General features: G+C 42.7%; 1 protein-coding gene across 1 annotated transcript; it reads right to left on the bottom strand.

Moving 5' to 3' along the window:
- Positions 1-112,541: 112,541 nt before the first annotated feature.
- LOC139374201 (homeobox protein goosecoid) lies at positions 112,542-114,916 on the bottom strand. Its single transcript, XM_071115220.1, has 3 exons — positions 114,405-114,916; positions 113,654-113,913; positions 112,542-113,303 (listed from the first exon to the last, which is right to left on the bottom strand). The coding sequence occupies exons 1-3, from the start codon at positions 114,718-114,720 to the stop codon at positions 113,154-113,156; spliced, it is 726 nt and encodes a 241-aa protein (XP_070971321.1). The 5' UTR covers positions 114,721-114,916; the 3' UTR covers positions 112,542-113,153.
- Between the last annotated feature and the right edge of the window lie 29,263 nt (positions 114,917-144,179).

The raw sequence follows: 144,179 nt of genomic DNA, 5'->3' as shown, positions 1-144,179 counted from the left end.
TGCGTCGTCTGTGGACCTATTTGGGCGGTAAGCAAATTGGAGTGGGTCTAGGGTGTCAGGTAGGGTGGAGGTGATATGGTCCTTGATTAGTCTCTCAAATCACTTCATGATGACGGAAGTGAGTGCTACGGGGCGGTAGTCATTTAGCTCAGTTACCTTAGCTTTCTTGGGAACAGGGACAATGGTGGCCCTCTTGAAGCATGTGGGAACAGCAGACTGGGATAAGGATTGATTGAATATGTCCGTAAACACACCAGACAGCTGGTCTGCGCATGCTCTGAGGACGCGGCTGGGGATGCCGTCTGGGCCGGCAGCCTTGCGAGGGTTAACACGTTTAAATGTTTTACTCACGTCGGCTGCAGTGAAGGAGAGTCCGCAGGTTTTGGTAGCGGGCCGTGTCAGTGGCACTGTAATGTTCTCAAAGCGGGCAAAAAAGTGATTTAGTCTGTCTGGGAGCAAGACATCCTGGTCCACGACGGGGCTGGTTTTCTTTTTGTATTCCGTGATTGACTGTAGACCCTGCCACATACCTCTTGTGTCTGAGCCGTTGAATTGCGACTCTACTTTGTCTCTATACTGACGCTTAGCTTGTTTTGATTGCCTTACGGAGGGAATAGCTACACTGTTTGTATTCGGTCATGTTTCTGGTCACCTTGCCCTGGTTAAAAGCAGTGGTTCGCGCTTTCAGTTTCACGCGAATGCTGCCATCAATCCACGGTTTCTGGTTTGGGAATGTTTTAATCGTTGCTATGGGTACGACATTGTCAATGCATTTTCTAATGAACTCGCTCACCGAATCAGCGTATTCATCAATGTTGTTGTTGGACGCAATGCGGAACATATCCCAATCCACGTGATCGAAGCAGTCTTGAAGTGTGGAATCAGATTGATCGGACCAGCGTTGAACAGACCTGAGCGCGGGAGCTTCTTGTTTAAGTTTCTGTCTGTAGGCTGGGAGCAACAAAATGGAGTCGTGGTCAGCTTTTCCGAAAGGAGGGAGGGGGAGGGCCTTATGCGTCGCGGAAGTTAGAATAACAATGATCTAGGGTTTTACCAGCCCTCGTTGCACAATCGATATGCTGATGTAATTTAGGGAGTTGTTTTCAGATTAGCCTTGTTAAAATCCCCAGCTACAATGAATGCAGCCTCAGGATATGTGGTTTCCAGTTTGCATTGAGTCAAATAAAGTTTGTTCAGGTCCATCGATGTGCCTGCTTGGGGGGGAATATATACGTCTGAGATTATAGAAGAGAATTCCCTTGGTAGATAATGCGGTCGACATTTGATTGTGAGGAATTCTAAGTCAGGTGAACGGAAGGACTTGAGTTCCTGTATGTTGTTATGATCACACCACGTCTCGTTAATCATAAGGCATACCCCCCCCCCCCCCCGCCCCTCTTCTTACCAGAAAGATGGTTGTTTCTGTAGGCGCGATGCGTGAAGAAACCAGCTGGCTGCACCGACTCCGTTAGCGTCACTCGAGTGAGCCATGTTTCCGTGAAGCAAAGAACGTTACAGTCTCTGATATCTCTCTGGAATGCTACCCTTGCTCGGATTTCATCAACCTTGTTTGGCGAGTAGTATGCTAGGGAGTGGTGCGCGATGTGCCCGTCTCCGGAGCCTGACCAGAAGACCGCTTTGTTTGCCTCTTTTACGACGTTGTTGTTTTGCGTCGCCAGTTGGGATCCGATCCATTGTCCTGGGTGGAAGGTAGAACACAGGATCCGCTTTGAGAAAGTCATATTCCTGGTCGTAATGATGGTGAGTTGACGTTGCTCTTATATTCAGTAGTTCCTCCCGACTGTATGTAATGAAACCTAAGATTACCTGGGGTACCAATGTAAGAAATAACACATAAAAAAAACAAAATACTGCATAGTTTCCTACGAACGCGAAGCGAGGCGGCCATCTCTGTCGGCGTCGGAAACTGTCATCAAGGCATAGGGTGGCTACTTTGAAGAATCTAAAATATAAAATATATTTTGATTTGTTTAACACTTTTTTGGTTAATACCTGATTCCATATGTCTTCACTGTTATTCTACAGTGTAGGAAAAAGTAAAAAAATAAATAAATAAAAAACCTTGAATGAGTAGGTGTGTCCAAAGTTTTGACTGGTGCTCTAGGTGTCCCCATAATATTGAAATTGATTAAGTGTGATCATAATCATTATTTTAGCAATCCATGGTAGACGTCCTTCCTAATATTCCTAATAGCAATGCTAATCTGTTGATTTTAGCTGCTGAACCATATTTGCACTTGAGACGATGTGTATGGATGACAAAGTGAACTTGCTATTTACAAAAAGTTTAGCGGGGATGACCTGCTTTGCGATCGGTTGCCTAGGACAGGGCTCTCCAACCCTGTTTGCGGAGAGCTAACACGCTGTAGGTTTTCCAAACCTAACCCAATCTAGCGCATCTGATTCAATAATTAGCTGGTCTAATTCATCAGATTAATTATAACTGGGGTTGGAGCGAAAACCTGTAGAAAGGTAGCTCTCCAGGAACAGGGTTGGAGAACCCTGACATAGGACATCAACCGATAGATAGGGTTTTATTAAATAAGCTATAGGCACAGTACTTTTTATTGCACATTTAGGCCTAATTAAACTGATGCATTTGGCGATGTTAAATTTCAATTCACTGGCACTATGAAGAATAGCTTAGCCATACTCATTGACAGCCTAATATATACTTGAATATACACCTGTGCACAAAACATTTTAAGAACACCTGCTCTTTTATGACATAGACTGACCAGGTGAATCCAGGTGAAAGCTGTGATTGATGTCACTTGTTAAATCCACTTCAATCAGTGTAGATAAAGGGGAGGAGACAGGATAAAGAATAGTTTTTAAGCCTTGAGACAATTGAGACATGTATTGTGTATGTGTGTCATTCAGAGGGTGAATGGGAAAGACAAAATATTTAAGTGCCTTTGAACGGGGTATGGTAGTAGGTTCCAGGCGCACAAGTTCTTGTCAAGAACTGCAACGCTGCTGTGTTTTTTATGCTCAACAGTTTCCCGGGTGTATCAAGAATGGCCCACCACCCAAAGAACATGAAGCCAGCTTTAAGCATTGAAGTCGACAGATCTCAGAGTCCATGCTGCGACAAATTCAGCCTGTTCTGAGAGCAAAAAGGGGTGCAATTCAATATTCCTCATGTTTTGTACACTCGCTGTATAACAGCTCTTTTGGTCCACAATGTTTTATTTTAGAAAGAAGTTGTAATATACCTGGGAAAGATGCGATGCATATGGAGATATCATTGTTTAATTTCTTTCACATTCAGAGGCTGAGCTACAACCATCTATAGTCAAGCAAACAAAAAAATAGACTTTGCTTGCAAATAAATCTAATTCTGTCACTATCAATTGATTAAGCTATTCACTTTCTGTACAATAGATGATGTTTCAACCCAGACAGGGAAACACTTGAGACCTTCTCTCATTGGGCTAAGCTACAGAAGAAGAGTAGCCAGCAGTTAAAGCTGACCTTTTTTCTGCATCAGTAGGCCTACTCTGTCTGGAGTGGAAAGGTGGGTCTAACTTTTGAAATTACCATGCTCAGATTCCTAAAGAAGTCTCTGATTTAATTATTTGCGAACAGGGGACACATTTAGTTGCAAAGAAGATACACATTGACATTGGAGAAATATGTTAGCCTATAATTTCCGTAATTTGTGTGGTATTAAAAAAAGATTCAGCTAATATGTCAAATGAAATGCTTATAAAAGGCCTTTTTATTCCTCGGACTCATGGAGGTCCTGGGCTGGCGTGGTTACACGTGGTCTGTGGTTGTATGGCCGGTCTAAAACAACGTTGGAGGCAGCCTATGGTAGTCAAATTAACATTAAATTGTCTGGCAACAGCTCTGGTGGACATTCCTGCAGTCAGCATGTCAATTGCACGCTCCCTCAAAACTTGAGACATCTGTGACATTGTGTTGTCCCACAAAACTGCACATTATAGAGTGGCCTTTTATTGTCCCCACAACAAGGTGCACTTATGTAATGATCATGCTGTTTAATAAAAATCTTAATATGCAACACCTGTCAGGTGTGTGGATTATCTTGGTAAATGAGAAATGCTGATTAACAAGGATGTGAACAAATTGTGAACATTTTTGAGAAATAAGCTTTTTGTGCGTATGAAAAAATATCTGGCACATTTTACTTCAGCTCATGAAACATGGGACCAACATTTTACATGTTGCGTTTATATTTTTGTTCAGTGTAGTTAAGTTACCTTCACGTGTAGTCAATGCTAATGAAAATGTCCCCCATTGAACAGTATTGAAAGGAGTTTTTTCCCTCTTGCACTTAATTGCCTGAAATTAATTGGTGTTTATCACCTTTTCAAAATGCTTACCTCTCTCCCCAGGTATAATAGACTGGGTTTACACAGGCTTCCCAATTGTAATATTTCTTCCCACTAATAGGACTTTGACCAATATTTTTCATAGCTGACCAATTAGTGAAAAAATTATCAGAATTGTGCTGTGTAAACACAGCCATATATTGACAGAGAGAAGCAATGACAGAATCAGATTGCCGTCTATTTTTAATGAAGAAACTTTTCTCTTCTCTGTCTATTTCTCTCTCCCTCTTTCTCTTTCTCTCAAACATCAAACGACATAAAATCAGTTTGATAATCTTTGATGGGAGCCATACGGCTTCCCTGTGGACTGAGTTAACATGGCTTTGAAGTCACAAGAATTTGTTCTAAATTGCTGCTTTGTTCCCACATCTACAAAGAAACCCCAGTTTATCTCTTGTTATGTTATCAAAGATAAATATTCCCCTTTTTGGTTGTTGTTGACTTGAACACAGAAAAATTATACTTGTCATTTTTTAACTCTGTGTAATTGGTTATGTGTGTGCATTTGAAATTGTGTCTCAAGTGTTTAACTATAATAAACATGTTCCTATATATAATATCAAATATATTTATGGAAATTAAATATTGAATTTGTGTCAAAGGGCACATTTTTCCCTATATAGTGCACCTACTTGGCTGCATTTATACAGGCACTCCAATTGTTATCTTTGTTTCACTAATTGGTCTTTTGACCAATCAGATCGTCTGTGGAAAGATCTGATGTGATTGGTCAAAATATCAATTAGTCTCGAAAAAAATCTGAATTGGGCTGCCTGTCTAAACTCAGTCCTTTTGGCCAGTGCCCAGGGCTCTGGTCAAAAGAAGTGCACTATATAGGGAATATGGTGCCATATGGTACAGTCTTTCTAACCCTAAGTCCACTGCTGCAGTGTACATATCCCCCATTTTCTCCAATTCTGTGAGATTTGACTCTCTTTCCCACTCTTACTACTAAAGTACTGGTTACTCAATCGACAGTGTGTGTGTGTTCCCTGATCATTAGTAAACAAGGAAAATATAAATGAGGTCAATAGAATTGGTCACTATGGAGCTTGTACTGACTTAATGGGATTTTTGCCTCCGGCAGAAATCAGCAGATGGACTTTTACTTTGTTTGTGTTAGGTCATTATACTCTGCCTATACTGCATATTGAATGTAATTTAGCATGTGGTCTTTGGTCAGGGACAACAGACCCAGAACCATGTATGGTCCCCAACTGGCACCCTATTCCAAATGTAATGCACAAAAAGCAAAAAAAGTCAAAAAGCAGTGCACTATATAGGGAATTTGGTGGCATTTGGGATGCACCCCATTACTTCAGCTACTTTGGCTGACAACCACATTTACCTGGGTGACTGAGTCTAATGTACTGTGATATTAGCAGGGAAAAGAACGTTTTGCAATTTACCAACTTAAGCTTCATTAAGAACGAGCTAATACCATCAAATGTGTGGTGATTTGTTTATGATGATTAAATTAAGAGAGACATTCTCATAGATTGCACAGCCAGGTGGTACGTTGTCTTCTCTGTTCCTTCAACCTACCTATTGCAATGTTTTTCCAATAGAAATTGTACATACAGTATCTATCACTTTGAGTTGATAAATCCCTGGTTAGAAAAACCTACTGGGTAGATTTTTAGTCAAGCGTGGAGGATCCCTCATGAATTAATCTGAATCCGTGTTTATCTTGTCATTGAGTAATGTCCAAATAGGTTCCGCAATATGAATGAACAGGTTTAAAATTATATTGCAATTTATTCTATATACTATATTCTCATTTACACTTTGGCAAAAAAAAAAATAGATGAGCATTTGTTCTCTTAGAGAACACCATGTCTGTGTAACAGAGTAGGATTGGTAACCTCACCCCTCAGCTATAAAATAGTTGTCCAGAGTTTCTAAACACTTTGGAAGTTTGTGTTTCCAATTGCATTCCGATTCCGGTCCACTCCCCCCGTCCAGTCTCTATTTGTGGATGCAGTGGTGTGGCTCAATGAGTTGGCAGTAGAACACTCATTACCATTCTATGTGCTGATTAGTATTAACATGTCCTACTGGCCAACAGACAGCTGCTAGGTAACATTAGCCATCCCATCTATAACTCTCCCTTCACATTACTGTTGTTCCGCTCACCACTATAAGCCCAAGCCAGGGGCTAAGCCTGGCGTCTGTCTGGCAGACTACACCCCTGACATGAATCGAAGGCCCGAGCCCTATGCTTGCTCCCTACTTGTCATGATGGGAGTGCAAACACAAGCTTCGGCTCAATAGGAGGAAATTGATACGGCGGCTAGACTGGCACACCACTGCACTGCTGTCTAAATCACTACAGCATCATGGGTATTGGGCGGTGTTGCACACGACTCGACTCAACGCGAGCAAGGCAATAGACCTAACGCAGGAGCCTCAATGGTAGTTGAAGCAAAATACAAGCGTTATAATGTTTTTTTTAATCTTCTTTTTAATACTGCTCCGTTTCATGTTCATATTCAACACATGCTTACCCCCTCTGTTTCTTCGTCACAATCCTTGGCATTATTCCATTCCTCTTCCTTCATCACTTACACAGCCCGTCCCAGATGACAGCTCCCAAATGGCAGAAAAATGTGCCGACAAAGCAACGATTCATTTCGTCTGACAACCCTCCTGAGAGCCAGCTAAGGAGTATGTTGCTGTACAGATTGAACAAGCTAGGGTGTCACTGTTTCCCTCCCTCCCTCTCTCTGAAATGTATATATCTTATTGTTTTCTTATGAGATTCCGATGAGCATCCTGATTGCGCACTTGGATTCCGATGCATTCGTCACTTTCATGACTCCATGGGGAGGGGAAATGAAAGCTCCAGATCTGACATGCTTGTCTCAGGGAGAGAATATAAGTGTTTTTCCGTCTGTCTGCAGGCAGGCGGGGCGTAGTAGCAAGGGACCTGACTGGCTCCTATTCTTCTCTACTCTTGAATCCAGGCTTGTGATTAATTAGACCCTGTGTCTGGACCTGCCCTGCCACCCCGGGGGAGGAGTGCTCCCAGCCCCCTAAAACAGTCACTCTGGGCCGAGGTGTTGAGTTTTATCCCCAGACAGCACCAGAACCACACTTGGCCTCAGGGTGCCTGTCCTATATACTGTATTTCAGATTGTGTTTTTTTGGTTCCCATGCATGTATTCCTATTTGAATTGGATGAGGTGACGCACATATAAGAGCACAATGTTCCAGGTCATATGACAAAAGACCTTAGCTGAAATGGTTTCACTGTGGAGGGCTTCGGAATGAGGTTGAGCATAGGAAGGAAGGAAGGAAGGAAGGAAGGAAGGAAGGAAGGAAGGAAGGAAGGAAGGAAGGAAGGAAGGGCCATGTGTGTAGCAGAGGCATGGGTGGGCCTTACCTGTGTGTTGTGGGTTTTCATGTACCATTAGTCTAAAGGCAGACGTCCACACTCTCACAACTCCAGTTATAGAGACAATAAATGAAAGCGGAGAGTTTTAATACCACATTAGAATCACGTCTACATATAAATTTCCACTCATGTCGCTCTATCAAACAGATTCTGAGACACATGTAAAACCATACAGCAAATGATTGTGACAGCCTACAAATCAGACTTGGAAGAGCAATCACCACAGGCTCATAATGAGGGTGAAGCACGAAGAACCTCCTCTGATGTAGATCAGACAGAGCTTTGACGTTGTATCCCAAATGGCACCCTATTCCCTTTATATTGACACTACCTTGACCAGGGCTCTGGTCAAAAGTAGAGCACTATAAAGGGAATAGAGGACCATATGGGATGCAACCTTACTCTGAATTTCACTCCTATCCATATGTCTCTGTAGTAAGATTGTGTTACCTCGGAAATTCCCCTGATCTCTTATTTAGCTGACAAGCCAACGCATGGATTTTCCTATAATGGGACAGAGATGCTCTGGCAAAGAATGTATGTTGAAACTGCATATCATTTTCTATATGCTATGCAGGTACTTTTATTCAGATAACATCCACCTATTTCCATTACTTCACCAAATTTAAAGAACCTCTCTCTACATCCAAAAAGTCAACCAAGAACTAGGTAATCATGGGGCGGCAGGTAGCCTAGTGGTTAAGAGGGTTGGACCTGTACCTGAAAGATTGCTGGTTCAAATCCCCAAGCCGACTAGGTGAAAAATCTGTTGATGTGCCCCTGAGCAGGGCACTTACCCAAGTTGCTCTGAATAAGAGTGTCTCCTAAAGTAATACAATTTTAATTAAGGACTGCATATCAAAGACTATTGTTTGCAAAGGTCGCTATATTGTAATGAAAAGTCATACTTACTGTGTCTCATTTTAGATGAAGCTGCTTGGTCCAGAGTAGGTACATCATGATTACAAGTGTATCCGTTGTACCAACATTTGATTCAATGTGCCTGTTGGGCCAGGTTAAAACATGGAAATAAATGACTGGAAACAACCTGTATTTAATGGCAAGGTGTGCCTTGTTACAAGTGTTATCAAGACCATATCAACCTTGCAACTAGGTTATTGCTTATACTGACCCTGTGTAGTTACGTGGAATAAGGTCATATTTTGGTGGGAGTTATTTACATGGTAATTCACATATGACTTTTTAAGTGTGTCATTACAAAACATGAGTTACATAGTGGAACAAGACCATGTATAATAACATTAGTAATTACACATGTGGAATAACCGTCAGCAAGTGCCTTCAGAAAGTATTCATCCTCTTGACTTATTCTACATATTGGTGTGTTACAGTCTGAATTTTAAACTAACAAAATAAAGAGAGTCGCACACTCCATATATAAACTCTCAGTAATTTATTGGGTATTTACCAACCATGCATCATTGTGCCTTCTTCAGGGTATTGTCATGAATACTTGAACCAGGCTATGTAGACAAACAGTGCAATTAGTACAATCAATGACATTACCCCGTGTGTCATAATGATTAAGTTCATTCTAATAAATTAGTGAAACTGTTAAAAAACAATAGTTTATGGAATATTAAATATATTAGGTTATTGTTATCATATAGAAACATAATTGAATATTGTACATAATATTAGCATCAACATACATTATTGTTTAATTCAGTTTCGTATTTTTATATTTGTTACATGTAATCTTTTGGTGCAACCTTATTCCATAATAAGCATCATCAACAGGGGTAACTTATTCAAAGTACGGTAGAAAGAATATATCAATTTGTAAGACTTGTTCATAAAATAATTGTTCATAAGAAGGGCCTGAGAGCAAAGTCAATATTCAGACCACTAGGGGTCAATGTTTTTAGATAGGTTATCCAGTAAGCCTCCCTTTGTAGTTTCTACTCTCCTTGGTAGAGCAACATGCTCAATGCCTGTGTATTTGAGGGAGGAGATTGGATGGTTAGCTTCAACATTTTTCAAACTGTATGTTGGTGTCTGAAGAAGGATGTTTTTATAGTGCAATTGCACTGTGCGCATGAACCCCATTTGTGGTTCCCATTTGTAATGGGTGTCAAGAGTGTCTGAGTGGGCTCAGCCCGGTCAATTCCTGCCAGTCTGCACAGCGATATCAACCCAGAGCATATCGGACAGCTTTTTCTCTACCACATCTCCGGATTCCTACCGCAAGCTCTGAACCTTTTCTCCAGATTAACGTAGCTAGCTAGCTGCTATCCGAGTGGCTACTCCTGGCTAACGTCTCCGTCTCAAGCACGAGTTAGCCTGGAGATAGCCTCAAGCTAGGCCCATCTCCAGGCTAACCAAAGAGATCCATCAGACAATTCCTAGGTTTCAATACCTCTTTTGTCAATTGGCCTGGACCCTTTGCTACCGACACGGAGCCCCGCCGATCCATCACGACTGGTCTGCCGACGTAACCGTCCGAGGGGGTTTCAACAGGCTCTTCAGTTGCGACATCCCCCTGAGGCCCATCTGCTAACCTGCTAGCTCCGACCTGCTAACTGTCTGAATCGCCGTGTCTCCAGCTCGCCTAGCTACTCACTGGACCCTATGATCATCTGGCTACACATGCCTCTCCCTAATGTCAATATGCCTTGTCTACCTACTGCTGTTTTGGTTAGTGATTTCTTTCTTGTTTCACTGTCGAGCCTCCAGCCCTGCTCAATTTTATATTCATTTTTATTTCACCTTTATTTAACCAGGTAAGCTAGTTGAGAACAAGTTCTCATTTACAACTGTGACCTGGCCAAGATCAAGCAAAGCAGTGCGACACAAACAACAACACAGAGTTACACATTGAATAAACAAGCATACAGTCAATAACACAATATAAAAAAATAAAGTATATATACAGTGTGTGCAAATGGCGTGAGGGGGTAAAGCAATAAATATGCCATAGTAGCGAAGTAATTACAATTTAGCAGATTAACACTGGAGTGATACAAGAGCAGATGATGATGTGCAAGTAGTGATACTGGTGTGCAAAAGAGCAGAAAAGTAAATAAAAACAATATTGGGATGAGGTAGGTAGATTGGTTGGGCTATTTACAGATGGACTATGTACAGCTGCAGCGATCGGTTAGCTGCTCGGATAGCTGATGTTTAAAGTTAGTGAGGGAAATGTAAGTCTCCAGCTTCAGTGATATTTGCAATTCGTTCCAGTCACTGGCAGCAGAGAACTGTAAGGAAAGGCAGCCAACGGATGTGCTGGCTTTCAGGATGACCAGTAAGATATACCTGCTGGACCGCGTGCTACGGGTGGGTGTTGTTATCCTGACCAGTGAGTTGAGGTAAGGCGGAGCTTTACCTAGCATAGACTTATAGATGACCTGGAGCCAGTGGGTCTGGCGACGAATATGTAGCGAGGGCCAGCCGACTACAGCAAACAGGTCGCAGTGGTGGGTGGTATAAGGGACTTTGGTAACAAAACGGATCGCACTGTGATAGACTGCTTCCAGATTGCTGAGTAGAGTATTGGAAGCTATTTTGTAGATGATATCGCCGAAGTCAAGGATTTGTAGGATAGTCAGTTTTACTAGGGTAAGTTTGGCGGCGTGAGTGAAGGAGGCTTTGTTGCGAAATAGAAAGCCGATTCTAGATTTGATTTTGGATGGGAGGTTGAACAGACTGGTAATAGGGGTTGCAACAATGGCGGCGGATAATTTTAGAAAGGCAGGGTCCAGATTGTCTAGCCCAGCTGATATGTACGGGTCCAGGTTTTTCAGGTCTATCAGAACATATGCTATCTGGATTTGGGTGAAGGAGAAGCTCGGGAGCCTCGAGCAAGCAGCTGGGGAGCCTCGGGCAAGTGTGGAGCTGTTGGCCGGGGTTGGGGTAGCCAGGAGGAGAGCATGACCAGCCGTAGAGAAAGTTTTGATTATCATGAATTTATCGGTGATGACCGTGTTACCTAGCCTCAGTGCAGTGGGAAGCTGGAAGGAGGTGCTCTTGATCTCCATGGACTTTACAGTGTCCCAAAACCTTTTGGAGTTAGAGCTACAATTTGCCTTAGCAAGCCCTTTTCTTCCATCTCACCTGGTTTAAATGGTGCATCTAGAGAAAAAAACTCTCTCATCGTCACTCAATGCCTAGGTTTACCTCCACTGTGCTCACATCCTACCATACCCTTATCTGTACATTATGCATTGAATCTATTCTTCCGTTCCCAGAAATCTGCTCCTTTTACTCTCTGTTCCGAACGCACTAGACGACCAGTTCTTATAGCCATTAGACGTACTCTTATCCTACTCCTCCTTTGTTCCTCTGGTGATGTAGAGGTTAACCCAGGCCCTGCAGCCCCCAGCATCACTCCCATTCCCCAGGCGCTCTCATTTGTTGACTTCTGTAACAGTAAAAACATTGGTTTCGTTGCATGCATTTTTCTCTAGGATTTTGCCTGTATACTTATAGCTGTATTCCATTAATTTTTATCCTAAAAATCCCCATTGTCCTCGCCGATGGCAAGTATACCCATAACATGATGCAGCCACAACCATGCTTGAAAATATGGCACTCAGTGATGTGTTGTGTTGGATTTGCCCCAAGCATGACAAATTAATTTCTTTGCCACACTTTTTGCAGTATTACTTAAATCCCTTGTTGCATACAGAGGTGCATGTTCTGAAATGTTTGTATGGTATACAGGCTGAATCTTTGTAGTGACTGGGTGTAATTATACGCCATCCAAAGCCTAATTAATAACTTTACCATGTTCCAAGGAATATTCAGCGTCTGCTATTAAAATGTTTACACATCTACCAATCAAAGCATTGGAAAAACATCCCTGGTCTTTGTGGTTGAATCTGTCCTTGAAATTTGGTTAAGTGACTTTACAGATAATTGTATGTGTGGGGTAAAGAGATGGGGTAGTCATTAAAAAATCTGGATAAACACCATTATTGAACACAGAATGAGTCCATGCAACTTATTATGTGATTTGTTAAGCACATTTTTCCTCCTGAACGTATTTAGGCTTGCCATTTCAAAGGGGTTGAAAACTTATTGACTCAAGACATTTCAGCTTTAAATGTTTTATTAATTTTTAAAAAAAATCTACAAACATAATTCCACTTTGACAATATGGGGTATTGTGTGTAGATCAGTGACACAAAATCTAAATGTAATCCATTTTAAATGCAGGTTGTAACACAACAAAATGTGGAAAAAGTAAACGGGTGTGAATACTTTCTGAAGGCACTGTATAATTACACAGTCCTTTTTTCCAATTGTGTAATAACTGATACTGCTAAACCCTGTTACGATGTAATTACATAGCAATACCTATGTAATTACCATGTAACTACTGTTTAGTTACATTTAAAATATATATTTGAATACAATTCTATGAATACAAATTCTGGGATATTTTTTCTCTTCAATGCACCAGTTGAGTGTTGTGGTTTCAAGAACCAGAGTTCTCCATCCACACAGCCACGATTATGACATACTTCAGCCAATATCTAGTGTGGTTGTTCCTCTAAAGGATTGCCTTGGCCTTTTCCTGGAAGTTCCAACTTGTAATAAAGACTCTTATTGAAAGGTCACAGCTACTGAGGTCTCTGTCATTGTCACGTGACCCCATCATGCCACCATCACCTAACTCCCTTAATGAGGTAAAACATGTGGCCTCGGACTGCATCTCAAATTCACCCTATTCCCTGTATAGTGCACTACTTTTGACCAGAGCTTATTCAGAAAACGAAATTAACAAAACAATAAGGTGCCTCTATACAATCACTTTTGCAAAAGCTTGCCTTGGCTTATTCAGTCAACAAGTTATGTAGTGCACTATATAGGGCATAGGGTACCATTTGGGAAGGAACCTAGTCTTTTGGTGGAGGGACCGTGGAATCAAACTGGGGGGGATGGTACATGTAGATAGATCCTTCACCCGCTTCTCTACTCTCCTGTCAGCTGACCATGGCAAGAGGATTGTGGGTTATGTGAAAAGGTCAAAGGTGGAGTGTGAGGTGGCCCAAAGTAGCGTCCTAGTCTCCGTGGTTACAAGCCTGCCTTTGAAAGTCTGGTAAAGGTCATTGGTGAAGGAGAGGAGCGAGAAGAGCGAGAGAGAGACAAAATAGAGAGAGACAGAGAGACACAGCTGGAGCTGAGAGAATAACCACTGAGCACACACTGGTTGAATCAACGTTGTTTCTTCATCATTTCAATGAAATTACGTTGAACTGATGTCTGTGCCCAGTGGGACAATACAACCCACAGGATCTGTAGCTGTCTTTGCAGGTCAGTTATGTCTCTGTAAGATTAATATTATCACAATAGTGACTATTTTCCAAACCACATCTAGAGTTATTGCACTGTAAACAGATATTTGTTTACAAAATAACTCTATCCAAACCCAGTAGGTAAAGTCTTGATGACTCATTATGTGGCAATTACTTCTACCAGCTGAATATTTTACTCTAGCATTAAAAATGACATAACAGCAGTCAGCCATGGCAAAACTAAGGAGAAAAACTGACGAGATGATTATCAAGAATCATGTATCATAATAGTCCCTGAGACGAGCACAGAAGGTATAGATGTACATCAAGCATCCTCACTCTACAGAAACACAAGATATGCTCCTGCCCAATGGGCTGTTCTGGCTTGGACAAGGCTACTTATTTATGTAGCCTAATAAACCATTCTGATAGCTGTAAATGTATTCATATTATTTTAACTGAGGATAAATATACCCAGCACCTCCAATGAGCTCTGTCGGTTTGGCCTTATCGAACTGTGTCCTTTCCGCCAGCTTGAGGACTGAAGCAACGTCACAGAAGGTTGCGGTTGGTAAAGGGGACAAACTAAGGGGTATTGTTTGCTAAAATAAGTCACCACCCGACAAAAGACAGAAAGGAATCAATTAATCAATTTGCATCCATATGTTCCGCTTGTGGAGAAATTATGAATGTTTAGTGTAGATGAAGTCAATTATAAACTCCATTCATCAACATGACACCGGGTTCTGCCAGCTGCCGCACGGCATTCTTGAGGTAAAAAAATACACCATCCTCTTAAAGGCTGAGAAATGGCACCCTATTCCCTTTATAGTACACTACTTTTGACCAGGCTACATAGGGCTCTGGTCACAAGTAGTGCCCTATAAAGGGAATAGGGTGTCATTTGGGAGGCGCACAGAGTCTCTGCTGCTGAAGAGAATATGTTAACCATTCTATTCCTGTTGGGGATGTAGTATCCAATAGCCAAGATGAAAGCAAGGAGATAAGATTTATCTGCATTTGGTTCAGCACCGGTTGTTTTCTTAACAAGGATTTATTTAGAGTTTTAGTTTCACAGTAGTGCATTTCAAGCCTACAATATTTACTGGTTAGTGACATGCAGTAAGTGATGACTTATTCTCAACAAGCTGAATGCACAACTGTACGTCGCTCTGGATAAGTGTCTGATAAATGTCTAAAATGTAAATGTTCAAATGTATATCAATGTTGTAAAATTGTCCTTCTAATCAGGTCTTCTGAGCTGGGTGTTAAAATCAGCATGTTTAATAAACCAGCTCCTCTAAATAATATGGGGGGGATTATTTAAAAAGCCAGGGTAAAAAAAAAACATCATCAACAGCTCTCACTCATCTGACAACAACAGTAGACCTTTTAAAATGGCCTTACCACGTCCAAATGCGGCAGAGTGTTTCAATACGGAGGGTGAAGGTGCATTTATATGTAAAACAGCTGCCTTCTCCTTGGCGCTCGCTGTCAGAAAAGTATCCCAATCACTAAAAGTTGCTGTGATTACTAGAGGCAAGGGCACGGGCACGGGCAGCTGTGCTGTCTCAGGCAGAATTACAACAGGGCTATCAATAACAGTTAGAGCACAGCTAACTGCTCTAAGACAGAGATAGGAGACGCCAGCGCAGTAGACTAAAGGAGTCACTTTGAGAAAAGTTGCAGCTTGGACACTCTCACGCAGAATGCTTGTGTTTGCATTGCATGAACAGAGGCAGAAGCACACACGCTATGTACACGCTATACACATACACACTGCAGACATACTCAAACACCATACAATCTTTAGGGACGGGTTCTAGAAACAATGTTGCAGTCAATACATGCGTCCCAAATGGCAGTCTCTTCCCTATATTACCTATGGTCAGAAGTTGTGCACTGTGTAGGGAATAGGGTCCAATTGGTGACGCCCCCAAAGTTACTACGCCCACACGAATAAACATTGGCTCACAGAAACAGAGCCATTGTCATCTTTGTCGAACTATCCATGATAGACATTTCTGAAAACCGTTATGACACTTATCTATATACATGTTACTGCCAAAATAAAGGAAACACAGACAAAGTGTCTTAATAGGGTGTTGGGTCAACACGAGTCAGAACAGTTTCAATGCGGCATAGATTCTACAATTGTCTTCGAATCTATTGGATGGATGCAGCACCATTCTTCCATGACAAATTCCATCATGAATTGTTTAATTAACTCAGGAACCATGCCTGTGTGGAAGCACCTGCTTTCAATATACTTTGTATCCCTCATTTACTCAAGTGTTTCAGTTATTTTGTCAGCTACCTGTACATGTCTATTCAGGTGTTAAAAGGATAGCTCAACGTATCCTAATTTGCGGCATTTCACGTAGATACTATCACACACGAGTCAGTGTAACTGTGAATTCCTAATTGGGTGTAGTTGAATAGGTTAGTTAGCTGGGAAGAATCCCACTAATTAAAATCAAGCATAGCCTAATTGTCTCCCAGAGCCGTTCTTCTAACACTTACACAGACGAAAAATGAAGTTGTGACCAGAATCTGAATTTTAATTTACATGAAAAATCCATTGTTCCTGGCTAACCATGGGCCATACTAATTGGATGTATTGGAGGGTGAATGCACGTCAACACTGCTCCTGCCTCCTTTTGTTTTAGTTTGAAGAACTCTTTCACACCTGAAACAAAAAGGTTTAACACAGGTGCGAATGATGATCAAAAAGGGAAAGTAAAATGAAAAGGACTTCATGCATCTAATCAGTAGTAAGACTGCATATCTATCCAACCTTGAACACAGACAGATGTAAATCTACTGGTGCCTCTTTTTGACTGTAATTAAATTCCCGTCATTCTTCTTACACGTGGCAATCTGTATGCTGGAGTAAGATTGTGCCTTCGCTTACACAAATAAACAGAGACAAAGTCATTACCTTAACTGTCACAAGTAGACAGGGAAACGGGCCGAGTGGCTCACAACTCATCCCCATCAAATTACGGTCTAGCAGTGTTCTTCCTTACCAAGTCTGGAGAACAAGGCAGGACTGGAGAGACACAGTGTTCTTTCTCTAATTGTGTAATCAGATTGTTAGTGTGAGCTCTGTCTGTTTGAGAGAGAGAGAGAGAGAGAGAGAGAGAGAGAGAGAGAGAGAGAGTAAGAGAAGAATGAGAAGAGACTAGAGAAAGAGAGAGAGGGGAAAGATGATGAGCAAGATTTTTTCTTTGGTGCTTGAGTGATTTGGAAAGACAGTTTAGAGAAAAAAATGTTCAGCCTGTGTTTGAAAGAGTGTAATGGCTTCCAATGTAAATATCTTAAAGCGTGATTGCGAGCACCAATTTATTTCTGACCACTGGATCAGTATTAACCAAATATCCACTTTGACTTGTATAAATATCACCAATCTGTTAAAAGTGGAAGTACTTAAAATGTGTGCTACTACTGCCATTGTCCAATTCCAATAATCTGTTTTTTGTATGATCCATATCCTACAAGATTAGCCTCCAATTATTTCGCAAATGTATTTAGGTGAATCTTGGTTGTTTAGATATCCAGTGCATCTGAACCTTGTAAATGTTTTGATGTTACACAGTAATGGTGCTTATTGGTGGTATAAACATAAACATGTGAAAACAGAGATCTTGTTCGCATGCATCGTCTTGACTCAGCGTGCTATATCGTGCACTACTTTTGACCAGAGCCTACATAGGGTGCCACTTGGGATGCACGGAAAATGTCATTAACAGAATATGTAATTAGTCAACAGTAATTAACAGAATATGCCCAAGTTAAAAAACCGCTCAGAGCATATCCAAAGAGACAGGTTTAGTATGTGCTGCCCAAGCATGTGGTAGTGCTCCATTGCTCAGTGGTATGGCTGCATTAGTCCATTTATGACATGTAGCAGAGATGAGGTGAGATGAGGATGACACATTAGAGAGGATTGATCGAAGTGTGTTACTCATCTTCAGGTTAACAGCAGTAAAACACAGATAATGTGAAATACATGCACATGCGCACACATGAACGAGCACATGCATACAACATACGCAAACAAGTGCAAGCGTGCTCACACACACCTGCTTGCCGAGCTGTCAGCTCTGATGTTGTACACACACACACACACACACACACACACACACACACACAATATAACTGTTTCTGAAAAACACAGATCCGTTATTGTTCAGATCCTTCAATACAAATCTTGCTGTCATCATTTCAATTCAATTTCCCCCACAGAGTTTTCATTATGCCAGTAATTTCAGTAATTTAGGTAAAGATGAGATGTTGTGAATGGTTTTCATATGAGGGGTTTTCCACAAACAACCTTTCACAAACAACCTTTGAGAGAAAAACAACAATTGCAGAAATGGACAGTTAATAAAATAATTTGTAAAGTGTTGACAAAAGCATTCTGTTTTGCACTTCCGTGGTCTGTGTGGGACCACGCCTTGTGTCAACTGTGCTACAACATTTATACTGTGCTACAACAAGTGCTACAACAAATGCTGCAAAATTTATCGACCTGTTACCATGTATTGTCGTGGCAAGTGGGGGATTTAGGTATAGGCGAGACGGGCAGCCGCCCGGGGCGGCATCTTGCCAGGGGCGGCTCGGGGCACCCGCACAGAAAAAATCGTAAAGGTTACATTTGCGAGATCGGTTTTCTATCGCTCATTTGCACTTCACATCAATGATATCATGTCACTGTGTGGGACTGTGGGTCAATTAACCTTGTCGGAGTGGGCGCCCTGATTCTAGTTTGTGAGCTAGGCAGGCTACTGCCTGGGAAGGTCTCCCACTCAGAAGTACGAGATGGGGAGGGGAATGGGGGTAGGTTGACCTCAGGTCTCCCCACTGGAAGCCCGAGGTAGGGGGAGCAGGGGAATCTATCAAATAGCGCACCTCTAACTTTGTACAGTACTAATTCAATTAGTAAAATCAGTCACACTACGAAATGCTACCAAATAAACCACAATTCATTCATAATACTGCGAAAATATAGTTTCACAGACATGTTGTTGTATTTTTTCTGGTTAGTGTGATATCGTTAAGAATAATATAAAACCAGTCTGCACACCACCAAGGTGAATTGGTTTAGTCTTGACTCTTGGTTGACAGTGTTGGGTGATGGGTATAATGTATTGATGCTCGAGTGCCAAATCAACACAAATTTGTTTCTATTTGTCTTTGTTACTTCTTTTTTATATATTTTGTCTTATTTTTGTATATATTATTATACTCATATAGTTTTAAATGTTATGATTATTTATTTGCGCTGAAGGGGGGGGGGGGGGGGTTCTCCCAGGGAGCCATACAAGATAGAACCACCAATGGTCATAACAACACATATGTCATACATCATGATGATAGGTCTAATGTCAAATTGACATAATTGGCACTTGACATAAGGCAGCTGACTTGAAACAATTGAGGTTAGATTTTTGACTGCCATTGACAGAAAACATCAAGGACACTTTTAGGTGTTAAGGAAACAGAGAGGTCTAAATTGTGTTTTGGGCCAATTGGGCCATTTCCTCTTTTTGTTTGTATAGCAAACATAATCATGGCTGCCCCTTAACCAAAGAATGTTAGAGACAACCTGTGAAAACTCCCTAAATTAAACAATATTACACAATATTCATACATATTTATAATATTATACAATAGTCATTCATCTACAATATTCCCTGACCTTTCACCATTGTACTGTATACATGCTGTCATTTTGAAATTATTCAAAGCTACCAATTGTCACGGCTAGCTCAGACACTTGACATTGAGAGCTTAGCCATACATACATACAGCGCTAAAGTCTGTAATACACTCCTAATCATCAACAGCACTCATCCAAATAAGCCAACAATCTCCTGGGTGTTGTGAGATAAGCTTTCCTAACTAGCTAACAATTAAAGCTATTGCAAGTCTAACTCACATATGGGAATGAGGCAGATGGAGACAACATCAAAGCAGAGAGAGGAAGAAGACACCAGAAGACTGCCTCCTTAGAGAGCCCCAAAATAGTGCTTTTTTTTCAGCTTTGATATTGCAGATAGATCGTAGCTTCCATTTATGTAATCGTCTGCATTACTTCCAATCCCCCATATATTATTTTGAAAATATATATACAGTATAGATATATATGTATAGATATATATATATATCTATACTGTATACATATTTTCAAAATAATATATGGGGATATATATATATATATATATATATATATATATATATACAGTACAAGTCAAAAGTTTGAACACCTACTCATTCAAGGGTATTTCTTTATTTTTACCATTGTCTATGTTGTAGAATAAATGTGAAGACATCAAAACTATGAAATAACACATATGGAATGATGTAGTAACCAAAAAAAGTGTTAAACAAATCAAATATATTTTAGATTCTTCAAAGTAGCCACCCTTTGGCCTTGATGACAGCTTTGCACACTCTTGGTATTCTCTCAACCAGCTTCAACTGGGTTGAGGTTGAGTGATTGTGGAGGCCAGGTCATCTGATGCAGCACTCCATCACTCTCTTTCTTGGTCAAATAGCCCTTACACATGCAGAAATTCTCCGTTCACCTACTCTGCATCTCATAAAGATGGTGGTTGGACCCAAAAATCTCAAATTTGGACTCATCAGACCAAAGGACAGATTTCCACCGGTCTAATGTCCATTGCTCCATATTTTATATTTGAGACTCTTCAAAGGATCCACCCTTTGCCTTCATGACAGCTTTGCACACTCTTGGCATTCTCTCAACCAGCTTCATGAGGTAGTCAACTGGAATGCATTTCAATTAACAGGTATGCCTTGTTAATTTGTGGAATTTCTTCCCGTCTTAATGCATTTGAGCCAATCAGTTGTTGTGACAAGGTAGAGGTGGTATACAGAAGATAGCCCTATTTGGTAAAATACCAAGTCCATACTATGGCAAGAAAAGCTCAAATAAGCAAAGAGAAATGACAGTCCATCATTACTTTAAGACATGAAGGTCAGTCAATGCGGAAAACTTCTTGAACTTTGTGCAGTCACAAAAACCATCCAGCGCTATGATGAAACTGGCTCTCATGAGGACTGCCACAAAAAGTAAGACCCAGAATTCTCTCTGCTGCAGAGGATAAGTTCATTAACTCTAATGAACTGGTACCAGCCTCAGAAATCGGCAATTAACTGCACTACACAGAGTTCAAGTAACAGACACATCTCAACATCAACTGTTCAGAGAAGACTGCGTGAATCAGGCCTTCATGGTTGAATTGCTGCAAAGAAACCACTACTAAAGGACACCAATAAGAAGAAGAGACTCGCTTGGTCCAAGAAACACGAGCAATGGACATTAGACTGGTCGAAATCTGTCCTTTGGTCTGATGAGTCCAAATTTGAGATTTTTGGTTCCAACTGCAGTATCGTTGTGAGACGCAGAGTTGGTGAATGGATGATCTCCGCGTGTGTGATTCCTACTGCGGTAATGCTGCAAATAGTTGGTTGTAATTTTGGGAAGAGCAGACATTTCCATATATTTTTGTTAGCTGCATGTGTGACATACTGTAAATAAGCCTGTTTAATTATGTTGGGCTTGCCATCCTAAGAAAAAAATGGTTTATTATATAATTTAAATGACTGTTCACTTGGTGTAGGCAAGACCATAAGAAAATAGGTCAACTGGGATATGACTAAAGAGTTAATCAGGGTGATTTTTCCACAAATAGACAGGTATTTTCCTTTCCATGGTAGCAAGATCTTTCTATAAAAAATTTTGGGAGTGAGATCATTTATTTATTTCAGGATATGTATATTGGTAAACCACAAGGGAACGTAAAAGTTGTAATTTTTTGTGATCCAATACGTAATATAGTACACCTATCATAATTTGGTTGTAATCCACAAAGGTTAGAAAAGGTATCCACAATGGCTTGCGAAAGTATATACCCCCCTTGGCATTTTTCCTACTTTGTTGCCTTACAACCTGGAATTAAAATCGATTGTTTGGGGATTCGTATCATTTGATTTACACAACATGCCTACAACTTTGAAGATGCAAAGTATTTTTTTTGTTGTGAAATAAACAAGAAATAAGACAAAAAAAACAGAAAACTTGAACGTGATTAACTATTCTCAGGGTGATGAGAGGTGTTGGATTTGCACCAGACAGCATTGTCCTTGATGGCCAAAAAGTTCAATTTTAGTCTCATCTGACTAGAGTACCTTCTTCCATATGTTTGGGGAGTCTCCCACATGCCTTTTGGCGAACACCAAACGTGTTTGCTTATTTGTTTCTGGTCACTCTTCCTTAATGCCCAGCTCTGTGAAGTGTACTGCTTAAAGTGGTCCTATGGACAGATACTCCAATAACCTCTGTGGAGTGTTGGGGATTAATCAGAATAGTTGGGTAACATAGATACAATGTTTTATTTTCATTATATGCTTGTGTTACTTCTCATTTAGAATGTATATTGTTGTACTATAGTGGTGGCCATTTGCAGTTATCCTTTCTCTGTCATGGGGTCAGTTACTTGGGCCGCAGAGAGGGGAGAGGTCAAGCTTGTCTTCATATGTAAACATATCTTTTAAAACATGTGAAGGGATGATTGAGGGGGAACCAATTATCTCTTGGCTCCACAATATCTGTGTGCCAGTCACTGTGTCTCTGTGATCTTGTCCAGGAGGGGTGTATTTGATATATGCCTGTTGATGAGGTTTTGTTTTATGGTCCTGAGTGGTACCAAGAGCGAGATAAGAACATAGTTTAGGAGACAAAGCTGAACGATAATTTATAGCCAATGCTGTCTGGCTATGTGTGTCTTTGCTATAAAGGATCTCAGGTGCAATTTGTAAGGACTCTCAGAGAATTCATTTATAGACACGGAATTGATCTGAGAGTCACAGGGTTGGAGCTCATAGTAATTAAAGATGGACTTTATGATAACTCTGACTTGTGTGGTGGTTTGGTCTCATGGTTTGGTAAATACAGGACATTTCCACTACAGGAGCTTTGCAGATCCTTCAGGGTTATATTTGGTCTCTTTGTTGCCTCTCTGATTAATGCCCTCCTTGCCTGGTCCATGAGTTTCGGTGGGCAGACCTCTCTTGGCAGGTTTGTTGTGGTGCCATATTCTTTTCATTTTTTAATAATGGATTTAATGGTGCTCCGTGGGATGTTCAATGTTTCGGACATTTTTTTATAACCCAACCCTGATCTGTACTTCTCCACAACTCTGTCCCTGACCTGTTTGGAGAGCTCCTTGGTCTTCATGGTACTGCTTGCTTGGTGGTGCCCCTTAGTAGTGTTGCATTCTCTGGGGCCTTTCAAAACAGGTGTATATATACTGAGATCTTGTGACACATAGATAGCACACAGGTGGACTTTATTGAACTTAAACTTCTGAAGGTAATTGGTTGCACCAGGTCTTATTTATGGGCTTCATAGTAAAGGGGGTGAATACATATGCACGCATCTCTTTTCGATTTTTAATTTTTTAGGAATTTTTCTAAACAAGTTATTTTTTTTAATTCACTTCACCAATTTTGACTATTTTGTGTATGTCCAATACATGAAATCCAAATAAAATCTATTTAATTTACAGGTTGCAAGGCAACAAAATAGGAAAAACGCTAAGGAGGATGAATACTTTTGCAAGGCACTGTAGATCCTCTATGAGGCTGTGGAGGGATCCAAAATGTGGATTTAAAAGAAAACATGAATCATCAGCGAACAATGACACCTTTGTTTTTACGCTCTGGATTTCTAATCCCTTGATTTTATTGTAGGATCTGATTTTAATAGATAACATTTCGATGGCCATAATAAATAGACATGCCGATAGTGGACAACCTTGTTTTACTCCTCATACTTTCTGAGAAGTAGACATTATTTACTATTTTACACCTAGGGTTATAACTCTAACCCATTTTATAAGAGATTCTCCAAAATGGAAATGTTCCAGGCATTAATATATAAACTCCAGTCATACTTTATCAAAAGCCTTTTCCAAGTCAGCTATGAATAGCAGGCCTGGTTTCACTGATTTTTGTTTCCAGTACTTGTCTTATATTATCTCCAATGTATCGTCCATGTGAAAACCTGTCTGATTAGAATGAATAATATAGTTAGTTCTGTAAGTGTAGTCAAATAGATTTCCACTGATGTGACACCTGGGTTAGTGGACATGGTCACTCAAAAGATGTCAAGGGGCATTTCCATTGAAAAGGGCACATGAGCAAAAACATGTGAAGTTCATAGCAGTATATCAAAATGAGTATCAAATGAAAGCTTAAGAGTCTATATCTTTGGGAAATGAAGGCATAGATACATTTTCCATCTTAAATTAACATTTAGGCATGAGTTAAGGTTTTAATTTCTGGAAAGGGGGTCTTAGAAAACATGTACCAGAAAAAGTATTGAAAGGTTTCAGAAATACATCGTTCAGATCCCTTCACTTTTTCCAAATTGTGTTACGTTACAGCCTAAAATGAATTAAATAAAAATGTTTTACTCATCAATATTGAGGCTCCCGAGTAGCACGTCGGTCTAAGGCACTGCATCTCAGTGATAGAGGCGTAACTACATACCCAGGTTCAATTCCAGGCTGCATCACAATCAGCCATGATTTGGGAGTCCCATAGGGCAGAGCCCAATTGGCCCAGTGTCGTTTAGGGTTTGGCAGGGGTAGGCCATTACTGTAAATAAGAATTTGTTCTTAACTGACTTGCCTAGTTAAATACAATCAAAAATCTACACACAATACCCCATAATGACGAAGAAAAAACAGTTGTTTTTTTTTGAAATTTTGCAAAAACAGAAATACCTTATTTACATAAGTATTCAGACCCCTGAGGTACAGATCTGGGGAAGGGTACAAAAACATGTTTGCAGCATTGAAGGTCGCCAAGAACACAGTGGCCTCCATCAATCAGTCCTTTATGGTAGAGTGGCCAGACTCTACCAGTAAAAGGCACATGACAGCCCACTTGGAGTTTGCCCAAAGGCACCTAAATTACTCTCAGACCATGAGAAACAAGATTCTCTGGTCTGATGAAACCAAGATTGAACTCTTTGGCCTGAATGCCAAGCGTCAAGTCTGGAGAAAAGCAGGCACCACTCATCACCTGGCCAATACCATCCCTACGATGAAGCATGGTGGAGGCAGCGTCAGGCTGTGGGGATATTTTTCAACAGCAGGGACTGCGAGACTAGTCAAGATCGAGGGATTGATGAACGGAGCAAAGTACAGAGAGATCCTTGATGAGAACCTGCTCCAGAGCGCTCAGGACCTCAGACTAGGGCAAAGGTTCACCTTCCAACAGGACAATGACCTTAAGTACACAGCCAAGACAACCCAGGAGTGGCTTCGGGACAAGTCTCTGAATGTGCTTGAGTGGCCCACCCAGAGCCCGGACTTGAACGCGATCGAACATCTCTGGAGAGACCTGAAAATAGCTGTGCAGCAACGCTCCCCATCCAACCTGACAGAGCTTGAGGAGATATGCAAAGAAGAATGGGAAAAACTCCCTAAAAACAGGTGTGCCAAGCTTGTAGTATCATATCCAATAAAACTTGAGGTTGTAATAGCTTCCAAAGGTGCTTTGACAAAGTACTGAGAAAAGGTTCTGAATACTACTGTAAATGTGATTTCAGGTTTTTATTTTTAATACATTTGAAAACGATCTAATAACCTGTTTTTGCTTTGTCATTATGGGTCTTTGTGTGAAGATTGATGAGGAAACCAAAAAATATATAATCCATTTTAGAATAAGGCTGTAACGTAACAAAATGTGGAAAAAGTGAAGGGGTCTGAATACTTTCCGAATGCACTGGATGTTAAGTTTTGGAGAAATTGTTTACCTTCTGTACGTTTAAGAAATATTGCCTTGTGCCTTGTAATTCTGTAACCTAAATACCCAAAAATCTATCTCCCTCATGAGGAGGGAAGATAATGAAATTTCACAGAAGTAACAAGTAGTGGTAGATTTACCAATTCGTTATCGTGATTTTATTGATATTAATTGTTACGCGATTAAAACTCGTAATTCTGTTACCAAATTGTCTCTTACTGACACCTACCTACTTCATTTCCCAGCCCCCACTCTTTCCATTTACTTTAACCAGCATCCTCGCCTACTGAGCACCGACCAACACCGGATGTCCATGCAAGTTGAAAAGTAGTTGAAATTTGGTCAGTTCCCCCTTGACTTTGGATAGCACAGTACAGTACAGTGAGTAGAACACAGTAGAGTACAATACAATACAATAAAGTACTGAGTACAGTCCAGTGAGTAGGACACAGTAGAGTACAAGACAATACAGTGAGTAAAGCACAGTAGAGTACAGTCCAATACAACACAGCAGTACTGTACAATACATTTAAAGAAAAGTACAGTACAGTAGAGTACAGTATAGTATATTGTCCTGTACTCTATTGAACTATACTGTACTGCACTGTCTACTATGCTCTGCTGTGCTGCGCTGTGATGTCCAAACTTGTGAAACATGAAGAGAATGACATTCAAAGGTGTAAATACGCTTCACTTAGTATAGTTAAATAACCTACATGTTTTCAAAATCAAGGTTACCATGTCAAAACTGACACCCCATTCTTTCTGCAGAGTTCTTTGAATCTCAATTTTGAGCAGATATTTAAACAAAATTTTTTGGAGAATGTGGTCACATAAAAACCTGAGGGAGATTTACCATAATTACGTTCTAGTTCTTCCACTAAATTGGTTTATGTACATTTTTCAGTGGAAATTGTTAAAAGTAGTCAATGTGCATAGAGCTGTATGGTTTATTAAACTTTGAAAGCAATGGTTTCTGTTTGGCATACATTTTAAAGTGAACAAAGTGAGTCAAAGCATAATTTGGTTACCGTGGAATTGAAATACCATAACCGTGAAATAGAAGAATACCATAATACCATATTTTTCTCTCCTCTCTCTTGCTCTCTCTCTCTTGACATACATGCTATCAGAAGTAGTGCACTATATAGGAAATATGGTTCTATTTGAGACACATGCTTGGCTACAGAAAGGCCTCTGACACTTTGCCAAAAACATGCTCCATTCATCCGCAGGTGTCAAATGTACATCATGTCTTAATCATCTCAATTTGTCCCACAGATCAAAGTGCCAAGATCAATCCTGTGGCGGAGAGGGAGATGTGACGAGCACTTTGTCACACGACTACGTTGCATGTCATCCCTCTCAAATTGCATCACCGCTCGCTTACTGATACAGTCTAATTCCCCCTCTACAGGGGATATAGGGGATATGATAATGGCAGTTGGAGTGGCGGTTGGTAGAATGAAAATATAATCCCCTCCATTTGCACATAAAATGTTTCTCCTACATGCCTGCCTAGTTGTCAGCCCTGGTTATATAAATAAATAAGATGGGGGAGGGTAATTTTCATTGGCCCAATAGCTTCATCATTAAAAGCATAAACTTTACTTCATTTTAACAGAAATTTAGAACCAAACCCCCCTCATCCACTCTACATAATCCCCCTGACGCCCCACACCCCTACAGATGGTTCACCAGTCCCTCTTGTACATGCTCCAGTGTGAGCCGAGCCCACTTCGGCAGCACTGCTCTGGGGTCCTTATACCCCGCGTCTCATGTTTCCTGCTCTTCCACATTGTTATTTTTTACTAGGCAGTCCCTCCACCTGTTGGCTACATATAGGTCCAGAGTCAGCCCCCACCCTAGGCCTGTACACCACCCACACAGCACTGTCTCCTCCCCACTGATGGATCAAGGTGTGACACGTATCTGTTCGTGGCGATAGCACTTTGAATAATCCTCCATTGTAGATCAGCAGCACACTCCTCTATGGGAGGCTTATTTTTTTGTATTTTTTTATGTACCTTTATTTAACTAGGCAAGTCAGTTACAAACAAATTCTCATTTACAATGACGGCCTACCGGGGAACAGTGGGTTACTGCCTTATTCAGGGGCGGAACAGATTTAGATTCTTACCTTGTCAGCTAGGGGATTCAATCCAGCAACCTTCAGTTACTGGCCCAACGCTCTAACCACTAGGCTACCTGCCACCCCTTATACAAAGAGCGGCAACATCATCTCAGACCAACATGCAGTTGGTATTTCTGAGCCACCGCATACAGAGAGCCCTTTTGCTGGCTGTGCAAAAGGCCCCCAGCTCTGGAGTCTTGAACGATAAGATCATTCCCTCACACTCCTGGTGTTCCCCTGCAGCGGCAGCAATGGTGAAAGGAGGTAGGTCAGTGTCATTCGTGGTTAGACGGTCCAGTCTCTGCCTACAGCCCAGCAGCTCTCGGAATGTGCCCAGTAGTGCAGCACGAACACCCTCCACCACCTGCTGCAACAGCCTGGTGTTTTTTTTTATGGAGGAAGCCTCTGTCATGTCGCTGGCCTTTTTCCACCTTGCCTTTTCTTGCAGGTCACCCAACTTACTGAACCCCACTCTCACAAGCCTGAGCCGCAAGCTGGAAGAGGACAGCACTTTGGTCCAGATAAGTGGGTTGTGAAACAGTGGCTCCTCCATTATCCATGCTCCTGGTCTTTTTTCCATGCCCAAAGCACAGTGCGACAGAACGATGTAATGGCTGACACATGAACCTGCTCCAGATCGTACCCAAGGTCCCGTGCCCTCCTCAGATCATTCCAAGCAGTGTCTCTCCAGCGCATCCCCTCGTTGTACAGACATCTCTGTGCAGCTTTTAGGTGGAAAGCTGAGTGAGTGAGTGAGTGAGTGAGTGAGTGAGTGAGTGAGTGAGAAAGAAAGAAATAATCTACTAGATTTGAGGAGATCATTGTTGTTGTCTTGGGACGTACAGAACAGTGGTCTGGTCTGGCTCCGTAGACTGGCCTGCTGTTGAAAAAGGTTGGCACTACACTGCACTGCCTTGTCCTTCTCCACAGCAGTTCATTTGTCTATAGACTATATCCTCCAGGCAGAAAATAGCATACCTCACTGTATCGTTTAGTTCAAGATCAGAGGGAAATTTCTGTGGGTTTTCTTTGAGCTTAAGTACAGCAAATACATTATATATTTCTCTCTCTCTATCCCTCTGAAAATTATTTGTTTTTCTCATCCTGCATTTGTCCGTACTGCCCCCTGTTGACGCCTGAACATAATGTTCCTTCTTATAAAACCTAACCAAGCAGATGAGATGAGAAATATATCGACCATCACCGAAAGCATGTATATGCACACAGCATATCCAACACTGATGCTGATACACGCATCTTCATCTGTTTTCCTTCCGCTACGGCTTTAATGAGTAAATGTGTTGGTAATTGAGTGTATTCTCCTCAACCCCCAGCTCTCTCTCGCCGTAGGTGACATTATGAAGATTCATTAAGTTGAAGTGCATTGACAGCCATTGGTGTCTCGTCAGCCACATTAGTTAATGAGAAGAAAATACAATCTCGGTGGGAAATTCCATGGTAAAATGTTTTATAATTTGGCAAAAGCTGTGTGGATGAATCGTGCTTCAGAGGATTGCACGTGGTTAATTATGCCAGGTTTAGCACAACACTGATGTGTATTGTTGTTTTGCACGGTAATACAATACACTTTAGAGAGTTTCCGTTCAAAATACAGTGAACTTTGATGCGAAGGTCAGACAGGGAGTAACCAAATGAACAACAGCCAACAGATACACAAGTATCGTAATGGTCAAAACAACAACGAGGCCACTGAGTCACCACATTCAACAAGTAGGTTGATAAATAGAATGGTATATTGCAGCAGCAGTATACAAGGTCCAAAGTTTGAGACTCGTAAACACAGTTCTGATCCTGTTTGTCATATCTCTTTCAGCACTCTTAAACAGCTTTGCTAAATCTTATTTCCACAGTAACAGGTATGTTTATTTTAAGATTAGACTCAACAATAAAGTGAATCAGTACAAAAACACCTTTCAACTGACAAATTACACAAATCTAAATGACAGTGACAAGTTGGTACATTTAGGTAATTATCGGGATCACTGTATCTAATCTTGTACAATCTCAGTCATGCCATGAATCTCGTTTCCTCCTTACATCCCTGATTACTGGAGATGAATAGTCTTAATAGTTTTATCCTGAAAGTAAAATAGCCTGACAGTAGAGAGTGAGAGTGGTGTTTAATCCTTGGATATTTAGCCAATTAACAGCTCCCGCAGCACAAAGGACCATTATCTTTCCCTGCACAGAGATATGACATAGCCATTCTCAAACATTGCCATTCTCAAACGTTTTGTCTGTTTCAGTATGGCGATGATGGGACATGAGCAGCAATCTGAGGTGCGCTGAGTCCTTGGGCCAAAGAGAGCTAGCGCCTAGCACTGAGGAAAATAAAAGGGCATTAAATATTATCTGGCTGTGGTCCAGCTGGCTGAATGAAATCACATTACAAAAGAAGAATTGAATTCCTCTGCCTCAGATGAGTCCCGATGGCCTCTTTAATACGAAGAGCAGAGAGGCAATTATTTGTGATTCTGCACAGTGGTGCGCAGAGTGGTTCTGTCAGCCCTATAGGTACCGTTCAGAGGAGAGGAGTCAACCAAGTTCATTCATTGTACCCATTCCCCCCTTCAGACTCATCCTCTGTTTTAGAATGAGTGACAAATCAGAAATTCCTTTTTCATCAGTGTGTGTAATGAGTGGAATTGAAAGCCTAGAAAAAGTCATAGAATCTAAGAATGAAGGGAGACTCGTGATGAAGTGAACTCTTTAATATGTGACGGACAAAGTGGTGGTCCTTAGTTACACAGTTACCATAATGCATACTTACAGTACCAAACTTTGGCAATGTATTTCACGTGAGTTGTATTCCTGTTACAATGGAATCTTCATGCTGAAGTCATAATACCAAGATACATGCTGAAATTGTTTTATGCACACATTATTTTTGAAAGCATGTATTTCACGTGTTTTATTCCTGTTGCAGTGGAATCTTCGTGCTAAAGTGTTTATACCAAGATATATACAGAAATTGTTATATGTACTCATTATTTTTGAAAGCATAATACAGTGTAAGTGAGCAGTATCAACCTACCTACAGGGATAAACTGATCCTACAAAGCCATATCGATATAACAGAAAATGACCAGTAATACGAATATGGCTTTCTTATTTTTCCACCACATATCCAGTTGATGGTATTGTCAGAAATGTAATGTGATTTTTAATTAATGTGGTGCTCTCTCAGAGGCAGCATTGGGATGTAATTGAGTCCACAAAAGCGTTAACCAAATCCCCATTTGTACAGTTAGTCTAGGTTAGGTTTCAGAGTAAAGCCAATGCAAACCCTTTTCTCAAGCCAAAGCTTAAAGCAAACAAAGATGGCCTTACTGTTTACATTTGCTTTCCTCACCCCAAATACTGTAAAATAAAAGAGATACTTAACAAAATATGGTTGCTTATTGCTCATCACTTGAAAGTAGGATGTTCAACCACCACTGTCAGAATGACATCAAAGGAGCAAGAATTACTTAACTGTTTATTTAACAACATCTGTAAAAACCATATTTGCTAAAGTGTCTATTTGGATGCAAGAAAACATGCAAAACACGTCCTTGTTTGCATCCCAAATGGCACCATATTCCCCATATAGTGCACTTGTGACCAGAGCCCTGGTCAAAAGTAGTGCACTACAAAGGGTATAGGATGCCATTTTGGACGCAATCCATGTGTCAGCAAGAACAACCCAAAGTACAGTAGATCAATAAAACACAACCACAGCCCAACCATCTGGACTAGAAGCAAACTTTTTTTTTCTTGCTTAATTTTTTATTGATTCAATATGCTACAGTAATAAAGTCCTCTCTTATCTGAAACCCAGAGGTGTAAAACATAGTGATTTATAGTCTGCTCTGCCGTAGCTAGCGCCAGTGTTTAATAGCTGCTGGGTTAATTGTTAAGTTGTACCGCCAGGTCTCTCTATGAGGATCAATCATACGCAGCTGTAATAATGACTTTCTAATGCTCCGTTAAGCCTGCCTACCCTGCTCTGCAGAGAGAGGAGAAGTCCTGGCCCAAATGGCACCCTATTCCCTATGAAGTGCACTACTTTTGATATGGGCCCATAGAGTGGGCCAAAAAGCAGTGCAGTGTATAGGGAATAGGGCACCATTTGAAATGCATCCAGAGTACCTTAATTCACACACCATGGCAGTTCGGGTTCGGGCGTAATGTTTTTATGTCCTCCTGTAAGATGAAGGGCATCTTAATTTCTGCTGGGTTGAGTCTGCCTGATGAATCCAAATGTTCAACCACAGCACAGCAAGATGTTATTAATGTATAATCACTGAATTCAGATGGACTTACAGTGCATTCGGAAAGTATGTTACATTACAGCCTTATTTTATAATTGATTAAACAAAAAAAATCCTCAGTAATCGACACACAATACCAGATAATGACAAAGTAAAAGGAGGTTTTTGAAAATGTTCAGGTCTCTCCATAGATGTTGGGGCTCCCGAGAGGCACAGTGGTCTAAGGCACTGCGTCTCAGTGCCAGAGGCGTCACTACAGACCCTGGTTTGATTCCAGGCTGTATCACAACCGGCCATGATTGCGAGTCCCATAGGGCTGTGCACAATTGGCCCAGCATCGTCCGGGTTTGGCCGGGGTAGGCCGTTATTGTAAAGAAGAATCTGTTCTTAACTGACTTGCCTAGTTAAATAAAGGTTAAAAAAAATGTTAATAATAATGTTCGATCAGGTTCAAGTCCGGGCTCTGGCTGGGCCACTAAAGGACATTGAGAGACTTGTCCCAAAGCCACTCCTGTGTTGTCTTGACTGTATTCTTAGGGTCGTTGTCCTGTTGGAAGGTAAACCTTTGCTGCAGTCTGAGGTCATGAGCACGCTGGAGTAGGTTTTCATCAAGGATCTCTCTGTATTTTGTTCCGTTCATCTTTCCCTTGATCCTGACTAGTCTCCCAGTCCCTGCCACATCCCCACAATGCTGCCACCACCATTGCTTCACCGTAGGGATAGTGCCAGGTTTCCTCCAGATGTGACACATTGCATTCAGGCCAAAGGTTCAGTCTTGGCTTCATCAGACCAAAGAATCTTGATACTCATAGTCTGAGAGTCTTTAGGTGCCTTTTGTCAAACTCCAAGTGGGCTGTCATGTGTCTTTTACTGAGGAGTGGCTTCCATTTGGCCACTCTACCATAAAGGCCTGATTGGTGGATTGCTGCAGAGAAGGTTGTCCTTCTGGAAGGTTATCCCATCCCCACAGAGAACCTCTAGAGCTTTGTTAGAGTGACCATCAGGTTCTTGGTCACCTCCCTGACCAAGGCCCTTCTCCCCCAATTGCTCAGTTTGGCCAGCTCTAGGAAGAGTAGGAGGCCACTGTGTTTTTGGGGACCTTAAATGCTACAGAATTATTTTGGTACCCTTCCCCAAATCTGTGCATCGACAAAATCCTGTCTCGGAGCTCTACAGACAATTCCTTTGACCTCATGGCTTTGTTTTTGCTCTGACATGCACTTTCAACTGTGGGATCTTATATAGACAGATGTGTGCCTTTGCAAATCATGTCCAATCAATTGAATTCACCACAGATGGACTCCAATCAAGTTGTAGAAACATCTCAAGGATGATCAATGGAAACAGAATGCACCTGAGCTCAATTTCGAGTCTCATAGCAAAAGGTCTGAATACTTATGTAAATAAAGTATCTGGGTTGTGTTTTGTAAATGTGTAACAGTATCAAAAAATTTTTTTTCGCTTTGTCGTTATAGAGTATTGTATGTAGATTGCTCAGGATTTTTTTAAATCCATTTTAGAATAATAGTGGTTAGTACTGGAGCACCATTTATGTGTGCCCGCCCGTGTGTGTGTGTGTGTGTGTGTGTGTGTGTGTGTGTGTGTGTGTGTGTGTGTGTGTGTGTGTGTGTGTGTGTGTGTGTGTGCTCATATGTGTATGTTAGGATATATATATATATGATTTGAAGGAGGTAGTTTGTTATTCGTGGAAAGTGAGCCTGGAGGATCGGTGAAGTGTGTGATCAGTGAAGTGTGAGGGAATGAGGGAGGGAGGAAAGATGGACCGTACATTCCTCCCCCCCCCACACAAAACTGTCCGCTGAAGTTCAGAAGGTGTGTGCTTTGCTTTGAGGAAACATTTCAAATGAGAAGCATTAGTTAGAATTCCCAATGTATAAAAGTGAGAAATGAATGGAGAGAGGAAAGATGATAGAAGGAAATGAGAGAGGAGGAAAGCTGGAGTCCTCTTGTTCCCCTCTCATAGAGATTCAGATCTTTCAACTGGGACTTGGATAAAAGTGGATAAGCTTCAATGAAGCAAGTAAATTTCACACATGAATGTCTGGAGAGAGACTGGACCTCCAGGCCTGTAGATTATGACCAGGGACCAAAGAGGCTCAGGTTTGAGCTACAGTACAGCACTGACGTCTCAACCAAAAACACTTTTGGGAATTGTTGTAAAAATACTGGAAAATATATCCTCAATGAATGTATAGCCTACTCTTTCTTCCACACTATGATGTGAGAACTTTGTTGGATCATTTTTTATAATGTGAGCTTGGGTCATTTTTAGATCAATGTCTCACTTGAGTATTTTTCTGTGTGGCTGATTACTCTTGACAGTGCAACAACCTCAATCTGGAATGTTCAGACAGTAAGACCTGCTTTGATATTCCTCATTGATTTGGAAACAAGGTCATTGATAAAAGTAGGTGAGAGACGGTGAGAGAGAGAAGGAAAATAGTGTAAATCTACCCAAAAAACTATTAGGCAACAATTAATTCAATTCCTTCTAGACAATTTCCTGGACAAAAGGTTTCAGTGTAATAGTGAAGGTGTAAACTTAAAATCCTCTGCATTAACATTAACAGCAGACGTGTACATTTCCTCAGCGAAAACAATGTACTGAGCAAATGTCAAATTGGCTTTTTACCAAATTACCGTACAACAGACCACGTATTCATGCTGCACAACCTAATTGACAAACAAACACACAAAAACAAAGGCAAAGTCTTCTCATGCTTTGTTAATTTAAAAAAATATTATACTCAATTTGGTACGAGGGTCTGCTATAAAAATGTATGGAAAGTGATGTTGGGAGGAAAACATATGACATTTAAAATCCATGTACACAAACAACAAGTGTACGGTTAAATTTGTCAATTTATTTTTCCATAGGTCTGGGGGGTGAGACAGGGATGAAGCTTAAGCCCCACCCACTTCAACATATATATCAATGAATTGGCGAGGGCACTAGAACAGTCTGCAGCACCTGGCCTCACCCTACTAGAATCTGAAGTCAAATGTCTACTGTTTGCTGATGATCTGGTGCTTCTGTCCCCAACCAAGGAGGGGCTACAGCAGCACCTAGATCTTCTGCACAGATTCTGTCAGACCTGGGCCCTGACAGTAAATCTCAGTAAGATAAAAAATAATGGTGTTCTAAAAAAGGTCCAGTTGCCAGGACCACAAATACAAATTTGGACACAATTGCCCTAGAGTACACAAAAAACTATACATACTTTGACCTAAACATCAGCGCCACAGGTAACTTCCACAAAGCTGTGAACGATCTGAGAGACAAGGCAAGAAGGGCCTTCTAAGGAACATAACATTTGACATACCAATTAGGATCTGGCTAAAAATACTTGAATCATTTATAAAAACCCATTACTCTTTATGGTTGTGAGGTCTGCGGTCCACTCACCAACCAAGAATTCACAAAATGGGACAAACACCAAATTGAGATTCATGCAGAATACCTGACCACTGTGATTGACCCAAAATCAAGGAAATCTTTGACTATGTTCAGACTCAAGGAACATAGCCTTGATATTGAGAAAGTTTATTTAACTTTTGTTTATTATCTATTTCACTTGCTTTGGCAATGTAAACATATGGTTCCCATGCTAATAAATGTCCCTTAAATTGAATTGAAATTGAATTGAGGGAGGGAGAGGAAGAGAGAGAGAGAGAGTTAGAGGACCAACTGTCTATTAATTGTCTGTCTTCATGAGAGCCTACATCTGCTCTGAGAAGATAAAATCTGAACTTCACTCAACATTTAAATATACAATAAAATCTGAACTTCACTCAACAGTAAAGTTGAAAGACTTTGGCAATGTCATTAAACACTTAATCTTTGAACAACCAACCATGTGTGATACCACAACACTAGCCCTAACCAAAGCCCTCTCATCAGAGTTGGTATTGCATTGAATATGGTCATATGTAATGCCATCTACAGCATTAGTATTCACAGCCACGTTGAAGACATTGCTTCATCCATGCTGTAATCATTCCCAAAGATCTTCAAGGTTTACTGTTTGTCTCTTTTCTCTAAAGTGCAGAGAAGGAAGCCATGTTCCTACATCCAAGACTAATTATGCTAATGTGCAGCTCCAGAGACAAGCTCTGCCTCGTTAGACTGATAATTGTTTGTACATTTTCTCAGAGCTCTTATCAAATCACAAACCCCTGAGAACGTTTTTTTTTTTTTTTACTTAATTTGAGAATTTCAGAGGTGAAATGCTAAAGATATCCTCCCTCCGTGGAAGTAATCAGTTCTGTCTCAATTACTGCACATGTTACAGTGCGTGTTTTCAACTGAATTCAACACATAGAATGTACATTCTCTCATTAAAATGTACAGTATACTTCTGTTTTTGCCCTCCAGATAATCTCTTCAGGCCTATTACAACGAACATTGGCCAGCGTACTAACACAAGATTATATCTCGTTAAACCATCAATATGCAGTAAAATCACCCGTACAGCTGACCCACTGATTTGCCACTACTTAAAGAAGATGTCAATGTTATCATTAAGTTCTGATTGCTGCCAACATTTTTCAAGAATACTTCGCAATCTGGTAGGCATTATCATCTGAGCCAATTTATCCTGCTTTTTTGGTAGACTAAGGGCGATTTCTGTATTTGACAATCATTCCGTACAACTGAAGTAAAGTATTTCCTCGTTTACCATGGAAAATCTACTGTTGCAATTCACACAACACCTTGTATGAATGGAAAACTACTGTTGGTGTAGCCTATTCTTATTATTCATTTGTTCATTCATTCATTGCTAACTAACGCTAGAGCAATTGCTAAATAGCATTAGCGCAATGACTGGAAATCCATGGGTATCTGCTAGAATGCATGCTGGTAGATACCCATAGACTTCCAGTCATTACACTAACGCTAGTTCACTTTGGCCCCCGAAACTACCTCTTAAGTTCCTTCATGCTGGATACAGAGACATAAAAATGTTCATCTGACTCTGGGGAAGTAGATAAACGGCCTCATTGCCAAAATACCGAAGTATCCCTTTAAATTATGATCAGGGGACAATATTCCTGGACTGTCCATATTTTAAATGTGTAGGCTAATAAATCAAGTTATTGGTGATGAGTTAGGCTTATATAATCTATATTTTTTGGTCAAATGAAAATGTAGTCTAATAAAGTTAATTAAAGTAGCAGAGTCTCTGATGGCACAGCTAGCGCTGCGATGCAGTGCCCTAGACTACTGCGCCACCCGGTCTAGGGCACTGCATCGCAGCGCTAGCTGTGCCATCAGAGACTCTGGGTTCGCGCCCAGGCTCTTGTCGCAGCTGGCCGCGACCGGGAGGTCTGTGGGGCGATGCACAATTGGCCTAGCGTCATCCAGGTTAGGGAGGGTTTGGCCGGTAGGGATATCCTTGTCTCATTGCGCACCAGCGACTCCTGTGGCGGGCCGGGCGCAGTGCGCACTAACCAAGGTAGCCAGGTGCACGGTGTTTCCTCCGACACATTGGTGCGGCTGGCTTCACGGTCGGAGGAGTGCTGTGTTAAGAAGCAGTGTGGCTTGGTTGGGTTGTGTTTCGGAGGACGCATGGCTTTCGACCTTCATCTTTCCCGAGCCCGCACGGGAGTTGTAGTAATTACTAGCAATTGGATACCACGAATTGGATACCACGAAATTGGGGAGAAAAGGGGGTAAAAATAAAATAAAAATAAAAAAGTAGCACATTAATTTGCCATTTCAGGTGAAACATTTGAACAAAATATAGGCCTACTACTTCTATATTGTTATACTCTAAGTATTTTTTTTATTCATTAACCTTACGGTTTCCAATACTCCTGATATTTTTATATTTTATTTGGGACATCAGTAGCATTTTAAGAAACTCAGCATTAACCTGCAGGAGCAAAAGTTTTGCCTGTTCAGCTTTATGAGCGACAAAAGAATTCCACTAACTGTCCACCATATTGTTACCAAACATACTGTACCTGTTCTGTCTTTCTTATACATAGGGTAGCTGAGTATAATTCCACAGGCAGCGTAACACCTCGCCCTCATCGAGACTCTGGAGGCAGGATATCCATTTGTTCTCATGTTTTTAAATCGCTCACATTGCCTTAAAACAATATATACGCTTGTTCTGAGAAACATGAAAGAGTCTAGTAAAGATCTAACAGAGTTACAGCTAGATAGCCAATGAATCAGATTAAGTATCCAATTCATTATTTATACAAAGCTAGCGTGGTGTTTGGTGCCATAGCTAGCTAGCATGTTTCATCCTGACATTAATTTTTACAAAGTTATCAAGTTTTGTATCAAAATGCACTAAAATAACCACCCACAGCATCAGGTAAGTAAAATAATATTAGATACCAACAATGCTATCAAAGGCATAAGAAGCTTGCAGATTGATGGAGATTATAAAGGTACTGTATGCAGAATCTTCTTCTATGAGGTTTAACGGCGGTTGGCATCCAATTTGTTGCATTACCGCCACCTACTAGACTGGAGTACAACTCCCTTATACATTACATGAAAAAGAAAAACTTACTAAATAAATACCCTGACATCTAACACTATACTCACTAATTTCAAAATTACTGTATATAAAATGAACACCACCCTACTCCGCTAATTAAATGTATTTATTCCTACCTCATGCCATCACCCTGAAAGGATGGGACATCACCACTTGTAACTCTTCTGCTGTCTAGTCTCGCACAGACAAATACCTCTTTGCAGCTGCCACCACAACCTCAATTTTCTAAGACTTCCATTCCACCCCTACAGTACAATTGATAATCGTTGCTATAAATGCTAAAAATCCAATCTTGTTGAAACTTATTTCACTTTTTGGCCTATCCCTCTGTACTGGTAAATCTCTACTGCTCTCACCACTCCTCCCCCTTAACCCATCTTCGTCTACTTTCTTCACTGCCTCAGCATATTACGACTTCTCCGCTACTCTAACCCTGAAAACCATAACCTGCCTCTCTCACACGGGACATTTCTGATCCCCAGCTCCATGGGCTCCCCTACAATTAACACATTCCATTACTTTCCCCAATACTACACATTCCTTTGTCTCATGCCCTTCTGCACATTTCTCACACCTTGGACCCTCCCTCCTTCACACTGCCCATAAGCTTGACACCTGTAACATCTCTGTGTTTTCGGCACATACGCTCGTACAGGATAACTTATATATCCTAACTTCACTTTGTCAAGCAAAGACAACTTCAAAACTCAAATGAACAGACAATGACTCTTCTGTTTCCCCACTCTCGCCACCCTGTCTGTGTCACATCAAACAACGAGCGTCACAAACACCGGGAATCTTTTCCCCCACAGCTGGTCAACATTTATATCTACTGCTACCCCAGTTATCACTCCTTTCATTGGTGCCCTTTTCTTGCGAACGAAATAATTCACTTTTCTTGCCCCCATTCGTTTTACTTCGAGTGCATTTTTCCTCTGACCAACAGAAACACAAACAATTATCACTAGACCACTTCTAGTTACCCTCACCAATTCCACATGACCCAACTGATTTCTTCACACACTGTGAAACCACAAATGGATCAGCCAAAAGGCAAGAGTCCACTTTTTTCTTAAACTTCACTCCTACTGTCACAGACTCTTCTTCATCCTGATCCTCGGTGCATACCTTGGTCTCCGATAACTTAACCGCTCCTACCACCTCCGATACTTCACCCTTATTTACTTCCATTTCTCCTGTCTTCAGTTCCCTCTGCTTACACTTTCTACCATTCTTCTTTGACAAACCATCTCCTTTTTTTCCACCATTTTTATCTGACTCAAGCTCACCTTCTTCCCTCACTCTCTTAGACCTCTTCTCCCTCTCTTTTTCCCTCCCTTCCTCCTCCGTTTTCCAAGTACCCATCTCCTTATGATAATACTGTCACTCCATCCCTGATACCCATCTTGTACTTGCTTTCTCTAGGGACTCCATTTTCCCTTTCAGGAGTTCTGCTCATGTCCCCAATAATGTGCCTACAACAACCTCGCCGTCTTTTTGCTAGCTAGCTCACACTGACCAACCCTGTCTCCAGATGAACGCTTGGTCATGACTGTATGCAGAATCAAACATCATCCTCCATTAGAGAAATAAACTTCCTGTTTACTGAGGTCATGTGACAGGTAAGGTCAAGGTCACAAAAGGGAGAAACTGCTTATAGAAAACCGCCAGCAAGGGGTGACAAACACACCCAAATGGAAATTGAATACTTTATTTAACCAGGAAGTCCCTTTGAAGTCAGAAGACCGATTTTACAAGAGAGATCTACCAGGGCAACAATATTGACAAAGTTCCACTAACTATCCACCATATTGGCACCAGTGGAGACTGGTGGGAGGAGCTATAGGAGGACGGGCTCATTGCAATGGCTGGAATGTGTTTGATACTGTTCCATTTTATCCATTCTAGTTCCTCCCACCAGCCTCCACTAACAGTACCTACTACATTGTAAATCTTAAACTGAGTTTGCTGAACTTTGATTCATTGGATGCAAAATGTATTCCACTATCTACAGAGAGGGAGCCATTATCATCCAATCTCCAAATCATATTTACCAAGTCCGGGCTCTTACATTATTAAAGTTTATCACCCAAGTGGGTGAAACACATTGCCAGTGGTCTGGTCAGTGTGTGTCAGGATGGAAGATTGGCCAATTTGAGCAAACAAATACGAATAAAGAAAATAATGGGGTGAATGCTAACTTCTGTAACATGCCATTTAGAGGGTTCAGAGAGTAGAATGTCAACATATGAAAGATAAGACAAAGGCAGTATACAGGAGTGACATAAACATGACTTTAATCCACCATCTCAATTAGTTCATGTAACAGACATGAAATTATAGGCACAGGTCAGGCATTATAATCAATGATGAACATCCACTTCTCATCCTTTTTTGTTGTTGTTGCCATTTCTGTTTCTTTGATTTTATTAGTTACAAAAAAACTGGTTTAGTCGAAAAGACCGAAGCCCATGTCATCATTGGAACTCTCCTCGGATTCTTCCTTTTTCTCCTCCTTGACTGGTGCGTCTGCTGCAGGGGCGGCGCCTCCAACAGCAGCCGGGGCAGTCTGTTGCCTGTGTTGGGCTCAGTAGCAGTGCTACAGTAGTCTCAGTAGCAGTGCTACAGTAGTCTCAGTAGCAGTGCTACAGTAGTCTCAGTAGCAGTGCTACAGTAGTCTCAGTAGCAGTGCTACAGTAGTCTCAGCTAGCTGACACCATTCACAGTGCATGGGCTTCACACACACACATACACACACTGACATGGTTCGCAGCGCCTAGGCACCTGTCCCAGATGTGACTGTCACTCTGCCCCCCGCAGCTGAGGCCCCACGGCTCACTCCCCTGGGTCATTACTAATTTCACACCTATACACACACACACACAGTGGGTACAAACTTATGCAGGCACACACAGACAGATTAATTGAAACACACACAAACACTCACACACACACACACACACACACACACACACACACACACACACACACACACACTGCCAGCTACTCTCACAATCCTGGATCCCAACTAATTATTTAGGAGAGAAATCCTGCATATGTAAGTGAACATGGGAGATGTGTGGTGAAGTTTTTTTGACATCTGATCATAAATCAGCAAAAGTAGGGCGGATTATGTCCCTTGGCCTGGTGAAAAGGAACTGAACCTGTGTCTTACTCAAATAAACTATTGTCTGGTAAGTGACATCAAAGACATTACTCTTCCTCCATTTCCTTCACGGACCACTGAACCGTACGCAGTATCTGTCCTCGACGTCTGCTGTAGTAAACTATCCACCTGCAGGTCATCGTCCAGGCCGTTCAGAACATTTGAAATAACATAATCTCTCTCGTCAAGGAAATAGCCCATAAAACTGTCCCTTTTATTTCTCTGTCTGTAATTACACCATTTACTTTTGAGATTTTGCACATATAAATCTGTTTAAATGTCCCACAGGATGATTTAGCTTGATCCTTTTGTATAATGAAGGAGGAATAATCTTACCGTAATTATTGTAGTATGAGGTGAAATCAAATGGAGATGAAAATCACCAATATGCTGACAGGAAAATAACAAAGGGTTGCGTCCCAAATTGCACCCTAGTCCCTATATAGTGCCCATAGCTCTGGTCAAAAGTAGTGCACTATATAGTGAATAGGGTGCCATTTGGGATGCATACATTCTACGAAACATATTCTTAGCCAGATGTAATGGTTTTTATAAAAACCCAATTATATGTTTCTAATGAACAGTGGATATTGGGACTTGGTAGGTCCATAGATCATGGATGTATCATATTGTAATAGCAGTGTATTCAGGAGCCTGGTGAATAATAAGGGAACAGTCCATGTCACGAGTTTGGCTCCTTTCCCTCTCTCTGGATCTGACGGGGCACAACGTCTCAATCCCTGGAGCAAAAACGTTGTGCTATCCAGGAGCACGAGTACAGGACATCAATAAGCTGCTCTGAAACATTTTAAACCAGCATTGGGAAATTGAGTATCATATTTCATGTAGGATTCAATGACATTATGAATGGCAGCTGAAGATGGATTTTTAAAGAACTGATTGGGTCACTAACAAACGCACAATAACATCTGTCCCTCTGCCCTCCTTAAATCATGGCATTGTATGGTTCAGCAGACTTTTATCCCTCCATAACTGGCTACGAGACTATTGCAGCTCTGTGGTTGTAACATTTATTGACAAGTTTGATACCTTCTGGAAACAAAGCTCATAGTATAAGGAGGATGGGATCCACCCTAGATCCTTTCATGGCAATATAAGGGTCATTGAAAAGCCATTGTTTCAATGCAGCAAGCCCAGCTCATTTAATCTCTACCATTGTTGTTGCTGAATTCTCGTAATGCTTCAGCAAATGTACATTATCCCAGGGGCCCAGGAAGACACAATGTAAGTAATGTATGTCCCTCTTACTGCCCTGAATGCCTTTGCTGATCCTACAGCTATCGTATACAGTAATCATGTGCCTATGAACCAGAGTTATACTGTTAGCATTGAGGTGGTGTGTTCTAGCAGGAAGTCCACTGTGTGCAGCGCACCCAGCACTAACATAAATAACCTGAGCATGTCTACCCCTGCTAAGCTTCCCAGTAAAGCAAAAATAGCCCATGTTATTAAAGTAGCTTAAGAAACAAGGTTAATTATATCAATAATTTGCTAGTAACAGATGACATTCATATTCTGACAATATCTGAAACTCACTTAGACAATACCTTTGATACAGTGGTAGTAATACATGGTTATAAGGTCTAGAGAAAATGCAGAAATGCCAAAGGTGGAGGTGTGGCCGTTTTATATTCAGAACCACATTCCTGTAAAGCTAAGAGAGGATCTCATGTTAAATACAAGTTATATGGCTACAGGTTATTCTGCCTCACCTGAAGCCCATTCTGGTGGGAAGCTGCTATAGACCACCAAAGTACAAACAGTCAGAATCTGGATAGCATGTGTGAAATTCTTGATAATGTATGTGATATCAACAGAGAGGTATATTTTCTGAGTGATTTTAAATATTGACTGGCTTTCATCCGGCTACCCACTCAGGAAAAGCTTCAAAATGTAACTAGTGCCCACAACCTGGTTTAGGTTATCAGTCAACCTACCAGGGTAGTTACAAACAGCACATACATGAAATCATCAACATGTATTGATCACATCTTTACTAATTCTGCAGAAATGTGCTTGACAGCAGTATCCAAATCCATCGGATGCAGTAATCACATTATAGTAGCCATATCAAGGAAAACCAAACTTCCAAAGCCTGGGCCTAATATAGTGTATAATTTAGAAGTACCTATCCAAATGTATTAAATTGGATTACAAGCAATTAAGTAACTTCCCTGTAAATCAAGAAATGATATTGGTTCAATCACTTGAAACAATGTTCCCATATATATTTTTCACACACATTTAGTAGCCACAATATCAGAACCACGTATTGGCTACCTTAACATAGAAACCTTACCAGGCTCTTGGGAATCACATGCACATACAGTGCCTTCAGAAATTATTCAGACCACTTGACTTTTTCCACAATTTATTACATTACATTACATTAAAATGTATTTGTTTTAAATAATCCTACACACTAGTCCTACACATCCCCATAATGCCAAAGTGAAAACAGGTTTTTAGAAATTTGAGCAAATGTATAAAAAAAAAACTAAAATACATTATTTACATAAGTATTCAGACCCTTTGCTGTGAGACTTGAAATTGAGCTCAGGTGCATCCTGTTTCGATTGATCATCCTTGAGATGTTTCTACAACTTGATTGGAGTCCATGATTTGGAAAGGCACACACCTGTATAAGGTCCCACAGTTGAAAGTGCATGTCAGAGCAAAAACCAAGCCATGAGGTCAAAGGAATTGTCCTTAGAGCTCCGAGACTTTGTGACTTCCCCAGATTTTGTGAAGGCACAGATCTGGGGAAGGGTACCAAAACATTTCTGTAACATTGAAGGTCCCCAAGAACACAGTGGCCTCCATCATTCTTGAATGGAAGAAGTTTGGAACCACCAATACTCTTCCTAGAGCAGGCCACCCGGCCAAACTGAGCAATCGGGGGAGAAAGGCCTTGGTCAGGGAGGTGACCAAGAACCCAATGGTCACTCTGACAGAGCTCTAGAGGTTCTCTGTGGAGATGGGAGAACCTTCCAGAATTACAACCATCTCTGCAGCAATCCACCAATCAGGCCTTTATGGTAGAGTGGCCAGATGGAAGCCACTCTTCAGTAAAAGACACATGACAGCCCACTTGGAGTTTAACAAAAGGCACCTAAAGACTCTCAGACTATGAGAAACAAGATTATCTGGTCCAATGAAACCAAGATTGAACTCTTTGGCCTGAATGCCAAGCGTCACATTTCAAATCAAAATCAAGTTTATTTATTAATCAGTTTATTTGTCACGTGCGCTGAATACAACAGGTGTGAAATGCTAACTTACAGGCTCTAACCAATAGTGCAAAAAAGGTATTAGGTGAACAATAGGAAGGTAATGCAATAAAAAAACAGTAAACATTTGGAGGAAACCTGGCACCATCCCTATGGTGACGCATGGTGGTGGCAGAATCAATCATGCTGTGGGGATGTTTTTCAGCGGCAGGGACTGGGAGACTAGTCAATATCGAGGCAAAGATTAACAGAGCAAAGTACAGAGAGATCCTTGATGAAAACCTACTCCAGAGCGCACAGGACATTAGACACCTTCTAATAGGACAATGACCCTAAACACACAGCCAAGGTAATGCAGGAGTGGCTTCGGGACAAGTCTCTGAATGTCCTTGAGTGGCCCAGCCAGAGCCGGGACTTGAACCCAATCTATCATCTCTGGAGAGACCTGAAAATAGCTGTGCAGCAACGCTCCCCATCCAACCTGACAGAGCTTGAGAGGATCTCTATAGAAGAATTAGAAAGACTCCCCAAATACAGGTATGCTAAGCTTGCAGCGTCATACCCAAGAAGACTCGAGGCTGTAATCACTACCAAAGGTGTTTCAACAAAGTACTGAATAAAGGGTCTGAATACTTAATACTTAATACTTACTAAAAACCTGTTTTTGCATTGTCATTATGGGGTGTTGTGTGTTTATTTGAGTAAGACACAGGTTCAGTTCCTTTTCACCAGGCCAAGGGGCATAATCCGTCCTACTTTTGCTGATTTATGATCAGATGTCAAAAAAACTTTACCACACATTTCCCATGTTCACTTACATATGCAGGATTTCTCTCCTAAATAATTAGTTGGGATCCAGGATTGTTGATGCCACTCCATTTGCTCTGTTCCTGCCATTATTATGAGCCATTCTCCACACAGCAGCCTCCACTGATCTAATGTATGAACATGTGCCTCATATGAAGTCAGCCCTCAGTAAAGTTATTTTTGGAACATTGAGAAGGTATTTCAGTCACAGCATGCTGTTCAAGGAGGTTGATGCTTGCTTGTCTTGTCATCAGTCTTTGTAACACACACGCACGCACACACACCACGCCACACTCACGCACACAAGGTGACTTCTTGTCACTTGTCTCCCTGCTTTCAGGACTTCAATATCATTGCTGTTTGCAACATGTACTAACATTTGATTATTAAACAGTAGATTGTACCAACGTGACATGTAAACTATTGGCTAATACATGTGATTAATCATTCTAGACAGCTAGTGGAGCAGGATATACCAGCATTATTGCCTTTCTTCCAATGAGCCACAGTCAGATAAACTAGTGACGATAGCTACCTGGCGGGTGATTGGAGGCTCTAGAGGAGAGGTCAGGGGTCAGGGATAGACCTGGGTTGATTGAAGTGTTTGATTGAGCCTGTCTGGAGTTGCCAGAGGGGCGGGGGTTTGCACTTTTGGGACTAGCTATTGCATTGGTTCTATTGCCCCAGGCAAGCTCAATCAAGTGCAGCAAAAGTATTTGAAAGAAAACACATACTATTTGAACCCAGGGTCTGGTCAGGCGTATGCATACTGTGATCAGCTTTGAGTTTCACTAAATCCAGGAACTCTGTTTTCAGGGCCAGGTTGACATGGGGCAACATAGCGGGGGTGTGGAGTGAAGAGGAAGTCGATACGGCCAGTTTAACCAGGTCAAACACACTGAAACCTTGAGATCAGACTAGTAGTTGATGGGCCACAAAGTGTCCTGATACAAAGGATCAATATGTGGTTAATGATGCTGTTGCATATTGCTTTGATATTACTAACATGCAGTTATTGATTATTGCCTGCAGCGAAACAGCCTCAGACTGAATTTACCCCAAAATAACACGTAAAAACTTCCAAATGAATGTGTTATGAGATTTGTGGTTTAAAACAATTAGATCAACAACAGGCGGTGATTATATGAATGTAGGGGGTCGTTGGTGTGTTGTTGTTGCTGTGCGTGTTTGTGTGTTGGTGTGTGTGTTTGTGAGCACCACCAGGTCTGCATTATGAGCTGTGTAATTGAGTCTGTAGGGAACAGCGTCATTTTCGTATTAAAAGGAAGATGAGGAATCCAAATACCAGATGCAACTCAAAACAATTATTGGGTTTTGAAGTCTATATCCAGTCCGTAACTAAACTAAATAAATGTCCATCTGTTTTGGCTGTGAATCATTCTTTCCATATCATTCTTTTTCCGACACGCACATTCCAATGGTGTTATCTCTCAAAACTGCTGTTATTTCGTGTGTGCGTCAGGAAGCCACACCCGTCCTACTTTGCATAAAAATTTCAGAACGAGAAAGTGTGCAGCTATATAGAAATAATGAAGCTCAAATAGAAAATCATTCTACTTAAAAATTAGAGCTGACAAAATCCCAACGCAGTTCCACCTCTGACACCATTAAAGCATCAGCTATGCGGATTTCGTCTAAGCGGATCTGATTGAATCGTATTTTATTGTTGTTTCGTTTTGGAGTGCCCTCATTGTTGGTCTTAAAGAGACGCTGAAGCAATTGTATTTATGACTTACAGAATATGTGAATTGAAGGGGGCATAACAGTGCCAATGTCAGCGGGCTTAAGATTCTAATATTTTATTGATGCAGTAGCTGCTTTGAGCAGGCCTCTCACATGAATCATAATGGACAATAATGGCCTTTAATGTGAGTGGGGAAGATGAAACTGGATTCAAGCAAACATTTTAATTATGCATGGTGTTGTTGCGGGTAAACTCTTTATCTGTGACAGTCAGTGATGCATATGCTTCCTTTTGGTCTTGAAAAGAACAGCCATCTCCACTCCCGTCTCCCCTTCCTCATCACCTATTGTCTTTACATTTCAGTTCTAACAATGGCAAATTGTGTTTACACTATAAAAGATGAAAAAGGTGGATTGTATAAATAAATATTAATGTGTGTGTATAATTGGGTATTTTTTTGTGCGTGAAATGCCAGAGGAAGGCAGATCATTAAGGTAATGAGTCAATGGCAATTTCTCTGATGGCTGGCCAGACATGCAGAATGTCACCAGTGAAGATGAATAATCAACAGAGCAAGCTGTTAATATGTGTAATGTAGTGTCATAATTATAGCCAAGTGAAGCCCCTGACCCCTGAAATACAACATGAGGTCAATTTATGCATGTCAATGTACGCAATGTGAGGGAATGAATGCAATTAAATCATGTATACAATGATGCAATGCAAAAGGGAATCCTAATGAGTACATTCCTTTCTCTAGCTCCCTTCAATCATTCTCTTTCATTATTTTCTTGCTCTCCTCACACACTCTATTTCTCACATCTCTTTCTCTATACTGTACCTTATCTGCCTCCTTTGTTCCACTATAAATACTTCCCTCTATCGCTCTGCTCCATCCTCTCTCTCTCTCTATTCCTTCTTTGCCTTCCTCCTCTCTTTATTCTCCCCTATTTCTCTCCCTCCTGTAATTGCAGATGATGCCGTCTCCTCTCTCTGCTAGCTGTCCAGTCCCTCCATCTGGTGCCGGTGACAGTCCATGTCTGGCACAGTGAGACTGAGACATTAGTTCTGGCTGCTGACACGTGTCTGTGTCCCAAATTTTACCCTATTTCCTACGGACCCAGGAACCAAAAGTACTGCACTACATAGTAAATAGAAAGCTATTTGAGACACACGTGGGTCTTCCTGGTTCTCCAAACTCAGCTGTCCAGACTCCTGGAGTAACGCTTTTCCAATCCGCACAGCTGACAGGCCATGTCCACAACTTTTAATGGGCCTGCCCATCCTGATGTCTGTTAATGAGCTGTCATGGATTGTGTGACTCTGTCATGGATTGTCTTTGCGTGTGTGTGCATGTGTGTGTGCGTGCGTGCGTGCGTGTGTGTGTGTGTGTGTACATCTGCATTTATGTGTGCATGTGTGTGCATGTTTGTCTGTAATTCCAATCCTCCTTGACTGGTGTACTATAACACAGTGGTCTTACATCGCTCCCTGTATACCACACAGCAGAGCTGGGCCATTCATCTGTGTGGCTATATCTATCCCCTTGTCCTGAGGCTTTGTGTTAGTCCCTCCATCCACAGGCCAAAATCATGTTTTAACCTGTCTCCTCCCCTTCATCTACACTGATTGAAGTGGATTTATAGGAGACATCAATAAGGAATCATTGCTTTTACCTGGATTCACCTGGTCAGTCTGTCATGGAAAGCATTTTCATCAAAACTCCATGGGGCAGCGGTGAGTCGTTGGCTTTAGTAGCCTATAATCAGTTGGAATACCAGGTTTACATCACGCTTCCCTTTATTGCTTTCAATGTTAATATTTTTCAAAAATGGAATCTATGGCATTATTTAGGATTCTTAAAAACTTCTTAGGGCTGAGATCCCGCTAACGGGATCGATATGACAACAGCCAGTGAAAGTGCAGGGCGCCAAATTCAAAACATCAGAAATCCCATAATTAAAATTCCTCAAACATACAAGTATTTCACACCGTTTTAAAGATACACTTCTTGTTAAAGTGTTCAAAGGAACTTGATTGTGGTGTTTGCATAGCGCTACTGTAGAGTAATACGCAACCCTTATATTGCAAAATGTAACACTTGATATAGAGTAAACTGGACTCAATTTGCTTAGGGCTGACTCTGTTACACTTTATCAGTGTAAAAAATGAACACCTGTAATTTTACAGTAAATCATTTTGGGGTGTTGTTTTAACACCGTATAGATTAAAGCCTCTGCATATTTCAAAGGGTGCCTTTTCTTTTTGAGTAAATTGTAGACTTAACACCAATGACTGTATTTTTTTTTGTGATAGAGACATGTTTGTTCAATTATTTATTTTAAAGGCCATTGGCTTTCCCCAAGTGACTTCCTGGCTGAATGTTATCCTTAAAATATGACAATACATTACCTATATCATAAGGCCTAGTTGATGATATCCTAACACAGTGGTGTTAAGAAACGACTGGTTGTTTACAGGCCACATCAGCCCTGCAAGTCACGTTAATGCTTGCTTGCAAATCCAGCCGGAGTTAGGATAGCCAACAGATGTATTTTTTATTCACCCACAACCTGCACTCTGAATGATTTTCAGGGATAGGAGACTTCATTAAAAAAACACTACCTAAACGATTTAAACGGGAACAACCATTTCAGTAATGGGTGCAATAAATCAAACTTACTCTTTGAGTGGCATAAGATTAATCAATCAATCAATCAATGCATGCAAAAACACAGAGAGCATGCTGGAAATATGGTAATGATGGGTGTGGTTTGATTGGACTGTTTTACTCTCCACCGTGTAAAATAATAACTCTAGTTATTAACACAAGCATGGAGGGATTCTTTACACCACCGAGTGTTCATTTCACTCTTACGGAGTGAATTTAACTCCTGAGTCAACACTATAAATGTTACACTGAAAAATCAACACTGGCCAATTTGCTTGAAAATACTAAACACCTTTATTTAGTTTTTCACTTATTGGGCACAATCACATTGTGCTGACCCACTGGGATACGTACCCAACTAGCACATAACATTCTGATAACCATGTTTCTTAGAGCTTGGTGAAAGTGTGGTTGTCCAGTGTTTATTTCGCATATAATTTTCCCACAACTTTCTGGAAATTATGCAGTACACAGTAGATGCTTGGCTTTGGAACGGGAGAGGCTATACAGACATGCCTGGTTCCCAAATTGATGATGTATGAGTCCAGTAGAGACTAATGGATTATGTACAGTCAGTCCTCCTGATAAGCCATTCCCAGCTAGCTAGCTTACGCTGGTTAGCTGGCAACAGCATGGCGTTTGTTAACTTATAAAATATAGTGATGTTTATTTCGATGGGGGAGGGAGAAATAACTTGTAGCATTGTTCACCATCTGGAATCTGGATGCCATCATGTGATTGACCAATGCAAGGTATTGTATCGAGGTGCTTCCTCTGCTTCCACTGTTGCTTCTCACTGGGCAGCAGTTGCTTCACATGGCAGCTGTATCACATGTCGCTGGTGGTGGTTTACGTGGCAAATTATACATTTGAATAAGAATGCCGCTTAAATGAGAAATAACTTCTAATATTGGTAGTGACCATCTAGATGTCACTGTGATACAGTCTTCTGTTTAGTGGGGAGAGTTTGCGCTGCAAGCCAGCAACATAACACGGAGCACAGTGTGTCCTTCGTTCCTGAGTCCCGCTTGCCGAGCACTACATGCTGTCCTGCAGAAACTTAGAGGGAAGTAGTTACACTGAACAAATATATAGTATAAACGCAATATGCAACAATTTCAAAGATGTTACTGAGTTTCAGTTCATATAAGTAAATCATTAGGCCCTAATCTATGGATTTCACATGACTGAGAACAAAGATATGCATCTGTTGGTCACAGATACCTTACAAAAAAAGTAGGGGCGTGGATCAGAAAACAAGTCAGTATCTGGTGTGACTACCATTTGTCTCATACATATCCTTCACATAGAGTTGATCAGGCTGTTGATTATGGCCTGCGGAATGTTGACCCACTCCTTTTCAATTGCTGTGCGAAGTTGCTGGATATTGGCGGGAGCTGGAACACATTGTCATACATGCCAATCCAGAGCATCCCAAACATGCTCAACAGTTGACATGTCTGGTGACTATGCAGGCCATGGAAGAACTGGGAATTTTTTAATTTTCAAGAATTGTGTACAGATCCTTGCAACATGGGGCCATGCATTATTATGCTGAAACGTGAGGTGATGGCGGTGGATGAATGGCACAACAATGGGCCTCAGGATCTCGTCACGGTATCTCTGTGCATTCAAATAGCTCAACGGCCCTCAAGGAACTTCACTGGACCTATGTAAACTGGGAACCATATCTCCTGAGGCTGCATTTATTGTAGCTGGGGATTTTAGCAAAGCTAATTTGAGAACAAGGCTACCTAAATTCTATCAGCACATTGACTGCAGCACTCGCGCGGGCAATAAACGGGACCACTGCTACTCCAACTTTCACAGTAGTTGTTTGGGCTATTTACAGATGGGCTATGTACATGTGCAGTGATCTGTGAGTTGCTCTGACAGCTGGTGCTTAAAGCTAGTGAGGGAGATAAGTGTCTCCAGTTTCAGTGATTGTTGTAGTTCGTTCCAGTCATTGGCAGCAGAGAACTGGAAGGAGAGGCGGCCAAAGGAGGAATTGGCTTTGGAGGTGACCAGTGAGATATACCTGCTGGAGCACGTGCTACGGGTGGGTGCTGCTATGGTGACCAGCAAGCTGATAGCTTGATCATGTGGACTGGGAAATGTTCCAGGAAGCCTTAGAGAATAACATAACACAATATGGCCGAATATAAACAGTGTAGTTATTCCCTCCGCAAGGTAATCAAACAAGCAAAATGTCGGTATAGGGACAAAGTGGAGTCGCAATTCAACGGCTCAGACACGAGACATATGTGGCAGGGTCTACAGGTAATTACAGACTACAAAAAGAAAGCCAGCCATGTCACATACACCAACGTCTTGCTTCCAGACAAGCTAAACACCTTCTTTGCCCGCTTTGAGGATAATACAGTGCCACCGATGCGGCCTGCTACCAAGGACTGCGGGCCCCTCCTCTCCTTCTCCTTGGCCGATGTGAATAAGACATTTAAAGGTGTTAACCGTCGCAAGGTTTGCTGTCCCAGATCTCATCCCTAGCCGCGTCCTCAGAGCATGTGCAGACCAGCTGGCTGGTGTGTTTACGAACGTATTCAATCGCTCCCAATCCCAGTCTGCTGCCCTCACATGCTTCAAGATGGTCACCATTTATCCTTCACCCAAGAAGGCAAAGATAACAGAAGTAAATGACTATTGCCCCGTAACACTCACTTCTGTCATCGTGAAGTGCTTTGAGAGACTAGTCAAGGATCATATCACCTCCACCCTACCTGACACCATAGACCCACTTCAGTTTGCAGACCACCCCAACAGGTCCACAGGCGATGCAATCGCCATCACACTGCACACTGCCCTATCCCATCTGGAAAGAGGAATACCTATGTAAGAATGCTGCTCACTGACTACAGCTCAGCATTCAACACCATAATACCCTCCAAACTCATCATTAAGCTTGAGGCCCTGGGTCTCAACCCCACCCTGTGCAATTGGGTCCTGGACTTTATGATGTGCCGCCAACAGGTAGTGAAGGTAGGAAACAACATCTCCACCTCACTGATCCTCAACACTGGGGCCCCACAAGGGTGCGTGCTCAGCCCCCTCCTGTACTCCCTGTTCACCCATGACTGTGTGGCCATGCACGTCTCCAACTCAATCATCAAGTTTGCAGATGACACAACAGTAGTGGTTTGATTACCACCCATAGGGAGGGGGTGAAGGCACTCAGAGTGAGGTGTCAGAAAAACAACCTCTCACTCAATGTCAACAAAACAAAGGAGCTGATAGTGGACTTCAGGAAACCTCAGAGGGAGCACCAACCTATCCACATCGCTGGGACAGTAGTGGAGAAGGTAGAAAGTTCCTCGGCGTACACATCACGGACAAACTGAAATGGTCCACCCACACAGACAGTGTGGTGAAGAAGGCGCAACAGCGCCTCTTCAACCTCAGGAGGCTGAAGAAATTCGGCTTGTCACCTAAAACCCTAACAAACTGGTACAGCAACCGCCTGGTACAGCAACTGCACCGCCCTCATTGCAAAGCTATCCAGAGGGTGGTGCGGTCTGCACAACGCATCACCGGGGGCAAACTACCTACCCTCCAGGACACCAACAGCACTCGATGTCTCAGGAAGGCCAAAAAGATTGTCAAGGACCACAAACACCCGACCCACTGCCTGTTCACCCCACTACCATCCAGTAGGCGAGGTCTGTACATGTACATCAAAGCTGGGACCGAAACTGAAAAACAGCTTCTATCTCAAGGCCATCAGACTGTTAAACAGCAATCACTAACACAGTGAGGCTGCTGCCTACATACAGACTCAAATCATTGGCCACTTTAATAAATGGATCACTAGTCACTTTAAATAATGGCACTTTAATAATGTTTACATATCTTACATTACTCGTCTCATATGTATATACTGTATTCTATACCATCTATTGCATCTTGCCTATGCCGCTCGGCCATCGCTCATCCATATATTTATATGTACATATTCTTATTCCATCCCTTTACATTTGTGTGTATAAGGTATTTGTTGTGGAACGGTTAGATTACTTGTTAGATATTGCTGCACTGTCGGAACTAGAAGCACAAGCATTTCGCTACACTCGCATTAACTGCTAACCATGTGTATGTGACCAACAAAATTTGATTTGATAAAATGCAATGGTGTTCGTTGTCTGTAGCTTATGCCTGCATATACCATAATCCCATCGCCACTATGGAGCACTTGACTTCAGCAAACCGCTCGCCCACCCTATGCCATCTTCCCAGGACAGTTGAAACCAGGATTCATCTGTGAAGAGCTCACTTCTCCAGCGTGCCAGTTGCCATCAAAGGTGAGCCTTTGCCCACTGATGTTGGTTACGACTCCGAACTGCAGTCAGGTCGAGACCCTGGTGAGGATGACGAGCACGGAGATGAGCTTCCCTGGGACGGTTTCTGACAGTTTGTGTAGAAATTCTTAGGTTGTGCAAACCCACAGTTTTATCAGCTGTCCGGGAGACTGGTCTCAGACGATCCTTCAGGAGAAGAAGCCTGATGTGGAGGTCCTGGGCTGGCGTGGTTACACAGGGTCTGCAGTTGTGAGGCATGTTGGACGTTCTGCCAAATTCTCTAAAATCTTATGGTAGAGAAATTAACATTCTGCTGGACATTCCTGCAGTCAGCATGCCTATTGCACGCTTCCTCAAAACTCTGTGTCACTGTGCTGTGTGACAAAACTGCACATATTAGAGTGGCCTTTTCTTGTCAGCACAAGGTACACCTGTGTAATGATCATGCTGTTTAATTAATCAGCTTCTTGATATGCAACACCTGTCAGGTGGATGGATTATTTTGGCAAAGGATAAATGCTCACTAACAGGGATGTAAACAAATTTGAGAGAACTTTTAGAGGAGTAAGCTTTTTCTGTGTATGGAAAATTTCAGGGAACTTTTATTTCAGCTCATGAAACATGTGACCAACACTTTACAGAATGTTAATAAACAATGTTCTTCTATACGAATTTCAGTACTTTCCTCGTGGTTCTATTCAAAGTAATGTTCTCAAATAGTTCAGAGAAGGCTAAGAAACAACTTTCTTCTGTGGGAATTTTATGATTTCATCATTACGTTTCCTACAGGTTTCCACATGGTCCTACAGGTTTCATGTTCTCAAATTGTTCCAAGAATGTTAAGAAAACTTTCCACACAAACCACAAGAAAACTTTAGTAACGTTCAGAGAATGTTCTAAGGATGTAAATTAAAAACATATACAGTCAATTCTCAGCATCAACAAAACTCTCTATCGTCTATCTTGTTAAGTACGTTCAGGTGTGTTAGCCACGCCCACTAATTGGCCACAACTGATAGTGATTGTTTATTTTAAATAGACTAAAATAAACAGCTTTGTATATGTAAAAAAAACATGTAGCTCCATCCTGGTGGTTCAGTGGACTAATTTAATGGATAGAAAACAGAAAATCATAGGTTTGAATATCACTGAATAATCAAAAAGAAATGTGTTTCCATAAATAATGCCTAAGGAAATGAATTTACGTGTGTCCTATCTGTGCTTGGAGTTCTAAGAAGTTAAGATGGCAGTGTTATTAAAAGTCTTATTGAAACATTCAGTGAAAGTTTTAATGCACTTATTAAAAAACTCTAAATAACCTCTAATTTATGTTCTTAGAGCGTTGATAAAACCTTGCAGGAAAATGTTCTCAGAACTTCCCTGCAACCTAAAAATAAATATTCCCAGGACAGGCTACATTTTCAGTAGTGTATCGTTGAATCGCTGCTTGGGGCTCCAACCATGCCGTGCTGATTGGGGTTGTGAAAAGGTTGATCTAAGTCGAGCTGCACTACATGGCATCATTCTAGTGTCTATTGTTCTCTTCCTATGTACTGTTGGTGTGTGGCCCAAATGGCACCCTATTCCCTATATAGTGCAAAAGGGGGCCATTTGGAACACTACCCTTCCTCTCAGAGGAATGGTTCTGGCTAGCAGTCCATCAAGAAATGTATTGATTATCAGGAGATATACAGTGCATTCGGAAAGTATTCTGACCCCTTCACTTTTTACACATTTTGTTACGTTGCAGCCTTATTCTAAAATGGATTTAAAAATGAATGAATCCTTATCAATCTACACACAATACCCGATAACTGTCAGAGTTGTGTGTATAGGTGGCAGGGAAACTGAGTGTAATGGAGTGTTTAATAACAAATAAACGAAACATATTCCAAACACTAAATGTAACAATAAACAAAGTGGGTATGAAGACCTGTCGCACACCAATACAAACACAACACTGAATAACAAACCATCTCTGACAAAGACATGAGGGGAAACAGAGGGTTAAATACACAACAGGTAATGAATGGGATTGAAACCAGGTGTGTAGGAATACAAGACAAAACCAATGGAAAATGAAAAATGGATCAATTGTGGCTAGAAGACCGGTGACGTCGACCACCGTGCACCCCCCGAACAAGGAGAGGCTTCGACTTCGGTAGAAGTCATGACAATAATGACAAAGTCAAAAAAGGTTTGTAGAAAATGTTGCTAATGTATTCAAAATAAAAAACTGAAATACCTTATATTCAGACCCTTTTCTATGAGACTAAATTGTTGAGCTCAGATGCATCCTTTTCCATTGATCATCCTTAAGATGTTTCTACAACTTGATTTGAGTCCACCTGTGGTAAATTCATTTGATTGGACAGGATTTGGAAAGCATACACCTGTCTATATAAGGTCCCACAGTTGACAGAGTATGTCAGAGAAAAACCAAGCCATGAGGTCGAAGAGAATTGTTAGTAGAGTACCAAAACATTTCTGCAGCATTGAAGGTCCACAAAATCACAGTGGCCTCCATCATTCTTAAATGGAAGAAGTTTGGAACCACCAAGACTCTTCCTAGAGCTGGCCACTCTGCCAAACTGAGCAATCAGGGGAGAAGGGCCATGGTCAGGTAGGTGACCATGAAAACAACGGTCACTCTGACAGAGCTCAGAGTTCCTTTGTGGAGATGGGAGAAACTTCCAGAAGGACAACCATCTCTGCAGCCCTCCACCAATCAGGCCTTTATGGGGAAGTGGCCAGACGGAAGGCACTCCTCAGTAAAAGGCACATGACAGCCCGCTTGGAGTTTGCCAAAAGGCACCTAAAGTACAGACCATGATAAACAAGATTATCTGGTCTGATAAAACCAAGATTGAACTCTTTGGCCTGAATGCCAAGTGTCACGTCTGGAGGAAACCTGGCTCCACTCATAACCTGGACAATACCATCCCTACGATGAAGCATGGTGGTGGCAGCATCATGCTGTGGGGATGTTTTTCAGCAGCAGGGACTGGGAGACTAGTCAGGATCGAGGGATTGATGAACGGCGCAAAGTACAGAGAGATCCTCAGACTGGGGCGAAGGTTCACCTTCCAACAGGACAATGACCCTAAACACACAGCCAAGACAACGCAGGAGTGGCTTCCGGACAAGTCTCTGAAGGTCGTTAAGTGGCCCAGCCAGAGCCCGGACTTGAACACGATCTCCGGAGATAACCGAAAATAGCTGTGCTGCGACGCTCCCCATCCAACCTGACAGAGCTTGAGAAGATCTGCAGAGAAGAATGGGAGAAACTCCCGCAAAACAGATGTGCCAGGCTTGTTGCGTCATACCAAAGACGACTCAAGGCTGTAATCGCTGCCAAAGGTGCTTCAACAAAATACGAAGGGTCTGAATACTTGTGAAAATATAATTTTATGTCTTTTTTAAATGTATATTTAAAAAAAAAAAAAACGGTTTTGCTTTGTCATTGTGAGGTAGTGTGTGTAGATTGATTTTAGAATAAGGCTTTTTAACGTAACAAAATGTGGAAAAGTCAAGGGGTCTGAATACTTTCCGAATGCACTGAAATTAAAGGATTATGCCTCACCATTACAAACACAAGTACAGGCATTTCCAGTCCACAGGACCATGGGTAGGTCCCAAATGACACCATATTCCCTATATGGTCAAAGAGCCCTAGTCAAAAGTAATGGACCATATAGGGAATAAGATGCCATTTTGGAAACAAACCATCTACAAATTCTGAGAGCTGCATGAGAAGCAGAAAAGGCCACAATAAATGTGTTGTTGATCTGTCGCAGAGGCGTCATTCCCATCAGGGCACAGGGGCACGTGCCCCCTCAGATTTGTTATGTTTAAAATATACAGTGGGGCAAAAAAGTATTTAGTCAGCCACCAATTGTGCAAGTTCTCCCACTTAAAAAGATGAGAGAGACCTGTAATTTTCATCATTGGTACACTTCAACTATGACAGACAAAATGAGAAAAAAAATCCAGAAAATCACATTGTAGGATTTTTTATGAATTTATTTGCAAATGATGGTGGAAAATAAGTATTTGGTCAATAACAAAAGTTTATCTCAATACTTTGTTATATACCCTTTGTTGGCAATGACAGAGGTCAATCGTTTTCTGTAAGTCTTCACAAGTTTTTCACACACTTGCTGGTATTTTGGCCCATTCCTCCATGCAGATCTCCTCTAAGACAGTGATGTTTTGGGGCTGTTGCTGGGCAACACAGACTTTCAACTCCCTCCAAAGAGTTTCTATGGGGTTGAGATCTGGAGACTGGCTAGGCCACTCCAGGACCTTGAAATGCTTCTTACGAAGCCAATCCTTCATTGCCCGGGCGGTGTGTTTGGGATCATTGTCATGCTGAAAGACCCAGCCACGTTTCATCTTCAATGCCCTTGCTGATGGTAGTTTTTGTTACTTTGGTCCCAGCTCTCTGCAGGTCATTCACTAGGTCCCCTGTGTGGTTCTGGGATTTTTGCTCACCGTTCTTGTGATCATTTTAACCCCACGGGGTGAGATCTTGCGTGGAGCCCCAGATCGAGAGAGATTATCAGTGGTCTTGTATGTCTTCCATTTCCTAATAATTGCTCCCACAGTTGATTTCTTCAAACCAAGCTGCTTACCTATTGCAGATTCAGTCTTCTCAGCCTGGTGCAGGTCTACAATTTTGTTTCTGATGTCCTTTGACGGCTCTTTGGTCTTGGCCATAGTGGAGTTTGGAGTGTGACTGTTTGAGGTTGTGGACAGGTGTCTTTTATACTGATAACAAGTTCAAACAGGTGCCATTAATACAGGTAACGAGTGGAGGACAGCGGAGCCTCTTAAAGAAGAAGTTACAGGTCTGTGAGAGCCAGAAATCTTGCTTGTTTGTAGGTGACCAAATACTTATTTTCCACCATAGTTTGCAAATAAATTCATAAAAAATCCTACAATGTGATTTTCTGGATTTGTTTTTCTCATTTTGTCTGTCATAGTTGAAGTGTACCTATGATGAAAATTACAGGCCTCTCTCATATTTTTAAGTGGGAGAACTTGCACAATTGGTGGCTGACTAAATACTTTTTTGCCCCACTGTATATATATATATATACAGTGCCTTGCGAAATTATTCGGCCCCCTTGAACTTTGCGACGTTTTGCCACATTTCAGGCTTCAAACATAAAGATATAAAACTGTATTTTTTTGTGAAGAATCAACAACAAGTGGGACACAATCATGAAGTGGAACGACATTTATTGGATATTTCAATCTTTTTTATCAAATCAAAAACTAAAAAATTGGGAGTGCAAAATTATTCAGCCCCTTTACTTTCAGTGCAGCAAACTCTCTCCAGAAGTTCAGTGAGGATCTCTGAATGATCCAATGTTGACCTAAATGACTAATGATGATAAATACAATCCACCTGTGTGTAATCAAGTCTCCGTATAAATGCACCTGCACTGTGATAGTCTCAGAGGTCCGTTAAAAGCGCAGAGAGCATCATGAAGAACAAGGAACACACCAGGCAGATCCGAGATACTGTTGTGAAGAAGTTTAAAGCCGGATTTGGATACAAAAAGATTTCCCAAGCTTTAAACATCCCAAGGAGCACTGTGCAAGCGATAATATTGAAATGGAAGGAGTATCAGACCACTGCAAATCTACCAAGACCTGGCCGTCCCTCTAAACTTTCAGCTCATACAAGGAGAAGACTGATCAGAGATGCAGCCAAGAGGCCCATGATCACTCTGGATGAACTGCAGAGATCTACAGCTGAGGTGGGAGACTCTGTCCATAGGACAACAATCAGTCGTATATTGCACAAATCTGGCCTTTATGGAAGAGTGGCAAGAAGAAAGCCATTTCTTAAAGATATCCATAAAAAGTGTCGTTTAAAGTTTGCCACAAGCCACCTGGGAGACACACCAAACATGTGGAAGAAGGTGCTCTGGTCAGATGAAACCAAAATTGAACTTTTTGGCAACAATGCAAAACGTTATGTTTGGCGTAAAAGCAACACAGCTGAACACACCATCCCCACTGTCAAACATGGTGGTGGCAGCATCATGGTTTGGGCCTGCTTTTCTTCAGCAGAGACAGGGAAGATGGTTAAAATTGATGGGAAGATGGATGGAGCCAAATACAGGACCATTCTGGAAGAAAACCTGATGGAGTCTGCAAAAGACCTGAGACTGGGACGGAGATTTGTCTTCCAACAAGACAATGATCCAAAACATAAAGCAAAATCTACAATGGAATGGTTCAAAAATAAACATATCCAGGTGTTAGAATGGCCAAGTCAAAGTCCAGACCTGAATCCAATCGAGAATCTGTGGAAAGAACTGAAAACTGCTGTTCACAAATGCTCTCCATCCAACCTCACTGAGTTCGAGCTGTTTTGCAAGGAGGAATGGGAAAAAATGTCAGTCTCTCGATGTGCAAAACTGATAGAGACATACCCCAAGCGACTTACAGCTGTAATCGCAGCAAAAGGTGGCGCTACAAAGTATTAACTTAAGGGGGCTGAATAATTTTGCACGCCCAATGTTTCAGTTTTTGATTTGTTAAAAAAGTTTGAAATATCCAATAAATGTCGTTCCACTTCATGATTGTGTCCCACTTGTTGTTGATTCTTCACAAAAAAATACAGTTTTATATCTTTATGTTTGAAGCCTGAAATGTGTCAAAACGTCGCAAAGTTCAAGGGGGCCGAATACTTTCGCAAGGCACTGTATATATATATATATATATATATATATTATATTTTTGTTGTTGTTTCTCTGTTATACTACTAGCCACCTAGCAATTTTATGAAGTTGGCTTTAGCTAGCCCAGATATGTTCCCAACCTCATAACTAGCTACCAAGAAACCATTTCAGGATATAAAGCCAGTTTTAGTAGCTGTCATGCCTGCCAGTAAGGTGGGTACACTTTAATAAAGCAAGCAATAACTAAATGTACAGAATAAGACTCACATTCCTTTAAATCTTTTACACATATATTAGCAGAGAAGCACGTTAAGTAAAAAATACATTCAAAAAGCACCAATCAGGAGGATACAGAAAGGTCAAATATGCAGAAAAATATACATATTTTTTACATAGAATTAAGCATATTGATTAAGGCTCTAAATTGCAGGAAAAAGCTGTTTCAGTGTTTGAAAAATGCAAAATTCTCAAATTTAGGACCAGCCCCCAGCCAAATTATGTTTTTCAAAATGTTTACAAATTTGTTATGGCAAGCCTAAATAAGTTGTTTATCAAGTCAACCAGCGTTTTTGTATTCAGCTCCTACTTTTCCCCATTCTCTCTTTTCTCGTCCTCTTGGTTTTGACCCTTGCCTGTCCTGATCCTGAGCCTGCCTGCCTGACCACTTTGCCTGCCCCCGAACCTGCCTGCCGTCCTGTACCTTTGCCCCTGTTTCTGTAATAAACATTGTTACTTCAACACGATCTGCATCTGAGTCTTACCTTATCCTGATATAATGGGCTTTTCCTGGTTAAATAAAGGTTCAACAAAAAAAGAGGCAAAATCCTAGAGTAAAAACTGGTTTAGTCTGCTTTCCACCAGACATCAAATCAAATCAAATCAAATGTATTTATATAGCCCTTCGTACATCAGCTGATATCTCAAAGTGCTGTACAGAAACCCAGCCTAAAACCCCAAACAGCAAGCAATGCAGGTGTAGAAGGTTTGCTAGGAAAAACTCCCTAGAAAGGCCAAAACCTAGGAAGAAACCTAGAGAGGAACCAGGCTATGTAGGGTTGGCCAGTCCTCTTCTGGCTGTGCCGGGTGGAGATTATAACAGAACATGGCCAAGATGTTCAAATGTTCATAAATGACCAGCATGGTCAAATAATAATAAGGCAGAACAGTTGAAACTGGAGCAGCAGCACAGCCAAGTGGACTGGGGACAGCAAAGAGTCATCATGTCAGGTAGTCCTGAGGCATGGTCCTAGGGCTCAGGTCCTCCGAGAGAGAGAAAGAAAGAGAGAAAGAGAGAATTAGAGAGAGCACACTTAAATTCACACAGGACACCGAATAGGACAGGAGAAGTACTCCAGATATAACAAACTGACCCTAGCCCCCCGACACAAACTACTGCAGCATAAATACTGGAGGCTGAGACAGGAGGGGTCAGGAGACACTGTGGCCCCATCCGAGGACACCCCCGGACAAGGCCAAACAGGAAGGATATAACCCCACCCACTTTGCCAAAGCACAGCCCCCACACCACTAGAGGGATATCTTCAACCACCAACTTACCATCCTGAGACAAGGCCGAGTATAGCCCACAAAGATCTCTGCTACGGCACAACCCAAGGGGGTGGCGCCAACCCAGACAGGAAGATCACATCAGTGACTCAACCCACTCAAGTGACGCACCCCTCCTAGGGACGGTATGAAAGAGCCCCAGTAAGCCAGTGACTCAGCCCCTGTAATAGGGTTAGAGGCCAAGAATGCCAGTGGAAAGAGGGGAACCGGCCAGGCAGAGACAGCAAGTGCGGTTTGTTGCTCCAGAGCCTTTCCGTTCACCTTCCTACTCCTGGGCCAGACTACACTCAATCATATGACCCACTGAAGAGATGAGTCTTCAGTAAAGACTTAAAGGTTGAGACCAAGTTTGCGTCTCTTACATGGGTAGGCAGACCATTCCATAAAAATGGAGCTCTATAGGAGAAAGCCCTGCCTCCAGCTGTTTGCTTAGAAATTCTAGGGACAATTAGGAGGCCTGCGTCTTGTGACCGTAGCGTATGTGTAGGTATGTACGGCAGGACCAAATCAGAGAGATAGGTAGGAGCAAGCCCATGTAATGCTTTGTAGGTTAGCAGTAAAACCTTGAAATCAGCCCTTACCTTGACAGGAAGCCAGTGTAGGGAGGCTAGCACTGGAGTAATATGATCCAATTTTTTGGTTCTAGTCAGGATTCTAGCAGCCGTATTTAGCACTAACTGAAGTTTATTTAGTGCTTTATCCGAGTAGCCGGAAAGTAGAGCATTGCAGTAGTCTAACCTAGAAGTGACAAAAGCATGGATTCATTTTTCTGCATCATATTTGGACAGAAAGTTTCAGATTTTTGCAATGTTACGTAGATGGAAAAAAGCTGTCCTTGAAATGGTCTTGATATGTTCTTCAAAAGAGAGATCAGGGTCCAGAGTAACGCCGAGGTCCTTCACAGTTTTATTTAAGACGACTGTACAACCATTAAGATTAATTGTCATTCAACAGAAGATCTCTTTGTTTCTTGGGACCTAGAACAAGCATCTCTGTTTTGTCCGAGTTTAAAAGTAGAAAGTTTGCAGCCATCCACTTCCTTATGTCTGAAACACATGCTTCTAGCGAGGGCAATTTTGGGGCTTCACCATGTTTCATTGAAATGTACAGCTGTGTGTCATCCGCATAACAGTGAAAGTTAACATGGTCCTAAAACGGAACCTTGAGGAACACCGAAATTTACAGTTGATTTGTCAGAGGACAAACCATTCACAGAGACAAACTGATATATTTTCGACAGATAAGATCTAAACCAGGCCAGAACTTGTCCGTGTAGACCAATTTGGGTTTCCAATCTCTCCAAAAGAATGTGGTGATCGTTGGTATCCAAAGCAGCACGAAGGTCTAGGAGCACGAGGACAGATGCAGAGCCTCGGTCTGATGCCATTAAAAGGTTATTTACCACCTTCACAAGTGCAGTCTCAGTGCTATGATGGGGTCTAAAACCAGACTGAAGCATTTCATATGCATTGTTTGTCTTCAGGAAGGCAGTGAGTTGCTGCGCAACAGCCTTTTCTAAAAATTTTGAGAGGAATGGAAGATTCGATATAGGCCGATAGTTTTTTATATTTTCTGGGTCAAGGTTTGGATTTTTCAAGAGAGACTTTATTACTGCCACTTTTAGTGAGTTTGGTACACATCCCGTGGATAGAGAGCCGTTTATTATGTTCAACATAGGAGGGCCAAGCACAGGAAGCAGCTCTTTCAGTAGTTTAGTTGGAATAGGGTCCAGTATGCAGCTTGAAGGTTTAGAGGCCATGATTATTTTCATCATTGTGTCAAGAGATATAGTACTAAAACACTTGAGCGTCTCTCTTGATCCTAGGTCCTGGTAGAGTTGTTCAGACTCAGGACAACTGAGCTTTGAAGGAATACGCAGATTTAAAGAGGAGTCCGTAATTTGCTTTCTAATAATCATGATCTTTTCCTCAAAGAAGTTCATGAATTTATCACTGCTGAATTGAAAGCCATCCTCTCTTGGGGAATGCTGCTTTTTAGTTAGCTTTGCGACAGTATCAAAAAGGAATTTATGATTGTTCTTATTTTCCTCAATTAAGTTGGAAAAATAGGATGATCGAGCAGCAGTAAGGGCTCTTCGGTACTGCACGGTACTGTCTTTCCAAGCTAGCCGGAAGACTTCCAGTTTGGTGTGGCGTCATTTCCGTTCCAATATTCTGGAAGCTTGCTTCAGAGCTCGCGTATTTTCTGTGTACCAGGGAGCTAGTTTCTTATGAGAAATGTTTTTAGTTTTTAGGGGTGCAACTGCATCTAGGGTATTGCGCAAGGTTAAATTGAGTTCCTCAGTTAGGTGGTTAACTGATTTTTGTCCTCTGGCGTCCTTGGGTAGACAGAGGGAATCTGGAAGGACATCAAGGAATCTTTGTGTTGTCTGTGAATTTATAGCACAACTTTTGATGTTCCTTGGTTGGGGTCTGAGCAGATTATTTGTTGCAATTGCAAACGTAATAAAATGGTGGTCCGATAGTCCAGGATTATGAGAAAAAACATTAAGATCCACAACATTTATTCCATGGGACAAAACTAGGTCCAGAGTATGACTGTGACAGTGAGTGGGTCCAGAGACATGTTGGACAAAACCCACTGAGTCGATGATGGCTCCGAAAGCCTTTTGGAGTGGGTCTGTGGACTTTTCCATGTGAATATTAAAGTCACCAAAGATTAGAATATTATCTGCTATGACAGAATATTATCTACTATGAGAGATAAATTCACCTTTCAGCAGGACAATAACCTAAAACAAAAGGCCAAATCTACACTGGAGTTGCTTAACAAGAAGACAGTGAATGTTCCTGTGTGGCCAAGTTACAGTTTGGACTTCAAATCTACTTGAAAATCTATGGCAAGACTTGAAAATGTGTAACGGCTTTCATCGGAAGAAGAGGAATCATCGGACCAAAGTGCAGCAGGGTACGTGTTCATCTTTAATAATTGCACTGAATAACAAAACAACCACAAGGAAAACCAAAACAGTCCTGCAAGGTGAATAACACTAAACAGAAATGAACTACTCACAACCTAAGGTGGCAAAACAGGCTACCTAAGTAGGATTACCAATCAGAGACAACGAAAGACAGCTGTCCCTGATTGAGAACCATACCCGGCCGAAACATAGAAATACAAAAACCTAGACATACAAACATAGAATGCCCACCCAAATCACACCCTGACCAAACAAAAATAGAAACATACAAAGCCATCTACGGTCAGGGCGTGAGGAATCATGGGCAAATGTTGCACAAGCTCTTAGAGACTTATCCAGAAAGACTCACAGCTGTAACCCCTGCCAATGGTGCTTTATAATATATTGACTCTTAATGTATACTTAGCACTCAGCTGACCTGTTGCACCCTCTACCACCACTGTGATTATTATTATTATTTGACCCTGCTGGTCATCTATGAAAGTTTGAACATCTTGGCCATGTACTGTTATAATCTCCACCCGGCACAGCCAGAAGAGGACTGGCCACCCCTCAGAGCCTGGTTCCTCTCCACGTTTCTTCCTAAGTTCCTGCCTTTTCTAGGGAGTTTTTCCTAGACACCGTGCTTCTACATCTGCATTGCTTGCTGTTTGGGGTTTTAGGCTGGGTTTCTGTACAGCACTTTGTGACATCGGCTGATGTAAAAAGGGATTTATAAATAACATTTGATTGATTGATTGATTGATCTGTTCAAGAGATAGCTTACTTGATTCAACTTGTCAATTAACACAATATACATTTGTATGGCTTACCAGAATAAAGAACCCTGTATGGTTCTTCAAAAGGATCTACAAAGAACCTTTCAGATTGGGAAAAGTTCTTTATAGAACCATTCTCCATAACCCTTTTTTTTGTGCTATGAAGAACCTTGAGAAAGGGTTCTTTATAGCACCATACAGGGTCTAGAACCTCATGAGCATGGTTCTTAATTAAGTGTTTAGTGTTCACAACTCCTCTGACTGGGTCTGTTGGAGGGAGGGATTACCAGAGCTGAACGCTCTCTCCTTCCCTCCCAAATTACTGGTGATCAGAGGGCTGTTTAATGACAGAGTACACATCCTGAAATAAACAATGAATAATGGAACAAATGAATGTCCACAGCAGCTGATTGTGGGATTCCATCTGGAGGCAGAACCGAAACTAAAACAGTTTGGGCTGTTTGATTAATGTGAATCCTGCTTAGCAAATGCTTGTTAGTTGGAGAAAACACCATTAAGACGGTGAGATCCATGTATTAGAATGTAAACAGCTATTATGAAATCATGGTGGTGTCAGACATGTTCTGAATTCATAGACATATGTGCGTCTGAAATACCATCCTATTCCCTATAGAGTGCACTACTTTTGACCGGGCCCATAGGGGCAATCCGTTATTCAAGGCAGGTGGGGCCTGTTTTGCATGTTATTTTGGCATTAATATGTGTCCCATATAAGTTTGCAAACAATGTTTTTATCTATGAGTTAATAAAGCCGCGTACAAACATGGTCTTTCTTTTGCTTTCTTGACTAAGGCAGCTCCAAAATGCAGGTGTTTCAGCCCAGCTCAGTGCTTTCTGTGGTGGTGGGGCAGCCAGAGGAAAATACGGAGCATAGGGGTTGGTAATGTTCTCTAGTTGCGCTGTGATTGGCTCAGTGTTCTGTCACTCATGGGGACACAACTTCACCGTACGGAGAGAGCTCGAAAATTCAAGCCTCTTGGATGCTGCCATAGATTCATATTAGAAGTGTCCATCCAAGAAGGCTCAAGGTCATTGGCCACAGTTAAAATAACGTCAAATCACTTTATATCTAAAGTAGCTTTGATTGGACTGATCATGTCAACATCATAGTTTCAACATCTTAACTAGAAAGCTAGACAAGCAGTCATCTTCATGAATCAAGTCGACAATCTACTGGCAAATCCTTTTCAAACCTTGTCATATGAAGAGAAATGATAGATAAAACGTTTTGGCCAGGTCACTCTTGAAAAAGAGACTCCGAGAATCAATATGTCAAACCCTCATCTGTTTCACCTATCTTTGTCACCTATCACCTATCCCACCCCCCTTAAATTACACAACAAGTTGGAAATTGCAAATTCAACAATGAGTGCTTCCACACCTGCATTGCTTGCTGTTTGGGGTTTTAGGCTGGGTTTCTGTACAGCACTTTGATATATCAGCTGATGTAAGAAGGGCTATATACAGTGGGGCAAAAAAGTATTTAGTCAGCCACCAATTGTGCAAGTTCTCCCACTTAAAAAGATGAGAGAGGCCTGTAATTTTGATCATAGGTACACTTCAACTATGACAGACAAAATGAGAAAAACAATCCAGAAAATCACATTGTAGCATTTATAATGAATTTATTTGCAAATTATGGTGGAAAATAAGTATTTGGTCAATAACAAAAGTTTAACTCAATAGTTTGTTATATACCCTTTGTTGGCAATGACAGAGGTCAAACTTTTTCTGTAAGTCTTCACAAGGTTTTCACACACTGTTGCTGGCATTTTGGCCCATTCCTCCATGCAGATCTCCTCTAGAGCAGTGATGTTTTGGGGCTGTGCTGGGCAACATGGACTTTCAACTCCCTCCAAAGATTTTCTATGGGGTTGAGATCTGGAGACTGGCTAGGCCACTCCAGGACCTTGAAATGCTTCTTACGAAGCCACTCCTTCGTTGCCCGGGCGGTGTGTTTGGGATCATTGTCATGCTGAAAGACCCAGCCACGTTTCATCTTCAATGCCCTTGCTGATGGAGGGAGGTTTTCACTCAAAATCTCACGATACATGGCCCCATTCATTCTTTCCTTTACACGGATCAGTCGTCCTGGTCCCTTTGCAGAAAAACAGCCCCAAAGCATGATGTTTCCACCCCCATGCTTTACAGTAGGTATGGTGTTCTTTGGATGCAACTCAGCATTCTTTGTCCTCCAAACACGACGAGTTGAGTTTTTACCCAAAAGTTATATTTTGGTTTCATCTGACCATATGACATTCTCCCAATCTTCTTCTGGATCATCCAAATGCTCTCTAGCAAACTTCAGACGGGCCTGGATATGTACTGGCTTAAGCAGGGGGACACGTCTGGCACTGCAGGATTTGAGTCCCTGGCGGCGTAGTGTGTTACTGATGGTAGGCTTTGTTACTTTGGTCCCAGCTCTCTACAGGTCATTCACTAGGTCCCCCGTGTGGTTCTGGGATTTTTGCTCACCGTTCTTGTGATCATTTTGACCCCACGGGGAGAGATCTTGCGTGGAGCCCCAGATCGAGGGAGATTATCAGTGGTCTTGTATGTCTTCCATTTCCTAATAATTGCTCCCACAGTTGATTTCTTCAAACCAAGCTGCTTACCTATTGCAGATTCAGTCTTCCCAGCCTGGTGCAGGTCTACAATTTTGTTTCTGGTGTCCTTTGACAGCTCTTTGGTCTTGGCCACAGTGGAGTTTGGAGTGTGACTGTTTGAGGTTGTGGACAGGTGTCTTTTATACTGATAACAAGTTCAAACAGGTGCCATTAATACAGGTAACGAGTGGAGGACAGCGGAGCCTCTTAAAGAAGAAGTTACAGGTCTGTGAGAGCCAGAAATCTTGCTTGTTTGTAGGTGACCAAATACTTATTTTCCACCATAATTTGCAAATAAATTCATTAAAAATCCTACAATGTGATTTTCTGGATTTCTTTTTCTCATTTTGTCTGTCATAGTTGAAGTGTACCTATGATGAAAATTACAAGCCTCTCTCATATTTTTAAGTGGGAGAACTTGCACAATTGGTGGCTGACTAAATACTTTTTTGCCCCACTGTAAATACATTTGATTTGATTTGGAAGGAATCCGTGGCTAACTATTCAGTGGAGTGGGTGTGTGGTCCAAGTCTGGGTTTAAGGGTCTCTTTTCCAACCTTAAAATGATAAACATTATCATGCCATGGGCCAGCAAACATTGGCCATGCTGTCAATCCAGCATGATTTCTGCAGCATTCAAAACAACTGGAAACTCGGATCTGGGAAATCTCAGTCTTCAGTGAAACAACTGGGAAAAAAACTAGCTCCGACTGGGAAAATACATTTTGAACAGTCATCCAACTCGGAATTCCAAGTAGGGAACTCTGGCCTCTTTCTAGAGTTCCGACCTGAAGATCACTTACACTACCGTTCAAAAGCTTAATTAAATGGTACCCGCAAATCACCAGTCTCAATGTCAACAGTGAAGAGGCGCCTCCGAGGTGTTGGCCTTCCAGGCAGAGTTGCATCCTTTTCGCCTCTTCACTGTTGACATTGAGATGGGTGTTTTACTGGTACTATTTAATGAAGCTGCCAGTTGAGGACTTGTGAGGCGTCTGTTTCTCAAACTAGACATTCTAATGTACTTGTCCTCTTGCTCAGTTGTGCACCGGGGCCTCCCACTCCTCTTTCTATTCTGGTTAGGGCCAGTTTGCGCTGTTCTGTGAAGGGAGTAGTACACAGTGTTGTATGAGATCTTCACTTCCTTGGCAATTTCTCTCATGGAATAGCCTTCTTTCTCAGAACAAGACTAGACTGACGAGTTTCAGAAGAAAGTCTTTGCGTCTGGCCATTTTGAGCCTGTAATCCAACCCACAAATGCTGAACCTCCAGATACTCAACTGGTCTAAAGAAGCCCAGTTTTATTGCTTTTAGAACAACAGTTTTCAGCTGTGCTAACATAATTGCAAAATATTTTTCTAATGATCAATTCGCTTTTTAAAATGCTAAACTTGGATTAGTTAACACAACGTGCCATTGGAACACAGGAATGATGGTCGCTGATACAACTGCATTGCTTGCTGTTTGGGGTTTTAGGCTGGGTTTCTGTACAGCACTTTGAGATATCAGCTGATGTACAAAGGGCTATATACAGTGCCTTGCGAAAGTATTCGGCCCCCTTGAACTTTGCGACCTTTTGCCACATTTCAGGCTTCAAACATAAAGATATGAAACTGTATTTTTTTGTGAAGAATCAACAACAAGTGGGACACAATCATGAATTGGAACGACATTTATTGGATATTTCAAACTTTTTTAAGAAATCAAAAACTGAAAAATTGGGCGTGCAAAATTATTCAGCCCCTTTACTTTCAGTGCAGCAAACTCTCTCCAGAAGTTCAGTGAGGATCTCTGAATGATCCAATGTTGACCTAAATGACTAATGATGATAAATACAATCCACCTGTGTGTAATCAAGTCTCCGTATAAATGCACCTGCACTGTGATAGTCTCAGAGGTCCGTTAAAAGCGCAGAGAGCATCATGAAGAACAAGGAACACACCAGGCAGGTCCGAGATACTGTTGTGAAGAAGTTTAAAGCCGGATTTGGATACAAAAAGATTTCCCAAGCTTTAAACATCCCAAGGAGCACTGTGCAAGCGATAATATTGAAATGGAAAGAGTATCAGACCACTGCAAATCTACCAAGACCTGGCCGTCCCTCTAAACTTTCAGCTCATACAAGGAGAAGACTGGTCAGAGATGCAGCCAAGAGGCCCATGATCACTCTGGATGAACTGCAGAGATCTACAGCTGAGGTGGGAGACTCTGTCCATAGGACAACAATCAGTCGTATATTGCACAAATCTGGCCTTTATGGAAGAGTGGCAAGAAGAAAGCAATTTCTTAAAGATATCCATAAAAAGTGTTGTTTAAAGTTTGCCACAAGCCACCTAGGAGACACACCAAACATGTGGAAGAAGGTGCTCTGGTCAGATGAAACCAAAATTTAACTTTTTGGCAACAATGCAAAACGTTATGTTTGGCGTAAAAGCAACACAGCTGAACACACCATCCCCACTGTCAAACATGGTGGTGGCAGCATCATGGTTTGGGCCTGCTTTTCTTCAGCAGGGACAGGGAAGATGGTTAAAATTGATGGGAAGATGGATGGAGCCAAATACAGGACCATTCTGGAAGAGAACCTGATGGAGTCTGCAAAAGCCCTGAGACTGGGACGGAGATTTGTCTTCCAACAAGACAATGGTCCAAAACATAAAGCAAAATCTACAATGGAATGGTTCAAAAATAAACATATCCAGGTGTTAGAATGGCCAAGTCAACGTCCAGACCTGAATCCAATCGAGAATCTGTGGAAAGAACTGAAAACTGCTGTTCACAAATGCTCTCCATCCAACCTCACTGAGCTCGAGCTGTTTTGCAAGGAGGAATGGGAAAAAATTTCAGTCTCTCGATGTGCAAAACTGATAGAGACATACCCCAAGCGACTTACAGCTGTAATCGCAGCAAAAGGTGGCGCTACAAAGTATTAACTTAAGGGGGCTGAATAATTTTGCACGCCCAATTTTTCAGTTTTTGATTTGTTAAAAAAGTTTTAAATATCCAATAAATGTCGTTCCACTTCATGATTGTGTCCCACTTGTTGTTGATTCTTCACAAAAAAATACAGTTTTATATCTTTATGTTTGAAGCCTGAAATGTGGCAAAAGGTCGCAAAGTTCAAGGGGGCCGAATACTTTCGCAAGGCACTGTAAATAAATTTGATTTGAAATTTGATTTGATAATGGGCCTCTGTATGCATATGTAGATATTCCATAAAAAAAATCTGCCGTTTCCAGCTCCACTAGTCATTTGCAACATTAACAATGTCTACACTGTATTTCTGATCAATTTGATGTTATTTTAATAGACAAAAAAACGTGCTTTTCTTTCAAAACAAGAACATTTCTAAGTGACCCCAAACTTTTGAGCTGTAGTGTGCATCATGATTCGACCCTGTTTTTTTCAGAATTCCCAGTTGTCTTGAAAGCACCATAAATCCACAGAATGCCAGACTTTGATGACAAAGTTTGATGCCCATAAGAAAGACCGCCGCACCACCTTCCTGTTCAAGTGAGCACAAAATGTGAGTCCAACAATGTATTGTAATCTGCTGCATAAATTATGTAATATGCCAGGGAGCTATGTATATTGTAACTAAGAAGTTTTTGTTGTGAAGTAAGCTGTTAGAGGCCATGTGCTTCATCCTCATAACTTAGCCTACTTTTTTGACTTGGTGGTGCACATGTAGCCTATAGCCTGTTTAAGAGAAATGCAATCATCGAATATTGTAAGAGCTTTCATTGTCTGCTTTATAGGCCCCCTTTATTTATCCTACTCTTCTGACTTAGTGTAAAGGGAGAATACTCTAAGAACGGCACATGTTATGAATTCTGTCACTGTACATTTCAAAAGTACTGAACAAATAGTTATATTGACTATGTCTGTCCTAGCTCGCTCATTAAAGTCTTAATCAAAATTACGGATTGCCTCTTATCCACTCCTCGTTCCCTTATTCCATAGTTTGTACATCTCAATTGTCAGTAGAAACCATATTTGTTCAAGAAAGTCAGCCATTTCAGCTATGTTTTTAAAAGGCAGTAAATGAGGCTGAATGAACTGTTTTGCTGCCAGACAAGGCTTCGCTGATAGACAGGTGTAGCGGTGGTAAAGATTCACTCCATAGTGCTGAAAAAAAAGCTCTGCTGTTGGCACAGCTTTATGTAGGCCCTAACAGTTTGTAGGCACCGTTTGTCACTGTTATAGTGCAATTAATGTATTGTTTAGTGTTGTGTTGTGTAGTGGCTTTGCTGGCATGGATCTAAACAATTTGGGGGGAGTTTGCTCCACCAAGATTTTACATTCTAAAATCGCCTCTGTGCATTGTTTAGGGAACAGAGTGTCATTTGGGACACATGCCATAATAACCTACTGTCCTGTGTACTAACACTGAACCAATGTCTCACAGAGTCAAACCTCAACTTGAACTTCTGTTGAACTAGCCACATTTCAACAACACTGTGTTTGTTGTTCCATTAAAGGCCAAGTGGATGTACTCCTCCTCAGTTCCCTGACTGTTTAGCTGCTACAGTATACACAGATAGATGGCCCAGAGGTGCCCTGGCTCTAACTAACTAATGTATTCTGTGCTTAGCTTTGTGTTTGTGTAAAGTCAAGCTTCTTTTGAATGGATAAACAGTACTATGTGTTTAAACTAACATTCTCAGAACTGAACCTGGGACTCTGAGAGACTTCTGCCTCTGTGAAATCTCTCCGGAAGCATAAAAGATTCCCAAAAACAATAGTTATGGTACGCTCAGCGCCTGGAGCTCTTTTCACTGATAAATTCTGCATTATTACCACTTAATTACATTCAAATAGCAGTAAGTGCAAAGTCAATGATTGCTTTGATGAGAGAAGCTCTATCTGCCTCCGTTCCGACTAAGTGAGCGAGCGAGATGCGGCCCGCCGGGCAAAAACATATTGGTACCTCTTTTTTTGTTTGTCAGTCATCTTCCCTGATGAAACCGAGAAGCCTCGCATCCGCATAAAGATTAGCCCAAATCCCCTTTGTCAACAGCGCCACATTTCATCTTGCCTGGCGGGTCTTTAGATAGCTCAACCCTGTCGACACACACATTACAGGCCGTTGTGTCACCATCTGCTCCAAAGATGCACACAGATTTGTGCTGCTGTGTTTGTTTCGCCCTGGTGTCGACATGCCATAGACTCTGAGGAGGAGGGAAGGCATCTCTCTGTGTTTTCGAATAGAGTATTTCCCCCGCTTCTTTTTGGCCTTGTGTCTTCATCCACCTCCATGCATGTTCACATCAATATTGAAATGCATCCTAACACTGTTCTATCACCATGTAGGGCTGAAAGAAAAGCATGGGGGCGGGTTGTGTCTTTGAATATTTTTTCTCTCACTAATCACAATTTTTTTTATTCGTGTTACATGGATTCTAGTGATGTGTTTTGTTATGATGACAGGTGGAAAAAAGAGCAGTCCTGTCTTTGAGGCCCCTGAACCTCAAGATGGGAGTGATTCTTACATGTTGTCAATCATCAATAGATCAACCGCATTGGACATTATTTGGCACAGTCAGGGCCAAGCCCAGATCTATCTCTCATAGTGGTTACTTCGGAGCTAGATGGTTGCACTGCCAGCCGGTCCCAACACTTCCATCATAAGAAAAAATGGTCTGTTCAACTGTGGCTGGTAGTCCAACAGACTAACAACTACTGTGTCTTCAGTCATCTCGACACACCTAGTCAAAGACTAGTGGGCAAGAGAATCATGTACTGAACTATACAAGTAGAGAGTAATCATGATCACCCATATGTCCAACAGGCGGGGACAACCCAAAACAGAGTGAGCCCTAACCAAAACAGTGAGCCCTAACGTCCGAAGTCACTGGGCGCCCCTTAGTCTCATAGGCCAAGGCAATGCCATCGTGAGCAAGTGACTTTTTGGAGAGTGTCGGACCAAGCGCCCCAGCACCATAGCACACAAACAACTGGGGTGGTGACCTAATCATCGTCGTGCCCGCCACATAGCGCACCAAGGCGTGGACAGGACACAGTCGATGGAGCCGTTCCTCGCTCTCCCCATCATGAGGAGGATGAGAGAAGGCCCATTGCCCAAGTATACGTGATCTGTAAGAGCTCTTAATAATATTAGGCATGAACGCCAGATTAGGACGCAACACCTCCCTGCTCAGATCACTATTGATGGCGGGACAGTTGGGTCGCGTCAACAAAGCACATAGATTGCTGACACACTTGGCAGAGGTCAGGGCATGTAACAACGCTGTTTCAAACATTCTCATAGAGATCTGGGCCAAAAGCTCAAACTGTTGTTTACACAACGAGTCTAGCTCTCAGGCCAGAACCCACTGCTGGACTGTGACTCGGGCCATAGACCGAAACTGGCACATCTCTAACAAAGTGTTTCACCAGCAGGTGGCTAAAAACAGACGCACCGCCAAAACTCTCATGACAAGCAGAAATCACACAGGCATACACCTTGATGGTGGACAGAGCACGCTGCATGTCAAACATATGTTGTAGGAAAGAGAGAACAATCGCCACCGGACAACACAAAGGGTCGATGGACTCACCATCACATCAGCACACGAACACGTCCCACTTACTAGCATAAGTCAAATACGTGGAACTGTCCCGCGTGCCCTGTATCGTGCTGATCACAGCAGCCGACAGCCTTTGACTCGCTAGCCTGTCCCTCTCAAGAACAAGTCCATTAGTGGCTGGCCAATCACAGGCAATAGCCCAATCGAGCCTCTACCCTGAGACAGGACGATGTGGAATTGGCCATGGGCTCAGAACCAGCATCTGAATCATCTCTGCAAACAGAACTGTTTCCAGTTCCAGGAAGTTGATACGGCACTCCGTTGGAGGCCACACACACCCACTGCCGGAGCTTGATGCGTCTGTGAAAACTGGGATGTTGGACGACACTCTGCACATGGGAACACCGCGTGTTAGAACTTGCAGATGTTTCCTATGACCCAGATCTGTTCTGAGAGAGTAGGGAACAACCAACAGACAATGCACAGGGTCTAGCAGTAGTTGGACAAGCCACCGCTGTAACCGGCGCATGAGCAAAAGTCTCAGAGGGTCCACAGTGTGGGCCGCTGACATAAGACCCAGAAGGGGCATGATAGAGTGAACTGTCACTGTGCGCATTGGAATAAAACTGGTTGAGGGCCGACAACATCATGTACTTCTGGGGATCCGAAATCTGTGCTGTCATATTCGCAGTGTCTAGATGTAGACCCAGGTAGACAATCCACGGACTCGGCCAAGGGGCGCTCCTTTCCCAATTCACTGCATAGTCCAGATGTGTGAGATGAGTCACCAGTCAGGTTGTGTGTGCGATCGCCATCTCTGCTGACGGGGCGAGAACCAGCTAGTCGTCCAAGTATGCCAGAACCCTGACTCCTTGGTGACTCAGCGGCTCTATTGCCGCCACCATGCATTTGGAATAGGTGCGGGGAGCTTGGGTGAACCAAAAAGGCACTCTCTTGTACTTGTACGCCACTACTTGGAAAGCAAAGCGCAGCCACTTCCTGTGATGCGGAAGCACTGATGGATGCTCGTGCAGAGGTCGCCATGATGGATACACTCCAGAAGGCGCTTCGTTGTGAGCATGCGGAAAGGTTGTTTGGTTACGGACCAGTTTAAAGGCCACAGATCCAGAATCGGCCTCACCACCTGATTGATTTGGTATTGGTTTCGGTTGAAGACAAAAAGGATATCCTGTGCACATGCTACGTCATGTGCGACCTCATTCTTTTGACCAGCAGGTTCCACTAGTGTACACTGTGTACACTGATCAAAGCATCACTTAATTAACCTATTTTTACACAATTGGCTGGAAAATCTCAATGCTTCAGGAAGCTTCGTATCCCAATGACTAGTGCTTAGTGCTGACGCTCTTACACTTTGTCAGTGTTAGGGAATGAACCCTTTCAGTGTTATGCAATAATACCGTATATAGTATTTTTAACACTAGGAAGTGTATATACACTGTAGTTTTTATATAGTATTTTTAACAATTATACCAAGAGGTCCATATCTCTTGGCAGGACATTATGTTAATTTTTAAACGTTTTTATTACCACATGCTATTCTGTAAGTGCTTATATAGACTGGAGAAATGGCAGCAGACATGCTCATGATAATTAATACAACCATAGATCACTTAGAACCTCTACAGGATCGGTGTCCCCACCACGGGACGGTTAAGCTAACGTAGGCTAATGTGATTAGCATGAGGTTGTAAGTAACAGAAATATTTCCCAGGACATAGACATAGCTGATATGGGCAGAAAGCTTAAATTCTTGTTCATCTAACTACACTGTCTAATTTACAGTAGATATTACAGTGAAATAATACCATACTATTGTTTGAGGAGAGTGCACAATTATGGAACTTGAAAATGTATTAAGGCAGTCTTGATACAACATTTTGAACAGATATGCAATTGTTGATTGGATCAGTCTAAAACGTTGTACATACACTGCTGCCATCTAGTGGCCAAAATCTAAATTGTGCCTGGGCTGGAAAAATACATTATGGACTTTCTCTTGCATTTCAAAGATGGTACAAAAATGCATGTTTTTCTTTGTATTATCTTTTACCTAATGTGTTATATTCTTCTACATTAATTTCACATTTTCACAAACTTTTCATAAAAGTGTTTATTTTCAAACGGTATCAAGAATATGCATATCCTTGCTTCAAGTCCTGAGCTACAGCCAGTTACATTTGGGTATGTCATTTTAGCCGAATATTTTTAAAAAGTGTCGGATCGTTAAGAGCTTTAAAACTGGTACAATACTTCCACTCACTGGTGGCAAAAAATAACTAATTGAAAGCCACATCCCCACTTAGCAACGCCTCCAATATAATTTCCCACTGTGCCTTGCCTTTTTGAGGGAATTGTAGAGTTGACTGTATTTGTTAGTGACAGAAACATGGTTGTTGAATTCGTTCATTTTCAGTACTGTAGACTTCACCAAGTGAGTTGCTACTGTAGGCGAATGTTATGATTAAAATTAAACAGTTTATGACAATACATTGCATACACTGAGTGTACAAAACATTAGGACCACCTGCTCTTTCCATGAGACAGACTGACCAAGTGAATCCAGGTGAATATGTGCCATTCAGAGGGTGAACAGGCAAGATAAAATATTTAAGTGCCTTTGAATGGGGTACGGTAGTAGCTGGCCAGGCTGCTGGGCATTTTACGCTCAACAGTTTTCTGTGTGCGTCAAGAAAGATCCACCACCCAAAGGACATCCAGCCAACTTGAGACAACTGTGGAAAGCATTGGAGCACTCTCTGAATCTCTACAACTAAAGTGTTTATTATGTCTGTCGACATTACACGTATAACTGCATGGCTAAATGTCAGCATGTCAAGATGTATTTACTTTCTGCAAAGCTCATTTCTCAGTAATCACAGTAGGCTACAGCCCTGTGAAAGTCTCATTGTATAGTTATGTTTTCCTATCACTCTGTTTATTCACTTTGAATACATTTATTCACTTTGAATACATTTGCATGGAAATAAATATTATTATACACAGCAAGTCAACTGACAATAATTGGCTACTCTCCCTTTTTATTTACCTGTCACTCTCCTGACATGTCTGATATGAGCTGAGACGCAAGGAAGGAATCCCTAGGACTTTGCTTATTTTCTTTAGAGCTGCATAGCCAAGTCCAAGTTTGTGGGCTAAAAGAACCATCCTCAAATTTATATCAAATGGAGCACTCCTGCAGCCTGAAGGAAGTGTAAACACTCCTCCTAAATGCATCATGATCAGCTTCATAGTGTGCACATTTTATCTAGATTTACAGAATCCCTGGTTGGTGGGGTCTATGGTGATTATCAGTCCAGTGTTTAGACACTTTAGACACAAATCAAGTTAGTTTATTTGTGACATGTGGAATAAAAGCCACTGTTGGCTGGCTGCTGACTGGTTGATCGCTGCTAGCTGTCAATTTCATCTCAACTAATTTGCGTCTCAACGTGCTGCTGCCGGCTACTTCCTTTTCCTCCTCTACCTGTCCTGCCTCGATCGGCTGATCAGGCTAATTGTTTCTTTCATTCACTGCTTTTCTCTCATTGGCTAACTGAGATTGCCTATTTTTATTCACATACTGTAGGTATATTCTTCGAGATGTTCTCATTCTATGTCTTTACGTGGATTCTTCGTGGGAGATATTTTCAAACAAGGAATGTGAGGCATGTGAGGCATTTTAACCAATCAGGTTGCCGGAAAGGGCCTTTAAATGCCAGTTACCAATCGGATGTCGGGAAATGACGCATCTTTCAGCACGAAGCACTACGTCTACAAAGGATATAGCCATGTATAGACTAGCTAACGATATGCTCCAGAAAACAAGCTTTTGAATGATATATGATTCAACATGGAGAGTTTTAAAAATAGCGGTTGAAGTTCTACATGAAACATGTCATTTATACTAGGTGTTGTTGACGGAGTCAGGATAAATGATACAAATCAAGTACTTATATACATCATTATCAATTTATTTGTACATTTTACGAAAGTAAGGAAGTTATAGTTGCAAAATATCCCAAATTTAAAAAATGTACAGATGGCAGCAAAATCTAAGTTTTTGCCAATGATGCCTGGCCTTCTACACTGCCAAAATGTACAGAAACTTTTGGACATGGGCATTATAGAACCTGTTAATAACCCCACCCCAGTGGTCATTGTAACAAAGAAAAAATGCTGAGATAAGCATGTGCTTAAACATGAGACAAGCAAACCAGGCTATTGTTTGCAAACACTACCCTATCTCAACAGTAGACAAGTTACTTGAGGGCATGAATGGCTCATCTGTGTTCAGTAAGCTAGACCTGACGTGGGCTTACCACCAGCTAGAGGTGACCCCTGAATCCCGTTAAATCACAACGTTCACAGTGCACAACAGATGTACAGCTACAAGAGACTATTGTTTGGTGTATCTTCAGCCAGGGAGCAATGTCAACACGAGATGCTCTAGTAGGAATCGAGGGTTTTGAAAACGTCTCAAAAGACATCATTGTGCACGCGCACGACAAGGGAACAACGCCTGCACACTGTCATGAAACGACTCTCAAAAGTGGACCGACACTAAACCCAGAAAAGAGTCAGTTTAACACGTTAACATGGACAAGCTGATCTTCATCGGAATACTGTTATCAAAGAAAGGCAGAGAGAGTGCAAGCTGTGATGGAGGCCAGGGAGCCAGAGAACACCTCAGAGGTGAGAAGGTGCCTGCTGGGAGTGATAGCTCAGCAGGAAAAACACTTGCACGGATCAGATGAGTGTGTGAGATTTATAGCAGCAGGTGCTACACCCAAAGCACTGACTACCAGAGAGGTAGAGGAAGCCTCAATCAAAGACCCAGAGCTGAGAGAGGTGACGGTGTATATGAGCATAGATAATGCTACCACAGGAAAGAGTCCCGCCGAGCTACTCTTCAACAGGAAGACGAGAGGGAAACAGCCAGACATCTGCGAGTCACAAACAGACCTGGAGGTGTGTGACAGACGAACGCCGGCGAGCACAGTACTCTGAAGTGTCTGTGGGAGACACGGTACAACAAGAAAAGGTGATTAAGTTCACAACGCCACTCAACGCTTCATCACACAAGGTTATGAGAAAAACAGCAAACAGTGTGATCGTGGAGTCTCCAACGAAAGCATGCTACACAAGGAACATGACACGTGTGAAAAAGAACAGAATCAGTGACACACTTGCTGAGCAAGACGTAACACTGGTGGCTGAGAACAGTTTCTTGAGTTTGAAACACAACCCACTGTTACTCAGGCTCCTGACCAAGGCATCACAGTGCCACCAGACATTCACAAGACGATCAGACTTTACAGGGTTCGAAGAGCACCACTGAAAATGTCTGACTATGTGATAAACTAACAGGTTACAGGTGAGGTACTGGTGAAGTGTAAAAAGTGTAAAAATGTACTTGAAAAGAAAACACTCATGTTTGTAAGATGCCTGTAAAAGAAAACATTGTAACAGAGTGTTACTCTATCGTTATAATGGTGGTGAAAAGAAAATGTGTTCAGAAATAGGCCGCAAAAAGGTTAAAACAGTTGTTTGTAAGCTGAATGTTTATTTTCCAGAAAAGGAGGGATGACATGTACTGGGTTTTGGTTTGACACCTGTATGACGCAACTACTGTATGTGTTGTATTGTGGGGTTACTGAAAATATTAACATTGTGTGTCATGCAGTAAAGTGGAAATACATGGAGTTATGCGGCCTTTATTTGATTCATTTATGATTCAATTCAGTCCGTCTAATTCAGTATTAAGATGGAGACAGAAGAGGGGCTAATATTTAACATCATAGAAATAGTAAGAAACTGAGAATGTTGGGGCGTATAATTAAAACCTTCCAGACTGCCCAAAGGTTAAAGTTGTGTTCCCCTGCTTAGGCGAGGCGACGCAACAACCAATGGGCAAATTCCTGCCGGTTCACACTGGGTTCATATCTGAAAAAATGTTTGAACTTTCCCAAAAGATAATGCCGCTGACGGAAATGGAGTCACTGACTGCGTCTGCGAAATCGCTGCAGTTGTTCTCCTCCATCTAGTTTACACAGCAACGCTGTTCAATTAATAAAGGAATGTTTGGCAGGAAAGAGTTATGCTAATTATCGCCATCTACATGGAAGGTGTGAATTGCAGGTGCCATGTGCTCAGGTAGAAGCCACATAAGCCTAACCATTAGCCCAAACCAAGAACACCCTGTTACAAAGTTGATACATGTGCATCCAGGTATAATTATGTGGGTGAGTCAACTTATTTCATATGATTTAACACATGTTATTAACAAAGTGTGCTCCATTTGAAGTAGTAATTTCAAATCAACTTTATTACATGACACACAAATTTGTGAAGCATTCCTTATTGTTTTGGGGGTGGCAGGTAGCTTAGGGTTTAGAGCATTGGGCCGGTAACCGAAAGGTTGCTGGTTTGAATCCCTGAGCTGACAAGGTAAAAATCTGTATTTCTGCCCCTGAACAAGGCAGTTAACCCACTGTTCCCAGGTAGCCGTCATTGTAAAGAAGAATTTGTTCTTAATTTGCCTAGTTAAATAAATGAAACAAAATGTTGAATAATTTTGAGACAACCAGAAATAGGTTGGCTGCTATGTCAAACAACTGTAGTAATGGCTGTTTTTGTTGTCAAAATCCTTGTGGCTATTGTAGTCTTTTGAATGTAGCAAAAGATCCCTAAAGTTGTCCCAGGTGAGGCAAGCATGCGAGGGAGGGGCAACTGCCGTCTGAGCAGGGGAACGCGCCCTCAATTTTGTGCGACTCTCATTGTGCAATGCTTTGCATCATCATCTCATGCTCCAGGCTGCAGCAACCTACCCATTCGGCTTGTGTCCCCTAGTTTGATCACTGCAAGTTAACATGCCATAGAATTAAAATCATGTCTAAGGTCACATCATTTTATACTTCACTGTGGGAAAGGGGAGGAAATGCCTGCCATGTTGATATGCTTTTCGGTTTGCTTCCATGACTGGTTTCACACTCGTCTCCAGCGATCAGAAGGAAAAGATGATCTAAAACAATCGCTATCCCCTCCCAGAGTGCAAATAACCTTGACATGGCCCTGGTCAACACCCTGTCGTTCTCTGCAAACATCAAAGCAGTGACTCGCTCCTGCAGGTTCATGCTCTACAACATCCATAGAGTATGACCCTACCTCACACAGGAAGAGGCACAGGTCCTAATCCAGGAACTTTCCCTTCTAGACTACTGCATAACCTGTGTAATGCTTAATAAAGTATGTGATATTAACAGAGAGGTATATTTTCTGGGGGATTTTAATAATGATCGGCTTTCATCAAGCTGCCCACTCAAGAAAAAGCTTCAAACTGTTACTAGTGCCTACAACCTGGTTCAGGTTATCTGTCAATCTACCAGGGTAGTTATAAACAGCACAGGAATGAAATCATCAACATGTATTGATCACATCAAAGCAGTATCCAAATCCATCGGATGTAGTGATCACATTATAGTAGCCATATCTAGGAAAACCAAAGATCCAAAGGCTGGGCCTAATATAGTGTATAAGAGGTCATTCAATACATGTTGTAGCGATTCCTATGTTGTTGATGCAAAGAATATTTGTAGGTCTGTGGTGTGTAATGAAGAGCAACCAGACTCTGCACTTGACACATTTATGAAATTGCTTATTCCAGTTACGAATATGCATGCACGTATTAATAAAATTACTGTAAAAACTGTTAAATCCCTGTGGATTGATGAGGAATTCAAAAATGGTATGTCTGAGATGGATGAGGTAAAAGGAATGGCAAATAAGTATGTCTGCACAACCAATTGACAAATGTAATGCAAATTGAGAAAGCGTGTCACTAAACTGAATAAAAAGATAAATTATATAAAGAATGACAGTAAAAAGCTTTGGAGCACCTTGAATTAAATTTTGGCCAAAAAGGCAAAGCCCCATCATTCATTGACTCAGATGGCTCATTCATCACAAAACCCACTGATAATGCCAATTACTTTAATGATTTTTTCATTGGCAAGATTAGAAAACTTAGGCATGACATGCCAGCAACAAACGCTGACACTACACATCCAAGTATAACTGATCAAATTATGAAAGACAAGCAATTCTGTAGAGTGTGGAAGAGGTGAAAAAATTATTGTTGTCTGTCAACAATGACAAGCCACCGGATGGAGAATTACTGACGATAATAGCGGACAATAATGCCACTCCTATTTGCCATATCTTCAATAGAACTCCATAGGGAGGCTCACAATTGGCCCAGCGTCGTTCAGGTTAGGGGATCGTTTGCCCGGGTGTCTTTACTTGACTCATCACGCTCTAGCGACTCCTTTTGGCGGTCCGGGCGCCTCACCCTGGTCGTCAGTTGGATGGTGTTTCCTCTGGCACATTGGTACGGCTGGCTTCCAGGTTAAGCAGGCAGGTGTTAACCTCTTAAGCGCAGTTTGGCGGGTCATGTTTCGGACGATGCATGACACAACCTTTGCCTCTCCCGAGCCCGTTGGGGAGTTGTAGTGATGAGACAAGATCGCAATTAGATATCACGAAATTGGGGAGAAAAGGGGGTTAAAATACCAACAACAAAAAAGATTGTGGGAGCTGTTTCATTAGACTACAGTACGGCTTTTGCCATTATCGATCATAGTCTGCTCATGTGTTATGGTTGTACACCCCCTGCTACATTGTGAAGGAAGAGTTATCTGTCTAACAGAACACAATGGGGGTTCTTTCATGGAACCCTATCCAACATGATATAGGTAGAATCAGGAATTCCCCAAGGCAGCTGCCTTGGCCCCTTACTTTTTTCAATCTGTACTAATGACATGCCACTGGCCTTGAATAAAGCCAGTGTGTCTGTATGCGGATGACTCAACACTATACACGTCAGCTACTACAGCGAGTGAAATCACTGCAACACTTAACAAAGAGCTGCAGCTAGTTTCAGAATGGGTGGCAAGGAATAAGTTCGTCCTAAATATTTCAAAAATGTAAAGCATTGTATTTGGGACAAATCATTCACCAAACCCTAAAGCTATACTAAATATTGTAATAAATTATGTGGAAATTGAGCGAGTTGAGTTGACTAAACTGCTTGGAGTGATCCTGGATTGTAAACTAGCATGGTCAAAACATGTTGATACAACAGTAGCTAAGATGGGGAGAAGTCTTTCCATAATAAAGCGCTACTCTGCCTTTTAAACAATACTATCAAGGCAGGTCCTACAGGCTCTAGTTTTGTCGCACCTGGAAAACTGTTCGGTCGTGCGGTCAGGTGCCACAAAGAGGGACCTCAGAAAATTACAATTGGCTCAGAACAGGGCAGCGAGGCTGGCCCTTAAATGTAAATGGAGAGCTAACATTAATAATATGCATTTACATCTCTCATGGCTCAAGGTGGAGGAGAGATTGACTTCATCACTACTTATTTTTGTAAGAAGTGTTGACATGCTGAATGCACCGAGGTTTCTGTTTAAACTACTAGCACATAGCTCAGACACCCATACATACCTCACAAGACATGCCACCAAAAGTCTCTCCACAATCCCCAAGTCGAGAACAGACTATGGGAGGCGCATAGTACTACATAGAGCCATGGCTACATGGAACTCTATTCCACATCAGGTAACTGATGCAAGCAGTAGAATCTGATTTAATAACAGATAAAAATACACTTTATGGAAAAGAAGGGACTGTGAAGAGACACACACAGGAACAGACACACATACACATGATAAGACACGGACTCTATACACACATATACATGGGATTTTGTATTGTAGATATGTGACTGAGTAGTGGCCTGAGGGAACACAATGTGTTGTGAAAGGTGTTATGAAATGTCATGTCATGTAATATTAATAATTGTATATACAGTAACCGCCTTAATGTGGCTGGACCCCAGGAAGAGTAGCTGCATGCTTCCTTGGCATCCTTAATAAATACAAATTAAAATACAAACTCGCTGTTGGCTAGTCTCCCCGCTTGTGCCATCAAACCCCTTCAATGTTTTCAGAATGCTGCAGCCCGCCCGGTGTTCAACCTTCCCATGTTCTCCCATGTCACCCCGCTCCTCCACACACTCCGCTGGCTTCCAGTCGAAGCTCACATCCACTACAAGACCATGGTACTTGCCTACGGAGCAGCAAGAGGAACTGCCCCTCCCCATATTCAGGCTCTGCTTAAACACTACACCCCAACCCGAGTACTCTGTTCTGCCACCTCTGGTCTCCCGCTCAGCCCAGTCCAAGCTCTTCTCTGTCCTTCCACCCCAATGGTGGAACCAGCTTCCCCCTGAAGCTAGGACAGCAGAGTCCCTGCCCACCTTCCTGAAAACATCTGAAACCCTACTTTTTCTAAGAGCATCTTAAATAATCTCACAGCAACCCCCCTCACAGCTGATAGCTACTTTATTCAGGAAAAAATTTGCTTACTATGACTGTGATGCTGTATGTGGTTGTCCCGCCTAGCTATCTTGAGATGAATGCATTAACTGTAAATGGCTCTGGATAAGAGCGTCTGCTAAATGACCAAAATGTAAATGTATTCACAATCCCCTCTTATCAATAGCTCCTATCAATGTATAAATTACAGCGCATAGAGAATGGTGTTATTTGTGTATCGGAAAAGAGAAAGTAGATGTTTTTTTTCACTTGGAACCGACAGGTTCGCTCCACCTTATTCATGGTTTCCTCATGCATAAAGATGTTGGAATTATGAGGGAAATATGTCATGCTCAGAATGCAGTGTATCTGTAGACACACCTCTGCCACACCCCCATTTCTGTTATCTCCTCCCCAAACTAATACCTGCCTGGTACATGTGTTTCCCCATGATTCAATTCGAGGTCAGAATACGCATAGAGAGAAAAGTGCATAACAAGGGAATTCAGAGATATTCAGTAAGATTATATGAGCAATAAGAAAACTATGCTTAACAATGTGGTTCAGGTTACATGGATATTGTTGTAGCAATTCCATGTGACTGTATTTGTCATTTCTAGATTGGGAAAATATTCAACCAAATATATTAACAATCTGTGATCTCCTCCCTGGCCAATGCAAGAGCTGAAGACACCCTGTTCAAATCACAATCTTATTGATGCCACTGTCGTCTGAAACGATGCCGCCATGATTCGAATGGGAGGGTTAGTAGTAGCATTACTGCTTGTTTTCTCTTTCATCCCTAAACAATGTGCATTTCACCTGATTATGTCTGTAAATAGCAAGGTGCCCAGCTGCACTGTGGATCTGGGCCGAGTCGGGGTACTCGGCTGAGTCAGACTCGGCCGCCGACGTCACGTGGCCCGAGTCTGGGCCGCCTACTACAGTATTACTTATGGCTAGGATGCGGGGATTGAGCTTGGGCCAGTTCCGGTGAGAGTTATCTGGCCCAAATGCATTACTTGGGGCTCGTGATGATTCCGGTTATAGTTATCTGGCACAAATGTATAACTTGGGGCTCGGGCCAATTGGGGCTACTGTCTGGCTGCTTTATATAATTAAAATGTTTCTATATTTTGTCATTGTTTCTGTGATCAAAAAATACAATTAACATTTAAATGAAATTCTTCAAGAGTCCTGTGTAGTATTTTAGTATTTTGATACTTTGTGCAATTGATTAAAAACATTAAAAACTTTGTGGCTGGAGCCTCCTGAGTGGCGCAGCAGTCTAATACACTGCATCGCAGCGCAAACTGTGTTGCTATAGATGCTGGTTCAAGACCTATGCTGGGCAGCCAGCATAGGTCTTGAACCAGCATCTATAGCAACACAGGGAGACCCATGAGGTGACGACAATTGGCCCAGCATCGTCCGAGTTAGGGGAGGGTTTGGCAGGCCGGCATGTCCCTTGTCCCATCGCGCTGTAGCTACTCCTGTGGTGGGCCAGGCTTATGCACGCTGACATGGTCACCAGGTGTATGGTGTTTCCTCCGACGCAAAATACATTTTTGAGGATGGGTATAATAGTAATGTTTAAAATTACTAAATAGGGTCATTTTGTATACATTTATTTATATTTGAATCGGGGGGGATTCTGGTAAGAGTTGCAAAGATGGCTGAATTCCAGTAGATGGAAACGTCCCGATGTATTTGGGCCGATTCTGGGCAGTCATTAATTTTGATTCCGAGCTGATTCCGACACCTGATTCCGGGCCAATTCAATCAGTTCCAGCCCCCCAGAAGAGGGATTCTTCTGGGCCGATTCCTCATTGCTAGCTGGATGTATTAGCGACGGGAGCCATGCCTTTTGTGTTTGCGTTTGTGACATAATAAGTCAGTGTGTTGCTCCACGATGCCACCCTGGTCTATGCCAAGCAGGGTGGATTTGGTGCCCAGTTTGATTGCACCCTGTTCCATAAATAGTGCACTACTCACTCTTGACCAGAGCTCTAAGGTCATTTGGGACACAACTCCAGTATTCAGACCTCTCCTGGCTCAACATGGACTCAAGGGTAGACGTAACATAACATAGTAAATGTAAATCTATCTGTAACATATTGTACGAATACACATTAATTTGTGGATGTCCATCATCCATTTTCTATGCTATTTTACGAGTTACAATTTGTAAAAATATGTTACAAATTTGCAATATGTATGATATGTTACAAATTCCAATTTGTTGTTGCTAATGTTAGCCAGGTGGTTAACGCTAATGTTAGCTAGGCTGGAGTTTAGGGTTAAGGTTGGGAGTTAGTTTAAGGGGTTACGGTTGTGGTTAGCGGAAGCCTTAAGTAACTTGCTAAGTAGTTGCAAAGTAGCTAAAGAGTTAGGTTAAGTTGTTAGGGTTTAGTGAACATGCTAAGTAGTTGCAAAATAGCAAGCAGGTAGCAACGTTTGTGATGAGATTCAAACACGCGACTTTTGGGTTGTTAGACGTTCGCGTTGTACGCCTACCCATCCACAGCGCCTGGGGCTCTTCATTTTTGGCTTTAAGTGACCTTCTGTCTTATGTAACCAAACGTAGCACATCATACTAATTTGAGGGTCCTGTCTGAGGTTTACTATGTTACGTCTAGTCTATGAGACCAGGAAGCCTGGCTGGGTCTGTTGGAGGATTACCTGAGCTGAACCCTCTCTCCTCCCCTCCCACGCCATTGAGGATCAGAGGACTGTCTAATGACAGAGAACACCATTCTGGTTAAACAATTCATGTAACAAAACACATAGAACATTCCATGGCGTTTTTGAAGAAAATTCCACAGCTGTTAATTGTGAAGTCATGAGGGATTCCATCAAGGGAAGAGCTGAAACTGAAACTGTTTGAGCTATTTGATTAATGAGGATCCTGCTGAACAAATAAATGCTTGTTAGTTAGTTGGAGAAAACGCAATTAGGATGGAGAGATCCATGCATGAGGATGTAAACAGCCAATTTAAAAGTGTGGTGGTGTCAGACATTTTCTGAATTCATGGACATAGCTGCGTCTGAAATGCCATGATATTCCCTATATAGTGCACCACTTTTGACTGGGCCCATAGGGCTCTGGTCAAAAGGAATGCACTATGTAGGGAACAGAGTGCCATTTGGGATGCATGCCATAATAACCTACTCTCCTGTGTACTAACACTGAACCAATGTCTCACAGAGTCAAACCTCAACTTGAACTTCTGTTGAACTAGCCACATTTCAACAACACTGTGTTTGTTGTTCCATTAAAGGCCAAGTGGATGTATTCCTCCTCAGTTCCCTGACTGTTTAGCTGCTACAGTATACACAGATAGGTGGCCCTGAGGTGCCCTGGCTCTAACTAACTAATGTATTCTGTGCTTAGCTTCGTGTTTGTGTAAAGTCAAGCTTCTTTTGAATGGATAAACTTGGTGTTTAAACTAACATTCTCAGAACTGAATTTGGGACTGTGAGAGACTTCTGCCTCTGAATCTCTCCGGAAGCATAAAAGATTCTCAAAAACAATGATTAGGGTACGCACAGCGCCTGGAGCTCTTTTCACTTATAAATTCTGCATTATTACCACTTAATTACATTCAAATAGCAGTAAGTGCAAAGTCAATGATTGCTTTGATGAGAGAAGCTCTATCTGCCTCCGTTCCGACTAAGTGAGCGAGCGAGATGCGGCCCGCCGGGCAAAAACATATTGGGGCCTCTTTTTTTTTTTTTTTTTTTTGTCAGTCATCTTCCCTGATGAAACCGAGAAGCCTCGCATCCGCATAAAGATTAGCCCAAATCCCCTTTGTCAACAGCGCCACATTTCATCTTGTCTGGCGGGTCTTTAGATAGCTCAACCCTGTCGACACACACATTACAGGCCGTTGTGTCACCATCTGCTCCGGAGATGCACACAGATTTGTGCTGCTGTGTTTGTTTCGCCCTGGTGTCGACATGCCATAGACTCTGAGGAGGAGGGAAGGCATCTCTCTGTGTTTTCGAATAGAAGCTTTCCCCCGCTTTCTTCATCCACCTCCGTGCATGTTCACAGGAATATTCCCTTCATCCCTACACTGTTCTATCACTGTGTAGGAATGATACAAGTGTATGGGGGCAGATTGTGAGTGTTTGAATGTTTTATTCCCACTATTTTCTTATCCTTGTCACATGGATTCTGGTCATGTGTTTGGTTATGGTGATAAATTACCAATACAGATCAGTCCTATATTTGAGGCCTCTTGACCTCAAGATAGGAGTGATTATTAAATGGTGTCAATCCTCATTATTGGACATTATTTGACACAACAAAAATGAAATACAAAAAATATATATTATACCACTACCAGTGTTGGAAAAAGTACCCAATTGTCATACTTGAGTTAAAGATACCTTAAAAGAAAATGACAAGTAAAAGTGAAAGTCACCCATCAAAATACTATTTGAGTAAAAGTCTAAAGGGCAGGGGAAATGTATGGAGTAAAAAGTAAATTATCTTCTTTAGAAATATAGTGGAGTAAAAGTCAATTTGTCAATGAATATAAATATTAAAGTACAGATACCCCCAAAACGACAAAGTACTTAAGTAATTTACACCACTGACCACCACCCAAAAGGACACTTGGCAAGTGGGAGGGGAAAGGGGCACGTGCCTGGGCACAGCATATCTCTTTGTCCTCCATTATTCTCTTCGTGTACCTTCAAGCACAAGTTAAATTCTGAGCCCTTTCTTGCATCAGCACTTTGATTGATATCTGCAATATCTTCCAACTGTGAATCCTCAAGTACAGTAGCTCATATGATACACAGTGAGACATCAGTCACTGGTGGAAAAAACGTGATTGTTGCAATCTGTTGATGATAATGCTACTTCCTCCATCCGCCCTCATCCTCATCCTCTGTCTGAGTGTGTTTCACTCCAGCCAATGAAGACAGAGACTGCTCCTCTTTCCTTAGTATCAAACACTTTCTCTTCTATTTTCCCCTCAGGTTAGTATGGATTTTTCCCATCCACTAACCTGCAATGCATGCCCATTCCCCTTAGAGAGGGACTTGAAGATGAAAATAAAAACGCTGGGTTCAATAATGAGATGTCTCGAGGCTAAAGTCTCTAGCCAGAAATCATACACACTTTTTTTTTGCTTGTGTCGTTTTTTTGTGATTTTGTGATTACAGGAAGATTAGTTGCACATTAAAGGCCCAGTTCAGTCAAAATTCTGTTTTTCCCTGTGTTATATTGTACAACAGCTGATGAAACTAAACACTTTTAAAGTGTGAAAATATTTGATCAGTGTTAACTCCTGATAGTTGCTGGTTGAAAATGCAATCTACACGGGGACCTTCTAATAAACAGGTTTGCATGGGCGGGAGTTTCGTCTTGCCTGGTGACATCACCAGGTGGTAAACTGGTGAATAGACGAATAAAGACTAATAAGGGCTCAGACACACCAATAGCGTTTGCTGGCTGAGAGTACTGCCGGCCTAGCACCTCTGAAAAGACTGACGGACATTATTTGCAAACCAAGTGCGCACCGATTTTACATGTAGAATCTTGTCAAAATGTCGGCAGTTAGATGTTTACAGCGGATGGTCCCTAAAACACAGCGCGCCAAACAATAGGCAGACAAACGCTAGATCCACATGCATAACAAAGAGAGTTCCAAACTGATCTGGCAATAACAGCTAGTTTTCACGTTTCAGTTTCAGACAAAATCTAGCAAAATTCTTGTTTTAAGAAATCGTTTTTTTGTCCATTTTAATGGAAAACTATTACAGTAATACAATGAATTGTTACCCATAAAGGATTTGATGTTTATATAAAAACTGCTGCATTGGGCCGTCAATTCTGAGGAATTGGATCAGAATAACTGAAGCAACTCAAAGGATATCAACATGAAGTTGGTTTCCGAAGAGCTATGTCAGCCAATGTAATAGCATGGTCAAAATATGGTTCAAAACCCCAAAATGTGGACACTTTTTAAATCAGACAATTTAATCAACACATGGACCTGTAGAAATATCCTTTGTTTGACAACCAAACGTTTGTCAAAAAAAAAAAAAAAAATGATCCAATGCAGTAACTACAAATCTGTGTGTCCAGGAATTGCCAAAAACTTCCACTTAGGACGTTTTTCCCTGACGTCTTCTCAAAACACATCAGGTGATTGATAATGTTGGCAGGTTGTCGCTCTTAAGTGCTGCTTGTGTTGACAATGGCTTGTTTGGCCTCGTTTCCGCCGTGCTTTTCAGATGAATTCATTGATGATTGACGACGGCGAGATGAAAAGTAGGGAAACAAACGCAACAAAGTAAACTTATTCATCATTCACCCTCTTCACCAACATGACAGTAAAATAATGAAAACAGAGTCGTCAAGCCTACAGGGAGGGATGTCATCATGGAGTCGAGGTAGAGGACAAAGAAGCATCAACTGAGGACATAGATGGTCTGACGGAATCCTCCCCCATTACCAGCTCCTATCTGTCTGTTTGATATTCAGAGGTATGCAGGGAGGAGATCTACGGGGTCTGACTAGCTAAAGTCTGAAGGGCATATCTCCTCCTTCCCATATCAAAGAGGTACTGTCTGTGTGCATCCCAAATGGCGCCCTATAATATAGGGCCCTGGTCAAAAGTAGTGCTATATAGGGAATATAGGGTGCTATTTGGGATGCAGGCTCTTCTCTATCTGGTGAGGATGCTCCAGGGGTCGCCCAGTTAGCGGTATCACGTGTCGCCTCCTAGCTGCTCTCACTCATTAGCCTGGCGCTACTTGTTAGCGTTCTGGCCCTTTCTCCTTCATTAAGAGTGAGGCAGCAGGCTGACTGAAGCTGAGTGGTGGGGGACGTGTTTGTGTGCATACATGTAAGAGAGAGAGTTTATGGTTGAGGTAGACACCAGTCACATCACAGGTGGGCTGGAACTGGCAGTCTTCCCATTGCAAATGATTTTTCCTGTGTTTGTGAGACATGGTTAGTGGTTAGGGTGGCTAGGCTAGAGAGAAATCACAAATGAAAGTTTTACCTGCAGCCTGCAGGTCCCTTCTGGCAGGGAATGATGAGGGAATTTACAAACCAAGGCTGATGAAGGAACTGTGGAAACCTGTAACACTAGTTCCATCTAGTGGTTGAACTGATAACTGCAGGTCTTAACACACGGCACTCCAAGTAGATAAGGGTCAGATGGATAACACACTTGTTATCATCTAGAATAAGAATTGACGTTGATTCAAATTGAACAAAACTACTTCCTTCCTTACTCTTCAATTCCTCATTTGTGAATATTCTGAGAGCCTTCCTGTATTTTATTTTGCATTTAACTTAGACTTCCAGTTAAAAACAATTTAGACCACTCAGAGTGAACTCAGGTCATTAGCCTTAATGCTAGTTTATCCAGTCCCCAGGGACCCCACTATCATATCTGCTTCCCTCCTGTCTTCTCTACACTACACAACATGTTATGATTTTTAATGAATGCTGTGCCTGTGACAAAGGTATATGTGTAGGTCTCTCTCTCTCTCTCTCTCTCTCTCTCTCTCTCTCTCTCTCTCTGTCTGTCTGTCTGTCTGTCTGTCTGTCTGTCTGTCTGTCTGTCTGTCTGTCTGTCTGTCTGTCTGTCTGTCTGTCTGTCTGTCTCTCTCTCTCTCTCTCTCTCTCTGTGTGTCTGTCTGTCTGTCTGTCTGTCTGTCTGTCTGTCTGTCTGTCTGTCTGTCTGTCTTTCCTACACCAGTCTCCCCAGGAGACTCATTTGGATGGATATGTTACAATTTGATGCATTCCTTTCTTTTCTTTTCTGGTTCTCTTTTTCTATCCCTGATTTATTCCAGTCTGAATCCATTTTTCTGTTTCTTCTTTGGGAAAGACGTAGTGATTTTTTTAACCCCACAACATGGTGAGGATAAGATTGATCAAACTCTAGAGTTCTTGGGTTACACAAAAGTGCTTAAACAGATTTACTAATATTGTTGCTTGATGGGCTGATGATATGTATGACATCGCTCATTTTCCGTTTAGAATAGTTAGTTATACAATGAGAATGAAGAACCTTACATGTATGTATGTTTGTGTGTGTGCGGGGGGAGGGTTGTAGAATTACAAGAAATTCACTTTAAAATGTAAATGTATCTCTCTGTCGTCAAGAGTAGGGGTTACTAAAATGTTTTGCCCGCGAGGTGGTGGCTATGTAAGCTGTTTCTAATGCATTACTTACTTACTGCTAGCAACAGCACTTTTCCTTCACATTTTTGGCATTTCTAGTGCCATCACATTGACAACTCACTAGTCTTTCTGTGTGAGAGTGTTCTCTCTTCCCCCCGAGCATGTGAGTGAACAAGATGTAAGTTACCAGAATCCTCCAATCTCTCCTGTGGATTTCCAAAGAATCTTTATTCTCTGCTTCCTAATGTGCAGTAGGGGAAGTGAGTGTTTGATTCAACTTTCTTTCTATATGACATCAGTCACATTTCTTTGACAATTGAAACAGTGAGGTAGGTTGTCTGTGGCAGGTGAACCTGGGGAGAGATAGAGCTTCATACTCCAGCTGGCATTCTGCCTGAGGGGATGTGATGTAACTGTTAACAGTTTGCATCAGAGAGAGAATGAGAGAGAATGAGAGAGAGAGCATGGTCATGTGTGTGGGAGAGAGAGAGTGAGAGAACGAGGGATAGAGAGAAAGCCTCAGGACAGCAACAAATTTAGACCCAACCAAATCATGAAAAAACAAAAAGATAATTACTTGACACATTGGAAAGCATTCATTTAAAATAACAGAGCAAACAAGAATGTTATTTGGGCCTAAACAGAGAGTACACAGTGGCAGAATACCTGACCACTGTGACTAACCCAAAATTAAGAAAAGCTTTGACTATGTACAAACTCAGTGAGTATAGCCTTGCTATTGAGAGAGGCCACCATAGGCAGACCTGGCTCTTTATTTTTATTTTTTAACTAGGCAAGTCAGTTAAGAACAAATTCTTATTTATAATGACAGCCTGCCCTAGCCCAGACAACACTGGACCAATCATGCACCACCCTAAGGGAATCCCAATCATGGCCAGTTGTAATGAAGCCTGGAATTGAACCAGGGTCTGTAGTGACACACTCTAGCACCGCTAGTGCCTTAGACAGCTGCACCGCTCAAGAGACTGAGTGAATACAGGGTATGTGCACACTGCCCAAACATTGAGGTGGAAACTGAGCTGCACTTCCTAAATCTCAGTAAGACCAAAATAATGGTGTTCCAAAAAAGGTCCAGTCACCAGGACCACAAATGCAAATTCTCTCTAGACACCGCTGCCCTAGAGCACACAAAAAACTATACATACCTTGGCCTAAACATCAGCGCCACAGGTAACTTCCACAAAGCTGTGAACGATCTGAGAGACAAGGCAAGAAGGGCCTTCTATGCCATCAAAAGGAACATCAAATTCAACATACCAATTAGGATCTGGCAAAAAATACTTTAATCATTTATAGAACCCATTACCCTTTATGGTTGTGAGGTCTGGGGTCCACTCACCAACCAAGAATTCACAAAATGGGACAAAAAACTAATTGAAACTCTGCATACAGAATTCTGCAAAAATATCCTCCGTGTACAACGTAGAACACCAAATAATGCACGCAGAGCAGAATTAGGCCGATACCCTCTAATTATCAAAATCCATACCATCCGACCAAAATAATACAACTTGAAACATCTTTTACAATGTAATCAAAACAAAGAAATGAAAGAAACAATGGCACTAGTTCCCATTAAGCCCGTCTTGAGCGTTTGGCCATAGTTCCCATCAAAATCATAGTAAATATCCTCACTGTTCATGCACCTGGAATCCAAGCCTGAACATAGGTCTGGATTGAAATCATTGCATGCCTCATCCATGACCTGAAGGAGGGTGGTGGCATCATGGGGATGGCAGGCACAAATCTGCCACCTGTATTGTATTCATGTATTGTATTGTACTTATGCATTGTAGTGGTCCTGTACGTGGCTTGGTTCACAAGAGCATGGCACTAGCCACACCCTAGTCATGGGTTTCGACGCCCACTAGGGTCACATACCAAAACGTGTGGACAGTTGTCACGTTGGATAACAGTGTCTGCTATGTAAATGGAATATATTTACTGTGCTACAGTACTGTATTGCCAAATCACATTTTAAGTAAAGCAGTGTGACCTCCATTTTTGGATGAATGTTTACTGTATAGGTATAAGGGTTCTCTTGTGGTGAAGTAGAGGTGGACCAAAACGCAGCGTGGTTATATTGATTCATGTTTAATGAAAAAACAATAAACACGAACACTACAAAACAATAAATGTGGAAAACCAAAAACAGCCCTATCTGGTGCAAAACACAGAGACAAGAACAATCACCCACAAACACACAGTGAAACCCAGGCTACCTAAGTATGATTCTCAATCAGAGACAACTAATGACACCTGCCTCTGATTGAGAACCATACTAGGCCGAAACATAGAAATGCCCAAATCATAGAAAAACAAACAGACTGCCCACCCAACTCACGCCCTGACCATACTAAATAAATACAAAACAAAGGAAATAAAGGTCAGAACGTGACAGTACACCCCCCCCCCCCCCCAAAGGTGCGGACTCCGGCCGCAAAACCTTGACCTATAGGGGAGGGTCTGGGTGGGCGTCTGTCCGCGGTGGCGGCTCTGGCGCGGACCCCACTTCAACAGTGTCTTAGTCCCCCACCTTGTCCGCTTCCGTGGCCTCCTAGCCATGGCGACCCTACTTAATGACCCCACTGGACAGAGGGGCTGCTCGGGACAGAGGGGCAGCTGCTCGGGACAAAGGGCTCTCTGGGCTGAGGGGCTCTGGCAACGCTGGAGAGGAAGGCTCTGGCAGCGCTGGACTGAATAGCTCTCGTAGCGCCGAACAGGCGGGAGACTCCGGCTGCTCTGGAGAGGAGGAAGGCTCTGGCAGCGCTGGAGAGGCGGGAGACTCCGGCAGCGCTGGAGAGGAGGAAGGCTCCGGCAGCGCTGGACAGGCGGGAGCCCCTGTAAGGATGAGCCTGAGAGACAGCCTGGTGCGGGGGGCTGCCACTGGGGTGCGTGACGGATAGACCAGACCGTGCAGGCGCACTGGAGCTCTTGAGCACCGAGCCTGCCCAACCTTACCCGGTTGAATGGTCCCGGTCGCCCTGCCAGTGCGGTGAGGTGGAATAGCCCGCACTGGGCTATGCAGGCGAACCGGGGACACCATGCGCAAGGCTGGTGCCATGTAAGCCGGCCCAAGGAGACGCACTGGAGACCAGATGCGTAGAGCCGGCTTCATGGCACTTGGCTCAATGCCCACTCTAGCCCGGCCGATACGCGCTGGAATGTACCGCACCGGGCTATGCACCCGCACTGGGGACACCGTGCGCTTCACAGCATACCACGGTGCCTGCCCGGTCTCTCCAGCCCCCCGGTAAGCACAGGAAGTTGGCGCAGGTCTCCTACCTGGCTTCGCCACACTTCCTGTGTGCCCCCCCCCAATAAATTTTGGGGCTGACTCTCGGGCTTCCATCCACGCCGCCGTGCTGCCTCCTCATACCAGCGCCTCTCCGCCTTCGCCGCCTCCAGCTCTTCTTTGGGGCGGCGATATTCTCCAGGCTGTGCCCAGGGTCCTTTTCCATCCAACTCATCCTCCCATGTCCATTCCTCTTCTCGCTGCTGTTGCTGTTGCCCGTTACCACGCCGCTTGGTCCTGTTGTAGTGGGTGATTCTGTAACGGTTCTCTTGTGGTGAAGTAGAGGCGGACCAAAACGCAGCGTGGTTATATTGATTCATGTTTAATGAAAAAACGATAAACACGAACACTACAAAACAATAAACGTGGAAAACCAAAAACAGCCCTATCTGGTGCAAAACACAGAGACAAGAACAATCACCCACACACAGTGAAACCCAGGCTACCTAAGTATGATTCTCAATCAGAGACAACTAATGACACCTGCCTCTGATTGAGAACCATACTAGGCCGAAACATAGAAATGCCCAAATCATAGAAAAACAAACATAGACTGCCCACCCCAACTCACGCCCTGACCATACTAAATAAATACAAAACAAAGGAAATAAAGGTCAGAACGTGACAATAGGGGATACATTTCTTTCTTGTTTTGGTCTTTCTGGGTGATTTGCGCATTGGTATTGTATTGTATTGATGTTGTATTACTGCGCTGTAAGAGATAGAAACACAAGCATTTCACTGCACCTGCTGTAACATCAGCTAATCTGTGTACGCGACCAACAAACTTTGATTTGATTTGTTACACACAGTACATCTCTGATCTTGTGACTATCCCATTGCTTTTCCTTACAGTAGCTTGTAAGTAAAACCATCGTGGTCATCATCACGGCAGTACATCTGAGTGTGTCTCATACTTTCTATTTTTCTACTTTACAGACACATTTTCATTATCCAACGCTTGGAGGCGTCCTAATGGTCCTAAAGCACACCGGTGCCTCGTTTTGTATCACATTCCAATGATAGTACTGTGGGAGACAAAAATGCTTGTTACTTTAATTACTTTATATGAAAACATGTATTGCGATGTGAAACATGTATTTCCAGATGAAACACTGATTCAGTTTGGTGGAAAAAGTGACCATGATGTTGTGTGTTGTACTTAGTCAATTTGAAAATGTGCTTAGAGTTTTTGAAACAACTGCCTTTTTTTGATTATCTGTTTTAAGTTGTGCATTAAGAATTGTGAAAATGTACCACATACTTGTGAAAATTACACCAAAGCGATAAAAAAAAGTCTTATGCAGCTGCCACTTCTCATAAACCACTGCCACCTAGTGTCTATCACATTGAACAAACAGCAGTAGACACCCCAGAGAGAGAGAGAGAGAGAGAGAGAGAGAGAGAGAGAGAGAGAGAGAGAGAGAGAGAGAGAGAGAGAGAGAGAGAGAGAGAGAGAGAGAGAGAGAGAGAGAGAGAGAGAGAGAGAGAGCGCTGTCCTAATTACAGCCTGGCTGGTGAGAATTGCGTGCATTACTGTGAATGCACTTTGAGCCTATTGACAGAGGTACCTTCGGGGTACTGTTGAACTCTTGGAAACAGACAGATTTGATTATGACATCATTTGCATAGCGCCCCCAGTCTCTGCGTGTACACACACACAGCTCTTATTAAGTTTCATGAAGAGAATCTGGCAGGAGACTGCTGGGGAGGCCAACATTACTGCATGGCACTGGACTATGAAACTATGAAAACCACACAGCTACTTATTACATGGGGGAGATCCCATCTGATGTTTGGTTATGATAATACATTACATTAGGCTCTCAAATGCTGCAAAGAAAGCAATGGTCCTCAGGCAAACACAACGGGGCTTTTCATTTGCAATGCAGCTGTTTGATTGTTTGTAATGATAGGCTTTGTTTGAGAAACGGGTTGATACTGTAGCAGTGGATATGTCACTCAAAAACAGTCAGCTAGCCTACATAAGCCCTAGAAGTGACCCACTTATAGAGATCCTCAAAGACAAATGTTAAGTCATTTCTTGTGTGTCTAGTACGAGTTCATTAACCTAAAGGCTGTTTATCACAATTTACGCACACTCCCTGTCTCTCTCTTTCACTCTCCTGGCTGTCTGTCATGCTCCAGAGCCCTGAGCGTGTGTTAGTGTGTAAGTTTTCGACGCAGGGTAAATCACTGCAGCCTGTGTGTCCCAAATGGCACCCCATTCCCTATAAAGTGCACTACTATTGACAAGAGGCCCTGGTTAAAAGTAGTGCATTATACAGGGAATAAGGTGTCATTTGGGACACAGGCTCTTACTGCTGTGTGTTTATTTAACATAGTCCTTTACGAGGGCTCAGGCTCCGCTCACTTACCCCCAACAACACCTTGACCCCCTGATCTTGACCCCCTGATCAGTAAATCCACCATTGGTTGCGTCCCAAATGGCACCCTATCCCATATATCATGCACTAATTTTGAACCAGAGTCCTATGGGCACGCTAAATCTCTGTGCCTTATTTAAATTCCTGACCATTGATCTGAGAGGGTGAAGAGGGATGAGGAGGAGGGGGAGGGGGATTAGGGTGAGGGGTAAAAAAGAGGGTTTGAGGGTTAAGCATTGAGGAGGGAGAGGGTTGAGAGGGGAGGAGGGGTGAGGAGAGAGGGGCGTGAGCTTTGGTGAGAAGGAGGAAGGAGGGGAACGAAGGGGTGAGAAATGGTGATGCAGGAGGGACAAGGAGGGGTGAGGCCGGAGTTTCCCAGTGACGCGCCTCTGGTTCTTGTCATAATTCATTACCGGCCATTTTTCTGGGGCGGTGGCATTTACAGCAGCTGCCAGAGTGGTGACTGGCAAAGCTACACAGTATTATCAGGAGGATTGTTTTGCATATATTACAGGGTTAAGTGCAAACCAATCTGGTTTATCCAAACACAGCAATCCAAACAGAGCAGGCCCTGAGACTGATGAGTAACACACACTGCTAGTTATGGCCCTCCTCTCCTTACTGCCTGTTCCTCACGATTGATTGGTCCTGATTGGTTGTAGAACATAACACAGACTTTGATTATATTACAAACGTTCACGCATGGATTGACGCTCTGCAGATAGAACATAGAAGGAGCGAAGAGCCGGGGAGTGATCTTCAGAGTGCAAGGCCGATTTGCTGCAAGGACGCGTGGAGAGGAGAGCTAGAACAGAGTGATTATAATTGTTTGGTTTCCCAGGGAAAAGTGTACTGGTGCGGTGGAGCTTTGATTACATATCTACAGTTACGTTTTTTTTCTGCTTACCTGTGATGAACAGAGTGTGAGCGTGAGTAGTAGAGGTCCTCGTGGGCCCTGACCAATCCAACGACCCCACACAGGTTACCGTGGGTTCACCCGGCCTCCCAACCATGTCACATGTCTGGAATGTGTTGTGGGTAGAGGTCCTCAGAGAGGTTCCAAACAGAACCTCAGAACGTCTCAGTGAAATTGTTTTGGCATTCTAAATGGAACACCTCCGTACGCAATCTAGAATGATCCCCCAGATGCCTCCGTTCTGTGTGTATCCCTGCAGTGTGTTTAACTAGAGGGGAGGCCTCTGTGGTCTGAGCCGGCCCAGAGGAAGAGAGAGAGAGGGGTAGAAAGACCTAATCCAAGCAGGGCCCAGGGCCAGGGCTGATTTCCCACATAGACCATCAGGTTAAGTTACAGATTCAAAAGACAGGATCACCTCTTATATCATTTGGTCTTTTTTTCCTTTCGACTGCAAATGTTTGGGTTTTAGCATGCGTAATCCCACAAGCAATAACAACCCTCTCGCATTACTGTCTCTACGAGAAGTGGAGGGGAAAGGAGGGGGGACACACATTACACACACACCGTGCCATCGTCTTGAAAGTTACCCATCATGCAGAGGGACAGGGAGGATTTATTTCAGCTCCGCTTCCAGGCCAAGGTCGAGAACTGATGTTAATTCAGCGGCAGAGGTCGCATTCTCTCGTCTACCCGCTCGACCACCCCCTCCATCCCTCCATTTTGCCTGAGAACAGACAAACCTCTCACTCCTGACATGTCCATAGGGAGGCTGGGGAAGGCAGTGTGGTGTGGTGCGACACGACGTAGCTCCGTGTTTTGTCATGCCTACCCGCAGAGCTGTCATGAGGAAAGAAACAGCGTGACCATGTTGATTAGGGTAACCTTTTGGGCAGGGAGTGGAAATATGCTGTCAGCTCATTACAAAAATACATAAGCTCTCACATTCAATTACTCACTTAGCAAAGGTAGATTAGTTGAAGGTGGCTGCCAACACTGTGGCTTTTCTGAGGTCAGCTGGAATCACTGTAATCAGACGAGTTCGGGCGCCGGAGCTATATCACTTTCTACCCCTTCTTCGTTCTCTCCTTCCGTCCTCCCTCCTCCGCTTATCCTCTCGTCCATCTATACCCGGAACCCTCAATGCCCTCTGATTCAACTCGCCTGAAAACATCCACAAATATTTACACTTCAGTGTTTTCTCCCTTTAAGTCTAATGTCAATTTCCTAGTTCAGGAAACATCACACAGGTTTGTCGGCTCATGATATTCTCTGTGTGTGTGTGTGTGTGTGTGTGTGTGTGTGTGTGTGTGTGTGTGTGTGTGTGTGTGTGTGTGTGTGTGTGTGTGTGTGTGTGTGTGTGTGTGTGTGTGTGTGTGTGTGTGTCAAATCTGACTTCATGTGCAGATAATGAAGCAAAACTCATGAACACCCACACGGGGAGGGCCCTATATCAGCAGATGTGGAAGTGTGAACCCTCCCCTGACCATGAATCACAAATCACAGAGAGGTCCTCGCGTTAAACTCCCGCCACCCACAACTGATCTCTTCTTCGACCCTTCGACTCACATACACACATACACCTGATCTCCCCTGGACTCTCAACCTCTCCGGGGTTCCCGTCTGACATTCCCAACCCTTCCTGTTCCCGAGCCCTCCAACGCTACCCTGTTCCAAAAGGGATCAAATCTGTTAATGCCTGACAGGGCCTGTAAACTAGCTGTCCATCACTGGGCCTGGCTGACGGCTGTTATGACTGCAGTGAGGTGATGTGGTGCTCCGCTTTCGCTTTCGCTGCAGCCAAGACCGACTCTCTAACAGACAGACTCACAGAGACGCTGCTGCTATGATTACCGTGGCTTTGACTTCATATACATGGGATGTGTCCCAAATGGTATCATTTTCCCTATTTGGTGCAATATGGGCCCAGGTCAAAGAAGTGCACTACATAGGGGATAGGGTGTCATTTGGGATGCTTCCATGTTGGTTCTATGAGGAATTGGAAAGAGGGAAAGGGGGTATTAGATACTGTAGATATCACTAGACAGGATATGAATCAAGAGAATGTCAGTGTGTATGGCATCATATTCCCTATGTAGCGCACTGCTTTTGACCAGAACTTTATGGGCCCTGGTCAAAAATAGAGCACTGTATAGGGAATATGGTGCCATTTGGGACACAAAATGAGGCAGAGGCTGTGTAAATGCTATCTCAGCTATTTGAGATGTTTTAGAGTAATTGTCTGTCTCAGCAATTTAGATTGGAGGTTGAGACGTATGATGACGGCATGGTTTTGATTTAGGAAATTTCTCCGAAATTGAAAAATATGTTATATTATTATGCATCAACATATCAAATTATTATGTACATTTTGATAACATAGGAGCTTTTTATAAATTAACTTTGTTGTAGAACAACAACTGTGTTTATAATAAAATTATATTAATTGATGGTAAATAACTACATAATCATCTGACTGATTTAAAATGTATCAATGATCAGTTTCATTAGTAAGTCAGAATGTGACTTTTCTTCATTGACCCAAAAGCAGTGATTGGCTTTATCCATGTTGTTACACCTCTGGCCCACAAGGGGGCAGCTCCAACACAGCTATTCACTGTGAATCATCTTCATGTGTCCAAAATGGCACCCTATTGTAGTGCACTTTTTTTGACCAGGGTCCAGGCTTCTGTTCAAAATTAGTGCACTATAATGGGAATAGGGTGCCATTTGGGACTTATTATAAGTGTTCCTTCTATACTTAAGAATTCCTGTTACAGTACCAGAGACGCTGGCCATTGCTCTTGTAAGGAAGATTTGATATTCTTAGTGGTTTTAGGCTGCGTTTACACAGGCAGACCAATTTTGATATTTCTTTCCACTAATTGGTCTTTTGACCAATCACATCAGATCTTTTCATATTAGATCTTTCGTAGAGCTGATCTAATTGAAAAACATCTGAATTGGGCCACCTGTGTAAACGCAGCCATGTTGGCATCGAATATTTAGGACAATGATTTTTTCCTTACCATGTAACTATATGGTAATAATCTATAACTATGGCCGAGATTTGCAGAGAGTTTTCCCTGTTCTGGCCCCACACGGTTATGAAAAAACTATGGCCCTAAGTATAGTAACTCTGAGGAAACAAATATAAAAACATCTATATTACAATGTACAGCATCATACTCATGTCACTAACTGTTTATAGCCCAGGTTAGCCTTGTGAACCACAAGACCAAGGGGAGGCAGGCAAATCTAATGCAACAGTCAATTGGAGTCTACTCCCTGCATGTCGGTACTAGCCCACCACAGCTGTTCCTGGGTGGACTGGACGAACTCTCTCTCGCTGCATTTACATCTCCTGGGGAAACCAATGACGGATGGGTTGAAAGATACACTACATGACCAAAAGTATGTGGACACCTGCTTGACGAACATCTCATTCAAACATCATGGGCATTAAACTAATTCCAAAATAATGCGCTTCAGCACGTGGCAGTCCCGTTCTGTGAGCTTGTGTTGGCCTACCACTTAGCCGTTGTTAACAGCACTTACAGTTGACCAGGCCAGCTCTAGTAGGGCAGAAATTTGACAAACTGACTTGTTGAAAAGGTGGCATCCTATGACGGAGCCACATTGAAAGTCACTGAGCTCTTCAGTAGGGTCAATGTTTGTCTATTGAGATTGCATGCTCAGTTTTTATACAGCTGTCAGTAACGAGTGTGGCTGAAATAGACGCATTCACTCATTTGAAGGGGTGTCCACATACTTTTGTAAATATATTGTAGCAATGTTAAATGCTGCCCCTCGCTCCAAAAATAGGATATCTTGTATGCTTGTCATTATGTGATGATGCGCTATTAATCATATACAGTAAATGTTTTTGATCATATTCGTTATTTTTTAAGGGGAGTCAAGTCAGATAAAAAAAATTATGTTTGTGGATTTTGGAAATGTTTGCAGGATACACTGTTTTTCCTCCTGTCCATATGAACAGACATAATTGACATGCACACTCAAAATGATTGAGGCTTGGCAAATCAAACATAGAAAACGACAGTACATGGCCTTTTAACATACAAGGGTACATGGTATTCTGTTTAATTATATGCATTCATCTCCATGTAAAGTTAGTGTTTCAATGTTCCAAAGCTCAAGGTAGCGTTGAGTTTAGAAATCTTTTACATGTGACCTGTGTGCACCATGTAACTTACCAGCCAAAAAAAGCATTTACTTGACTTACTTTCTGTCCGGTAGAAAAAATGTTCATGCAATCATTTGTTTTCAGTTCCCTCAGCATTTGATATAAACCACAGGCTAGTTTGAATTTTAAGTATATAAATGGGCTTAATAGTATTTAGAGGAAAAACACAGATTAATCAGATGTGGACATGTTTATTATGTTCTACTGTGTTTTAGTCTAGGAGCGGCTATTATCAGATAGCAGACAGCGTGTGTGTGTGTGTGTGTGTGTGTGTGTGTGTGTGTGTGTGTGTGTGTGTGTGTGTGTGTGTGTGTGTGTGTGTGTGTGTGTGTGTGTGTGTGTGTGTGTGTGTGTGTGTGTGTGTGTGCGCGCGTACGTGCGTGCGTGCGTGTGTTTCTGTGTGTGTGTGTGTGTGTGTGTGTGCGTGTGTGCGTGCGTGCGTGCGTGTTTGCGTGTGTGTGTGTGTGTGTGTGTGTGTGTGTGTGTGTGTGTGTGTGTGTGTGTGTGTGTGTGTGTGTGTGTGTGTGTGTGTGTGTGTGTGTGTGTGTGTGTGTGTGTGTGTGTGTGTGTGTGTGCATTTGCGTACATGAGTGCGTGCGTATGTGTGGTTGGATGGAGAGAAGAGAGGTCATTCTGTTTTACTTGTGATTTATCCTTCATAATTTCCCAGGACCATAGTTCTGTTGTTGATACAGAGCATCATTTTGATTCATGATCTGAGTAAATAGCGAGTGATTTGCCCTGAAAGAACAAAACACAGACCCTCAAATCACTTGATCATTAATCCACACATTGTTTTATTTACTCCTAGCTCACTCAGCGGCCGTGAGGAGAGAGGGACGGGAGAGGGAGGTGGGAGGAGGGGACGGGTGTGTAGGGGAGATGTTGTGAGATGAAAAACAACCATTCCACTGTCAGGCATTTAGTGGAGCTGGCAGTTGGTGGGACGCTGGAGGGGAGAGAGAGAGGGGGGAGGGTTACATTGTATAGTGACATAAATATGCCGGCCTAAGCACTACACAGGCGTGCGTACATAGTAGTGGGTTGTGTCGAGTTGATAGTTGATGGTTCTATGTCTGGATAATGTTGCAGGCCCCACACTACACTATAATGTTGTGTGTGTGTGTGTGTGTGTGTGTGTGTGTGTGTGTGTGTGTGTGTGTGTGTGTGTGTGTGTGTGTGTGTGTGTGTGTGTGTGTGTGTGTGTGTGTGTGTGTGTGTGTGTGTGCGTGTGCGTGTGCGTGTGCGTGTGTGTAGCTGGTCCTGTGCCAGCTACACTCACAGGTTTTAACTTGGGGTGAACACTCTATGCCAGGTTAAAGGGGCATGTACAAATACAACACCCTCTAAACATGAGCCTGGATTCACCCCACCCCCTCTTTCATCCCCCTCTTATCCTCTCAACTCACCCCAGCACATACCTCTAATCCCCCAATTCTCCTCCTCTTTCCCCTGCACCACCCTCCCCCTCTCACCACCATACCCCACTAACCCCCTTTTTACCCCACATTGCCTTGTCCTCACTCAAGTCAATGCCCTCTCCTCTGACTCCCCACACACTCCCCCTAAATCCACACCCCCCTCTTCACCTCCCTCATCCGTCCTTGCCTCCTTGCTCCCCAGGTCCTGTGGGTGGCTGAGATCAACCCACGGTGGTAATCAGTGGTCAGACCTCGGCCCCTAGCTGTGTATACTAAAACCTTCCTCATCTCCCTACCTCGGCCTCTAGCTGTGTATACTAGTCCCTTCCCCATCTCCTGCCTGTCTGCCCGGGCCCCACCACACACCCCAATTACCCAGCATTCAGCATGAATAGGGGCAGAAAAGCACACATTAGGTAGAGGTATACCTCATCCATATTACTCATGTGTGTTTGGTTTGGCGTGTGGTGGCCACAGCAAAAACATTATGCTCTCTCTCTTTCTTTCTTTCTCTCGCTCTCTATCTCTCTCACTCTATCTCTCTCTTTCTCTCACTCTCTATCTCTCTCACTCTCTCTTTCTCTCTCTCTCACTCTCTCTTTCTCTCTCTGCCCCTCTCTATCTCTTTTTCCCTCTCTCTCTCTAAGGTCTTTAAGACCCACAGAATAGCCCCTGATTCCTGAACCTCATTGGCTCAGAGGGGAGTTGTCTCGAACTTTACGAGCACCACGTTCACCTTTGAGATAAGTGAATGCTGGCAGCGGTTGGTTAGGCTTGACCTGCTGGCTCCCAGATTTAAAGGTCCTTAGCGGTTTAGCAGGGGGCCCGCTGACTAATAGAAGTCAGTCGATGACTGGTGTGCTGCGATGTGTGTGGTGACAGGCAATGTAATTACACGGCTGGTCAGAGAGAACATTACAGTAGTTAAGAGCTTTCAGGCGCTAAACTCAGCTATAAAAGGATCCTTACAATTAAGTATTTGTTTATCATCTCCAATGGTGGCATTGGATGTGTGTGTGTGTGTGTGTGTGTGTGTGTGTGTGTGTGTGTGTGTGTGTGTGTGTGTGTGTGTGTGTGTGTGTGTGTGTGTGTGTGTGTGTGTGTGTGTGTGTGTGTGTGTGTGTGTGTGTGTGTGTGTGTGTGTGTGTGTGTGTGTGTGTACGCTCAGCCCTAATCTAGCCTTAAGGCAAAGGTGGTTCTGATTCTGAAAGGAACAGGCCTTTTCAGCCGGCTGGGAGAGGGGGAGGGAGAGAGAGAGACAGCGAGACAGCGAGACAGCGAGAGAGAGAGGGAGCGAAAGCGAGAGAATGAGACAGAGAGCGAGAGAGGGGGAGAGAGAGCGAGACAGAGAGAGAGCGAGTGAGAGAGAGAGTCCAGCACAAAACAAAAACAAACACCAAACCACACGTCATCCCAGTGAAATATGGTAATAATATAGTAGAAAGTTTACATTTGTAAAAATATGCATTATTTGTCTTAACTTTCATTCGGAGGTCCTGCCTGCCATGATGAGGCCATTTTACAGTATGTCTATGGAAGTGGACCACAGAGCAGGCCAACACCCTTGTCTATCTTTAGACAGACCAGGGAATCCACCCAAGAGCTGTCAGTCCAGAGGCCAAATCACCCAGCACTATGACTCTCCAGACCCCATGTACTAATAACATTAGAGCTGGGGCCCTCGGGGCTGATACAGTATGATACGGGGAGTATATACATCAGCTTTCAACATCACAGGGTAGAGAGAAAGGCTTATGTAAGAGAAACTTGTCCACAGAATGGCTGGACGCGAGAGCCAGAGAGCCTAGCTCTCACTTCAAAACATAGCGACACTTCTGAGGGAAAAATAGAAAATAAAGAGACTGGTTTTCTCTAAGCGCTTGCAAAGGAGCAAAGATTTATCTTCTCTGAGAGTTAACTCAATACCTAATTTTTCTTGGACTCCACCTCTATTTTTGCAACTGCCGGGAACGACGCAGAAAAGAGGTCCCAAAAAAATGATTGTTTCAGAGAGAAAAAAGTTGCATTAAATTTGTGAAATAGAAAATTACTGCTCATGAAAAAAAGCATTGATTAATGACTGTGGCTGGCCCTGTGTTTTGTATATTTCACTGGCGCCCTGCGCTGCAACACTTTATAAATCACAGCTGGACATACTGTATAAGGGATCATTAGGAATATGTGTTGTGTTTCATGGTCTATAGTATGGACAAATCTTTAAGTACCTGCTCTGGACCTCCTCTAATCTGTTTCAAACTGTCACTTTAGGAGTCCTGCCGTTATTTTCCCCATATTAAATCTATCTCTGGAAATACTCAACCAGATAGTACCTACCACAGAATTAAATATAACTTAAATATAACAGAATTATAGGATCTCTTTGGTACCTATCTTGGAAAATTTGGTGGGTTGGAAAATCAAACTGACCACTTGGAAATTTGATTCGAATAATTATGTCCTAGATTGAATTATTAAAATGAGATTCAAAACATAATGTTTCTTTTAGGGGTTAGTCGAGTAAATGCAGGAGAGGTTACTTGATGATAGTCTTAGATTGTGTAGCAGTGAAATACTGAAGCTAATGACAATCATTAGCAAGATACAATCATAAGGATGAAATCATTATTGCACGCATTGCTTAAATGATTATAGTTATCCCAAAGGACTAATCAAATGTTCACGTAATGTAGACTTTAGGAATTTCCATGTTTCTATCTAGGGATTCAAAAGTGTTCAGAATCATTCAAAGGATTCCACATATTAGACGATGGTGCAAAATAAAAGCTCGACTCTCCAATACAATTCCTGCATATTTATTGCTATCACACTGTTCTTCCAAAATATAGAGAAGTATAATGTGTACCAGTTGCCATCGACCCTGATTTTAAATGACAGTATCAAACCTTGATAGGTACTTTCACTGCACTCTGATATATACTGTACTTTCAATCTACACTGATAAAAAAAAATCCATATCTGTCATCTTTAGACCAACTAATGTTCCTATATTGTGTCTATGTAGCTTCTATTACCTTTAAATACCTCATCTACAAATTGAGATGCAAAACAGCCTGGTGTAGACGCAGGGCACACAGCATGGGAACCCGTTTACATTACCCCTCATATCAAATCCCAGCTTGCCCCTTTAATAAGAAATCAATGCATTTCAATATAAATCAACGTCAGTACCTGCTATGCCAAACCAGCACATGGGTAAAATTGAGGATTGTGGAGGGTCTGTCGGTGTATATATCATGATTTTATATGGTGTCATTTCCATGAGGTAATGACAGGGGATAATATATTTGATTTGTGTGGTTGTGAACGTGTGTGGGTCTGGGGGTTTTGTAAGGAGTAGGGACACACAGTGTGATCAACGCTCTTAGAAAGAATACCCCTTTTTGGTTTCAGGTAGAACTTTTTGGGGTTCCATGTAGAAAACACTGGGGAAAGGGTTCTATATGGAGCCCAATAGGGTTCTACCCAGGCCCGGCTCTATGATGACATGCCTGAGGGGGGCATTTTAAGTCACAACTAGAATTGCTTTTGAGCCCTATTAAAACAAGATAGATTGGTCCTACTGCTGTTCAAATGTACACTTATGTATCTGAAATGTAGCCATACACATCAACAAACGTTGTTTTATATAATAACACAAGAAAGATATGTGCCACGCTACAACATACAAGCGTATCCGAAATGCAGCCGTAGCTGCCGTAGGACTACACATAATTTGCGTCTACCAGCACGCACAACTCGACGCTCTACCTGGAACCAAAAAAGGTTATTTAAAGGGTTCCCTTATGGGGACAGGTTCTAGATGGCACTTTTTTTCTACATATGTGGGATCTTAATTTTGAACCAGGTTGCTACAGCAGGAAAATAATAATGCAGCAACAGGAAATTAGATTTTTTATGTGAATTATCATGTGGATTAGAATGAATTTAAATGTTTTGTTGTAGGGGTTGATACATTTTTCGTTAGGGAAAATCAAGTCTGAAATTTGAAAGTGGAAATTACATACCTTAGAAGTCTTATTAAACCTTGAATAGACTAGAAAAAAGTTTGCATTTCCTGCCATGAAGGAAAATCCCTGCAACAACAGGATGATCAAGTTAAGATACAGCATCTGTAAGAGTGTACAGAAAGGACAAAACAATAATGACTGCCTATGAAGGATATTAAAATGTCGTTTGTAGCTGTAAGACAAATATTACAATGTCTTAGCATTAGGGGGCTATAGTAAAGAGATACCAAAATGTGAGCTTTGAAGCAGCTCCTTATAGCATTTTACCGTCTTGCTGCATAAGCTCATAGAAATCATACAAATGTAAACCATTTTAAAGGTCAAGTGGAGCTGTTTTTTTTGTGAAGGGTGATTTGACCGTGGAAGACGGAAAATATAGATCTCTAACTCAAAATTCCATTACCTAGCATTGCTGTTAAATATGGTATTGAAATGTAAATTGGGGATGCATTCCTGATCAGTGTTCCTATATTTCATTGTAAGCCTATGGAAATAAGCACTCCACTTTTCAACGCTAGGCATATATAGATATAATATAACACAATTAGGACTAACATCAATGGTAATACACCGAAAATAATTGGTATTTGGTAATACACCAAAACGTAAAATATAAGTGAGTAACACCATATAACAACGTAACAATGCAACGCCTTTCCATGTACACTAGTTGACACTGTTAGATATTAGGGCTGGTGTAGACATGGGGGAATTAAGATAAATGTTATAAATTGTGTATGACATAGACATACTGATAAGCTTTGATTATCACTAACATGCAATATGGAAAACGGTTTGAATCAGGTATGTAAATCGCTTTGAATTACAAATTAAAGGGGCAATCTGTGATTTGTACATATTTTTTTTTACACTCCCAGCATGGTGTGGGGCTGAAGTTTAATTCATTATTTTATTTTCTACAAAATAATTCACCATCGAATTTGATTACCAGCCTTCCCACATGACCGGTATTATGAGCTACCTCTGGTGTGTATTACAATGGATCTCCCTTATTCCGTGTGAGAAAACATGACTTGAGAAGCTGACCCATCATTTGTACAATATCTTGTCTAAAACGGTTGATTATTTACCTTTAGTGAGTTGTGTAGGATATTTAATGTCGTCTGAGGTGAATTTAGGTTGGTCGTTTTTGGGATTCATTCCTGACCAAATTGTTAGTTATTCGATCACCTGTGAATTGACAGAAAAGGTCGATATATCAGCTGGTGGTAGAGTTCACTGAAACATAACTAACGTTATCATTAGGCTAAAAAGACAACTGTTGGTTTGTCAATTGCATGAAAAAGGCAACGAAAAAAACATATAGCCTATGTTATGAACATGTTTTTAACGACAACACCTGTTGTTTTGAGTATGTTGGTGATAGATTCATCTTTGCTGTTGTAAACGAAATAATTTGTGCTTTTGATCATGATTTTTGATACATTTAATTAAACGGGGACAAAAAACATCTCGTGAACAGTTTTAGTATTCGAAAATGTATATTTTCCCAGCGTATATTTTTGCCACATCCAAGGTTTAATTTATGCGCATGGATCGAGAACAATTGAATGTGTTTTCTACCAATACGACACATTCTAGCAAATGTTATAAGAAGACTAGAAACTCCATATCAACTGTACCATTTATGACTTCTTCATCAAGTAACCCACTACTATGCAAGCATTATTTCTACGCAAAAGTGTGTCTGTTTTCAATTGACTTGCATCTGGGCAACAACCAACTTTAGCCTAATGTAAATCTATAGCATTTTAATTTCCAAAATGACTAGATAATATTATTGTAAATAGAAAAATACATTCATTGAAAAGAGACAAACGAAATAGAGATGATTCAGATATGATTTAATGTATATTCATTCTTACTGTAATTGTCGTTAATTGCAACATATAGACAAAACGTTTCAGTCAAAATCCCCAAAACACGCCTGTTGGTAAAGAGTTGACAAATATACTTCAGTCCATTTATCTTATAAAGGTTGCCCCCGTCTAGTAAGCTCTAAAATATCTTATCCCATTGATGTAGTTTCAGAATATTCCTCGCAGTAAATCGTGATGATGAATAGACCACGCAAGTATAATAAAACAATATCAGATTTATAACATTTAGTAATATCCATATGAGATGTCATGTCAGATCGCAAAGTATTGAGACACGCCAGAAAATTGGTCCAGGCTCCTTGCACACCACATCTTCGAGATGGTATGCATAACATTACACTTTAAATTAAATATAAATAGCCTACCCCCATAGCAATAATAAAAAGTAATATTTACTATACAACTGTGCAACATCATGGCAACACATTTCATTACTTCAGTCCACATGACATTTACACTATGTACAAAAAGTCAAAATCTTGTATGTATTGGTGTGGATGTGCAAGATTTGCGCATATATGCAACCAACGGTCTTTTCTCGTTTTGTGTTAGACCAACATCAGCTGTCAGAATCCACGTCACTTTTGCTTTCCTCGGTTTTTTCTGTGGGTATTTTCGTCGATTTGTTCCATTTCTGTGAGTTTTCAGATTCTTCCGAGGACGACCTTTTCTGCCTTCTCCATTTCGCTCGTCTGTTTTTGAACCACACCTATGCGAAAATAAAAGATACAATATTTGTAATTTGTATGAAATATTTTTTAGACCGTGTTGTAGAGTAATTGTAAGGTAATTTGGGCTTAATCGAATATATTTCTGGCACTAGAAAGACGTGAACGATTGCTTTTACTATGTGCGTATAACGCCTGGATAGAATGTGTCCTTTCACGTAGGCCTATGAGCGTAATTTTTTTACAAGGTGCAACGAACGTTCTGTGTTGATACCCATATTTTTTTTATTAAATAATGGAGAGATTATTCACAGGTATTCTGAAAATTAACGCAGCCTAATGTATATAGGGAGATGGAGCGCAAGCAACACTGCATCGTGCATGCACTCACCTCGACCTTCTCCTCACGTAGATGCACTTTCCGCGCGAGCTGTTCCCGTGTGCCGACGTCAGGGTACTTGGTCTCCTGAAAAAGGTTTTCCAGAGCCTCAAGCTGCTCGTCGGTGAAGATGGTTCGGTGTCTCCGCTTACGTCGGCAGTGGAGCTGGTTCAAGAGCTGCAGCTCGGTCCGAGACAAGGTGCCCACGTTCATATAGGACATCATCTGGTGCGGGACGGGAGAGATGAGCACGGAGCCCGTGCTGTCATAACCTGCATGAATAAATAAATAAAGATTACATTACATTAGGGGGAAAAATCCTCAATGAGGCAATTAATTTCGCACCACACCCAATGGGCCTACAGACAAAATCACAAATTAACCAAACGAAAAAACAACTAAGCACTAACCCAAAAACAACACTTTTACACATCTATGACATAGCCTACTCATCCCATGTTCCCACCTACACAAAGTTTAGCATACAAACTATTTCAGTTAATACGTAAAATTCAACTGAATTAGAGTAGGCTATACCACAGATATGCTTCTTAGATAGGCTATATAGGCACCAAAATTACTGTCTTTGTAATGTTGCGCAATGGGTGCATTTCTTAAATTGACACACCAACCAATCTACAATATATCAACCATCCCCTATAAACATAACGTTTTAACTTTTAAGTGTCATTACAGACAGCGTTATATTGTCCATCACCAAATGAACATGCAGCGTTTTTACATTTTAAAAGGGGCAACCTACCTGTTGGAATACATGGGCACTGTTGCGAGCCGAGGGTTGGGATAGCGCTGCAGCACGCAGGGCCATTGGGGCCCTGCAAATGCAGTTGTCCGTAATAATAGTTATTATATCCTATTCTAGTCCCGTTCACCGCCTGCATCCCCGGAGGAGAAGGTCCAGTTGCGTGCGAGTAGAGTCCATTGTAATCGGTAGCAGTGTAGATGGAATCCGTGAGGTTAGAGAACACCACTGGGGGATTCCGATGGAGGAGCACCGAGTCCTTGCAAGTGGGTCTCCCGGCCAGGATACTGTCGATACTGAACATACCAGCGGGCATCACCGATACGTGAAAAGGGAGATAAAATGCGTTGCTTTTTAAAAGTCCTAAATTCGGTGTAGGTCAGGAGAAAGTCCGTGAAAAGTTCCTAAATATGGGTCATAACATCGAGTTTGTTGACTTTGGCGTGTTTCTCTCGCGTTGGACCGACTCCGGTGGATGCGTTCAGACTGAGGCTTCACTAACTTGTTTTCGTGGTCCACTTGAACTCCAGCCCGATTATATGCTCGGCTGACGTCACCGACCAGTTGCGCCTGTGCTGGAGGAGCGGATGACAAACCGAGAGCAGAGATTGGCTGATTTTAGATTTACCTCACAACGGTGTGAAAGGCACAGATCTGTGTATTGAGAATTAATTCAATTAAGCTAATCCGTACTATTTGCAGACTTTTGAAACAAACCACCCAACTCAGTTCTATGTCAGCCGTGAGGGTTAATTGTAGGCTACAAGGTAAGCTAATCAGGTTAATTTCATTGTCAGCAAAGGGATTGGTAAACGTATTCCCTGTGAAATCATTAACGTTATTGAAGAATCAGATATTGCTTCTTGTCAAATCTATCTATATGCTACTAATCAATGTAGCTATAACGTTTTATCTAGACTACATCGATTTGTGAAACTGTGTGTGTGTGTGTGTGTGTGTGTGTGTGTGTGTGTGTGTGTGTGTGTGTGTGTGTGTGTGTGTGTGTGTGTGTGTGTGTGTGTGTGTGTGTGTGTGTGTGTGTGTGTGTGTGTGTGTGTGTGTGTGACTCTAATAATATTTTTCATTTTGTTAACAGGCCCAAGTTTGACAACATCTACACGTCTCAAGGGTCTACCTTTTCTGTCACCAAAACCCAAAATACCCACCCCGAGTACCATAATATAGACCCCTCCCTCCCATTCTACACACAATAAATAAAAATGAAAATATAGGCCTATAACATTTAATCAAATATATTCCATTGCATATGAGTCTCCGGATCTCAGTCTGTGTTGCTGCATGTTATTTGGGAAACAGTCGGTCTGACACGACTATCACAGAGCTCACCACGGGAGATGGTCGTGAGGAGATTATCTCTGTTTTCTCCATCAGCGGGGCTATCTCGATGGGTAGGAAATCGTGCGTATTAACTTTAAACACCTCCGCTAACTACTCGTTCCATGAACATATTCCTCTCGCTGTGATAAGATAACGGCCATTATCGCTTCTATTCTCAGCGTTAGAGAAAACTTATTACAATTACACGCCTAATCAAATGAAATGCAACGGTGGAAATGAGGCGAATGTTACTTCAGGGCGCATATTTAATTTAGTGAGAATGGACTGAGGTGCTGGGAACGTCTATTCGGAGTCCCTGGGTTATCCACTTCGGTAATAAAACGTGGGTTTTACATTCAGGAGAATGTTGATTGCATTCAAACTATCAGAGATTTTTTTTTTTTTTGATAGACTTAGGAATTAGGAGTGGTTGGGGACACGATTCACCTGGAATATAAATATAATAATGAACATTGTACAGACAATTACGTCTATGTAGACAAACGATACAATCATTTAGGTTCAATTAAATATCACATACACCTCTTATTTCATTAAGTTCAATGTATTGTATTGTTCATTAGATTTGATGGAAGAATGTGTAAGACTTCATATAAATCAGTTTAAGCAATATGCCTACTAATGAGATTTTTACAAAAGGCAAACACCAAAACACATGCAAATCCCTAAACATGAGTATAATTTACATTTCAGGTTAAAAACAGGCATAGGCCGTTTATGTTGATTTGCTCATATCAATTAGCCTAATTGATGAACACATCTGCAATATATATATATTGATACCGGATGTCAATGCTATTGCACAAATTGTGTTATGTACACGCACAAATTATGTTTAAGGTTGATTGGAGTTGAAAGAAGCATAGCCTTAAAATGTGCAGACTTCTATACTTCATGGACATATGATTTTAGGCATCACACTTGGGACGAATTACAACCACGTTCATATTTTATTGTACGTGAACAAGACGATTATGGAAGATAACAATACGAAAAAAATAGCAGTTATTGATCAAATAGCTTAGTCTAACCTTGTTCCATCCAAAAATGATCACAAAACAATTCTGGAAAACAAAGCATCTAAAAAGTAACGTTATATTTCCATGTAGGGTCAAAGATTTTGTTGACGTCAAAGTTCTCAGAGGAATGGAAGTTAAATTACCCCACTTAATTATCTTCTGTTAACGGGATGAGCTTCGAACTATCATTTCGAGGTAAGAATAGTGTTTTGCTGAATAAATAACTTGCATGTAGGCTATGTGTATTAATAAGATGCAACATAATTGACAAAGATGGTTCCATTTGTAGGATTAATATTTTCCCATTCTCAAGCAATTTTAGGCTACATGGTGAATTATGTATTGCAGCCATTGTAATGGCTCGTTAAAATGTCGCCTAACTTATTTTACGTGAAAGAAAATGCAAAAAGATCATGGGTCTTTGAATTTTTCTCCAACGACTAGGGGTTGAAATGAATTGCTTGTAGGCCTAGCCTACTGCTTAACTTCATGTATCATTTTGACAGAAATTGGCCTGTAGCCTTTTGATATGTAAACATTTCAGCCTTTTATGCGTTATGAAAAGGCACTTGCACTTTAGGCTCTGCTTTGCAGTCGCTATAATTCAAAGCAAGAAAAAAAAAACGGGCATATGCCGTTATTATTTTCTCTCTTTTTATACATTTCAACTTCCAAGTGGCAGTGAAAGGAGGGAGTCAAAAGGATTGCTAAAACGAAACGGCCATTTGAAATGAAAAGCCGCGAAAGAGGTATGAAGGCACCACTTACTATCTGAATAGATGGCGTCAATCACGGCGGTAAATGGTGGCCCCGTGGACAGCACAGACAGGCATGTACAATGGGAGCCGCTCTTTACCGGCATCTTTATATATCAGGGGCCTGATCTCTAAAACCTGTTTAAATACAGCAAATCAAAAAGGGACTTTGTAATGCAACCACATTCAAGCGGGGATAAATAAAACGCAGAGAAAGGCAAGGCTCTCAGCATTTGAGTAGGCCTATGAATCATGTATTAAGAGCATTTTAAGAGGACATGTGTCACTATAGTGGCTGGTTGACATGCCACAGTATATGAACAACCGTCTATTAGAAAAATTGTTGTGAAAAAATAGTGTTTTAAAAAAGTATTCTACGTATTACACCGAACCACTATATAAAACAATCCTGAAATACACAGTGGAAAATAAAATTCATCCATGCACCTGGAAGTGTTTGCGTGGCACCTGGAATGGGCCTACCAGTACTCCTTGACAATCCAAGCCCTGATGTTCTAAGTCAAGACTTTGGTCAAATAAACAGGCAGAGCACATAGCACTGTGGGACTGATGCATCAACATTGACTCTGATAATCAGATAATCCGTGTGTGTGTGTGTGTGTGTGTGTGTGTGTGTGTGTGTGTGTGTGTGTGTGTGCGAAGTGCTAGACGCATACATACACAGAGCCATACACAGCCAGGTGTGCGGTGCGAGACTCAACGCTAAATGTGAACTGGCCTGGTCTGGTTGGATTCATTGTGTGGAGACGACTTAGACGACTGTCTATTGTCCCAGATGTGGATCCAATAGGGGGAGTGTGTCTGTGTCTGTCTGACTGTGTGTGTTGGAGTGTGTCCTGTGTATGTCCGCAGTGGAGTGTGGGTGGATGAGTGTCTGTGGAGTTCTAGATGCATACACATTTCCAATTGCATTTTTAGTCATTTATCGCTCGTATCCAGAGCGACTTACAGGAGCAATTAGGGTTTTTACACACACACACAGACAGTCATACACAGTGTGTGCGGCGCCAGATAGTGTGTGTGTGAGTATGTCCTGTATTTGGATGCAAGGGCAACAGCCACAGGCCAGCCAGATTAAGAAATACCTCTCTAAAATCACATGTATCATTTCACATACAGCCGTGGAGAAATCCATATTTATTATACATGTCAGAGCTGTCATGTGCAGGGTGCCCGCTTTACAGTGTTACAGTGTGCCTTTTGTTGGATCCCAGAGGGCTGCGTTCAACGTCACCGGCGATGAAACCATATGAAACCCATGTGTATGTGAGAGTCGAGCAACAGTTCAAGGACACCCCGAAAGCGTCTGGGCATTGAACAAACCACAAGTGCTGCAACCCGGCCTGCACAGATGTAATATATGCCACAAACATCATACGTTCCCCTGTCACAAAATGTAGTTATGGTCCACAAGCATGTTCCTCACACATGGAATTTAACTAAGCCACAAATGTAATAACCTCAATGTCTTGTAGTGTAAAATCCCTGCAGGACTGGTGCCGACACGTTATCGATACAATTTCCGTTCAATTGACAAGCCTACAGATTGATACATCCTTATATTAATTTGATACAGATTTAACTTACACTAGATTACTATTAGTTATTTGGTGTCTTATTAATTGTGACATGCTCCTCACAAAGCATAATAGGCTATGTTATTTTGAATTATCTGTATCAAATTAATATAATATTGTATCAATCTGTACGCTTGTGAGGAGCATGTCACAATTAATCAGACACCAAATAACTAATAGTAATCTAGTATGAGTGAAATAAGTCCCTAGTAGTGATTGTAAAATGTAAATTACAGACATTCTCATTGTTTGGAATAGCTATAGAGATAGAATACTAAGAGCTGCCCTGATTTCAATCCATCTGATACAATGTTCCAACCAATTCAGTAATATATGGAGGCATCTGAGCAGCATCCATTTTGTGGAAGATTGAGGAATTCAGACGCTGAGTACAAAAGTGCCCTGTATGAACATGTTGGCCTATAGGCCTATATACATTAAAGAGCGAGGGCGTTGCGAAGAGAGAGTCCCTCCCGCCTGTCCATCTTCAAAATGGCCATGTAGACACGTATTGAGCCGAAAGCCGCTCCATCCTGTGTCCAGCAGTCATTTTCGACTTAAACGGTTTCAGTCACTACTAACATCAAATTTCCCCAAAGAGCCTGTCAGGAGCCAGAATTGGTCCGCTCTTTATTTCAGATGTTATCAATCATTCATTATTGTGTGAATCCAGCAGCCAATCATGGTAATTAGTGATTAAAAGCAGCTCTATGTGGTGTGATGCTAGCACTAAGACTGGAGTGCAAAGCCCACAAGGCTAGAGCCCTGCCCGCCTGTCATTTGACCATAGTTGAATCCCAAATGGCACTCTACTCCCAAAACAGTGAACTAATTTTGACCAGAGCCATATGGGTCCTGGTCAAAGGTAGTGCACTAAATAGGGTGCCATTTGGGATGTAACCCATGTGTCACGTCAGGAATCAGAAACGCATTTAGGCTACACTTTGCAGCAGGGAGCAGGGGGGTGAAAACCAATGTGCTGCCCTCCCCACCTCCTCTCCTTTCAGCTGTGCCTGGCCGCCCGGGCAGAAAGGTGCTACTTAACATGCTTTAGAATTGCAAGAATTTCAAAGCAGTTCTAGAAACCATGGCAGAATCATAATGGAACCTAGAATTATTCTATCAAAACAGTCTGCAGCGAACGGATATGACACGGATGGGTTGAATATAGCATATTAGAACTTTAACCCCACCACCTTAACGTCAGACTGAAATACATGCGGCACTTTGATTTTCACATGTCCACATCTGATTGCCATTTGCATGTATTGAGATCATAATTTTTTTTACAAAAATGTAATTAAACACAGATATTCCTTTACGTTTCCACTCGGAAATGTCCTGCACAATCATTTCAATGAGAACACCCATGACTGCAATTATGTTTTCATTTTTTATTCATACGTATTTGAATCATTTGAATAAATATATGTAATACAGTTGGGTATGCGTTGTTCTAAATGGAATATGAAGTTATGACAAGTTTCATCTTTGGTGATGTGATTTGCTTGTGGTTCAGTTTGTCTGGTCTATTAACACCATGGACCGTGACAGAGACAGATGTACAAGAGTCATGTCTGTCTGCCATAGGAGGGGGCTAGAGGGCTCACAGCAGTGTCAACTAGCAAGACACCCCTCAAAACACTGATTAGCCCAGAGGGGCAAAGTATCACACACATGCACTCGCACACACAGAGAGAGACAGAGAGAGAGAGAGTCAGAGTGACAGAGAGAGAGAGAGAGAGATAGAGGGAGTGACAGAGCAGAGAAAGATTTGAAGAGCTGAGGAAATACAGCGCATGAATCCTCCACCAATCAGTTGATAGGAGGTAATAGGGGGGCATTTGGGGCACAGCCTTTGTCTTCGTCTCCTTGTGTCAGGGCTAGTTAGTGAGATCAGACCTGGACTACAGTATAGACGGAAAGTACAGACAACCAGGCCGAAACAGCCACCCTCAGGTCAGCCCGATGTACCGTAGTGGCACTACACCAAGTCCTCTGGCTCAGGACGAGGAGAGGGAGGAAAAGAAAGCGTAAAGCCAGAGAGAGTTCTAAAACAGAACCATATTGTTGTGATCTGGGGGGTATTACCCTGAGCTGAGCACCTGGGCTGAGTTGGTTGGTCAGCCTTCTCCTCTGCTCTGCTCTCGTAACTCAATCTTTCAGCTTAACTCTGTCTGCTACTGGTGGTGGTCTCCATTAATCCAGTACAGGTGCCAAAGATCCTTACAATTAACTATTTGTTTATCATCTCCAGTGGTGGCATTGGGAGAATAGAGAAAGTGTGTGTATGTGTGTGTCACATAAAATCACTGTAAAATCTTCAAGAATTCCATTTTAAAAAGTCATAAAGAAATCAAGTTACAAGGAAGGAAAGAAACAAATCATGTTTAATTTCTTTATTTTCTTCAATAAAGGGATACAAATTCGTAAAAACCTTGAGCTCTTTCTATAAGACGATACCCCACTCAACTCCTCAGTCACTTCTAGCCTCTGGAAATTAGAAGATAATTTCAACAGGGCAGCCTTTGTGATTTACAAATAATTTGACGTGCCAGCTAATAATCTTTAATATCCACTGATGACAGAATGGAATTAGCCGCATATTTTCTTACAAACATTCAATTTTCTTCCTGGTTGTGTAAGCCTGGGCCTTAATCCGGTCTTTATATGGCCTTGAAGTATTAACCCTTCTGAAACACCCACAGCACAGAGGCTCTTGCTGCCTGCTACTGCCAGCCACTCCACTCCATTCCACTTTGTACCGTTCTTCCCTCCTTTCTCCTTTTCTCTCCTCTCCTTCCTCCTCTCCTTTCCTTAATCCTCTTCTCTCCTCTTCTTCCGCCTATCCTCTCTCCTCTCCTTTCTCTTCTCCTCTCTTCTTCTCTCTCCTCTCCTCTCCTCTCCTCTCCTCTCCTCTCCTCTCCTCTCCTCTCCTCTCCTCTCCTCTCCTCTCCTCTCATCTCCTCTCTCTCCTCTCATCTCCTCTCCTCTCCTCTCTACTCTACTCTCCTCATCTTCTCTCCTCTTCTTTCTCTGCTCCTCTACTCTCCTCTTCTCTCATCTTCTCTCTCCTCTTCTCTCCTTTCTCCTCTCCTCTCTACTCTTCTCTCCTTTCTCGTCTCTCCTCTCCTCTCCCCTCCTTTCTCCTCTCTTCTTCTCTCATTTCTCCTCCCCTCTTCTCTCTCCTCTTTTCTCCTTTCTCCTCTCTCTCCCCTTCCCTTTCTCCTCTCTTCTTCTCTCCTTTCTCCTCTCCTCTCCTCTCCCCTTCTCTCTCCTCTTCTTTCCCTTCTCCGAGGCTCTGGGGCCACAACGCGCCTGGCCTGTGTATGCTACACAAGCTCGGCTCAACATGCCTTTTGTTGAGCCGCGGGGTCCAGCGATGCAGCGTGCCAGCGAGACGGGTTATTCGGGAGCCTGAGAATCAATCCAGTATTACAGTTAAGCTATGTAATAATGACCATCATTAGTAACTGGAGTGTGGAGCTATGGGATGGATTCGCTTAGAAACCCCTCTCCCGCTAATAACCTACTGTACATTCTTAGGGAAGTTGATCATATACATAATTTAATAATCCTGGAAATACATATTAACATTCCCCATAGCTCTAAACTGTCAATGATTTGGCCTCTGGCGCAGTGAAAGGTCATACGATATTAAGCCCCTCGGTCTCCCCCGAGTTATAGGGAGTCAAGTTGCGTATTTCCCCCTCTTTCTCAAAACCACACTCAGAGAGGGCGAAGCCTTTCACCGAAAGAAATGTGTGTAAAATTGACTTACACAGTTTGTTTTGAAATCATTTAAATAATCAATGTGATGTCTTATAATCAGTAAGACAAATGTTGTTCTTGACATGAAAAAGCATCAGAATCTACAGTGCTGGGGATGTGTACTCATTTACTCTTGTTTAGTGTATGGACGTTTGCCATTATCTTATCAATCAACTGTTTCCTTCTAATGGATGGAACTCGCTCCCCATATTTACTTGATAAAGTCAGTTCATGCCTAAAATAAACGGAACATTCAATTATGGCAAGCATAACTGTCGTAATAAACAATGCATGGTAAGGCTTTAAACCTTTAGTCAACCCATAGTAGAACCTATCAAATTAGACCACTCTCAGTATGTTGTTATTGGCACGAAAATGCTCTAGATTTTATCTCCAGTTGGGTAATTCAATAAGAACAACTGCATTTTTAGTTATAGCCGTATGTTTATAATGCTGTGGTGCACTGTGGTTAATGTGGAGTGTAATGAGGAACTTGTGTTTTTTCAGTAAGGAAGAAGATTAGAAAGTCCTATTTTATGATCACGTGAAGTGTCTTTTCATGTAAGGATGGGACAACCTTTTCAAATCAGAAATCAAGAGACACGTGTTATGCAAATATCCAATATCTACTTACACTAAGATTAGTCACAGTAAACATTATGTATACTGTACCAACGTTCCTACAGGTAAAGATTAGATCTAAAAGCCTCACCCTTTACCACTCAAATGGTCAGAATCAGATATACAGTACAGGCTTGACATATTCCTAAAGACAGTATGATTGCATCCCAAATGGCACCCTATTTTCTATAAAGGGCACGACTTTTGATTAGAGCCCATAGGACTATTTAGGGAATGGGGTGCCAATTGGGTCCGTATTGTTACTCCCTGTGGGTCAGCTGCTGAAGATTTCTCTGCACCTGCCGCAGCAGTAGGGACCATTTCTATGAAGTGGAAAAGATATCCAGTCAGATCAGGACTCTACAGTGTTTCCGCTAGGGGATCAGGGACCAGGGAGGTATTTGTGGGACTAATTGGCCTGTATCTTGCCAGAGAGAAAATAACCATTGGCAGCCCCCTGATTCAAGCAGCAATTTCTAGAGGGAAAAAAGTTTTTAACTCAAATTTGGTTTAATTTCCTCTGCACCGATAGGAAGGAATGAAACATCCCCTTATCAATCCTGATTAATTTCTATAAATTCAGCAGTGAAATTCAACCACTCGGCCCAGCCGGGTTATAGGGCTAAGCAGGGGGACATGAGGATAATGTTTCGAGTATTTTGCTAAAGAGACCTCATCTAGTACTTCATGGCAGAGAGTGGAGTGATGCTATTTTGAAAATTAAAAGTCAGCATTTTAGGTTGCATTTCGATTCCACAAATAAATGAGTCCAAGTTATATTAGTTTGTTACTAACACGCTAGCTCTGAGTAAAAGAGACATATTCCTATAAACTAGGTTCCAAACATGGGGGTTAGTGCTTATTAGGTTCTTCCTACACTATTGTTAGACTGTTTGACAAGTAGATCACTTTATTAAACTTAGACTGTTGATGCTGACGTTTAACACCTGATACAGGTTTCAACTGTATTGAAAGATAATAAGATAATATGCCACAGAGACATAGCACAAACAACAGTAGACCTAATATTATTAGTCCATGCGTTCAAGTAGTTTCGCTTGAGTTTGGGCCAACAGTTAGTTAGGAAAACCCAAGCAGCAATAGAGACCAATGATAATCCTGTCTACCCAGTTTAGCTCTGTAAAACCCTCAGGGCCCTCTACGGACCTAATCCCTATGGAGTTTCCAAATCACTAATCTAATCTACTATCAATTAGAAAAGGATAAAGAGCCTGGCTAATTCATCTGACAATAGAAGGAGCTGGGGAACAAACTTATTTTATGCACTAAACCTGTCTTGGCCATTGGTTTGCAGCTGGAGAAGGGTGTTGAGAGGATGAAAGGCTTTATTGACCTGCTGTGAAGGTCTGTAGAGGTGTAGATTAAGACATTTAGCTAACAACAGGTCCAGGGACAGTTAGTGGTGTTCAACTCATAATGGTAAACATGCAGATTATGGATGAGGAGAACTGATCCTAAAGGTGTGACCACAGTGTAAAGTACATGTAAGTGGTCAGTGAAAGAGAATGAGGCCAACGATTGGTGGTTAGGCTTTCGACCATAATCATTGGACATACGTAGACCTCGCTTTCTCGCCGCTTGTCACAAATAACCACGCCTACTCTTATCGTCCCTGCTTTAAAACTGCACTCAGCATACTGCGCCATGGCAACAGGGCTGAAGACGCTGAACGGACGGGTGGCGGGCGGCTTTGGGAAATGTGGCGTTTAAGACATAGTAAATCCCTGGAGCTGCACCACCACTCCCCAGGCACCACCACCCCCTCTACAGACGAAGCGACAGTCGGCGTACTCGAGTTTGACGATGATTGTTTTCAATGCCCCCCCCCACCCCACTCCCCCGTCTCTGCACTCTGTCATTTGGAACAATAATAAACAAGTGCCAAGGAGAGCAAAAAACCTGCTGAAATCTATTACTGGGAACAGTGTGGTTATGGTGGGGAGAGAGAGGAGTGCGAAGGGGAGCGTCATATTCTCCCCCCTCTCCTCTCGCCCACTGCAAACATCAGTGTAATTTCCAGTGCCATGCTGATTCGGGCCAGGCTTGCCACACACTCTCCTCTTATCTGATCTTAACGGGTGGTCTCTGTTCTCCCCTCCTTTACCTCAGAGTTGCAGATCTGGATATCTTCTCCACACCGCACTCGGTTTGGGGATTTCAACTGTACCCTGAAGAACTATTGGAATTATTTTGAAGGGGAAAGGGAATATGTGTGGTTATTATGGACTGGAAGATTCAATATTCCCCCTTTAAAATGTAGCTAACCGTTTTCTCTTTTTTGCTTGATTGGTAAACTAATACACTTTTTTTTTACAGGATATTAAAAACAAATCAAATCAAATTTTATTTGTCACATACACATGGTTAGCAGATGTTAATGCGAGCGTAGCGAAATGCTTGTGCTTCTAGTTCCGACAATACCATATTTATATTAGGTATAAATATGTCTTCCAGCTGTCCACCCTGCACATGTGAAATCTCATACCAAACACACAGAAGGGCCTAGTAATGAAATGAACCAACAAGCTAACAAAAAGGTAACTAAACCATCATCAAACTCTAAATGGTTTTGACACCACATGGTGGACTCCATTACAATACTAAATCAAAGAGGTGAATGTGATCTGGGAATGCAGGAAGTTAAGGTTCACCTTGCAGTGAACCAAGGTGGCACTAATGCATGTGTTTCTATGACACAGGCATAAATGTGCATGCTTATGAACAACACCCCCATTTGTCTTCCAGTGCCTGACAGACAGACTAGCCTCGCTGATTAAACCTGTCCAGTCCACCAGATCTCCTGGTCCACATGGAAAAAATGTCAAAGAATTTATTGAGTGACAGTTCATGTAAGGAAATCAGTCAATTTAAATAAATTCATTAGGCCCTAATCTATGGATTTGGCATGATATAGAATACAGATATGCATCTGTTGGTCACAGATAACTTCTAAAAAATGGGCCTCACAATGGGCTTCAGGATCTTGTCACAGTATCTATGTGCATTGAAATTGCCATCGATAAAATGCAATTGTGTTCATTGTCTGTGGCTTATGCCTGCCCATACCATAACCCAACCGCCACCATGGGGCACTCTGTTCACAACGTTGACATCAGCAAACCGCTCGCCCACACAACATTCTAGTTTGTCTTTTTGTTCAGTCTGTTCTGTTCTTATTTATCTGTTTCATTCATATCAATTGTATGGAATTTGTTTGATATTCTGTGTATAAAACTTGATTGATATAAATGTTTGTTCTTAACGTAAGACACTAAGTTCTGGAATGATATAGGAGTATTTTATTTGTTTGAGGAAAATGTAGCCTATGTTAGTACGATGTTATGAATACAAATATATTGTTTTACAGACAACAAGTAGAAGCTGGCTGGGTAATTGGTTAGGAATATTTGATTTGTTTGAGAAAAATGTATGATATATATATATATATATATATATATATATATATACATATACATATACATATATATATATATATATATATATATATATATATATATATTGTGTGTGTGTATATATATATATATATATATATATTACAATAAATAAAATATAGAACGTGGCTATCTTTACAGATTACATCCCAGTGAGACTACATGGGAGTACCAGACCCTGTAATGGCTCAGTTGGCTCAGTTGGTAGAGCATGGCACTTGTAACGCCAGGAGACTGTGGTTCGTTTCCCACGGGGAACCAGCACACAAAAAAGTACAATAATGTATGTACTCCCTACTGTAAGTCGCTCTGGATAAGAGTGTCTGCTAAATGATGTAAAATGTAATTGAACAGAAAATTTATTGGACAGAAACTCCAAAAAAAGAAGAAAACTGACAAAGAAAACGTCTTTACAACGGCAGGCCATTTTAACACATCCATACGTCAAAAGAAGCAACAGAAAACTTCCCTCTTGGATGTCTAGAGAACCTTTTCCCCCTCAGACAAATGAAAGTTAAAGGCGCACAGCACATCACACACACTCTATCCATTATACAGAGGTTTCATGTAATAGCTGCGTAACGGCTGTCCACCATACACTCAAATGCATTTGAGCTTTCATCTCATGTCATGGCAGCCTCACGTTACAAACATAAGAATTTAATAACAGCTTGTCAGCAATGAATAAAATAAAAAACCTTCCAAATCAATTCATTCATTCTCTGTATACCTCATGAATACGGTTGTCTGTCAAAACACGCAATTCTCTATATTGTGAATATTGTGCTTGGCTTGACCTTGCTCATATTAGATTATATCGATAAAGAAAGAGAAGATGAATTGGAGATAGAAAATTAAACGGGGTACCTCCTGCCATCAAGCTTAATTTGTTTCGTACTCATTTATTACATGTGTTCCTGGTTACTGTATTTTTTTTGCTTTTGCAGCGGCTGTTATTATTATTCCTTGCCACAGAACCTTTTCTTTGGTTTAGAATAAATTATACAAGCGTTCCCCGAAGCATTAGGCCCTTGTTTTGTCAAGACTTTTGAGAATGAAGAAATGACTCGTTTGCCATTTGATAATCATGAAATCGGATACTTAAAATCATCTCACAGTGTTACATTTTGTAGGGAAGGTACGGGAACAGGGCAATAGTCTAAATGGAGCACACATTGAGTGCTGAAAGAGAGTCTATACTAGATAAGATACTATTCAAGTACTAAATACTTTAAACAATGGATACATCTCTTTAAACTAAAGTGATGATACTGGATAACAGTTAGGGATTCCGTATTGCTTCATTGTTCTTTTTGCAAAACCTGGAAAGGAGAAATTAAGGGTGACTGTCTCAAAACAAAATAGCCTGATTAAGATGCATTTAATATTACCAAAATATCAATTGGTGGTAAAAATCAAGACCTTTGAAAAAACTGAAGGCCTGCAGTTCGATTGAGTACAGGCCTAACTGAATGAACAACAAAGATGGAACGCAATATGGCATTTTATTAAATAGTTTGTAGAAAGGCCTCGTCTCCGAGGGAAGATCCTCGGAGCCAGATGATGTGACGGCAGGTAGACCTATGCGGGGCTGCTGGTGTCACGTTCGTTGTCTGGAGGAGACCAAGACGCAGCGGGATAAGAGTACATAACTCATAACTCTCAAATGCAGGGCACTGACCCCGGGATGGGGACTGTCGTGGGAGGTTCCGGACTGTGGCCCGTCGTGGGAGGTTCCGGACTGTGGCCCGTCGTGGGAGGTTCCGGTCTATGGCCCGTCGTTGGAGGTTCCGGACTGTGGCCCGTCGTGGGAGGTTCCGGTCTATGGCCCGTCGTGGGAGGTTCCGGACTGTGGCCCGTCGTGGGAGGTTCCGGTCTATGGCCCGTCGTGGGAGGTTCCGGACTGTGGCCCGTCGTTGGAGGTTCCGGACTGTGGCCCGTCGTGGGAGGTTCCGGACTGTGGCCCGTCGTGGGAGGTTCCGGTCTATGGCCCGTCGTGGGAGGTTCCGGACTGTGGCCCGTCGTTGGAGGTTCCGGTCTGTGAACTGTCGCCGGACGCTCTGGACTGGCGAGGCACACTGTAGGCCTGGTTTGTGGTGCCAGCACTGGTGGTACCGGGGACACGCACCTCATGGCGAGTGGGGGGAGGAGGAACAGGGCGTACTGGACTGCCGAGGCGCACTATAGGCCTGGTGCGTGGTGCCGGCACTGGTGGTACTGGGCTGGGTACACGCAACTCAGGGTGAGTGCGAGGAGCAGGAACAGGGAGTACTGGACCCTGGAGGCGCACTGGAGGCCTGGTGCGGGGTGCCGGCACTGGTGGTACCGGGCTGAGGACACACACCTCAGGGCGAGTGCAGGGAGGAGGAACAAGACGTACTGGGCTCTGGAGACACACAGGAAGCCTGGTGCGTGGTGTTGGCACTGGTGGTACCGGGCTGGGGACACGCACCTCAGGGCGAGTGCGGGAAGCAGGCACATTGCCTACTGGACTGTGGAGGTGCACTGGAGGTCTGGAGTGTAGAGCTGACACAACCCGTCCTAGCTGGATGTTTATTTTCGCCCTGCAAATGCAGGGCATTGGCACAGGACTCGCTGGGCTGTGCAGACTCACCGGAGACACAGTACGCAGAGCCGGCGCAGGATAAGGAGGTATACTGGAGACCAGGAGCGCTGAGTGCTTATTTTTATTGGGGCTGCCTCTCGGGCTTCCGTGCTAGTCGTGTACCCACATATTGTCGCCTTTCCTCCTGTGCTATCTCCACTTGCCTCCATGGCAAGCGATCCTCTCCTGCCAGTATCTCCTCCCACGTCCAGGATCCTTTGCCGTCCAGTATTTCGTCCCATGTCCATGCTGTCTGCTCCATCATACGCTGCTCCTCCTTTTCACGCTGCTTGGTCCTTGTTTGGTGGGTTATTCTGTCACGTTCGTTGTATGGAGGAGACCAAGGCGCAGCGTGATAAGCATACATAACTCTTTTAATGAGAAGAACGAACACTGAACAAAACTATACAAAACAACAAAACAAACCGTGAAGCTATATACAACGAGTGCTGAAACAGGCAACTACACATACAATAATAACACACAAAATACCCCAGGAATATGGCTACCTAAATATGGTCCCCAATCAGAGGCAACGATAAACAGCTGCCTCTGATTGAGAACCAATCTAGGCAACCAGAGACATAAAAACACCTAAACTGGAAAAAACCCATAAACATACAAAAACCCTAGACAGGACAAAAACACATATATCACCCTTGTCACACCCTGACCTAACCAAAATAAAAAAAAAAACAAAGATAACTAAGGTCAGGGCGTGACAACTGGCATCGAAATGGGAAGTGGATTCCCCATTTAACGTGGATGAGAAGACTATAACGGTTAACTTCTGGACAGGAAGAGTTTCTGACAAACAAAGAGGTGTAATGGGTTCACACTAAAATATGTTGTATAAAGCTTACTTCATTATTCAATGTTTTTCATTATTTTCACTGCGTCGGGGATAGCATACACAGTTTTACAGCACTCTTCAGTGCGTGGGTATAATTGTATTTAATTTAAAACAGCATTTGTAAAGAGCTACAGATGAGCAGCAGGTGCTTCTAATCAGGGTTACCACTCATCTACCAATCAAGGATGTGGCTTTTCTGGTCTACCTGTATACAAATTAGTCACAAAGAAATACATAATTATAGGGTATGGGAGCGTGGCCCCGAAGGGCAACTCACAAATCAATCGGCCCAGGTGTCCGCTCACCTAAATTCAATACAGGAAAGTTTCTGACCATGACAGAGAGCTGTGTCTGCAACAGTACTGCACTCTTCTTCTGCCTGCCATGAAACCAGTAGACAATGGGATATGGTATGGCCTAAGGAGGTACAAGCTCTGGACCAAGAAAGGAGCCGATGGTGAAGCCGTAGAGATCAACAACATTATGCTGGGGCCACACAGCAGCAGAATATTCTACCCAGGACAGACCACCCGATGTTATGTCTGTAATTCCATGGACCACCAGGTGAAGGATTGCAAGACTGTCAAGTGCTGTAAATGCAGTGAGTTCGGCCACAAGTCCAGAGAGTGCACGAGTGAAAGCAACAGAGCAAAGAACAGTGGAAGGGGAGCAGAACCTAAAGTGCAACAACCAACACAGCCAGCAGATGAGCCCGAAGAGGCCCCAGATTCCACAGCACGTCCCCGAACAAGATGAGCAGCAGGAGGAAGAGAGAGCTGTGAAGAGGAGAAACACGAACCCAAGAGCAACAGCCAGTCCTACAGCCGGTCTGACAGCACGCCAGAGAGCAAGAGTGACGAGGAGAGTGATGACAGCTTCGAGCCTGCCAGTGAAGAGCCACCCCAAGACACTTCCATCCCTGATGACACAGGACTGGTCCACTCAAATGGAGGCTCATTATACCGACCCACCAAACCTGGCCTGCACTCTAGTCACCTACTCTGCTCCCAGACACTTCCAGCTTCATAGAAGTTACCCATCCATCAAAAAGAGGTAAGAAATGGTCTGTATTGGTCTGTATCTAATCATCTAAATTATTATTTCAAATGACCAACAAATGTAAGTATTTATGTTTGAAACGCGTACCTTCTACTGTTATATATGTATTTAAAATATATACGGTTAAGTTATGAAATATGGACGGATTATATTAAAACTAAAACAACAAAAAAGCAATGAGATACAGTATGATGCAGAACAACTTGTCTGTATCTCATAAACAAGATAAACAGAAAGTAAATTATTTTAGACTGTAAAAAAAAGAAAGAAAGAGGACCATTGGAGCAGAGAGGATGGCCAATTGACTGGGCCTAACATAGAGCATGACCAGCGACCGAGTAGCTGGAGAGTGAGAGGAATTATACCCAGTGTCGCTGCTGTGGTTGCAGATACAGTTCTGAACGAGTGACCAGTAGCATTGCGGTGAAAGATGACACCTTTATATTACTTGAGAAAGGAGAAAAAGGAATTTGGATGCGGGTTGAAGAGGGATAAAAAGAGAACGAGGAGCGGGTCGAAGGTGAATATCTATCAGCATAAAGCATACAATGTAAAACAGGATTGAGTGTAAATGCGAGCTATTATGACAGTACCCCAGGAACCCAATTTAGAATGTTTAAGAGTGGGGCTATAGTGATTAGGGTGAAAAGATCAGATCAGAAAAACCTAAATCAAGTGAAGGAATAAAAGTAATAGGAGTTGTGAACTCGCCTTTAGAAGGAAACCATGGAGAAGCAGTAAGACAGCCTTGCGAAAACATCAATGTGGAGGGATTCCACCTAGTCTGAGGGCTGCGAACATATGCTGTAGAATAGGAAGTAGCCGTTAGTTTAGTATTCCGATTAAAATCGTTGTGTTGCAATTAAGAAGAATCGGGCTGATTTAAATATGAATGGACAAAGATGGCACGAGACAAAGCAACGAGACAAAAAGTGTCCTGAATTAGTGTGATTCGCCTAGTGTGACATGCTGTTGCTAGGTCCATGAGTTGAGGCAAACTATAGAGTTACCCTTTATCTGTAATGTCAGGGGGATGAACTGCAGACTACTGGGCCTGAAAATCCTCCAGAAGAACAGGAATGGGAAGCATCCATATTAAAAATGTGGTTCAGAGCCAACTGTCTAACATATAATAAAATGTTGAGATTGTCGAAGCACATGACCATAGAAAATGTATAAGCAACCATGAAAGAGCACTTGAGTAAAATTGAAAAACTGAGTGCTAACCAAGGATGCGCAGGTGCCAAATGAACCTTGTACACGAGCAGTAAGGGAACCAATTTGGTCAACCCATGTCTGGGTAGGCTTAATTTGCAAATAGAAGGTGGTGATTTTGGGACCAGCCGTTGTTAGTTGGGTAGGATATTTAAGCTTGATGAGAGTTAAAAACAGTAGTAGGTCTACTGAGCTCATAAAGCACGGATTAAATATTCCATTGTTTTAATCACTGAAAAATCAATTGATAAAATGAGTGATATTGCAAAACACCACTTGTGAAATAGGCTACTCTAATGCATATAAACCAACTTTATAATTAAATATAAATGGCTGTGCTTACAGACTTTTGGAAACATGTCTGATTATTATAAAATACCAATACAATACCAATCCATTATTGCTGGCGATAGAGTGTCGGCGAGGTCGTTGGACAAGCTGATCTTGGGTTCACCTTAGTTCTAGTCCACTCTTATGCAACCATATAACTGTGAACAGCACAGCAGCAATCGGGCTGTCTGGACCAGTGGACGGGAGTTTTCACAGCCAGGCAGGGCACAACCATGAAAGATGCACCAGTGTTATATGGCTTCCATACATTCTATTATAAACTGGGTGGTTGAAGCCCTGAATGCGGATTGGCTGACAGCCGTGGTATATGAGACCGTATACCACGGGTATGACAAAACATGTATTTTTACTGTTCTAATTACGTTGGTAACCAGTTTCAATAAGGCACCTCAGGGGTTTGTGGTATATGGCCAATATACCACGGCTATACCACTCCCCGACCGGTCCTGACAGTAACACATCAGGAACCTGCCACTTCCTGATTGACCAGGGTCATTGTGGAGCTTTCCATAAGGGAGGTGTCTGGGTGTCTTATACTGGGCACAGATGGAGCAGGAAGAAAAGTAAACCAGTAGCCACCAGTACTTTTCAGTCAGGCAGGCGATGGTACGGCCTATCCCAGGATGACCCGACACAGGCACCGTGTGCGCCCAGGTAAGGAGGTGGTCCAGCACACCCGTTGGCACGGTTCCGTATGCAGGGCCTGCCGTATGTCGGTGTCCACATCCCACACCACTGGAGCGAAGATACAGGATGGAGGGATGATGGGTTCTCCTCTCCCTCCCTCTCCTTTGCATCATAGAGGTGAGACAGGGCATCCGCCTTCATGTTCTTTGAGCCTGGCCTAAAATAAAGTGTGAATTGGAACCTGGCAAAGAATATAGCCTACCTATACTCCAGGTTGCGGTGGTCTGTCCACACCAGGAAAGGGTGTAGGGCCCCTCCAGCCAGTGCTTCCACGCCTTCAGAGCCTTCTTGACCGCCAAGAGTTCCCGGTCCCCTACGTCGAAGTTCCTTTGGGCGGGGCTCAGCTGCTTGGAGTAAAAGGCTCAGGGCCGCAGCTTTGGAGGGGTTCCAGTGCGCTGGGACAGTACTGTCCCGAGTCCTACTTCGGAGGAATCCACCTCTACGTGCCAGCAAGGAAGCAGTGGTGAAGCGTGCCTTCAGTGTCTCGAACGCCCTCTCCGCTATCCAACGAAGGAAGGAAGTCGCTGGGGACTTCCTCTCAGCAGGGAGGTAAGAGGTGCGACCACCGTGCTGAAGCTCCGAATGAACCTCTGAAATAGTTGGCGAACGCCAGGCATCGCTGGACTGCTTTCACAGAGTTGGGGATGGGCCTGACTGCGCTGACGCGTTGCTCCTCCATCTCCACTCCCTCCGTGGATATGAGGTAGCCCAAAAAGGACACGGACCGCTAGAAAAACAAACACTTCTCTTGTTTGACATATATGTTCCAACAGTCTTCCCAGCACAGACCTGACTAGTGAGACATGCTGGGCGTGGTCAGCAGAATAGACCAAAATGTTGTCTATATAAACCACTATGCCCCGTCCCAGCATGTCCCGAAACACTTCGTTAATAAAGGCCTGGAAGACTGAAGGAGCATTAGACAGGCCAAAAGGCATCATGAGATACTCATAATGGCCCGTGGTCATGGAAAAGGACATTTTCCATTCTTCGCCTGCACGAATGCGCACCAAATTGTAGGCGCTCCTCAAGTCCAGTTTCATGAAGTACTGCGCCCCGTGCATTTGTTCGATGATGGTTGGGATGAGGGGTAAAGGATAGCTGAACTTACTGGTGGCTTTATTCAGAATTCGATAATCAATGCAGGGGTGCAGTCCCCCATTTTTCTTTTTAACAAAAAACGAGCTCGAGGAGGCTAGTGACAGAGGGGCGGATAAAACCCTGATGGAGGCTCTCCTATACATATGTCTCCATGGCCTCGTTCTCCGCATAGGAGAGGGGATAGACGTGTCCTCTCGGGAGGGCCGCGTCAGACAGCAGGTCAATGGCACAGTCCCAGGGGCGATGAGGAGGCAGGCATGTAGCCTGGGTCTTAGAGAAAACCCATTGCAGATCCTGATATTCCTCTGGTAAATTCCCTTGATGGGCGTGGTTCGAACTTTCCACCATAGTGGTGCCAACAGACACAGCGAGACACCTCCCGTGATACTCCTGCGACCAACCCAGAAGTCTCCCCTCGGACCAGGAAATAACAGGGTTATGCCAACTCAACCAGGGGAGACCTAAAACAACGTGGTGCGTGGGGGTGTCTATAATCAAAATGGTGATATGTTCTAAATGAGTGTCATGGGTCAGCAGAGAAACGGGAACAGTGATGTGATGTACAAGCCCTGTCCCCATTGGACGATTATCAAGAGCTAGAACCTGCAATGGGTGACTGTAGGGGAACCAAAGAAATGCGTAATGCAGTGGCCAGTGCACCATCTAAAAGATTCCCAGCAGCACCGGAATCAATCAGAGCTAACGGGAGTGAGGGGCTAGGGTATTCAGGGAATTTAATGGGAAAACACACTGGTTGAGTTGACAGAAAAGGAGGGGAGATCTTGCATCCTACCTGGGTTGGAGCAGAACAATTCCCTGGCTTGTCACCTCCTCGCCTATTAGTGGATAGAGGGCATGTCGGGGAGAAATTACCCCTTTCTCCACAATAGGAGCAGAGGCCCAGATTCCTCCTTTTCCTACGCTCTGCCTCGGGCAAACGTGCAGAGCCCACCTTCATCGGCTCTGGCTGCAGAGCAGGTGTAGCCATTGGCTCCGGATTCCGCACAGGTTTTTGTCGGGACTGCAGGAGGTTGTCCAAATGAATCGCCATGCTGATGAGCTACTCGAGTAACAGGTTGTCATCACGGCAGGCTAACTCCATCTGTACCTCCTCCCGCAGTGGAACACGGTGGCCAGAGCTGACTCGTTCCATCCGGTGGAGGCCGCAATGGTCCAGAACTCCAGAGCAAACTCCAAGGCAGTCCTATCTCCCTGGTGAAGTCAGAGTAGGCGCTCACTCCCCTCTCGGCCCTACACAGGATGATCAAACACCGAGCAGAAGACGAGGATGAAGCGCTCATAGGACTAAACCTCAGGTCCGTCCGTTTACCAGACCGCGACACCCCTCTCCAGGGCCCATCCGGTCAGTGCCGAGATGACGGTGGCAACCCTGTCTCTACTGCAGCGAGCAAGCTACAGGTCTCATTACAGAAGGAATCGCTTGCATCTCGCTGGCGCACCATCAAAGCGTTCCAGGAGGGACAGGGCTATTCCGAGAACCGGCTCAGATGGCACGGAGGGCAGGTAGTGGTGTGGGGGCTGGTGCTGGAACCGATGCTGGAGGGACTGCACATTCCCCTCCAGACGCAGGATGGTTGCCAGCACGCTGTCCATGGTACTGCCGAGTCTGGAGAGACAGTCCTCTTAATGCTGGACTGTTTCTAAGAGGTTCGACAGCTCGGCCTTTCCTGTTGTCTCCATTTTGTGGGTTGGCTTTTCTGTCATGTTGTATACTTATTGGAGACAGGTGCAGGAATACGTAATAGGGGGTTTTATTTTCTCCACCCAAACAAAAGAGAGAGGTGTAAACCTCTAAATAATACACGGGAAGAGTCCCGTAAAACAAGTGCACAATAACACGTAGCATGGAAGCCAATACAACAGCACAGGTAATCACACGACCAACGGCTATGGTAACAATAACCAACAAGGACAATGGAAAACAGAGGGCACATATATATACACATACTAATAAGGGGGAATGGGAACCAGGTGTGCGTAATGAGACAAGACAGTCCGGGTTGTTGGTAGTGAATCCTGGTCCCGGAGCTGGTGAAACTGAGCAGCAGTACCTGGGGATCCGTGACAGTCGTGCATAAGAACAGTCCTTAGTCGTGGTATATCGGCCATGTACAACACCAACACTTTAATATAATTAATAACGAGGAGAGTGATAGCGAGGGGAGAGGACACAGCACAACACTTTAAGGGGAAAGAGTAGGCCTGTGGTCTACACACCTGAAACCAAACATAAAGCCTAGACTACAAACTTGTGCTAGATCTGTACTTGATCAGCCTGACATGATACAATTAGACATAGCCCCATGATGAGTGAATAACATGGCCACTAGTAAGAATTTAATTGAACTGTGAAGCATACACCTGTACATACACTATAAATACAAAAGCATGTGGACACCCCTTCAAATTAGTGGATTCGGCTATTTCAGCCACACTCGTTGCTGACAGGTGTATAAAATCGAGCACACAGCCATGCAATCTCCATAGACAAACATTGGCAGTAGAATGAAGAGCTCAGTAACTTTCAATGTGGCACCGTCATAGGATGTACCTATCCAACAAGTCAGTTCAAATGTCAACTGTAAGTTCTGTTATTGTGATTTGGAAACGTCTAGGAGCAATAATGACTCAGCCACAAAGTGGTAGGCCACACAAGCTCACAGAAAGGGACCGGCGAGAGCTGAAGTGCGTAGCTCGTAAAAATTGTCTGTCCTCAGTTGCAACACTCACCGCCGAGTTCCAAACTGCCTCTGGAAGCAACTTCAGCACAAGAACTGTTCGTTGGGAGCGTCATGAAATGGGTTTCCATGGCCAAGCAGCCATACACAAGCCTAAGATCACCATACGCAATGCCAAGCATCGGCTGGAGTGGTGTAAAGCTTGTCGCCATTGGACTCCGGAGAAGTGGAAACGTGTTCTCTGGAGTGAAGAATCAGACTTCACCATCTGGCAATCCAATGGACGAATCTGGGTTCGGCGGATGCCAGGAGAATGCTACCTGCCCGAATGCATGGTGTCAACTGACACAAGAGGCATGTGGCAGGGTCTACAGTCAATCACGGACTACAGGAAGAAATCCAGCCCAGTCACGGACCAGGATGTCCTGCTCCCAGGCAGACTTAATAACTTTTTTTCCCGCTTTGAGGACAATACAGTGCCACTGACACGGCCTGCAACGAAAACATGCGGTCTCTCCTTCACTGCAGCCGAGGTGAGTAAGACATTTAAACGTGTTAACCCTCGCAAGGCTGCAGGCCCAGACGGCATCCCCAGCCGCGCCCTCAGAGCATGCGCAGACCAGCTGGCCGGTGTGTTTACGGACATATTCAATCAATCCCTATACCAGTCTGCTGTTCCCACATGCTTCAAGAGGGCCACCATTGTTCCTGTTTCCAAGAAAGCTAAGGTAACTGAGCTAAACGACTACCGCCCCGTAGCACTCACTTCCGTCATCATGAAGTGCTTTGAGAGACTAGTCAAGGACCATATCACCTCCACCCTACCTGACACCCTAGACCCACTCCAATTTGCTTACCGCCCAAATAGGTCCACAGACGATGCAATCTCAACCACACTGCACACTGCCCTAACCCATCTGGACAAGAGGAATACCTATGTGAGAATGCTGTTCATCGACTAAAGCTCGGCATTCAACACCATAGTACCCTCCAAGCTCGTCATCAAGCTCGAGACCCTGGGTCTCGACCCCGCCCTGTGCAACTGGGTACTGGACTTCCTGACGGGCCGCCCCCAGGTGGTGAGGGTAGGCAACAACATCTCCTCCCCGCTGATCCTCAACACTGGGGCCCCACAAGGGTGCGTTCTGAGCCCTCTCCTGTACTCCCTGTTCACCCACGACTGCGTGGCCACGCACGCCTCCAACTCAATCATCAAGTTTGCGGACGACACAACAGTGGTAGGCTTGATTACCAACAACGACGAGACGGCCTACAGGGAGGAGGTGAGGGCCCTCGGAGTGTGGTGTCAGGAAAATAACCTCACACTCAACGTCAACAAAACTAAGGAGATGATTGTGGACTTCAGGAAACAGCAGAGGGAACACCCCCCTATCCACATCGATGGAACAGTAGTGGAGAGGGTAGCAAGTTTTAAGTTCCTCGGCATACACATCACAGACAAACTGAATTGGTCCACTCACACAGACAGCATTGTGAAGAAGGCGCAGCAGCGCCTCTTCAACCTCAGGAGGCTGAAGAAATTCGGCTTGTCACCAAAAGCACTCACAAACTTCTACAGATGCACAATCGAGAGCATCCTGGCGGGCTGTATCACCGCCTGGTACGGCAACTGCTCCGCCCTCAACCGTAAGGCTCTCCAGAGGGTAGTGAGGTCTGCACAACGCATCACCGGGGGCAAACTACCTGCCCTCCAGGACACCTACACCACCCGATGTCACAGGAAGGCCATAAAGATCATCAAGGACATCAACCACCCGAGCCACTGCCTGTTCACCCCGCTATCATCCAGAAGGCGAGGTCAGTACAGGTGCATCAAAGCTGGGACCGAGAGACTGAAAAACAGTTTCTATCTCAAGGCCATCAGAATGTTAATCTTTATCCCCTTACACTGTGTACAAGACAGTAGTTTTGGAATTGTTAGTTAGATTACTTGTTATTACTGCATTGTCGGAACTAGAAGCACAAGCATTTCGCTACACTCGCATTAACATCTGCTAACCATGTGTATGTGACAAATAAAATTTGATTTGATTTGATTTGATTTGAAAGTTTGTTGTAGGAGGAATAATGTTCTGGGTTGTTTTTCATGGTTCGGGATAGGCCCCTAAGTTCCAGTGAAGGGAAATCTTGACGCAATGACATACAATGACATTCTAGACGATTCTGTGCTTCCAACTTTGTGGCAATAGTTGGGAAGGCCCTTTCCTGTTTCAGCATGACAACGCCCCATGCACAAAGCGAGGTCCATACAGAAATGGTTTGTCGAGAAAAGTGTGGAAGAACTTGACTGTCCTGCACAGATCCCTGACCTCAACCCCATCGAACACCTTTGGAATTAATTGGAATGCTGACTGCGAGCCAGGCCTAATCGCCCAACGTCAGTGCCCGACCTCACTAATGCTCTTGTGGCTGAATGGAAATCCCCACAGAAATGTTACAACATCTAGTGGAAAGCCTTCCCAGAAGAGTGGAGGCTGTTAGAGCAGCAAAGGGGGGACCAACTCCATATTAATGCCCATGATGTTTGAATGAGATGTTCGACGAGCAGGTGTCCACATTCTTTTGGTAATGTATGACAATAACATTTGATTTGAATTATTTGGGCAGGCACAATAGCTGCTACAATGAAGGCTATATTATAATGACTATACCTATGCATTGCATGCAGAAGAATAAAGTGACAATGAGTAACGATGAATATTGCCAGATAAATATAGGCTAATCATGAATTATACATGCGATTCACTACCAGTAGCCTATATGCGCCCGGCTAAGGGCTGTTCTTTAGCACGACACAATGCAGAATTCCCTTCGCCACTCCTCCACTAACCTCACTCCTTTCCAGTGCATGCTAGGGTATCAGCCAGCCCTGGCACCTTGACATCTGAGCCTGATCGAGGCCTCTGTGGTGGAAGAGTGGTTTCGGCCGCTGAGGAGACCTGGAACGCGGCGCACACTCGTTTCCAGCGGGACAATGTGTCTGGATACAGCCCTTAGGTGGTATATTGGCCATATATCACAAAACCCCGGGGAGCCTTATTGCTATTATAAACCAGTTATCAATATAACTAGAGCAGTAAAACTAAATGTTTTGTCATACCTGTAGCATATGGTCTAATATACCATGGCTTTCATCAAATCAGAATTCAGGGCTCAAACCACCCAGTTTATAATTGGACGTAACTCTGTGCACTCGCTGCAAAAGAAAGTTGAAGAAACAAGACAAAATATGGTTTAACAAACATCCAAAGTAAATATTAATGATAATGAATATGAATCCTGAACGTAAAGAAAGTCCATACGGTTGAGAGTTCCCAATGAATAACCTTAAGAGACTATGGGTAAAATGAGCATTTACGATAAATCCAACCAGATCTGATAGCTGAAGTGAATGTTATTATATAGAAACGTGGGATGACGGCAAATAACGGCCGCAAATCCTAGAGATGTAATTTATCAAGCTCTCATCTCCTGGGGGGCAACATGCAAATGCTACATGTTACCACAGACTCTGCGATGGAAAGGATACACTGTAGCCTGGGATCAGACGTTTTAAAGACAGCTGTTACATCTTCACAAGCCACTGACCCTCCGGCACACTCAGAGGAGAACAGCAGGAGACTAACGTGGTTGACGTCTTTCCCTTGAAGGGTCGTGATCCTCAGGCAGGGAGTTACAATGGCTACAGAGGACACGTGGGGCCTACTTTCATTGGAAGATGACGGCATAGCCGAGGCTGGGGTAGCCTATACATGGGGACTCCCAGGAGGGCATCCTCGCACTAGCTGTAGGAGCCCCCACTACCACTGGGTCAGTGCAGTGAGGCTAGAAACAACACCGGAAGTGGAGCTGCCTCCTTAGGAACTTGGAGTGTTGCATCAATAGAGCCCATTGTGCCAAGAAAGTAGTGGATAGTCGGCAGCACCGGGTCATTGGTCACGGCAGCAAGAGCGATTTCTGGAGCCTTTTCCTCCCTCTGAGAGAACCGACCTCTTCTCCTGAGAAAGGGACGTCTTTTGGGAGTTGCAAAGATGAGCCAAGCACATTCATAGTAACCAGTTGTAGAAGCTCATGGCTGGACATGCCTGGAACTACTGTAATGTCCTTTTCGGACAGGATTTCCTTAAGTTGAGCATTGGAAAATGGGCCCACTTGCCTAATGGCAATTCTCTCACTTCTTCATGGGGAAATCCTATAGTCATGGAGGAATCACCTGGATCGCCTGGGAGTGCGTGTAGATCGATCACTGGAACATAGGACATATCCTCTCCCTCAGGGGAGATTTCAGATTCTGACATGACTAAAAAACACGTAAGGCAATGACCATCGTTGGAAAACTTGCTGAAAAACAACAAGAATGAGAACATGGGTAAGTTGACGTATAAATACATCCCAAGATTTATGCCCATTGGTTGAGAAAGAGGAAGGTGATAATTGCAAGAGTGAGCCCATAGGTTAAACAGCAAGCGCGAGGAATGTGCATTATTGTACCGTGCTTATAGGCTATAAGCTAAATAGGTGAATGTAATTCTGCACATGGCTAATAGGAAAGAGGAGAAGAAACAAGACGCCATGCTGATGATGATACATTTGTATCCATTCCCACTATGCCCGTAGAATAGGAAATGAAGTGAATTATGTTATGCTTACTAGATGAAGTTAAACAAGCATTCAGACCAGCCTTCCTGATTGAACATTCGTAAACCACATCTGCACAGAGTGACCTCAAGTTACTACAGGTTATATGTCCCAAATGGCATCCTATAAAGTGCACATAGAGCTTTGGTCAAAATTAGTACACTACATAGGGAAAAGGGTGCCATTTGGGACACAGGCAGACTCACTCCCTTGTTGGTCTCATCAGTGCAATCCAACCGGGGCCACATTACAGCCTGATAATGTTGAATCTATCATCATAATCCCTTCATATCTGTTACCACCTCTGTGTACTCCAAGAAACCCTGTCAGATGTCAGAGTAAATTAACTTGAAATTCAGACCTGATTGCGTGGCAGAGTGTCTGATGGCTGCAATTCGTCACAGGGGAAGGGACGTGCAGGGGGAAGGACGGACGATACCGTCCCTCCCCCTGCACGCTAAACACAGGATACATCATTTAAACTCTTCAGCTACTTTAAGCACATCCCAAATGGCACCCTATTCCCTACATAGTGCCGCACTATTGACCAGAGCCCTATAGGGTGCCATTTGGGACACAAGCTCTGTTTTTGACCAAAGGGGTCTTTCTTTCACATGTAAATTCAGAAGGAGGGATGTTGTTGAGAAAAGAAAGGGCCTATAATGGATTATGGCCTGTCCTGTCCTGGCCCATCCTATATAGTGCACTGCTTTTGACCTATAGGGTATATAGGTACCATTTGTGGTGCAGACAGGGTTTCTGGTATCCCCCCCCTAGGGCTCTTGAGTCTTGATTAAGGTTTCCAGTGACGCTACAAGCTGGAGAGGTTCAGTGGAGGCTCTGGGACAGCAGACAGACAGACGTACAGCTTTTGAAGAATAGACTTGAGTTTCCATCCCACCTACCATGTGGTGCCCTCTCTAGGCCAGAGCCCCACTCCCTGCCTGTATTTATCCAATTACAGCAATCTGCCAGGACCCTATTCATACACTTCTTACAAACAGTCGGAAAATATGCGATACGGCAGGGCCGACAAAAGCTGTGTTTGTGGTGCACATCATGTCCCTGAGTGTAATTCTCTGTGATTTGAGCTGCCAAATATCCCAGGCTGGCTTAATACTTTATATAAAAACCCTCTAAAAGCGTATGATTTCCAGTGATTGTGCACACTTGCGGCCTACTTACAAACACATCGACAACCAAGCCATGGCACGAGTCCATAGGACACATCTCTCTCTCTCTCGAAGAAGAAGAAGAAGAAGAAGAAGAAAGAGGAGACAAAGAGTCCATGTATAAAGTTAATATGGATTTTGTCATACTGTACCTGACGGCACAGAGGGGGAAAGAACACTTTCAGTTTTCTCGGTGAGAATTGAGAAAGTGCAGACACTAAAGCAAGCACCCACTGGGCACAAACTGGTTGAATCAACATTGTTTCAAAGTAATTTGTCAACATATTTTGACGCGGAATCTATGTGGAAAATACACTGCTCCAAAAAATAAAGGGACAAATTAAACAACACAATGTAACTCCAAGTCAATCACACTTCTGTGAAATCAAACTGTCCACTTAGGAAGCAACACTGATTGACAATAAATTTCACATGCTGTTGTGCAAATGGAATAGACAACAGGTGGAAATGATAGGCAATTAGCAAGACACCCCCAATAAAGGAGTGGTTCTGCAGGTGGCAACCACAGACCACTTCTCAGTTCCTATGCTTCCTGGCTGATGTTTTGGTCACTTTTGAATGCTGGCGGTGCTTTCACTCTAGTGGTAGCATGAGACGAAGTCTACAACCCACACAAGTGGCTCAGGTTTGTGCAGCTCATCCATGATGGCACATCAATGTGAGCTGTGGCAAGAAGGTTTGCTGTGTCTGTTAGCGTAGTGTCCAGAGCATGGAGGCCCTACCAGGAGACAGGCCAGTACATCAGGAGACGTGGAGG

The sequence above is a fragment of the Oncorhynchus clarkii genome, chromosome 19 (assembly GCF_045791955.1).
Source record: "Oncorhynchus clarkii lewisi isolate Uvic-CL-2024 chromosome 19, UVic_Ocla_1.0, whole genome shotgun sequence".
Lineage (NCBI taxonomy): Eukaryota > Metazoa > Chordata > Actinopteri > Salmoniformes > Salmonidae > Oncorhynchus > Oncorhynchus clarkii.
Note: the sequence above shows the minus strand (reverse complement) of the source record. Positions and strands in the feature narration are given on the sequence as shown.

What these genes read in the sequence shown, in the direction of transcription:
- LOC139374201 (XM_071115220.1), bottom strand. Translation starts at nt 114,720, where the DNA reads ATGCCCGCTGGTATGTTCAGTATCGACAGTATCCTGGCCGGGAGACCC. An exon ending in GTGCCCATGTATTCCAACAG is followed by an intron (nt 113,914 to 114,404) that starts GTAGGTTGCCCC and finishes TTATTCATGCAG; the next exon opens with GTTATGACAGCACGGGCTCC. An exon ending in TACGTGAGGAGAAGGTCGAG is followed by an intron (nt 113,304 to 113,653) that starts GTGAGTGCATGC and finishes ATTTTCGCATAG; the next exon opens with GTGTGGTTCAAAAACAGACG.